Source organism: Amborella trichopoda, chromosome 4, assembly GCF_054954075.1.
Source record: "Amborella trichopoda isolate Santa Cruz 75 chromosome 4, AtrichopodaSantaCruz75HAP2 v2.0, whole genome shotgun sequence".
NCBI classification, from domain to species: Eukaryota; Viridiplantae; Streptophyta; class Magnoliopsida; order Amborellales; family Amborellaceae; genus Amborella; species Amborella trichopoda.
This window is the reverse complement of record NC_142339.1, coordinates 34,876,216-35,019,110: the sequence shown is the minus strand read 5'-3', so window position 1 is coordinate 35,019,110 and position 142,895 is coordinate 34,876,216. Positions and strand designations below refer to the sequence as shown.

Below are 142,895 nucleotides of genomic sequence, written 5' to 3'. Positions count from 1 at the left end.
TTATTAAATGCTTTTGTTTTTATTAGTAATTTTTAGTTTATCTTTGACTAATTATTTAAAATACTCTTAAACAAAAGTTATTATACTATAAGATAAGGGTACTAAATGTCTAAAAATGTGTGAGCACTCTACTTGTCTATACCATAAGTGGTGTCGTTTAACAAAACTCTAATATATATATATATATATATATATATATATATATATAGGAAAAGCCTTTTCAACACCTATAGGCAAAAATGAATAGTGATTTTGTTTATTCTCATCACCGTTCAAATTTATCACGCGGTCACGATTGTCTGGTAATGTTTTATTTTTTTTTATAAATCAGAATGATCTGAAATTCAGAGAGTATGTACATCTTAGTGAGGTGCATTTAATAAAAATATAAAAATAATTATCCGTGTAAAATAAATTGATCAAAATACCTCCAAAACTTTTTAAGGGTATTTTGGTCAATTTTTTCATGTAAACTATTTTTTTTATATTTTTTAAAGATTACCCTATTTTTTATGAATACACGCTCTAAATTTCAGGTCATTTCGATTTGTAGAAAAAAAATGAAAAATGAAACACTACCGGACAATTGTGATCGCGCGATGAACTTTAGACGGTGATAGGGGTAGGCGAAATCACTGTTCATTTTCGCCTATAAGCATTACGTAGTGTTTTTCATATATATATATATATATATAGTAATGATACTATGAGACTCTCTCATACCCACGTGAGTAGGATTCCAAATGATCACCATTAAATTTTGATACAGATCTCTAAAAAACTCATTCACCAAAGTTTCAAATGGATCCCGATCCAACCCAAAGTCCATTCTCTATAGATTTCGGCTGTACCCACTGCAGATTGAAGAAGTCCATAGGAAAGGACAAGATAACTATTGCTGGAGTTTGAATCGGAAATGGATTCACGTTCTTGTTTGCAAGATACCTTAGAAACGATTATACCACTTTTGCACAAGTGGTTGATTGCAAGGCCCTTGCCAAGCACCAAGCCATGAGAAATCCTGCATCTAATGGAGACCCGCAAACATCCAAATTCTATAGGCTACCATACTTTTTGGGGCTCTAACCTACAAGAATATGGTAATAGGAGGTAATCGAGAACTTTTTATAGGGGTCGTAACTTTGTGATAGTGGCCTCCAAGTTTGTATCGGTCTGATAGAGATTAGGGAACATAAAGCAAAGTCATTTTGAAAAGGGCAAAAAGTAGGTTCAAAAGGACATGGTTGAAAGTAGTTCGAAAAGATATGATGATTTATAGCATCATTGATGATATGATTTTTAATAGAGTAGAATGGAGAACTAGGATTCATGTACCCGATTTCAATTAATTGGAAAAAGGCTAAAATGATGTTGATGATGATGAAAACAAAGCCAAATAGAAGGCATTTATCTTTCTAGAATTTCATCGTATTGAAAGAGAAAAAAATGTTTTTAAAATATTTGAAATAAAATGGCCAATTTGATTTTTTTTTTTTTTTTTTTTCTTTTTTTTCCCGACCTCAAAAATATTTTAAAAATAAATAAATAAAATGGAAGGGAGAAGAAAGGGGGCATTTACACGTGAGATGAGAACCATGTGGGTATTGTGACGCAATATTTAAGTGTCATCGTTTTCTATCTTTTAGTTTATATATATATAGAGCAATGATCCAATGCAACCGTTGTATCATAGTATAATGCAACGAAACTTCTAAAAAACCATATTTGTGGTATTTGTATGACCTTAAATTTTGCACACACACTCTCTTCATCTCAATAATCAATCCCCAAAAAAAAAAAATCAATTTGAAGCCTAGATATGGCCAACATGAGTCCCCTCCAAAAACGAATCTAGACCATTCATTTTGTGAATTTCAAGATCTTAGCCTTTATAAACTCAAAATCATTTTTTCCTTTTTTTAACATTGTTCATCTAATGATAATAAAGGCAACCAAAAAATTTGGAAATGAAAAAAAATCCTTCTAGATCCTAGATCTAAGTATCTTACCAAAATGAACGGCCTATGTTAATTGGACTAAAAAGATACTTTATAGTCAGTGTTTTCAATTTTTTATTTTTTTGTGATTGTTCATTAGAATGAAAAGAGTGTGTATTTAAAAATTTGAGTAAAACAAATGGCTATAAGATGGTTTTTTAAGCTTGTTGCATCATATTGCTATATATATAGGTGCAGTTTGCATATGGATGCATTCGTAGCTATAGAGGTAAGGTACACCTTCAAATTTTATCATGGTATATAATTTTGATATAAAATGTTCTTAGGATTATCTCAAAATCTATTTTTATATCTAATTATAAAATTTTAAAATGGTTAAAATCAAGTAGATCTATAAACATATGAAAATCTTGAAAATGGACGGTGCATATAGTATGTTGTAAAATACACTATTTCTGATACTAAATTTTTTTTTATTTTTCATGGTCATACATGTCGATGTTGAGATGATCAAAAGGTTTTCAAAATTAAAAGTACCTTTTCCGATGGATTTTTGAGGTGCATCTGTAGCTCTACATTATAAGGTTGCAACCTTATATAAACGTTTTCCTATATATATATATATATATATATATAGTAATGACACTATGAGACCCTCTTATCCCACACCCATGTGAGTAGTGATACTATAATTAATGGTAGTGCTTTGCGATCATGGCGCTTGCGATCATGACACGTGTAGGACATTCAATGATAATTAGTTGTTGAAGAGATGAACAACATCGTCAATATTAAGGGTGGTGATCTTGATGGTGCATGTAACCACTTAAACAGTAAATACGTGGCATCTTAGAGCTCTATATAATTGGGCATTTTTCCATTAGAGATGCATAGAATACATCATTTTTTTTTGTGTGAATTTTTAAAGAATAGAACGGAACACTCATCCCTCTCTCTCAACTCGGTACCCTAATATCCTAAGATTTTAGAGGGTTTTCAGGTTAGGTGATCTTGCACATTTTTTGTGAGGGTTAGTTTTAGGTAGTTTGTTTGACTAGGTTTAGGGTTTGGGTGTAGAGAACTAACCAAAGCTACACTTAGTGTTAGGGTTTCTCATCTAGGCTCCTCTCCCTCTCCCGAACTCAGGTTGCAAAACTGCACCGATGTTCTCCTCATTTAAAAATGGGATGCTTCACCTTTTATATGGTGGTGTAGATTATTAACTTTTTGTAAGAAAGATGGGTGGATAATCAGTTCTGTGTTCTGCCCAAACTCAAAAAATGACAATCCACAATCCACAATGTACAAAATTTCACCCTACTTCCTCACAAGGGATTCCCCATCCCATGCCTATGGTACAAGGGTCTTATTCATTTGCTTTTTGTACCAAATGGCCGATCTGTGGATCCGGCTTCTACAGTCGTTTTGCAAAACATTAATCTAAAAAATCTGAGAATCGATGAAGTTCTTGACCTTTATGTCTTCTTGAATCCAAAATACACTTGATCTTTATTTTCTGGTGGTTTTTACCGGTTTCTTGACTCCTCATGACCAGAAAGCGATAGGCCTTGATCTTAGCTCATTTTGGCATAAGAATCGCTTTAAAACTCCCCTTATCGGGTGAATTTCGAGCCTTTTATTGGATCAAAGTTACCTAGTCCGTTCTATCGCACCCCTAGGCTGATCTAGCTTAGGGTGGTCAAGGACAAATTGTGCATGAACGATTGCCAAAACTTACTAATGAGGCTTGATAAAGTAGCCCTTTAGCCATTTTCTGTGTACCTGCCCTCTGGTTTGAAATGGGCTTTATGGTGCAGAAAAATATGTGCAACACATACATATTCATCCCTTCATTGAGAGTCTGAGAACACGGGCTACCAATGCCAGTTTCCCCTCACTCAAATTTGGGATGAATCTCCACCCGTCATTTACTTGGACAGTGCAAATGGCTATTGACCACCAGTTGGGGAGAGGCAAGAAAATCACACTCGTTACATGGGGCCATAGTTTCTATGCATCCCAATTACCATTTGTATTTTACGGTTGTTAGTGTAAAGAAATTGGCCATGGAAACAAAAACTGTTGACGTTTTGTTTGTTTGGTCATTTGGGAGCAGGCTTCTTGACTTCATTATAGTCTAATGTTTAAGTTTCGAGCGAAATAGCTCCAGTTCAGTAAACATATCTTACCTTATTGTGAAATTTTGATGGCAGAGTGAGCAAATATTATTGCTTGGTGATGTGAAATATTATTGCTTGGTGATATGGATTTTACATTGACAATAAACTTAAAAGCACACCCACTATCCTTTGTTTTTATGGTAGCTCAACAAGGAAGAGGTCTCCTACACACGGTAGGAATGAAACTCAAGATGTCTCATTATTAACTCAAGCATAAGGTCGGAATTCTATTGTTTCCAAAGCAGTGCCTTCTCAAACTCCACCTATTCCAGGGCAAAAGCACCTTTCTCAAGCTGGTGCAATGGAAACTTTATCAAGCTCCACAGTATATTCAAGTGTAACCGAAGGGGGTATTTGCACACCTGAGCCTAGGTCTGCACCTTGCTCCCCAAAGCCAAGGTTCGGAGGGATGACAACCCTTCTCTTTCCACCACTCCTCATTGTTCGCAGCACCGACTCAAGCCCTTCAGACACGCCCTTATTGTAGGGTCTCGAACCCATGATCAAAGCTATGGGCTTCTTGGATGCAAATGTGTCAACAAACACAGTTTTTGTGCCCTGAATTCTTCCAACCATGTCTATTACCACTAGATCCCCCGTCTTAGGCATGGCCCCTCCCCCTACCCTCATCTCCCAATACCTTATACCATTGTCCATTACTTTCTCCTCCTCCCTCTCTAACTCCCTGCAAAAACCAAGGATTAGTTTTCGTCATAAGCAAAAACACTGAACTCACATTTATTGAAATTTTTTACACGACAAAAATGGGACGATCTATGCCGTGTTTTTTATTAGTACAAGTATTTCTCGAATTTGGACCCGTGGGAGCATAGTGTACATCTACTCCCTCGGTTAGGACACCCACTTGGGAGAATCTCTTCAATTTGAAATTTTGGGAACTACCTAAGAATCACTAGGGATTGTTTTCAAAAGAAAAGATTTGAATAACATTTAGATCTCGCACTCTGAAAATTGGACTCTCTATTCAATGACATTATTTTTACCAAGCCCATAGAGAGTGCAGTTTCAAAAAAAATTCTATCCAGATTAGTTGACGAGTTGAATAGATTATATTCCCAAAATTTGATATTCTAAAGTTCACTCTGATTAGGTTTTACACGAGGGAGTAAATAGACATGAGAATAATATTTTTTTGGGGCAAAAAGGGTTCCACAATGGGGAGGCTATTTCGGTGAGATCGGATATACTTTTTGACATCTTTTGATCAATCTCCATACAAGGTTTCTACGTGTAAATTGTCTTAGCAAATGCTTGACACTTCAAAACGTTTAATATCTTTTCGAAATAAGGTAAAGGCAAACCCTTATTTTCCCTTTTAGGAATTACTTAAAAATTATTTTTAAAAAAGAGAAAATTTGAATTTTGAGTTTTATACACTTAAAAATTGGACAGTCTCGTTTCAATTTTGAGACATGTTTTTTTTTCAAATGCATAGAGCATACAATTTGGAATTTTCTGTTTTGAAGTTAGTCTATGGTTTGACAATGTTTCCTCACCAAAATATGGGATGGTTAAATTAGTATTGGGTTTTACTTGAGGGAGTAAATAGATAGTATTCTCTCGTAGGAACATGACATCTTTTGGCTATATGAAATGAATACATGTTTGGACATTTCCAGGTGTAAGGGGGCCTAATTTTTCACATAGCCCCAAGCAAAAATGGGATTCATACTAAGGTGAGGCAAGCCTTCTACAAGCACATACAAGAGGAATGGAGTCAGCAATGACGCAAGGCGCATAAAATTAATAGAAAATGAATAGATGTCACTTCAATTACCTCTGTACACTAGCTTGTATGCAGTTCTGAATGCTCCTCGTGGTTGTTTTCCTCTTTTATTTTCTTCTTTCTTTTTATTTTTTTATTTTTTATTTTTTATTTTTATTCGAGTCAATGGAGGGAGAGGTCTCTATCCATGATAGGGTATAGAAATTGAGCCTAGGATGTAATGTTTCTTTGCTACGGGTTTGTACAAACCTAAGTATGCACTTAGAAACTCACCCTCATTTATAAAGTCAAGTCCTGTTACTGCCAACCAATTTGCATAGCCGTTGCACCAGCCCTTGGCCCCATCAATGATTAACTACATAGGTCATTAAGGAGGGTAAAGCGTCTAATCAACTGACTCCATGGCTAAGTACTATCCATGTCCCAACATGCATGAATTTTACATGATTCGCAAAGTCCACGCAGGCCCACTAAATGCCCTCTTGCTTCCTCTCATAAGGCTTATACCCATTACACAAACCCTTATTTGGGAACGGTTACACAAGTTGAATTCAAATACTTCACTTGACAATTATGGTTAATACACATGCTCAACTAGGTGTACAATCTACCACCTCATGCACATGGACTATGTTCATGTCTTGTCAGGTCCTGTTTGTTGGGTTTATGTGGTCTTTAAAAGTTTTATGAGTGCTTGTAATAAAAACATTTTATATAGTGGAACATAAACTAAGTCGAAATGTGATTCTTCATGGACCTTACTATACAAACAATATTTACATATATCGATCTGTGCTTAATGATCTAGACCAGTCGGTTGGAAAAAACCCATATTACTTGGGCATAGAGAATAAATCGAGAAAGGTTCTAATGGGTCATCCCTTGAAGAGGTCGGAGCATATGCCCGAATGAGTGAGCCGAAGAACTGTGTGACCCTTGTGTGTAATGGTGACCTACAGAGATGGGGGTCAAAGCCTCATACATATACCGTCACACAGCATGCATATCGATAAATCATTTGGAAAAACAAGTAAGTCACCTTTTAGGGTAAAGCGTATGCATGTGCGAGAGATACCCTTATGCGCCACAGAGTTGTGATCGCATCGGGTCTAAGTGACCTTGACTCCTTTATAGGGGAGGACTTGTAATCCACATATTGAGATTGTGACCCCTTGGCTCATTGGTAAGACTTTGGTGATTCACTAATGAGCTCGTGCTTAGATTGTGGGTCATGAAAAATACTGGATCGGTCTAATAAAACAAGTGTGGTCTGTAGTCTACAGTTAAAGGTGGAGTGTCTCATGATTGTTGATTCAATTCCTAAACCGTACGCATCTTTTTCCCATCAAATTATTTTAATTATGTTTGTTTTATGATAGAAATTATTTTAGAATTATTATTTGAATTTTTATGAACCACTGGATATTTTATTTATAATTTTTAGATTTATAAAATTAAAGATATTGATTTTACAAGAGTATAAATATTTCAATAATATACTAAATATTATTTTATTGATTTTTAAATCATAAAAATATATCATGGGGGGCCTATTGTGCACATGGGCCTACCATGCTTCTAGAAGGTGGGGCCCTTATGAGCCTCCCATGGGTAGCACGCCCCATGCCTTTGGATTCCTTTTGTTAAGATTTGGTAACATTGAATTATGTCGTGCGGTCAAACATGACTTGGATATATATTGACCATATATTGAGTAAATATTGAAGCAAATATTAACTTGATATATTTTGAAAGATTCTTATGGAAAATATGAGTAGGATTGTGCTATTTTATGGAATGTACAATATTTAATTTAAATTGATTTGACCTATTTTCTATTGATGGGAAAATGATTTAAAAAAAGGGGATGAGGGTTCATGCACCTTCTATAATGTTGATGGCCCATCTATAAAATGGATGACTCAAATTTCTCATCCCACAAATCACCCTTGATTGATAATTTATGTTCAATATCACTTAAGAGGCAAACTATGTAAAGCCCTAGACCAAATTTTTCACTATAAATAGGGGTGTACCCCCTATTCTCTATACCTTCGCTCTTCTCTCTCTCACAACTCTCTCTCCTTCCTCTAAGAGGCACACCCCACTCTCTCTCCTCTCACTCTCTCTCTTTAGATCTTCTCTCTCTTAGTCATAGCAGGGGCATGCCCCAACCCTAAGGTCTATCCCACTCTCTCTCATCTTATATGGTAAGGGTTGGGAAGTATGTCAAAATATTTTGGGGTTAGGATCTAGGCTTGAAGAGTTACAAAAAGGGTTCTCTGAAATAGTTTAGCTGAAATTTACTTTCCCGGTTTGAGATTGAATCTAAACCGTTGATCCCGCCCCATCGGATGGTGGTGACTCGGTGTGCGGTGTAATAAGCCCGGTTGAGGTAATCTCCGGCATTTTTTCTTTTATTTCTTGCAATCTTATCTTTTATTCTCAAGCATAGTGTATAATTGTTTCAATAGCATCAAGTATTAATATCTTGGTTTTATTGTTATGTTGATTAATTTTGAAGTTCATGTTATTGTAATAACACCACCTGTAAGTGTTCTTTTGTCAAAATAAAAGGGGTGACATAAAAATATATATATATTATTCTCCGGTAAAAGATCACATAGGTCTTTCTTTCATTGGTTTCAGAGCTTAGTTACTTGATTGCCATTAGGAGTCTTTTCCAATTTTTTGTTTGAGAATTAAAAGGATATGGCTACTCGTACCTTCATCTCAGAGATCCTAAAAACCGAAAGGTTTGATGAGACCAATTATGCTTCTTGAAAAAGAAAGATTCGGTATGTTCAACTTGTATGAGATACTCTGTGAACATCATCCTCATCGTTCAACTGACGACTCATCTCAAGAAACTAAAGATGAGTATGTCAATTCGCAGATCATGAACTTGAGATGCAAGCACATTCTTTTATGTGTTATGACCAACTTGTATGCTTCCGAGTACGAGTCCATTTATAATACAAGTGGAATCTTTGAAAAACTTGAGAGGTGGTATATTGAACCCTCTCTCATGAAGCAAACCATGGCTATGATAATGTATAATGAGTTAAAAATGGCAAAAAGTACCAAGTTTGCAGATCATGTGCACATCTTTCGTGCACTAGTCAGAGAGTTAGAAGACACCGACATAAAACCTACTGACAAGTGATTCATCTCATGAATCACTTCCTAATTTATGGGAAACTTTTGTATCTTCCCTCTCGGTTAGAAGAAAGGCTCTAAAGCTGGAGGAGCTCATCACGACGATCAAAGTAGAAGAGGAAAGGAGGAACTCAAGGCAAGCACTGACAACACCTCCAAGGGAAGCCGTACACATTGTAAGATCTCCACCCTCTCTTAAACCTAAGAAAGGAAAAGGTAGAAAACATTTTGGAAAGAGAAAATATTTTAGAAAGAGATACTTCGGTAATAAATGAGGAAAAAGAGAAACTATGACTTGCTTTTTCTGTAAGAAGGTGGGCTACATAGCCAATAATTGTCGGTTCAATAAATTTGGAGGGACCAACAAAGAACTGACTTGTATGGTATTTGAGACTTTGCTAACTGACCCCAAGGGAGCTTCTTGGTATTCATGTCACAAACCCCATGGAAGGTTTCCGTTCTTTTACTGCCATGAGACCAGGACAACAATATATTTATATGGGAGGTAATCAGAAAACTCATGTACTTGGAGTTGGAGATTTCGAGCAGAAATTAAAGGGTGGGAGCACATTGATCCTAAAGCAAACACTTTTTGCTCATGCAATGAGGAAGTGTTTAGTTTCAGTTCTTAAGATATCTATGATTGGATTCATAACCACTTTCATTGGGGAGAAGGTGGTGGTCAAGAAGGGGAATGATTTTGTCATGATTGGACGTCTTGTAGATCGCTTATTTTTCATTGAAATAAAAGAGAATATTGCTTATGTCTCGTCCCTTAATGAATTATATGTACCCCTATGGCATATGAGGTTAGGACACATTATTTTCAAATGAATGGAAAGATTAGAAAATGATGGCATTCTTCAAAATTATAAGGGAAATTTATCGAAAGTGTGCACATCTTGTGTGCAATGAAAATTAATAAGGAAAAATACCACCAGAGTAAAAAGAGCTACTAGTATTTTAGAAATCATTCATAGTAATATATGTGAACCTATGAATGTGGCTACAAAAAGCAGTAAAATATATTTCATCACTTTTAAAGAAGACTACTCGCGATATGGCCATGTATATCTTATTCACACAAAATATAAAGCCCTAAAAAAATTCAAAGAATATAAAGCTGAGGTAGATAATCAAACCAACTTAAAAATCAAAGTCCTTAGAACCGATAGAGTGGGGGAATATTAATATGACATTTTCAAATAACTCTGTGTTGAAAATAGAATCATCCATCAGTACACCATGTCATATACTCCCGAACAAAATGGTGTAGCCGAGAGACAGAATATGACTTTGGTTGAAATGGTAAGGAGTATGATAAGGCATGTCAGTCTTTCCCTAGACTTTTGGGGCGAAGCTGTGGCAATAACATGTTATATCCTTAGTCGAACTCCCACAAAAGCTGCCCCATTTACTTCTCACAAAATATTCACATGTCGTACTCCCTCTTTTGATCACCTGAGAATTTAGGGTTGCTTAGCCCATGTCCTCATCTCACACCAAAATAGGACCAAACTTCAACCCAAAACTGTCGAGTCCATTTTCATTGGTTACCCAAAGCATGGTAAGAGGTATCGAGTTTACAATCTTGAAACAGGAGCGGTCATTGAGAGCATCGATGCTCACTTCTTCGAGAAAGAATTACTTAAAGCAAGACTGAGTAAAAAACAAGCAGAGTTCTTTGAAGAGGCCAGAAACAAAGATGTTATTCGAGAACCTAAACCTGAAACTTCCAATCAACCTCAGCTTGAACTCGAACCAAGACGAAGTAACCGAATCAGTAGAGCTCCCCTATACCTAAAACAATTCGACTACCTGGGGGAACACCTTGAAAGAGATGAGAAGGATCTAGATTCTGAACCTAAAAATTACCATGAAGCCTTGTCTTGTCCTGAAAGGGAATACTTGGTAGAAGTCATAAAAGATGAATATGTTTCTATTAACCAAAACTATGTGTGGGATTTAGTACCTCTACCTCGGAAACGTAAGGTCATTGGTTGTAAGTGGATTTTCAATAAAAAGTTGAACTCAAAAGGAAAAATAAAAAAAATATAAAGCTAAGTTGGTTGCAAAGGGTTTCACCCAAAAAGAATGAATAGATTATGAGGAGACCCTTTCCCCTGTTGTCAAATTTCCATACATCCGAATCCTAATAGCTGTAGCAGCGCATTTTGATTTTGAGGTCCATCAGATGGATGTCAAAAGAGCCTTTTTGAATGGTGATTTAGAGGAAGAAATTTACATGATCCAACCCATGGGATTTGAGAAAAAATGGAAGAAGAAAGTAATGTGTAAACTTAATAAATCCCTCTATAGTCTAAAACAAGAATGACGTTAGTGACACATAAAATTTCAAGAAACCTTTTCTTGCAAGGTTCTCTACAAATAATGAGGACTACTGTATATATCAAAGGGTCAGTGGGAGTGATGTGGTTTTTAGTTCGTTATATGTAGATGATAAGCTAATTATTATGCTCGATTGCCCTAATAGTAGAGAAGAAAAGTTTTCTTGCACAACACTTCGATATGAAGGATCTTGGAGAAGCTTCATATATGTTGGGCATCAAGATAATAAGAAACAAAATAGAGGAAACTATCAAACTTTTCCAAGCAACCTACTGCAAGAGAATACTGGAAAAATTTGACATGATTGAATGTAAGCCTATGTCAACCCCAATTGACAAAAAGACGAAGCTCAGTAATAAAATGTATCCTACCGAAGATATTGATAAAAGAGCCATAGAGAGAGTGCATTATATGAGCACAGTTGTGTCCCTTATATACGCCATGACAGGAACAAGACATAACTTGTCTTTCATCATGAGGTTGGTTAGGCGTTTCCAAAACAATCCTAGGGAGGAGCATTGGAAGGTTGTTAAGAGAATCCTTATATATTTAAAAGGGGACCATGAACTATGCGCTCACATACAAAGGGGAGACTGAAATAACAATAAAATGATATTCAGATGCAAGCTATCTCGTAGATCCAGATGATGCGAAGTCTACATCTGGATATATATTTATGCTTGAAGGGGGTGCGGTTTCTTGGAAGTCAAAGGAACATAATATAGTGTCTTTGTCCACCATGAAAGTTTAATATGTGGCATGTTGTCTAACGACAAAGGAGGCTGTATGGATTACGAAGTTTCTTAATCAACTCAATTTCCATCCAATGCATTGTAAGGCAGTAAGGATTTTATGCGACAACACAACGACAATTTGCGTATCTAAGGAGCCACAGTTTCATAAGAATTCCAAGCATATCAAACCATATTTCTATCATTTGAGGAATGAGGTGAGATTGAAAGAGATAGAGATTAGCTACATATCCACGGATCTAATGATTGCAGACCCTCTAACTAAGGGGGTTGCCCCTAATGCTTTTGTAAGACATGTGAGAGAGATGCGGATGGGAGAAAGTGAGGGAGAGAGAATGTAAAGCCTTCAAAAGCCAAGTGAGAGATGCTGGGTTTATGTGGCTTTTAAAAGCCTTATGAGTGTTTGTAATAAAAATATTTGATATAGTGGAACATAACTAAGTAGGGGTGTGGTCCCTCATGGACCATACTATGCAAAAAGTGTTTACAGATATTGATATGTGCTTAATGATCTAGGCCAGTCGGTTGGAAAAAACTCATGTTACTTGGGCATAGAGAATAAACAGAGAAGGGTTCTAGTGGGTCATCCCTTGATGAAGTCAGAGCATATGCTCGGATGAGTGAGCCAATGGACTATTTGATACTTGTGTGTGATGGCGGCCTGCAGAGATGGGGGCCAAAACGTCATCCATTTGTCATCATATAGCATGCATATCAATAAATCGATCGGAAAAACAAATAAGCCATCTTTTAGGGTGAAGTGTATACATGTATGAGAGATACCCCTGAGTCATAGAGCTGTGGTCGCATCAGGTCTAGGTGACCTTGACTCCTCTCTAAGGGAAGACTTATAATCCACAGAATGAGATTGCGACGTGGCTTATCGGCCAGACTTTGGTGATCCGCTAATAAGTCCCTGCTTAGACTGTGGGTCATGGAAAATATTGGGTCGGTATGATAAAGCAAGTATGGTCTGTAGTCCACAGTTGAAAGTGAAGTGCCCCATGATTGTTGATTCAATTCCTAAACCATATGAATCTTTTTCCCATCAAATTAATTTAATTATGTTTGTTTTATGACATAAATTATTTTATACTTATTATTTGAATTTTTATGAACCACTGGATATTTTATTTATAATTTTTTGATTTATAAAATTAAAAATAATGAATTTACTAGAGTATAAATATTTTAATAATATACTAAAAATAATTTAATTGATTTTTAATGCATAAAAATATATCATGGGGGGCCCATTGTGCACATAGGCCCATCAAACTTCTAGAAAGTGGGGCACTTATGTGCCTCCCATGGGTGGCATGCCCCACCCCTTTGGATTCCTTTTGTTAAGATTTGGTAACATTGAATTATGACATGTGGTCAAATATGACTTAGATATATATTGACCATATATTGAGTAAATAGCAAAGCAAATATTAACTTGATATATTTTGAGAGATTCTTATGGAAAATATGAGTAAGACTGTGCTATTTTATACAATGAACAATATTTAATTAAAATTACAAAAGGGTTATTTGAAATAGTTTGGCCCGAAATTTGCTTTTCCAGTTCGAGATTGAAACTAGACCATTGATCCCGCGCCATTGGATGATGGTGACTCGGTGTGAGGTGTAATAAGCCCGATTGAGATAATCTTCGCCACTTTTCTTTTTATTCTCAAGCATAGTGCATAGTTATTTCAATGGCATCAAGTTTTAAGATCTTGGTTTTATTGTTATGTTGATCTTATTTTGAAGTTCATGTTATTGTAATAAGTCCACCTGTAAGTATTCTTTTGCCAAAACAAAACGGGTGAAATAAAAAATATATATATTATTCCCCGGTAAAAGATCACATAGGTCTTTCTTTCAATGTTGCCCGTGTTTTGACAAACCCTCCCTCATCCAATTTGTAATCTTTTACTAAGGAATAATATTTTTTTTTTTTTTTTTGCTAATATCACCCCTTCTGTTTTAGCAAAAGATCACTTACAAGTGGTCTTATTACAGCAACATATACTTTAAAATAAAATCAACATAACAATAAAACCAAGATCTTAAAACTTGATGTCATTGAAATAACTATGCACTATGCTTAAGAATAAAAGATAAGCTTGCAAGAAATAAAAGAAAAGAGTGTCAGAGATTATCTCAACTGGGGATTATACCTCACACCGAGTCACTACCATCCGATGGTGCGGGATCGACGATCTTGCTTCAATGTCAAATTAGGAAAAAAAGTTTAGACCAAGCCATACTAATGAAACATAAACCCATTTGATCACAAACACAAGCCCTAGATGAATTCCCTTAGCAACCTAGTTTGAGAGAGGTGGATTCTCTTTTGCTAATCCTAAAACCCTTAGCCATAAATCTATAGTTGAGAGATGTGAGAGAAAAGAATTTCATAACCTAAACCTTTAGCCCCTTTTCACAATGTGGGAGAGAGAGAGAGAGAGAGAGAGAGAGAGAGAGAAATATCAAACATGAGAGAGAAAAACTTTCTTAAGAGAGAGAAATATTTTTAAGAGAGAGATAGAAAGATAACGTGTAGAGATTTTGAGTAAAGACAATCCCTTTTTTATATGCTTGAACAAGATTAAGGTTTCTTAAGGTTTTCCTTGGCTTACCTCTTCTTATGAAATTGAACATGGACCGTCGATCAAAGGTGACTTGTGAGGTGAGAGATCTAAATCATCCATTCTATAGATGAGTCACCAATATTATAGAAGGTGCATTCTCCCTTTTCTAAACCATTTTTCCATCAATAGAAAATAAGTTAAATTAATCTTAATTAAATATAGTGTATTTTATAAAATAGTACATCTCTACTCATATTTTCCATAAAATCTATCAAAGATATATTCAGTCAATATTTACTTCCATATTAAATCAATATATGGTCCAAGTCATATTTGACCACATGTGACAATTCAACATTACTAAAATTTAATAAAAGGAATCCACGGGGTGGGGCATGGGAGGTACTCATGGGCCCCACCTTTTAGAAATATGGGGGGCCCATGTGCACGATGGGGCCCCATGATATTTTTATGTATTAAAATTAATAAAACAATCTCTAGTATTTATTTGAATATTTATACTATTGTAAAATCAATATTTTTAATTTTATAAATCCAAAAATTATAAATAAAATATCCAGTAGTTTATAAAAATTCAAATAATAATTTTAAAATAATTATTGTCATAAAATAAGCACAATTAAATTAATTTGATGGGAATATGATCCATATGGTTTAGGAATCAACAGTCATGGGGCACTCCACCTTCAACTGTGGACTACGGACCACACTTGCTTTATCAGACTGACCAAGTGTTTTCCATAACCTACAGTCCAATCAAAGCATCATTAGCGGGTCACTAAAGTCTGGTCGATGAGTCAAGGGGTTACAATCACAATCTGTGGATTACAAGTCCTCCCCTATAGACGAGTCAAGGTCATCAAGACCTGATGCGACCACTGCTCTATGGCGCATAGGGGTATTCTCGCACATGCATACGCTTTACCCTAAAAGGTGGATTTTTGGCTTTTCCGAACGATCTATCGCTATGTATGCCATGTGATGGTACATGGATGAGGTTTTGGCCCTCGTCTCTGTAGGCCACCATCATATACAAGGGTCACATAATCCTCAGCTCACTCATTTGGGCATATACTCCGACCTCATCAAGAGATTACCCATTAGAACGCTTCTCAATTTGTTCTCTATGCCCATGTCACTTTCCCAACCGACTGACCTAGATCGTCAAGCACAGTCAGGTATCTGTTAACATCGTTTGCATAGTATGGCCCATGAAAGACCACATTCCCACTGAGTTCATGTTCCAATAAATTATTTTATTTTACAAGCACTCATAAAGCTTTTAAAAGCTACATAAACCCAACAGTTTTGACTAACCCTGCCTCAGCCAATTTGGTCTAGATGGTCCACCAAATCACACCACATTATATATCAATCCACACCACCTACCTGAGGGATCACATCAATGGCCTTTGCTGCTAGTGTGCCCATGCACCAACCTCGCCTCCTGCCCGAGGTCAGTCTAAGGCTGGAGGCACTCCCTCGTATAGGTTTTCTGGTTACAAACTTGCCTCCCAAGAGAGCAAAATTTTCCAAAGTAGCATAAGATCATATAGGACTTTTGGGTTCTTCAAAAATGTTTTACTAGTAAGTGAGGGTTTCATACACCTCTAGTAAGTGAGATTTCGCATAATTTGCCTAGCTTGCACAGATGATGCTAAGAAAAGGGGTCTGACAAGCCTTCCCGACTTAGGTTTGATGTCCTTGTTAGGCACTTGTCCTACACTAGGTTCCCCATAAACCATGGTTTGCCCCTGGTCCCATACATGCTTGGGGAAAGCCTCCAGCCAGAGTCCTTTATGTCCTTGTTAGTTTTGTCATTGCCACAAGGTCTCTCAATGCTTGCTTAAATGGTCATGTCCTATTCCTACAGGCACTACATGCAACAATCAAGAGGAGGACCCAAATCCAATATTACCACATGTCAATCAGTACATGTATACTAGTGCAATTTAGCAAGGCCATCATTGATACTTCATTTTTCATAAAGCCACCTTGGCCACTGTCACCTTCACCATAGCCATCACTTGACCACCTCTACAATCTTGGCTTAGATTCCTCGAAAGCTTGCATATCAGTCTTTATTAGTTTTATCAAGTTTAATAGTCTCCTTGAGGAGGCATGCATAAGAGTTTACTCATCCTTCTCAATTAGTCAGACCGCATTGAAAGATATCTGTTCTAGGCAGCCCCTCTTGCAATGGTTTGAATAGGTAGTGCATATTTCTCTATGATTGCCCCCTAAGTTCTTGATGCAAGGATGAGAGAGAAATTAAGCAAACCAAATAATTTAATTATAAAAATATTGAAAGATTATACATTTTCTGGTTTTGCAAGAGAATCCATCCCCAAAATAATATTTTTCTAGAACATGAAAAGATCCAAATATGCTAAAAGATAACTAGAAACCTCAATAACACCAATCTAAATTTCAATCTCCTAAAAAAGAAAATAAAATATAAAGAAAAACTTAATTGCACCATTCTCCTAGGATTGGGAGAAGTTCGGCGGCAACTTTAAATTCTAAAAAAAATTAATAAAGTACTATACCATTTGTCACCATGTAGGGAGTTCAATTTCATTATTCAGATAGCAAGTAACCTTGGGGAATCATTCTCTTTTTCATTAAATTTTGGGTTGTGGGAACGCTGCTTTTGGTTGAACAATTACTTTTCCGCGCTCTATTCTAATTTGGTCTCTACTCGGGAAGAAATTTAATGCCTTGCTTAAGGTCCATGGCCAATATAGAAAAAATCTCATCCTTGATGACTGGTTGGAGTCCATTAATATAACACCCACCTTTTGTCCTTCAATATCTCCGAGGCTGTTTCGAGCTGCAAGTCTATAAACTTTTGTACTATAGTCCTTTACTTTCTTTCCATTCTCTGGGAATTTTAAAGGTCTTAAAATAAACTTTGATGGTGATCTACGTGAATAAAATTTTCTTTCAGTTTCATTTTCAACTTTTGTCAATTATAAATGTTTGTTATTTTATTACAAAGTCGAGATTGTTGAACTTGTTCCGGCTAGGCAGTGGCATACACATGGAGCTTGTTTGCAACAAATTTAACTATATGTTCTTCTGATAATTCATCTTATTCAAATGATTTGTTTATTGCATTCAACTAATCAATAAAACCCTATATATGGAGCTTATAATGGAACTCGGGGAAATTGACCTTGATACCTAGACATCGTGGATGTTCTCACATCAAATTTTGCTTATTACCTTAGGGATCAGCACCAGGGTCAATCATAGAGCTCAATCACCCCTAGGGTACGATTTGGTATCGATTCTATAGGATTCTAGACAACATCTTCTTCTAGATTGATATTTTCTCAATGTTCCATCCGTTGATTTATTTCACCAATCTCTATTTACTCGAACGAGTCTGAGTTCGGCCGAGTCTGAGTACGCTGGTACAAGTTCAAAAGGAATCATTTCTAGTGAATTTTTCCTAAAGAATTATGCTTTCAATATCGTTAATATTTTGTAAGTATATACTCTATTTAAAAATGTCGTTATTTTGATTTGCATTGTCGATATTAGTAATCAGAAGTATATAAAAAGACTAGATTTTTAATATATGAAAGTCACGATCACTTTTGTCCGCAAATTTTAAAGAGGATGGTTATAACTATGTTATTGACTAAATTCAATGTTTCAAAAAAAAAAAAAAATACCCAAGCTATCCAATTTGATATCTAATGACTAGTAGCAATCATGGCCTCTTTGTCAAAAAAAAAAAAGAAAAATAGTCCCCTAAATACAATCCCTTCGTAATATATCCTAATATTTTGGTTTTACTTTAGTTTTGTGACTTTAAATATAATAATTAAATCTGAGGTATGTTGAAATCCCTGTTGCACCTAATATTTTGGTTTTATTTTTTGCTTGATCAATTGGTACTCCGCAGGATTTACTAGGAGAAAGATTGTTCTCATTCTCAACCGGAAACGTTCTCAGTTGATTTTGACCTATACTTTGAGAAAGTGGGGCAGTTTTTTGCCCCTTTTACAGAAATAGAGGAGGTAGAGAGGAGGGAGACAGAGGACGAGAGAGAGGGAGAGTATGTACCCGGTAGTCTAGAGAGAGAGAAAGTCCTTGCATGGGAGTGAGAGAGACGAAAGCGGGTGGTACACTCAATCTAGATCAGTGTTTGCAAAATCGTACCGGAACGGTTAACCGGACATGGCCTCAGAAGAGGTTTAACCGGCTTAATCGGTAAACCGGCCAATTCAATCGCTCTAACCAGGCAAGTTCCGGACAGTCAAAAAACTGTTAAAAAATTAAATAAAATATATAAAAAAAAAAGCTACTAAAATAATGATTAAAACAAAACACACTCAAATGAAATTGAAAATTAATGAAAAAAATGGATTTTAACGAATCGATTTGTGGCTAGAGAATATTTTTCAATTTTTTTAAAAAAAGTTGAGAAAATATAAAAGTGAGTATTAATGACCAAAACAATTTTTAATCTTTACTATAATGTAAAAAATATTAAAACATTGTTCAAAAAATCGGCTCGGCTCTTTTTTTAAAAAAGAAAATGAAAAAAAAGTAAGTTATATAATATATAGGCCATTCTTTTTGTCAACCAAGCAGTAATTCTAGTTTGATTCTCTTTTAAGTCCAACAAAATGAAGTAAAAAAAGCAGCAATTCTAGTTTGATTCTCTTTTAAGTCCAACGAAATGAAGTAAAAAAAGTGATATTAGCGGGGCAGGATTTGAACGGTGATTGAGGTAAAGCTTAGTTGTTAGAGTTAACCAATACACCATTCTAACATATTTGATATGAATTTGAAGTAGTATGCTATTTAAAGTTTAAAATACCCGTTGATCACCAAAACCGCCCAAAATCGAAACCGGTGACCGATACCGATCTAACCAGGCGGTTAGCAGTTAGATAGGCTGGTTTTGCAAACTCTGATCTAGACCCTAGACAAAGAGATGAAATAAGGGGGGAGATCCCCCCTTTGTATTGAGTAGAAGAGTAGTACAAATGAACTTGGTACAACTCGCCTTGGCATCAAAGGCCGAGTGATTCGTTACCAGTCTCGAAAAACTGGCAAAGTTATTCCTCATTTCAAATTAAGCATTAATTTTTTAAATTTAAATATATTTCTAATATTGGCCAAGTGATTCGTTGCCAGTCTCGAAACACTGGCAAAGTTATTCCTCATTTCAAATTAAGCATTAATTTTTTTAATTTAAATATATTTCTAATATTTAATTTCGTATGTTTTTGGTTGATTTCGTATATTTTCACCCCTTTACATAGAATCCATCTCCGGGCATACATGTAGTTTTGTGTGTGTCACTACTGAAGAGAGAAACCTTGCATGTACTCACAAAAAAGACGTCGTAGAAATAAGAAGAAAGTGAAATTATGCAGAGGATTGCATGTTGTTACTCACAGGGTACCCGCTTGCTCTTGGGAGACCTCCAATCGGGTCTTGATTTGCTCCGAGACGACACTGAAGGCTAGAAAACCAAACCATGCAAGGCCCGCCCCGAGGCCGAAGCGGCGGGTGAGGGACGTCGCCACCCAATCCGTCGTCTCCACCTTCCTCATCCTCACACCCTCCTTCCATTTCCGTCCCCCATCTTTGTTGTTGCTGCTGCTGTTGCTCTCCTCTTGTTGAGACTGGGACTCGAATTTAGTAATTAGAGTGGTGGAAATGAGGGTGGGTGGTTGTATTATTATGCTTGGAGTATGGCATCCATTAGCAGGTGTTCTTGTAAAGGGAATTACAGGTCTTGCTATACAACCCATGAGAGTGTGTGAGTGAAAGAGAGACACAGAGCTCAGCCTGCAAAGGTGAAAAGCTATCTTATCGTGATATTTTGAAGGGTGTGGCCCGTATAAGGCTGAGGCTCTAAACAATCAAAATGAGACACACCTTCAAATTGTGTCAAAAGATGTTTCTTTAGTAATGAAAGTGTTTGTGATAACTTGAAATTTTTCTCCATATCTAATTATAACATATTTAAATCTTTAAAAATAGTGTAGATCACGCAGATCTATAAACGTTTGGAAATCTTGAAAATTGACTGTCCAAAAAATGTATTACAAGATGCACTATTTCCATAACTTCAAATCTATTTTTTCTCATGTCAGTACATCTTGAGGTCAAGATGATTGATTTGAAGACCAAAACATATCCTGTTGTAGCAAAATTTATGAGGTTTGTCGTAATTTGATTGTTTAGAGCCTCACCCTTATATTTTGAATGACCAAAACGTAATTTCACCATGCATTGAGGAAGTAAAAGTGGACTGTACAGTGTAGACCATCACTGGTGTACGGAACTATATACGCTACATCAAATCTCACTGTCTGTTGCTTATGATAGACGGTTGAGAGATCAACCAGACTTGGCGAGTCTGTATTGTGAACAACAATTAATCTTCCCACCATATTGATTAAATTGGTATAAAAAGAAATATCATAGGTGATTGATTGCATTTGAAGAACCCAATATTTCGTATAAAACATAACCTTACTCTTAGGAAGTATCTTATATGGGATATTTGGTAACAGAAATTATGTTGATATTCGTTTTATTTAATGTTATTTCAAATTTACCTATAATTTGTTGTTTTTACATATGTACCGGGTTTATTTTGTAGTTTTGAAATTTCCTATATTTCGGATCTTGGAAATCAAGAAAAATACAAGAGACTCAGTGGGAGAGAGAGCATATTCAGGGCTCTTTTTTTTTCCCCTCACAAAAATTTATGGATTTTCAATATCCAAATTTAATTGAAATACAAGATCCACAGCGAAAAAAAAAATCCAATATCCCGACTCTAAGAGTCCAAAAATTTAGTCTTAAAGTAAATTTCAGATTTTTTTTAAATCCCAAAATGTTCAAAGATGCTAAAATGTAATTTTTGGATTTTTGAAAATTGGATATAATTTTCAAATAAATTTTTAATTCTAAAAATCCGAAATGATTGTCAATTTGGAATGCTAAAGTGCAATTTTCATATAAATTTCAAATTTTCAAAATCTAAAATATGAAAATTTCAAAATTTCAAAATCTAAAATTGTGTGGAGACACTAAAATGCAATTCTTTGGATGTTAAACTCCGAAAGAGATAATTTTGGTCATTTAGAAAATGGATTGTCTACAAAGAAACCTTTTATCTTTTGTCTAAGGAGGTCACAACTATTCCCACTCATTAGATTTTAATTTATTGTTTTTACATTTATACCGGTTTATCTTGTAGTTTTGAAATTTTCCATATTTTGGATCTTGGAAATCAAGAAAAATACAAGATCCTCAGTCGGAGAGAGAGCATAGTCAGGGATTTTTTTTTCTCTCACAAAATTTGTGGATTTTCAATATCCAAATTTAATTGAAATACAAGATCCACGGCGAAAAAAATGCAATATCCAGATTCTAAAAGTCCAAAAATTTAGTCTTAAAGTAAATTTCAGATTTTTGAAATCCCAAAATGTTCAGGGATGCTAAAATGTAATTTTTGGATTTTGATAATTGGATATAATTTCCAAATAATTTTTTAATTCTAAAAATTCAAAACTATTATGAATTTGGGATGCTAAAGTTCAATTTTTGTATTTTCAAAATCTAAAAAATATAATTTTCAAATAAATTTCAAATTTTCAAAATCTGAAATTGTATGAAGATACTAAAACGTAATTCTTTGGATGTTAAACATCCGAAAGAGGGAAATTTGGTCATTTAAAAAAAGGATTGTCTACAAAGAGACCATTTACCTTTTGTATAAGGAGGTCACCATTATTCCGACTCATTAGATTTCAAATTAAATGAATTGGTGTGATTCACGAAGTCTAAGAAATTTTTTTTAAGGAACTTTATATCTAATCAATGGCACTCTTACAACCATCAATTTTTAAATTTAAGGGATAAGAATGAATGTGACGTCCCTGTACAAAAGGTAAATGGTCTCTTTATAGACGATCCCTTTAAAAAAACCACCCGGTTTCTATGTAGCCAAGCCCGCATATGTAGAAATGTGGTCCCCTTTAATATATATATTTTTGAGATGTATTTTTTGACTTAATTTTTAAAGACATGTAATCTCCAACATGGAGATCATGAATATAAATAATTAAATAAATTTTAAAAACTAGAATAATAATTCTAGTAAAAAAGCATTTGGATCGTTAGTTTCCATTATTTTTAGATGAAACACTTACTTATATCCATTTTTAAGATTGATGCTTTACAATTTTTTTACTCCATATGTAATCATGCGGTCCAGCCCGCATGACTTTTCCTTAAAAAAATATGAGGTACTATTGTAATAACAGGTAGAAAATTGGTACAAATGTGATAACAAAAAAAATTACCGTTGAGATTTAAATAAAATTACCTAGATATATGCTCATAGGATCATTATTCATATACTTAATTTTCTCTAAATATTTTAATGTTACCTTATTAGAAATTAATATCTTGGTTAGTCCATTACGGGAGTTACTGTTAATATTGTCAACTAGAAGTTTACATGCTCCTCTAGGATTCCACACCATAAAGATCATTCCTAATTCGTTATAGCACTCCATAAGTACATAAAAAAAAAAGAAAAAAGAAAAAAGAAAGACTTATATCTTAAAATTGAACCAAGACCGTTTCTCGATGGCCAGATTGAAGTATTTAAAAACTTCAAATCTAAGTGGGAACACTCATATGTTCCTCTAATATGGATCCAATGATTTTAGATTGTGAAAATTTTCCATAAGTGTTTTGACCGAGGGAGTTAGTGCACAGTGTGCTCACACAAGAGTATGTTATATGCTCCCGCATTTAAATTTTGGTTATATGTGAGAGGTGGACCTAAATATTTCTTTGGAAAGTATGAGACTTGGGAGACATCATCAACCATTGTGGTCAAATCACGGGATGTTAGAACCAGTGACCCTAAGGGATAAAATCTGCACATACCCAAAAAAAATAATTCAAATCTTGTCATTCTTTTGGATTTTCCTAAAAAACAAAATGAGACCTAAAAAAAAAAGCATAGCATCTACCAGAAGGAACTTCAAGAAAGAAACAAAAGATACAAAAATAAATGAAGCAAATAACAAAGAAGATGATGGAATAGAGAAGAAAGAGTTGAAAGATCAATTCAGCAAAGTCACAAGTAAATAGGGCATCATTGGCATTATTGATGAGACCGCATAATCAGGATCTACTAACTCTTTGCCTGCAGGGGGTGGATATATCATCAAGCATAGAGCCTCGTCTAGATATGAATGAAAACTCTTAAGTTTTTGATGCTTGTGCGAGAAGAGAAACCAAAAGTTTTGATTTTGCAAGAAACTAAGCTTACTGCTCCAAACATTCAGAATGCTAGATCTATTTGGGGAAGAGGGTCTATCCAGTTTTTGGTAGGAACCCTGAGGGCCATTCAAGTGTTTTATTGGGTTCTTTAGGACCAACAATACCAAAGGGGTTGGACTTTGTGTGGAGAAAGATTTGTGTCTATAGTATTTGAATGCCATGTTAATGGTTTTAAATGGTTGTTTACCTAACAACCTTCCTTGAGTAGGAGTTCCTACGTTCCAATTTCTAATATAGTCAATGAATTGGGATCACCATAATGCATGCGTGTATATGAGTATGTGTTAGGGAGAGGACTTTAACGTCATAAGATGGCCTAAGGAGTCTAGTACTTCACATAGATTGAAATAATTGCATGAGATCTTTCATTGATTTTATTTTGAACCATGACCATATTCATATTTTGATTAGTGGAGCATATTTAACATGGACAAATAAGTTCATCACTACGTTATGTAAAAAATGGATAGGTTTCTTAATTTAAGTTCATGGAAAGCAATGTTTCATTTTATTAGTTCCATCTAAACTATCTTCAGATAACATACCAATTTTCAGTCAATTTGAGAATGTGCATAACGGGCCACAACCTTTCATATTAATTGGATAGATAGAGGAAAAGGAGGCAGTGGAGATGATCAAATAAACATGATTAAATACATATATCAATGATTGGCATGGCTATAAAATTTCCAAGAAATTGTAGACCCTAAGACATAAGCTGATTCAATGGACGAGGGAAGCTCCTACAAAGTAGCCAAGAGATAGATATATTGCAACAAGATTAATTAACGTTTAATGAAGAGCAAGCAATAAAAAGAGTGGAGGACAATAATGCATGAATGTACGATAATTAAGGAGGTATATTAGAGTAAAGATCTAGAACTAAGTAGCTGATCTAAGCACTAAAATTTTACACCCAATTACTAATGCTAGAAGAATAATAAACAATATAGATGGGTTACAAATTCAAGAATTAGAGGACGATTGATAGAACACAAAAGACTATAATTGATCAATCTAAGGAGGTATTTTCTATATAGAACATGCGCAAAAGTAATTTGGTGTTTGTGCCATTTAAGGTGCTCCAAGAAGTAGCTAGCGAGTTGGAATCTCCTTTTAGATTAGAGGAAATACATGAAACAAGTTTGGCCTATCAGATGATAGAGACTTGGGTCCAGATAGTTTCCCCTTTGTATTTTTCAAAGATTTTATGGAATCATCAAGCAAGATATGATATTTATGCCAAATTAGTTTGATGATGGACTTCTAAGCAAGGAAATAAATTCAAATATATTGCCTTAATTCACAAAAATTCAATGATGGTCTGCCGCAATCATATTCAGCTCATCATTCTCTTATGAGCATATACAAAATCATCTCTAAAAGCATAGCAAGAAGAATGAGGAGAGTTCTTCCATTATTAATTTCTGGCCCACAATTATCTAAGGGAGGTTGATAACTGATAGCATGTTAATTGCATAAGAATGTATCACTCTAGAAAATGTACAAATCTACAAAGTACAATTTATAAATTTGATTTTAAAGAGAATAAGATAAGGTGGATTGGGGAGTGCTTCAAGATAGAATGAGAGCAGATGGCCTTAGGCGAAGATGAATAAAAAGTGCCTATCAAATGCACATATTTCAGTATTAATAAATGGGAGGCAAAAAGGATTGTTTAAATCCAAAGGGACACTTTATCCAGATTTATTCTCGCTTTAATGGTAGAAGCTTTTAGTATTATGCTTAAAGACCGTAGAAAATATTGAATTATTTTAGATTATTTTCAGGTTCAAAGTATCTAAAGAAGCACCAAGATTTTCACATTATAGCATGCAAATGATACAATGATATTATTTGATACCAACCTTAATCAAATTGTGCATATAAGAATGCTCAAAATGTTCGCGACAGCCGTTGGTCTTAATGTGAACTTACAGAAGACTACTTTTGTGGGTCTTGCTTGTCTGAAAGAAGGGTTACAAGGCCTATGGTTAATATGGGAAATTCCTATGAAATATTTTGGTATGCTAATTATAAATACATGAATGACAAGATTTGTTTGGGATCCAATAATCTAGAGATTTTCAATGTTGGATTTGTGGAAGGTCAAATCTTTGTCTCTAGGTTGAAGGATAACCTTGATTAAATTTGACCGTTCCATTTACCCATTTATGTTATGTCAGTTCTTCATACGCCTAATGTGGTAGTAAGGATCTCATAGAGAATAATGTGAGTATTCCTATAGGGAGGGCATGAAGAGAGGAGAAGATACTTAGTGGGTTGGGATAAAGTTTGCACTATTAAAAGAGGTGATTTAGGTAAAAGGAAATTTAAGATTATGAATAATGCACTAATGATTAAATAATGAAAAAGTAATTCAAAGGATAGTAAATTATGGAAATAGATCTTGGTGGCTAAATATGGTATAAAACAGAAATACCTTATTGGAGATGGTGGAATGGAATGACACAATCACCTCTATGGAAAGTGATTCTACATTGTAAACCTTTTTTTAGAAAGGAATGCTACGACAAATTGGCAAGGGGGATAAGACATTGTTGAGGCATCATTGCTAGACCATTAAAGATCCAATTTTGTTAATTTTTTATGAAAGTAGAAAACCAGTATGCATGAATTAATGATGTAGTCTTGGTTAGTGGTTCATAAACTAACTGGGAGGTTACATGTAGATTGTATAAAGTGTCTAAATATGTTATCTACTAATTCACACAACTAATGTAAGGTTTTATGTTGAAAATATATTGTGTGATATATATAAATCTCATCTGTTGGGATAGTTTTCTTATTTTGTAGATTGATTTTCTTTTGTATAGATATGTGCAATCTGTCACATATAATAACCTTCATGTATTTATACCCCTTTATTTTCTTAATGAAATACGGTGAACCTTCTCTACCTCTTTACGAGTTGACATGGTATCAGAGTTAAGTTACGATTTGGCATTCCGTTATCTACCATTGCTTTCAGCCTCTGACATGTGACTTCGTCAATCTGATTGCCTCTCCTTGTTCGTCTGATGCTAAAATCCTAGGCAAAATCTAGGAGAGAGATTTCTCCATCAACTTTGAGTAAAGCATCAATGGCTGGATTTGTCTCCGAATCTGAGTAAGTTTTAGGCAATTAGGAAGGCCTTTCGTATTTGGGATCTGTTGATCTTCTCGGCCAAACAGGTTAGCTTCCTTCTTGATCCTCTCAGCCTTGGCTCTCTTATCCTACACTTTTTTAATTCTTGGTAACCGACTAGCATTGGAGAAGAGTGCATTGTTTCCAACAAGAAGTTGACCATGTTTATTTGATTCCTTGATGATTGAACCAGTTGGTATGCAATATTATGTTTTTGTTACCTCATGAGCCTTCTCTCGAAGCAACATCGGGTTTGTTTTATTTCTCTCTGTACTTTGTTCTCTTGGTTTTATGTTTTTTGAATCCTTCTCTCTAAGAACTATTCTCTCTTTCTCTCTCTACAGTCTTTTTTTTTTTCTCAGTCTCTTTCTTTCTCTATGATCTTCCTGTTTTCTTGGTCTCTCTCTTTGTTGTAAGCTGTTTTTTCTCTCTGTTACAAGATTTTCTTTGTACCCGTACTAAAGAGAACCTTTTGTACACTTTATTTGTGTAAAAGTTGGGTTTGTATTTTGTGTACTTAGGAACCCCCTCTCTCTCTCTAGACTTTTATCTTTCTCTCTCACTAGCTTTGGGTTTTGTGTACCCTCTCGCTCTCTTTAAGATCACCAGACTTTTAGCTTTCTCATAATAAACTTTGTAAAAGCCATTTTGGGTATCACCGAAAACTAGAGAGCAAAAATAATGGCATTTTCAGACACAGCTCAAACAATTATTGTTTAGTTAGATGAATTAAACTACAATCATTGGTCTTATCTAATGCGAAGTTTTCTTAAAGGAAAACGGCTCTAGAAATATGGAACTAGTGATAAACAATGCCCTAAGCCATCAGAAAATCTTCGAGAAGATGAATTTGAATCTAAACTGGATGAGTGCGATGTTAATTTCATAAGGTTGTCACTTGGATTGTCAATTTTTCCATTCTCTCCATCAATATGCAATTAGAAAATTTTGAAATAGCTAAGGGAATATGAGATTTTTTAGCCAAAAGATATGTTCAAACCAATTTTGCTAAAATATATAAACATGAAATGAACATACAGAGCTAACGACAAAAGAAGGGACAATCAATTAAAGATTTTCACTCAGAAATGACTATCATTTGGGATCATTTGGCACATATGGAACCTCAGTAGACAACTAATGTTAAGATCTATTATAAGTATCGTAATGAATCTCATCTTGTATAGTTTCTAATGGCACTACAAGATGATTTTGAATCAGTACGAGCCTGTATTCATTATCAGACTCCTCTTCCGACTATTGATAAAACATTGGCTGAACTCATGGCAGAAGAAGCACGGAAAGGAACCTTTGATAACTTTGCTAATGTGAGTGACTCTGTTTTGGCTACTCTTCACAGTAGTACCTTTAATTCAACAGGGAAGAACTCTATTACAAATAGAAAACCCTTCAATGATATATCACAAGTCCGATGCAACTATTACAAAGGATTTGGGCATATAAAGTACAACTGCCCTATTAAACTCAAGAAGAAGGCTCTTGCACAGGGTCTCACAACAGCATCAGCTTCTGCTACTCCTTCTGCTATGACCATCACATCTGCATACCTTACTACATAAGATGTTTAGAAAATGACCAAATAAGCTATCTTTTGTAACTTATCTATTGTTGCTTCTACAATATCTCATACTTCAGGTAATTCAAGCACACATTTTGTTCCTTTGTTCCTTGGTATATTGATTCTGGTGCATCAAATAAGATGATATTTGCTCAACATTTTTTACAATCTCTTGTTTATGTTAACAACTATTCTCCCATTCATACTTCTAATAACTCTATTTGGTCTGTAAGTCATGTTGACACTGTTGAAACCTCGAATCTCTCAATTTTTGATGTACTAATGGTTCCCAATCTTTCCATGAATCTGATTTTTGTTGCTCAATTATGTGAACAAGGTTATGACATCTTGTTTTCCTCCTCTGCTTGTACTGTTCAGGATCACTCGACGAGAAAGCAAGTTGGGAGAGGCCATAGAGTTATTTGTTTGTCTTCAAACACCTACATATTCCTCGACAACCTAGTGCTTCCCATTTCCTGACACTTCCTCAGCAGATCGTCCTAACTCCTTTTTTTATCTTTGGCATAACATGTCAGGCTATATTTCTTTTTCTCGTCTTTAGTTTTTTTCTATCCTCTTGAAAGTTAGAGACTGTACAAACTGATCGTTTTTATAATTGCATTTCCTTTTTCTACTCGTGAGACTTTTAATACCTTACCCTTTGAACTTATCAATTATGATTTGCTTCAATAGGTGGTGTGTTCCTTCAATAAGTAGTGTGCATTTTGCTTTAAGGATGATTTTTCTCAATATATTTGGATTTATTTGTTACACAATAGATCTGATTTTTATCAAATTTATTGTGACTTTTTCACTATGGTTAAAACTCAATTTTCTAAAAACATTAAAAATTTTCTTTTTGAATTTGGTGGGGAATATTTTTCTAAATCTTTTAAAAGTCTCTTGAAGTCTCATGGTATCATTTCTCAGTTATCTTATCTTGATAGACCTCAACATAATGGGGTTGCTGAATGAAAACATAGCCATATTGCAGAAACTGCCAAAACCCTTCTTCTATCCTCATTTGTGCCAAAAGAATTTTGGGGAGAGGCTGTTTACATCTCTACATATCTGATCAATATGATTCTTTTTTTTCTTATAGGGGGCATATTTTCCTATGAGCATTTGTACTCTGCTCCTCCTAACTATTCTCATCTTCGTGTATTTGGTTCAACATGTTTTGTACTTCTTCCAAACGTTGAATGAAATAAGTTGTTCAAACGGTTTGCTATTTGTGTTTCTCTGAATTATAGTCTTCAATAAAAAGGTTTTGGTGTTATGATCCTATTTCACAAAAACTTCATATCTCTTATTTTGTAACCTTTTGGGAACACATTCCATTTTATTCACTTCTTAAGTTTCATTCCACAACCCTTTCATTAACTAATTCACTTCAATTCATTGATCCCTTTGATAAACTTTTAGAGACTACTAATAGTCCAAACACTAGATCACTTGTTTCCAATCCACACTCAAAACAGTTCTTATCAGTATGTTGTTCCAACATCAATAGTTGAAAGTCCTGAATATGCTTCTCCTAAAGGTGATCCCGCCTCTTAGCATGAGCGATGTTATCCTGAACGCTCACATTTTGTGCCCAAATATCTTCAAGATTTTCACTGCTTCTTAGCCTCAGTTCTTGCATTTCGTGAACCTCAATCTTATCGTGAAGTTATCTCAAACCCAAAATGGAAGCAAGTTATGGAAGATGAGCTTCATGCTCTACAGAAAACTAATACTTGGGAACTTGTTGATCTTCCTCCTAGCAAATCTGCAGTTGGATGAAGATGTTACTAAAGTTAAAACTCGCTCTAATGAGACTATTGATTGATGTAAACCTCGTCTAGTGAGAAAACGATTTACTCAAGAATATGGGATTGACTATAAAGAAATCTTTGCACATGTATGACTTCAGTTCGAACTTTAATTGTTGTTGTTTCTATTCGTGGTTGATCCATGTATCAAATGGATGTTAAAAATGCCTTTCTCCATAGAGATTTACACGAAGAAGTCTATATGAAGCCTCCTTCTGGCGTCCATTATAAGTCTCATCAAGTTTGCAGGCTTCGACAAGCCCTAGATGGTCTAAAACAAGCTTTATATTACTCGTCGTGGTTTTGTTCAAAGCCATCATGATTTAGCTGTCTTTATTCATCGCACATCTAAAGGCCTTGTTTTATTATTATTATAAGTTGATGATATGAGTATCACAAGCAATGATTTTGATGACATTCGTGACATCCAATTACACCTTCGTATTTGTTTTGAAATGAATGACCTTGACCAACTCTGTTATTTTTTAGAAATAGCGGTGGACTCTTCTCCACGTGGCTATGTTTTATTTCAGGTCAAGTGTGCCTCTGAAATTCTTTGTAAGTCAAGTTTAACTGACACTAAAATAGTGGATACTCCACTAGAGCTCAATGTTAAACTACAACCCACTGATGGTCAACTTCTATTTGATCCTACACGGTATCAACAACTGGTTGGTAGTCTTAACTATTTAATAATTACTCGGCCATATATTAGTCATGTTGTTGACATTATCATTTAGTTCATGTCTACACCCCGCTCTTCTCATTATGCTGCAGTACTTCGAATATTAAGATATCTTCATGGAACTTTATTTCAAGGTATTCTTTCTCCTCTACTTATTGCCCAAAATTGCATAGTTTTTTTTATGCTAATTGGGCGGGTAATGTTACGAATCCTCGTTGCACCACCAGATTCCTTATTTTTCTAGGTGACTCCCTAATATCTTGGAAAAATAAGAAACAAGATGTAGTTGCTCGCTCAAGTATGGAAGCTGAATATCGTGCCCTTGCTCATACCACCTATGATATTATCTGATTACGATGGTTACTCCATGACATGGGTGGTTTCTCATTCCCTTCATCTATTTTTTGTGATAATAAAAGTGTTATTCCAATAACTCACAATGATGTTTTTCATGATCTAACAAAGCACATTGAGATTGATTGCCACTTCACTCAACATCATTTTTTGCAAGAAACTATTACACTTCCTTTTGTTCGTCCAGAAAATCAATTGGCCAATCTTCTCACAAAGACACATCCTATCATGCGCTTTCACTATTTATTATCCAAAGTCCAGTTGCTCTCTTTTAAAGCACCTTGAGTTTGAGGGGGGTATTGAAAATATATTGTGTGATATGTATAAATCTCATATGTTGGGATATTTTCCTTGTTTTGTGGATTTATTTCCTTTCGTATAGATATATGCAATCTGTCACATATAACAACCTTTGTGTATTTATACCCCTCTATTTTCTTAATGAAATACGGTGAACTTTTTGTGCCCCTTTACGAGTTAACATATTATAGCCTAGAGAGGGAGTATGAAGTAGTGTGGAAAGTGGATCAGTATTTGTTTCATGAAAGAAATAAGGAGATAAAACCAAATGTATCTAAGAATTGAAAATAGTCGTATACCACACAAAGTACAAGCATTCCTGTAAATTTTGACTCTTGGTAAGACTGCAATTGTTGAATTGCAACAGAAAAGGGGTATATCATAATTATTGTGTGCATAGTGTATAAGCAGAATGAAGAAACAAGGGGTCTACTCTCCTTATGATGTCCTTATGCTCAAAATGTATGGATGTGACCTTTTGGAAAGGTGAGCATCCGATTAGGCCTCCATATAGATACCATTGATATAACCAATAACTTAAATCTTCCTCTACTTCCTATGATTGATAAGTTAATTTGGAAAGCCTTTAGATCAGCCATACATTAGGAGAGATGGAAAGAGAAAAATAAGAGTCTTTGAAGGAGATGTATTAATGGTGAAAAGGCTCAAGTCCAAGATTTTGTAATCGATTATGAACTAGGTGATGATTATAAATGAGAACTATGGTATTTTAATATCTAATGTCCTACGCAGTCTTGAAGAAGTTACGAAGATGGATCAAGAAAAAAAGGATTAGAGGTCTGTAGCAGATCACCACAGGAGACTATCAAACTTATTTCTATGATCACTTTAGTGGCTACCCCGATTTTGTTGGTATTGGAAGAGAGAAAAGAGACTATAATAGTAGAATGTTGATTACTCATCCAAGATCTTGTGGATCAATTATTATAATGTGGTAGAAAATAGTGCCATATTGTAAGTCTTGGGGTTTACCGAGGCGAAACAACTCGGAAGTTGGAATTATAGTATCGCTAAAGGTGACTCTCTAGATGTTATTAAATAGTGCAAGAATGAACAAAGATTTCCTGAACTTGAGATCAATGCGGTTTGAAATGCATAAGATAGATGATTATCTTTTTTTCATTTAATACAAGGAAGCATATGCTTGGAGGGTTGGTAGTCAATAGATCTAATGGTTAAATAGTTTTTATAGTTATTTTATTTCCATTTTACTTACGAAAGTCTTGCAATTTTTTTCCATAAAAAGGAAATTTTTTCTATCCATAATGTAAGTTTTCAACTAATAGATCATGATTAAGACATTGCTATTTTAGCAAGTAAAATTCATTCCATAAAATAAAAAATAAAATAAAATAAAAATGATTAATATTGAAATTATATACAAAATTTTTTAATATGGCTTTAGAAGATCAAATGCCAGATAAAGTTTCTTATTCATTACATAAAATAACATTGATTAATATTGAAATCATATACAAAATTTTTTAGTGCGGCTTTAGAAGATGAAATGCAAGATAAAGTTTTGGTTTTTTTTTTTTTCTCCCTCGCCTATTTTCTGACCTTTTTACCCGAAAACTGAGTTTAAGAATATTACCTATGACCAATAAGGACTTACTCTTCTCTTCCCTCTTTATACGTCGCGTCGAACTCATTTCACCACTGTCCTAGGGATTTTTTCGCTCCTTCATCTCCCTCTCATCGTGGGCACTGCACCATCACCATTTTCTCTTGTGGATCTGCTCTCTCTCGCCTCAGGGTAGGGATGAAATGAATTTCGTGAGGTATAAAGAAGATAAACAAGCCCTAAGTTGTATAAGTAACACTATTAATGCCAATTTTAAGGGAAAAAAGTGAGAGAAGATAGACAAGAAGGGATCATCTAATGTTGCCTGAAGGATAACAAATTTAGAAGAGCCATCACGAAATGGAAATGGAAATGGGAGTGGAAATTAGGAGTCCCTGCAAAATTTTCTTAAAGAGAAAATGTTTCTCTAGGGCACTTAACTCAAGAAGCCCGGGGTTCAAGTTTAACCAGGGCACCAAAAGTTGTGCACATTTTTTCAATAAACACTTCTCATATCATATCTCAATTAACATGAGCATGGGAAAAATGGTATTAAAGGGATAAAGCTTACATTTTTCTTGCGCCGAAAAAGTGGGGGCATGTTTAATAGAAGTTCTGAGCCAACCTAAAGTCCAAGTAATTATCAATTCAATTCCACTCAAAATCCAAAACATGCAAGGAGACTGCTTTCCAATTCAACCATTTGCCTACCAAAAAAACTGAAGTATACAAGTTTGGGGCACAATAGATTTGACCTTTTTTTTATGTAAAAAGGAATATAGTTTGTCTTTGAAATCAACACTTTTTCAGTGTCAAGGTGATGTCATGACACAATAGAAAAATTGAGGAAATGAGGTGTATGTGTAACACTGGTTCCATTCCACATAAATTCCAAGTAATCCAAGATGTACAAAAATTATGGATTCCAATTCAACCACCACAAATCAAGACTACTAACAAAAATATTTTAAAAATAGACAATAATACTATTTACCTTTGTCATGATAACCTAGGGGGAAAATTTTATATAGTGCCTAGGCTCTAAATAATTAAATTAGAGCCTACCTAAAAAATTTCACTAGAAGAGGTTGTTTTGATGTCTAAATATCCTCAAATTGATCATCACGACATCAAGATGCATAAACTTGAAAAAAAAATGGATTTCAAGTTTTGAAAATAGTGCATCTTGTAACGCATTTTTGGACCGTCAATTTCTAAGTTATTCAAGTTTTCATAGATTTGTTCGATCTACACTATTTTTGGAACTTTAAATTTTATAATTAAGGATGCAAATATATTTTAAGGCCAGTCAAAACTTTCCAATATTAAAACCACATTTCTCGACACTATTTGAAGGTAGGCTCTAATTTGATTGTTTAGAGTATCGGTTATATACAAACCTCATCCTAACCTAGAAAAGGAAAAAGTTTACATAAGGGTTTGGCCCTAAACAATCAAATTAAAGCGCACCTCAAAAATTGACTAAAAGAGGTTGTTTCAAAGCCCAAAAATCTTCAAATAGATCATCCCAACCAACCTAAAGATGTATGGACATGAAAAAACATGGATTTAAAGTCTTGAAAATAGTGCATATTGTAATGTATTTTTTGAACCATCAATTTTCAAGATTTTCAAGTGTTCATAGATATGCTCCATTTACACTATTTCTTAAGCTTTAGATATTTTATAATTAAAGATGAAAATAAATTTTAAAGCCATCATAAAGATTTTCAATACTAAAAAAACATCTTTCAGTATTACTTGAAGATGCACCTTATTTTGATTGTTTAGAGCCTCAACCTTATACAAACCACACCCAAATAAAAGTTAGGTGGTTTGGGCATAGTAGAATTTTTTTCCCAAATACATCTTTAGCCACCTAATTTCACATCCAATGGTTTGGGATGATTGTGACGCTTGTATATCAAACATAAACGAATCAATCCCATGGATAAAATACCCTAATGTTCCAAGCTTTTCCGTCACTCACAAACTCAGCAACAATAGGTTAGGTAAACATAACCAATCCAAATTTTGGTTTTGTAATGAATCTTGCAATCAAAATGTGCTAATATGGTGTGCTGTCAGACTCCCAACTTGGTGCATGCGTCCTGGTCAAGGGGGAGAGCCGCAGAACCCCTTTGATCCAACCGGCCTAAGGATGAGGCTGCACCGTGTGCATGCTCTTGGTGCACGTGTGCCACTTTGGCCGGAAGAGGTACCATTCTTGGACATCTAGTTCTTTGCATCTATGCTCCGATATGAGAGGGGTATGCAAGCCTTTGACCAGAGGGCCACAAAGTACAAGGCACTGAGGTGGTGCATAACGCAAAGGTGGTGCACGACAGTGAACAGGGGCTTAGGCCCCACAGCCAGCTCAGTACACAGCAAGGCAGTGGACTGGACGATGGGCTACGTGGTGCGCTTTGGCTGGGAAAGAGGCCATGCTTGAATTCAAATTTCGGCATGCTAATGATGGTGCGGATATATGGCATGGCAAGAACAGAAGTGTGCACAACACGCCTAGGCCACGGCGTGTTCAGCACATTGCCACATCCAATGGCCGCCCACCACAGCCCGACCCCAAACAGGTCCAAGCCTGAATTCTAGGTGGGGTGTCGAGCGCTGGGCCGGGCTAGCTTTCCCAATAGTAGGGCCCAGCCCATACCCAGGCCCATTGGCCTGGTTTGGCCGAGCCTTTTGGGTAACAAGCCGGGTTAGGGGCAAGCAGCCCTGGACACTTGCCAAGTTAGGTATTTATAAGAGACCTCATTTCTCACCAAAGTCTATATTACGCTTATTTGAATACCAAGGGCACTAATAAATATGGTTTCCTCACGAACAAAAAAAAAAAACACAAACGAAAACGACGGTTATAACAGATAGAGATGTTATTAACTATTATTTTTCATTCAGTAGCTGTGAAAGGCAAACAAGGAAAAAAGAGGAAAAGAAAAAAAGAGGAATACACGTTAAAAAAGACAAAAAGAAATAAGACGAATACAAGACCAAATGCCAAAAATAATGTAACATTCATGGGTGTACAGTCTTTGAATTCAGAGGGTGCCGTCAAAAATAATGGTTTTGGGCCAGGAATCTGCATAAAAAAACCACCAAATGAATAATACATCGCATAATGTTAACCAAGTTCTCCAATATATCTATAGTGTTGTGTGTCGATGTCGAGTTAAGTCGATGCTCAGACAGAGTCACGTAGACTGTGGAGAAAGAGCCCATACATTTATCGTACATGTCCGTTGATTTTGTGTTTTTTTTTTTTTTTTTTTGAAATTGTCTATGAAGAGACCATTTATCTTTTGTACAAAAGGTCACAACCATTTTTACTCATTAAGATGTCAAATTGGATGGCTTGAAATGAGTCACATAGTCCGAGAATTTTATTTTTGTAACTATATCTAATCAATGACACTCTTACAACCACCTATTTTGAAATCTAAGGGACAAGAATGATTGTAACCTCCTTAAAGACAACCCCTTTTTTTAGTATATATAGGCACCATATATAAAAGTTTCTTGCATAGTCTTACGATAAATGCACCATGGTCCATGTGGTAGAGTGGGCATTGATATGTTAAATCTTTCGAGTTTGATTTCTGTCATGGGAAATACTTTTTATATGGCTAAATTCTTTAACGAAAAAGTTTATATAAAGTTACAACCTCATTTGTAACTTTATTTGTAAAAATAATATTTCATTAATTTAGATTGTACATTTTATTTGGACAGTGTAGATTGGACACTATCTTAAAAGATGTGTCATGTATTAACATTGTCTTAAAAGATGTGTCATGTATTAACATTGTCTTAAAAGATGTGTCCTGTATTAACATTGTCTTAAAAGATGTGTCATGTATTAACATTGTCTTAAAGATGTATCACATATACACCATCCAAATAAAATGGACGATCAAGAGTACTGCAGCCTTATTTCTCCAAATAAGGTTGCAAATTTATAAAAACCGCACCCTTTTTTAATTTAAATTCATACATGGCTTAATTCTTTAATATTTTGTAGTATGAAATTCAGGCTATAAAGAATAACTGCAAACCCCAAGTTTAGGTCTACACGATGTGTGAAAAGTTATTAATATACATAAGTGTTTTTTTGGGTAGTTATATACATAACAAGTGTTATTTAATATAAAATAGAAGACGTAAAATGCGATACTTGGCGTTCCATCTCCAGTCTCCTATACAAAGTGATGATGGTCTACTTTATTGATACGAAAACAATAACTTCATGTAAATAACTTTCTGAACTTTTAAAATATAAAGCTATTTCTTAATCATAAATATTTTTGTGGACATGCTTGCCGTGTTGGCCTTTTTGATGAAATATTGGACACTCCGAATATGTACGAGACACTGACACTCATGCTCGTGTCTATGTAACACTCCCATCGTCGCATTCCTTTGCAAAATTTCAGATATATAACACATGCAAACATTCATTTCTAATCAACAAACATAAGTTATATTGTAGATGCATTGGAGAAAAAAAATAAAAGAATAAATAAATAAATAATTGTATCTAGCTCAACATAAGAAAATGATGAGCGGTGTATTATGAGATGTGCTTGCAGACATGCACAAATGCATGCATACTCGCACACATCTTAAAAATAATGGAGAGATAGAGAGAGAAGGTTTGGTTTTCCCCACCATTCCCTAAAATAGGCTTATAAGTACAGAGAATGCAATCACAACTACCTTTTGGCACATTTCGAAAGAAAGAACCATCAGAGCAGTTCGAGGATTCTAATTGGGACTATGTCAAATGGAAGATACAAACAACCATTGCTACTTGAGCAATGATGAGAGAGGAATTCAAGGGCACAAATGAGGGTCAAGAAGTTTCACAAACGAAATACTCGACTACTGCCTCCGCAGGGTTAGATCAAGCTTAATTTTGATAGGTTGACTAGTGCATAGGGTCCGGTTCAAGATGAAAGGGGGAACACTCTATTAACCTTCTCGGGCCCATTAAGCAACCTCATCCAGTGAAGCAGAATTAAAAGTTCTTGGGCAAGGGGTTTTAAGTATTCCCCCTTCATGAAGAAGGGTAATCATTGAAGGTGAATAGACCAATATAAACAATTGGTGCAAGAATATACATAAGGTTCCTTGGGTTTGGATGCAGATTTTAGACAACATAAGAAGTGAAGTAGGAGGAAGAGAGATTTTTGTTTGATTATGTGCAATTTATAAAAGGTTTCAAGCTTAATTTTAGAAGTACGGTCGCGATATTTTACACTGTCCATTTTAGTTGGACGGTGACACGTCTTCTAAACCAGTGCCAAAAAGTAGCATATTTTGTTAGATAGTATCAAATCTACACCAGCCAAATAAAATGAATGATGTAGATTACTGCAACTTTATTTTTACAAATAAGGTTACAACCATACATAGACCTATTCAACACAAGTAATGTGATGAGTTGGCTAAGGCAAGGACCTAAAGGGATGCTCTGGAGATTACTTTAAATGAAAGGACAATATGAACATCATAGAAAGGGGGGTAACAATTTACAGAGAGAAGGAAAGAGTGAAGGAACAAAGAAGGTGGAGCAAAAAGGTTAGGATGCACAGGTACAAAGTCCAGCCAAACTCATTTTTGCAAACTTGAGTGCATCGTGGTTTTGGCTCTTTTTTTTCAGCAACTTTTGTTTAATTTGTGATCTGTACACCTGACTTGATACACAGGAAACTTTAAGTTAACGAAATCTACTGTCAGCTCTAAAAAAAGAAAAACGAAAAAACAGATATATATATATATATATATATATATATATATATATATAGAGAGAGAGAGAGAGAGAGAGAGAGAGAGAGAGAGAGAGAGAGAAGGTCAACTTCTACATACCCAGCAAGATCAACCCTGAGGAAGGTTCCGGCTATAGAAAGGAAACTCAAAGAGAAGAAACTTCTTCAACGAGGCCGGCAAATTCCCATATACAAAAGGTGGCAATGGAAAGAAGGGGCTGCAGTGCAAAACTTGCATTAGAAATGTACCAATGACAAAAATAAACTCTCAATAAACTATTAAACACCAACAAATAGAAGAATAAAATATTCCAATGAAACGACCTAGTCGTCCTTTTATAGTGAAGGTATTCTGCTGAGCTCCCAAAGCGCTTATCAGCTGAATCCTGCTTGCACGCATAGTTGACAAAGAGTTATGACCTTCAATGTGAGAACAGTGTAATATGTGAGAAATTATGGATTGGATGAAACCTCAAGTAGTGGGATGCCACTGATGAAAAGCAGCAGCAATGTTAGGAAGGTTGGTCCTAGAATAATAAGCCATTCAGCTCCTTCTAGCACAGGAGTAGATGCCACAAAAATGCCCCACCAAAGTAGAACCTACAAACAGCGGCATCACATATATCCTGCAATGTATGAGCAGATAAGAATGAACAAATAAATGAATCAGCAATCTAACTTACCTCACCAAAGTAGTTCGGATGGCGGGAATATCTCCAGAGACCTGCAGTGCACCACTTTCCTCGGTTATCTGGAGAGTTCTTGAACCGTAGCTTTTGCTGATCTGAGAATGCCTCAGCTGTTATGCCCACAGACCACATAACCCACCCAATAATATCTTGAGGATTAAGACTTGGATTTCGGTCACTGGCGTTCACAATTGTTACTGGAAGACTCACAGTCCATACCCAGACAGCCTATCACCAATTCATAATGCGATATGACTTTTCATTTACTGAATATTGGGGACCAAATAATAATATAGGTCAGGGAAAAGAAAGAAATCTGCACTTCTGCAAGGGATACTTCGTTTGGGTTTATAAATTCTCTTGAAAGCAGTTCCTGTGAAGTAACTCCATGTTATACCCCCCAATAGGTACAACATGGGGTTCTCTGACTGACCATCAGTTGTTGGTAGATGTCAGAACCTGTTCCCTTGCAGTAGTCAATGCCGGGAAATGGTTCATCACCACCGTTCATTGACAATATCAGACTGTGAATTGCCGGTATAAACATCCCAAAACTAAGCAGATATTGCTTATTTTCCTTCTCTAAAATACCTTCAGTAAAACAAATAAAAATAAAAGTAATATTCCAGATTGAATTAGAATTTGCAACCTGAAATGTCCAAAAAACAGCTAACTTCCCCAAGTCCTTGCGCATTTCATCAAAACGACGGTCTTCACCCCATTGCAGAATCCTGTTTGTAGAATGGCATAAGAGCATTTAAGGTGACTAGCTTTGTCTGAAACAATTTGTAGATGTTGTATTTTATATGAAATAGATTAGATTTCTCATGTTACTGAAGGCCATATATTTTGATATATATCTTACAAAGATAGAGAAACTCTTCTCAGGAAAAAACATCTGGGAACATTTAGTATTAACTCAGAAATTGAAAAATCATGTGTGTCTAACAGAATGGCACCTGCTATCAATGAGGGAGGTTACCAATTCAAAATTTGAACATTGCACAAACCAGCGTACACACCCAAAACATTTAACTAAAAGAAAGAAACTGCAAATAATTCTGCTACAAGCTACTTAATTAAAATGACCATTTCATAGATGTGAAGGTCTAACTACCAAAGTAGTTTGAACATCACAGTCAACTTGTCAAAACTGTGATGAATAATGCATATAGGAAAAGAGAATTGGCCAAGAGAATTGAAATGGTATTATAGAGGTATTCCCTGAAAGATCGTGAAGTTCGGATGGGCTTTGAGAAATGATGTCAACTTCATCTTGAGCTTGTTGTATGGAAAAATGCTCTCGCGGAGAACTTGCATTAGGATACAAAGTGTGATCCAAATGCAATTAGATTCTCAGAAGAAACTTTCTAGTAATGAATAGAGTAACTTGTGTGAGAATTGCATCATTTGGGTAACAATATATTCATGATTGACAAGTTGAATGCGGGCAATGGGTGAAGAACAGGGAGCCTCAACGTGAATTTGCATTTTGGATTGATTTGTGATCCAAATTAGGTAAGGTCTTTAGGGAGCCTTTATAAGGTGTTGGATGAATTTCATGTGATTTGGAGTGCATCGATGATGTTTGCAATTTGACCATGAGCCACGAACTAAGGGCTCGAGGGCTTGCATGGGTCTATTTTGATTCAAATGTGGTGCAGCCTTATGGAACTCTTTGTTTAGGCCTTATGAAGGGAGATGGCGAGTTTGAAGGGATTTCATTGAGATTTTGCTAATCTTTGCAAAGCTACCATGCAGTCCATAGTGCTTTAGCTTGCCTCTTCAGGTGAACATGCAGATCCGAGATCTTGATGTGGTCAGTTGAACATGAGATCAAAGTAATTCAAATATAGAAAAGGAAAGTTTCATGTTGAGAGTTTGACTAAAAACTCTTTTCAGAATAAGGGAAAATCTTGATTGGGATATTCTAAAATTAAGGAAATGATATTAGAAGAAGATTTCTTTGGAAAATACCACAGATACAGCTAGTACAACGGAGATCGAATCACTAATCAGAAAATTTTCGAGAAGCTTGAACACTTTTGGGGAAAGTTACTCGGTCTTTCAATATCCTAAGGTTGGTCTTTTGATGGTAAATTAACTACAAACCTGCCAAAACAAGTTGATTTGACTTGTTTTGGCAGGTTTCTGAGTTCATCCGCCTCTTGAGGCGAACTCGACAATGTTGTAATCCAAACACATAGACCATGGGATTTCTTGCACAATAACAAAAGATACCTCATGAATTGATATTTTTAACGTTTCCTAAAGGAAAATGCTCCAAAAGATCAAGATTTGGAGATTCAAACTTCCAAAACATTGAAGATTTGGCTTATCCATCAAGAATTCAACCTCAATACAAGAGTGAACTTTTAGAGGCAAAAGATCCTCTTGGGGGACGATCAGAAAAGAGAGTTCCAGCATGATTTGGAGCCTATAACCTCTGAAATTCTGTCTGCAACAGATAGAGAGATTCCATATACAAGATTTGGGATAATTCTTTGAGATCTTGAGAACAAAATAAAAAAATTGAAGAGTATTGTTAGGAGGAGTTCTAGAGAGAGAAAGTTGCAATTTTGGCTCTCTCTCATCTGTACACAACGTATTTAGCATTCATATTGATCCTAGAGTGTCACATCTATAATCTTACTTCTTTGTCAAGTTCTTTAACATTTTTGCAACCATAGATCAAAGGTGTTCCATTCTTTGTATGTAAACAAAACAAGTTGCTTACGAGCACTTGGAACTCTTCCCAAACCCATGTTTTAATAAAAAGCTCTCATTTCTTGTGTGATCTTGAGCGAGTTTGTCCAAAATTTTGTGTACAATCTCTGGTCCATTTGATAGTCATCAAATTCCGGAAAAAAAAAACAAAAACAAAAACAAAAACAAAAATCTCTGGTCTATGTGTTTGGAGTTATATCTCTTCAAATTCCGAAAAAATAAAAAAATAAAAAAAGAAACTCGAGTCTTTGTGTTTGGAGTCATATTTCTCTTCAAAAATTCTTTAGTAAACATTTTAGCAAAACAGGGTGGTATGCTCGTTGAACAGTTTTGAGAAATTGTATGATTAGGAATTTCAATGCCTATTTCACAAATCGAGACTTATTTTCCACACAATTCTATGGTGCAAGTTTACACTAATAAATAGAATCTCAAACACAAAAGATTCAATGATCTTAAATATATGGTAATCATAGTTTTAACTTTAAGGTTGATCTAGAAACAAGTCATCCATTCAAATAAACATTAACACCAATTTTAATGTTTAAGTTGACCTAGAATAAATGATGAAAACAAACATCACCATGAATGAAACTTAAGGCTATAATGAAAATGTTTCTTTTGTACCAGTCAGTAACAAATAAAACAGGTATGGGCAATGAGAAATTTCCATAGAAGATAGCAGTATACCTCAACAACAAGAAAGATGCCAAACGGAGGCCCCATATCACCACTAATATGGTCAAGATTACCTGAAATTTGAGATTCGACGTGTAACAAATAAATAAACAAATAGTTTAGAGATAGTACAATGAAAATCAATATTCTTTTACTCAATTTCTATCCATTTAAATTAATATGTTTTCCAAAATTTCAATAAAAAATATTTTCCCTTGTGTTTTTTGACAAATAGTGAATCCTAAATAAGTTGGGAGCACTAACAATTATGAAGAACCAAGTGATAAATCTATTAAGAAAGATTCTATAGGAAGATGAACATGTCCATCAAGAAACAGAAAATTAAGTGGCCAGCTTTGTGATTGGTTATGTTTTTAATCCCCTTTATAGTGCACTAGAAACAATTGTATGCTTCATGAATGTGCATTACATGGATGTATGATTAGAGAGGTGGTGGTGCAATTTTAATCGCCTTCCTAGTGCACTAAAAACGATTGTAAGCTTCACGTATATGCCTTACATGAATGCAAGATAAGAGAGGTATGCATAACAATCAAAGAGAGGGGCGTGTTGGTCATTCTACAGAGTGCATATACCAGGAGCTTTTCTTGTCATTTCTAGACAACAGGGATACCTTGCAATGGTATGAAAATCTAGTCTAAGTCATCAAAATAAGAATATAAGTTCATGATCTCCTTAAAACTAAGCAAAATCAATTGTCCTTTTCTTTTCAGGTAAATACAAAATCAATTGTCACTCTACATATTTTAGACTGTTCCATATTCCACAACATTGAATTCAGGGCTAGGTGTCAAACTACAAGCAAGAGTTTGAAACTGGAACATAGGTGAGATAAAACAAGATATTATAATTCATGTTATTTGGTTCTAAACCAAAAAAAAAAAAAGGCCATTACAAAAGGAATGACAAAAATTATAAAAGAAACCCTAGATAAGAGACTTTAGACTGCATTTGACTCAGATTCAATCATAGTGACACGACATGCCTATTTTTTCTATTTGACAGTTCTTTAATTTTCTTTCAAGATTGAAAGGTTCAATCTATGTCCAAGTTAAAACTATTAAAATGAAACTATAGTTCAAAACATTTATAATTCATTCATTCAAAGTTATACACATGTTCCCCAACAAGAATGAACCACAAATTGAACTCATTCAAAACCAGAGCTCAGTTAACTAACTGTCACACAAAACCTAGTGACTTTTATAACAATAATCATCGACAACATTAATTATTTAGCTAAATAATGCTTGTGGTTGAAGAAATCGCTGAAGTTTGGGTTCTTTGGGGGCTTTTAAGGCCTTACACTCCCCAAGTATGTATAGAACATGATCAATAAATGGTTACAATGGTGGACCTCATTCACGAGGATGTCATGGGGAACACCTAGCTTTGTCAAGCAATGAGAGTTGGACAAAAGCAAATATGTGCTGAACTTTGTCATCCCCTTAGAGAATATATTGATGGAAGAATTTTAATTATGTGTGGGAAAGAGATGAAATAGAAGTAGTGCATTGATGAATGCCATGATAGTTTGTCTAGCTAAGAGCCACCGCCAACTCAAGCACATGCACAAGGGGGTGGGCCATGGAGAAAGGTGGAGGTTGAGCATTTAGCATGAGTAGTGGAGAAAAGTGATTGGGGTAAGTTTTGATCTTACATGATAAAGATGGATGAGTCTTGAGAGATTAGGAAAACTATTGAAGAGTCTTAGGTGCTAAGGTTAAAGTGTTTGGATTGATTAGGATAAAGATAGGTACATTACGATTTGGATATTTTTGCCTATATATGGAATGATTAGGATAAAAATAGGTACATTACGATTTGGATATTTTTGCCTATATATATATATATATATATATATATAAGAAAGGTCTTAAAAACTCCTATAGGCGAAAAGGAATAGTGTTTCGCCCCGCCATGAACTTGCTATGTCCGTGACAGTTTATTGAATGGACCGCAACGGATGGCGCAATGTGCGTGACCCCTCTACGTGAATTTTTTACCGTCACAGACCTAGCATGTTCGTGACGGTACCGCCATGGACATGTTAGGTCCGTGGCGGTCGTTTTATCTACACCGTCCGATTTTTTCTGACGATGATGTGCCCATAGGCGAAATCACTATAGCATTTCGCCTATAGGCGTTGTGTAGTCTCTTCCATATATATATATATATATAGAGAGAGAGAGAGAAAGGATCACATACGCAGTCTCGCGTATATAGTCGCTATACACCAAATGGTGGAGATTCAAAATGATAAACGGACGAAGCACAATAAACAATTTTTTCATTCGCTTTTTTTTTCCATGCACTTTTCTCTATCCCTCATTCGCCCTGCTTCTTCTCCGTCACTCTTGCTCCCCTGCCGCACCATCATACCCCCTCTCTCTCTCTCTCGCACCTCAGCATCCCTTAAGCCATCTCTCTCCCTCTTCATCTATCTCTACACCATGCATACCTCTCTACGCAGCAGCCAGCCATCTCTCTCTATGCAGTAGCCACCCCATGGGTTTCTGCAACATGGCTGTTTTCGAGCTTGTGTCCAATGGCTTATCATGTGATAGGCGATTCATTGATGGTTACAGCGAGAAAGCAAACATGGTTCCTTTCACTACAAAATTACCTCTTTTTCCTAGATGGGTGTTTGAGTTCTCAAAAACAATGGAGAGAATCCAACTCCAGTTCTATGACTTATGGAAGATCTTTCAGATATGGTTAGAGAGAGAAAGACCAAAAGTGGTTGGGTAGTTTAGCTTGTAAAATCACATCCTTATTTCAGACCAAAAGTGGGTTATGGGGTGCTGAAGTGAGAGAGAGAGGAGATGATGGGTGAGCTAGGGGAGCGAGACAGAGGAAGAAGAAGAAAAGCGAATGGGGAGTAAAACAAAGTGTACGGAAATAAAAAGTAAATGACAAAATTGTTTATTGTGCTCTGTCCGTTTATCATTTTGAATCTCCCCTGTTGGGCGTATAGTGACTATGCACGCGAGACTGCGTATGTGACCATTTCCCATATTTATATATATTTCATGCAAATGATTGTATAGTAATATCACGAAATAATATTCAAAAACCATGTTAGGGCTATTTGTTTCACCCAAATTTTAAAATATACACTCTTTTCATTCCAATGAACAATCATAAAAAAAAACAAATAATTGAAAACACAACCTAGAAAGTGTTTTTAGTCCAATTAACATAGGTTGTCCGCTTTGGTGAGTTACTTAGATCTAGGCCTTAGAAAGATACTTTTTCTTTCCAAATATTTTTGATAAATTTATTCGATTAACATTAAAAAAAAAATGATTTTCAATTCATAAAGACCTTAGATCTTGAAATTCACCAAATGGACGATCTAGCTTCACTGTTGGAGGGGACTCATTTTGACCATATATAGAGTGTGAATTAAAAAAAAAAAAAATTGAGATTGATTGCTGAGACGAAGAGAGTGTGTTGCAAAATTTTGGGTGATACAAATACCACAAACATGGTTTTCTAGAAGTGTGGGTTCATTATATTATAATGGCATAGTGACAAGATATCATCTTTCTATATATATATATATATATATGGAAAACTCTTCCCAACGCCTATAGGCGAAAATGAACAGTGATTGCGCCTACCCTCATCACCATCCAAACTTCATCGCATAGTCACAACTGTCAAGTAGTGTTTCATTTTTTATTTTTCATTTTTTTTCTACATATCCAAATTACTTGAAATTTGGAGCGTGTGTACATCTTAGTGAGGCGCACCTAACAAAAATATGAAAAGACCAATTTGTAAAATATAAATTGAGCAAAATACCCCCATAAATTATGGTCTATAAATTGACCAAGCTAGACCGCATTTCTACATATGCGGTCCAGAAAGTGAAGTAGGTGTTCCATCTAAAAACAATGGAAACTAACGGTCCAAATGTTTTCTTACTTGAATTATTATTTCTAGTTTTTAAAATTTATTTATTTTTTTAATTCATGATCTCCATGTTAGAGATTACATGTCCTTAAAAATTAAATCTCAAAATCCATCTCAAAAATAGATTTATTAAGAGGCCCGCACTTCTACATATGCGGGCGTGGCCACATAGAAATCAGGTCTATAAAAATATGGAAGAGACAATGCAATGTTTATAGCCTAAAGTGATTTCACTTATAAGCTCATCATCGTCCAAAAAAATCAAACGACGTGGATAAAACAACCGCCACGAACGGTCAAAAATTCACGCGGAAGAGTTACAGACATTGCACCATCTGTTGCGGGTCTGTTCAATAAACCACCACAGACATAACAAGTCCGTGGCAGGGCAAAACACTATTCATTTTTGCTTATATGTGTTTTTAACACTTTTCATATATATATATATATATATATATACATGGGTTTGTCTAGAATTAACAACCCCTCAAAATACAAAGGTTAAAGTTAGAAGGGGTTGTGATGGATGTATTTATCAAAGAGACCATTACTTTTAATTTAAAAAATTATTTTAATAGGTAACTTAACCACTAAGCAAGGGCAAATTTGAAATTTTTACAAAAGTACAATGGAACTCTAGAAGTTAGTGTCCTGGAATTTTATTTGTAGAGTACCCTTGTCTTTTAGTAAAAATTTCAACTTTATCCTTCATGGAGATGACAAAAATACCCCTTGTCTTGTAGTAATATTTACAAAATTACCCTTACTTAATGATGAAGATATCACAAAAGTAACTTTTTGAAAAAATTAGTAAATCCACCCTTCACAACTCTCTCTATCTTTAAACTTTGTAATTTGAATTGTTGTGAAATTTAGATTATCCTTATATATATATATATATATATATATATGAAAAACACTACAAAACGCCTATAGGTGAAATTCTACATTACTTCACCAACGGGCTTTATCACCGTTCAAAGTTTATCACACGGTCAAATATGTCTGATAGTGTTTGAATTTTAAAAAAAAAATTACGAATCATAATGATCTGAAATTTTGTAGGTGTGTACGCTTTAGTGAGATGCACATGAATAAAATACAAAACAAATAATTTGAATAATAAAAATTACGTAAAATATCCCTATAAGTTTCATGGGTAATTTTGTCATTTTATTTTGACTTATTTTTTAATATTTTATTTTGGTGCGACTTGGTCATATATACATACGCCCCAAATTTTAGATAAATCTGATTAGTACAAAAATTATAAAAATTCAAATACTACCAAAAATTGTGACCGTGTGATGAACTTCAGATGGTGATGAGGTGTAAGTGAAGTGCTGAAGAACTTCACCTATAGGCGTTTCGTAAATGATTCCTATATAGATATATATATATATATAGATAGATATATACACACACGTTGAGATCTAGAGTGTCATATTCTTCTTAGATTTTGCAATTCTTCTATGCCAAACTCAGCATGTCTCTATGTGTACTATCCAATTATGAATTAAGAAGTTAACTCCAAACAATGTCGCCGATGAATTGTGTTGGAAACACCCAATAGAAAGCTTATGAAGTGCAACAAATAGCAGTAGGATCATGCGTCTTACTCTTGAGACTAAAGAAATAAGAGACACTCAAATAATAAAGAAAGAAAAACCATGCAAAGGCATGCATTACTTAGAAATAATTCATTAATTTGTATCCAGGTAAACTTCAAAATTTAACATAGTAGGCCCCATTAACCTCATGCATCAATCTCCAACTTATAAAAGTTTCAATCTTGACATAAATGAGATATGAAAACAAGTAGAGAAAATTCAGATGCTAAATAATAACTAAACAAATACATGGAATAAAGAAGTAAACCAACTCATTCAACTGATTGTCTAACTATTAAATATTCAAAAAAAGATAAATAAGAAAAGAAAAGAAAGAAATCAACTTGTAATTGCAAAGCACAAAAGAAGGTAACACTGAGTTATTTATATCCCCTATGCCCTTCTTCATATAGGTTTACATGCAGTGATAAGAAAAGAAAATAATAGAAACTATAGAAAAAATATTAAAAAATAATAACATAAAGGCATCGACATTTCCATAAGAAATAAATCTCCTACCTGTCTAAAATGCCATGATCCTTTTAATATCAAGGTCAATACACTGAGTATCACGAAATTTGTACTTCCTGTGAAATGTAAAAGAAATATGAGAAAATTGGGTGGGACTTGAATTTTGGAACCCATTGAACACCAAGAAACACGGTGGGTGGTTCTGGTTCAGGGTATCAAGGATGCAGAAATAATAAAACAAAGACCATCGGCTGATATCTTTAGAACAATTATTCTTATAATAGAGCATTATATGATGGAATGAAAAACACAGGTGACTTAAAGCAACATATAACATCTTTCTCTATTTCTTGGTCAAGCAAGTAACATGGTAAGAACTCATTTATATGTAAAGGATCAGATCACATACCACAACTCAACATGTTTATCACATAAACATCAAATGTATATGCTTGCATTGATTTCTATAAAACACGGCGAGCAGGAAAGGGCACTGTTTTATCAAGTTAACCTCAAGTGCATAGGAGATCAATCCAAACTTCCAAACACAGCAGTGTCGCCAAAAAAAAAAAAATCCTAAAGTATTGCCAAAGTTATGAAATTGAAATCTTAAATCAAACTTGATAGGAGTTTGATTCGACTAATACATATTGCTTAATTAAAACAAATGAATGAAATGCATAAGCCTTGACAATATAAAACTCATGGTTTATATGGATACACCATGGAGGAAAAAAATTTGAATTTTCTGAAAATTCAAATGTTGATGGGAAAATTAAAAAATATCCCTTTAAATCAGACATCGCTGGAACTATATACTAAGGACAAGTGCCCACACAAGCTGTTTTGGGGGGGGGGGGGTGGGGGTGGATCAGAAAGCCCATTTGCCACTTCTCTATTATTAACTCTCTTTACCCAATACAGAGATTTGAACTTAGGTCTCACTCTCACACTTCTCATTTGCAAATCAAACATGCAATCCATGTATCATACATTCAAATTCAACCAGATTTGAAAAGGTTCACTCTAAATTTGGTGCCTTTGGTTTTTCCATCTACTGTCCAACTAGACCTGAAATTTAACAAGAATCTTGCCAAATTTGGAAGTCATGAGCTAATTTCAATCCTATGATAAAGAGTTTATCCTAATTCCTAGATTTGACCCAAGTTGTTGGATTTATTTCTTGCAAACTCTATCCAGTACCTTCAGATCCCTGTAGGACTGAGGACAATAAAAGGCAAAATAATAAGTCATTAAGCATGATGCACTAATAAAACAACTAAAAAAGAAGGTAAAAAGCACCAAAAAATACACACTAGAAATCCATCGAGTGGAGAAGTTATGGAAATGTTCGCCTTTGAGGAATTGAAAACTAAACCAGAAACTGAAATCTCTTAATTAATAAAAGAGAAGAAGTGCAGATCTGACAATCAATGTGAACAAACACTACTAGTCCAATAAGTTTTCTTCAGTTGAGTATTAACAGTGTACCAAGAATTGATCAAAAGGAAAAATTAAAAGAATTATCACTATGGAACTCCAAAGACTAAGAGAATTGAGATAAGTCCCATTAAAATATATGCCACATCAAGGAATCAAGCTTGGTCTTGAGTGGTTGATGTCTTGACAATTGCAACACTACATCGCAAGTTCGAATCCTACAGCTGGAATATATTATCAATAGAACCCGCTCTAGTGCTATACAATAAGAAGTAGAGTTTGAGATGTTATAAGGAGACAGGAAGAAAATTAACATGAACAGTCATACCAATGTTGAAAATCTTGAACTAATAGGTGACTCTGCCAGAGCTAAGCCCGAGTTGACTGAATGACTCAGACGGTTAACTCAGACAAACTCACACGAGTATTTCAAAATTGTGAAATTTTTTAAAGAAGAAACATAAAGTTCTTGTAAAGATATTTTAACCCAGCTTGTAGTCAACTCAAACCACATGCTTAGCACAGCAGAAAATGCCATTTATGTGTCAAAAAAAATAAGATAAAGAAATAAATGACCAAAACTCGGGTATATTGGGATTTTCCATTTATAAAACTCGCCAATGGAGCAATTCGAGTTGATTTGGTTAGTGTACATCTGTTGCTAAACAAGATTTTATTTACTGATTCAAACAAAAGGACTTCAACAATAAAAACTAAATCTAACTGATTGGAAGCAGTACATGCTTGCGAGAAAAGAGTCCATAACAAGCAGTACAATGCACATTCAACTCCTTACAATGGACCCAATCATGAAAACCTACTCGCGTGCTTATATAGGAGTCTAGGAGACAAAGTTCTCTATCCATCCGAGTTGAACCTTACTCAACATTAATGTGACAATTGAAACACACATTGTATAAACTTCCAAAATGTAAGCTCGAATTCATCATATTAAATGTATTCAAGAATTTATTCCAAGAAAGGATACAGAAAAATGAGACATGAAACAATACAATGCTCTATAACATAACACAGCAACAGTTCCCGGCATATATCATATCCCACCAAACTCCTATAAAAGCCTAAAACTTATCCATTCTAGCAAATGAAAAGAAGTTGTGAACTGTGTTTACTGTAGGGATTTGTTAGCAATTAAGAAATTTCAAGCCTGTTTTAAGTACTCCTCTAAATCATAGGATTTTTACATAAAGGTTCCCATCCAAAGGCTAGCATAACCCAAAGAACTGTTAATTCAATAATACCCCATACACAGTTTCAGAAAGTTTATTCGCCTCTCATGTTCCCAGCCAACAAAAAGAATAGAACAAAGAAGCAAACACAAAGTTAAAGGATAGAATAAAGAAGCAAAGTTAAAGGCATTCCCCTCCCCTGAAGAATCCTTACCTGCAAAATCAGTGACCTTATCAAACTTGAAAATGGCCGTGATTACAAAGAAGAGGAACTGATATCCCACCTGTTATAGCCACAACTCTCCGGAATGGTCATTCAAATCACCATACAAAAAGAATTTCTGATAGAGACACGTTTGGAGAGAGAGAAACAAGAGCGCATATGAGAGAAAGAGAAAATTACAGTGACAATGGCAGTTAGGGCCAAGAAATGGGAATCCAATACAGTGCCCATCCTCTACAAGTGATTTGACCCTGAGAGTTACAGTGAATTCAGGAGCTCTTCAAACTTTTCGGCTTCCCTGTTCTTGTTATATAATTTTTTTCACTCCTTAGAAAATTCAGATGGGGCGGCTCTCGGCACAGTTTCCGCCACGTGGCCCTCCCGAATTAAACCACTTTCTTTCCCGGTTTCACATTTGCATTACAATGATCCCGCCGGGCCATATTGTGCATTCTCTTGCAAGGGTGGAAGACTTCGGATGATTTCAAATTTTGGTAATCCGCGTTAGAATCACAATGTCAAACAAAAAAGATTGAATTCCAACTTAAATACTTCCGTCTGACGAGCAAAAATTGCAGTCCTAAGGATTTTATTTTTCAAGGCACTTTGGACTTGTTGGATTAAGTATGAAATTTTTATTTTGGAAGTTTGTTGTCACGTGAAGAATTTACATCCCTAAATTTTAGTCCTAACAATACTACCAAAATTTTCTTTTCTTTTTTTTTTTTTTTTTTTTTGGAAGTTGGTCAAGAAGTAAATTTTGAGTTTATTGAAGTTAAACCCTTGGTCCTAAAATTGTTGTTTGACAAGTTTTTATGGGAGGTAATGTATTTGAAACGATAACGTAGAATTTTTTGACAAATTCACATGATCAGAAAGTCACAATTATTTTTGACCGTTAGAGGTGAAATCTGACGTATTGAAATGTGTTATTACATTTAAAAACTTTTATTTTGGACTTTGTGCTCTAACATCCTGTAAGATTTCAAACATAATGGTCAATAGGAACTGTGATCTTCTACTTATTTGCTAAAAATAAGTAATGTTATCGGCTTTCTTTTGTCAAGTTGAGGGCATTCACACTTGACTAAGGTTTATGGTGCCACTTGGAACCACATGACATTATTTATAATAATAAAAAAAAACCACCATACTTGAGGAATTAAGAAAACCTCATGCGGTTGAGGGGCAGTTACGCTTGAGGATTTAGGCTTGCGATTGAGTGATAAAGGATATAATTATATTAGTGAAAATTACAAAAACCTCCCAAAGATACTATTTATATAACTTACCCCTTGGATAATTTTTTCCACAACCACCTTTCCTCACAAATACCCCCAAATCTAAAAAAAAAAAAACAACTAAACTATCCCCTCTCTCCTCGTGGCTTTTACCCACGACTCTCTCCCCGTGCCTTTTACGCGCGCGCTTCAGCAAGGCAGAGACTCGCTTCGGTAATAAAGACACGCGCTCCAGCAATGCAGAGGGCCGCTCCGACAATGAAGACATGCACTCCAGCAATGCAGAGTGTCGCTCCGGCAATGAAGACGCACACTCCAGCAATGCAGATGGTTGCTCCGGCCATGAAGACACGTGCTCCAGCAATGCAGAGGTCACTCCGGCAATAAAGACATGCACTCCAGCAATGCAAAGGGTCGCTCCGGCAATAAAGACACGCGCTCCAGCAATGCAAGGACTGGCTCTGGTAGTACACCTTCTAGAGCCACAGTGCTTCGACAGTTGAATACATCGCTCCGGCAATGAAGACAGCGCTTTGACATTACACCTTCTGGAGCCACATCGGTCCGGCGATTGAATTGGTCGCTCAGGCAATACGTTGCTTGGGAACGCAAATTGACTTCTTTTTTTTGTACGTGAAGGGCATCGCTATTCAAAAAATAACAACTTTCTACCTTGGGGGATTTTTGAGAGGAAAGGTGGTTGTGGAGAAAAAAATGAGAAAAAAAATTGGCTGGGGGGTTAGTTGTATTAATAGTATACTTGGAGGGGGGTTTTGTAATTTTTCCTTTATATTATACAATTATATAATTATGTAATTATATAATTCTAAATCACTGTAAAGCTGTTCTTGCCTGGTAGATATTACATTTGATGTTTTCAAATAACTAAAGCAAAACGATTTTAAAGAGTATAATTATATAAATTTTAAAACTCATATAAATATCTGTTAAATCTACACCGTCCAACTAAAATAGACGTTATGAAACATTGCAACCTTACTTCTATAAATAAAGTTATATTCTTATATAAATTGTCCCTAGACAACAAGATAGATATACTTTTCTTTTTCAAATATAGTACTTTAGGGTTGAGGGGCATCTTTAGATGTTTGTATTGTTATGCATCCAACATTCCAAAATCCATCTTAACGATAGTTTTTGGATCCAAAACTTTACATGTCTATCATCTCGACCACTAAAATCATGCATATGAAAAAAAAAAAGAATTGAGAGATAAAAATAGTCCATCATGTACCGTTTTTTATTGTTTGTTTCATTTATGAAAAAATTTATAGTTTTGGAGCTCCGAATGAATATAAGGTTATGATCGGCATGTGTTAAAAAATGTGTTTCGTATGTCAATTTGCTAAATATGGTAATGCCACACGAAATTTCATTTTTGGTTTGGCGTCCAACGTTTCCCGTATATTGCGTCTCAACTTTGTGTCTCAGAGGCGGTGTATGAAAAATCGGCCAGAGTTATCGGGCTCGGGCAGTGGCTGAGCCCTAGTTGTACCTAGTTGGGGTCCGTTGGAGTGGCCCTAGTTGGGGGTCAAACTCGGGATATTAAAAAACTTATCAAAATCCTAAAAAATAAAAAATCTATTTATAATATGTTTTTTATCATTTTGGCTATGAATGCTTCTTTTTATATATTTTTCCATTTTAAAAAATCTAAAAAATGCCCTCAATCACAACTGATTTTTAAAAATCTATTTTTTAGTTTCTTGTTTGAACACATTAAGATGTTTTTTATTTAATTTTATTTTAAATAATTTTTTTTCCTTTTTTATCTGTGATTTTATATTTTTAATATTTTTTCTATAATTTTTTTAACAATGTTTTGCTCCTACAATGCTCAGCTTGCGTTGTGGTCTCAAATACTGCCCAGAAGTAGGATTGACCACCCCAGTTTGTTGGTTTGCTTTGCTATTACGCAGGAAAATGTGGATTTTTGTCAAGGATTGTAAAGAGTTTATCTTTCAATGTGTCAAATCGCACTATTTTTATTTGCTTTCCTTATAAAGATGTGGATTAAAATTCAACATTGGAAAAATTGGAATAAAAGTCAAATAAATGACGTGGGCAATGTCAATAATCCTTTGTTGAAAAAGTAGCCAAGTGGATGGCTCTGTCTTGAAATTTTAAAGGGGAAAACTTTCTAAGCATTTTCTTTCCAATATTTTTTATACCATTTCATGGACCCCGAATTTTTTTATTTTTTATTTACTACCTAAGTTAACAATATGTCTTTTTTAAACCAAAATACCCCAAATTGACCTATGTTTTTATCAACTTTTTATTTATTTATTTATTCATTTTGTGCCGGACCAAAAATGAGTCCAATCTCACAAAAATGTGTCGGACCGACACAAAAAAGGGATTGTGTACAATGAGACTATTTACCTTTGATGCAAGATGGTCACAATTCTTTGCAGCCATTTGATATGAAATTTGATATCTTGGATGTGCCACAAAATTAGAAAAAATTTCATTTGAAGTTTGAGCTTAGTTAATGGAATAATTGCATCCACCCAATTTCACATCCAATGGTCAAGATTAATGTGACCACTTTGTATCAAAGGTAAATGGTCTCGTTCTATACTTTCCCCACAAAAAATGTATCGGACCGGTTCGGCACTATAAAAACGTAAGTATAAGGCGGAGAGAGGGATATTTGATGATAAATTTATTAACTTTTTGACAGGGAAAAAGGCGAAAAAATAGTATTGAGGTTCTTTAAGTATTTTTGGGATGTTTAGAGAGTAGAGTCAAGGGGGTTTTCATTAATTTTCGCTTAAAATTTTTGTAGAAACTCAAAGCATGCATGGATGTCACGTCAAAATATGGTTTAAAAGGCCCAATCATAGTTTGTAAAAAATTAGGCGGTTTGACTATATGTGACATTTGCGGATTCATGTGTTGGATTGTCTTTGATTATAGGACTTTGAAACACAAGTGGTTTCATAAGTTTTATGAAAATTAATGGATACCCCAAGATTATGTTTTGTAGGTATTGTACCACCCGGGAAACAATTTTTGTCTCATGTTTACCTTTTTTTTTTTTATCTCTTATTTTTTCTTATCAAACCGGTCTGACAGAATATATGTTGGAAATACACAACTTGAATGTAAAAGTTAGTTTAGGGCATTTTCCGTCAGACCGGTATAATGTTAATATAAGTTGATCAAACACATTTTGCTCCGATCCGACACATTTTAAAGATTAGATGTCAGTCCAGCACATGTTAAGCATCATATTTTGGGAGAGAAATTTGGGTTAAAATAGGGTACTTTGGTTAAAAGAAATTAACTTTTTTGTTTGTGGGGTGGATGCAAGAGTAAATAGTGTTAGGGCTAATAGTGTGTGATAAATAAATATTTATTTATTTATTTTATTTTATTTGTGTGTGTGTGGAAAGGAGGGAGACGTGACATGATAGTGTATTAAGTCAAACCCAAGTGATACAACTTCAAAATTTTCTCAATACAATACACTATGCTCCAAAATTACATGGATCTTACGTAGAAATTCACAATAATATACATCTTCAAGCCACCAAACTTACCTTCTCATATACTTGAAATCAAATTAGAGCTCTATTCGGTCCCTGGCTAAGTCTAAACACAAGATACACCAAGGAGATTGAATTAATACAAGGCAATATGCAAGTACTTAAAAACATAACACCATACAAATTACATTGCTAAATTATACATCACTTTGGAATTTCGTCTAATATATCAAAGTCAATCTTCTTCTCCACCAAAAACCAAACACTACAACTGCACATTAGATTTGATCATAAGTAGCTAAATTGACAAACTCTTTCGTGTTATGGCCAAAGTCTTAGCTATATACCATAGCATGACTTCTAGGGTAACATTAAGGTATAGGCCAATTTCAAGTCATCTCAACTGGAAGCAATTAAGCATCACATAATCTATGCTTTATAGTATATTTCAACATTTGAAAGGAATTAAGAATTAGGATGTAAATGAGGGAAAAATTATGGGAGAAAATTGGGACTGAAATCAATCTCAATTTGGTAGGAAATCAAGAGGCATGGCCAGGGAAAATTGACATAGGTTTTTCTTGTTAAATTTTAAATATACCAAAATGATGATATTGACTGATCTTGGATCCAAAAGTTGCAAAGAAAATTTATCAATAAAACTCAAGAAATCTCAATCAAGAGATCAATTAACTATGAATAAAAATAAAAAAAAACTTCATCCTTAAGAAGCAATGTGGCCTTAAAATCACTTGAATTAAGGAGGAAATAGACAATCCAAAGCGTGCTATGCAATGTTGAAAAGTATTACCGAAAAAGAATTCAATCGGAAATATCGAGTAGACTAGCATAACCACGGAAGAGCGGATCCAATACCAAGACGACTTCTTTTTCTTTAATGATCATAAATGTCCCCACAAGAATAAAAATCTTTAGTTGGATCACTACCATGTGGGGAGGGTCGATATAATATAAAACACCCATGTTATTTGCTAATAATTGCGATTTTGAAATAGATGATTCGTCGAGGCGGCGCAAAGAGCTCCAATTTCTCTACTTTCCATTATGGCTTAGGTTTCTAGATGGGAAGGCCGAGGACTTCTCCAGAGTTCCCCATACTCACGTGGCGGGGGAGTTAAGTTAGTAGACAACTTTAGAGGTAGGAGGGCAAAGCCCGTTCTCCAAAGAGTTAGATACACGCAACAAACATTTCCAACCATATGACTAGAAAATGTTATAAATGACTCTGTATGGGACGCTGAAGAATCAAAAACAGCTTTTCTTTGACCCCGTTTCAGCTTTCCATCAACGGAAGCATCACTTTGAGTTCCATATAATTCAATTGATCGAGTTGAAGCACCACCTTACCAAAAGCAGTCGTTTCAAAAGGCACCAGTAGTTCACCTAGCAGCATAGATAAAAGGCGGGAGTTTAAGTTGCTATTTGTTCTCCGGATCCTCCCTCAGGCCTTCCGAGCCAACCAAGGAAATAAAGTCAATTAAGTATACTACATCCATGTGGAAGACGCCCAGGGGGGGCTATGTTCACTTCCCCTGATAAACCATGCTAGCTAACTTATATTAATAAGAAGTCTTTCTATCTATCAATTCATCTCGATGAATTGCCAAAGCATTTGACTCTTCATTCATTGCAAAGGGATTAGCTGATCAAATCCAAGTTTCTAAATGGTTTGAAAATCAATGAATTGCTAGTCATAGAATCTTATTCCTGTCAGACCTAACCCTACAATAAGAAAGGTTAAGACAATTTTGTTGTTTCCCTAGAGGAAATAGATCTAAGGGGGCCCATCACGGTAGATTTTCATTCCTTGTCCGCTCCACGGAATAGAAAATCTCACTAAACTAAAGAAAGTGTTGGATAATTGGGATTTGATACATTTCAGGAGGTCACGGTGGTTAATTAGGTGAAGGTACGGAAAGAGAGGCTCGAACTAGAATGGACTCCCCCTTCCCTATTGATCATACAACAAATGAACGTGGCATAAATGGCAGGCAATGGAAGAGCTTGACCTTCTCTGCCCCTTTTCTCTTCTTAATGAAATAGGGGAGAACAAGTGGTTACATAATGATTTAACTGTCCGTTCACAGTGGTGACTCGAACTACATTGCATCCGCTCATGGTCGATTAGTGAGCACGGTCAATCAATCGGTCCGCTGATCCTCTCTATTGTGCGTGATCACTCACAACAGCAATCCTTTCTTGTTGAAGGAAATCCTACATGATGCCGGCCCCGACCCCCTTCACCCCTTGATGAGTAAGCTTCGTAAGTCAGCTCTTCATTGGTTGGCCCACGCCTTGGTAAATGTCAGGTGCCCCCTCCCCCCCGAAAGAAAGAAGTGTGCCCTTCGTCCTAGGATGGAGGAACAAGTACGGTAGGCACCCTAACCAACCTCAGTGACCGGCTCCTATGAGTTCCCGAGGTTTGGATGCTGTGCCATGCAGGCCCAGCGGGCTGCTGCATTATGCATGCCTAGCAGGTTGCCTCAGCTGGACCCCGGGAACTCAGTAGGCTCTCTACTAATAGAGACTAGGAACAACTATGTTGCGCTGCCTTGAACCTGCTAGCAGCACCATATAGATGCGGCTGATGTACGTATGTGGCCCTCGGATCGATCTTACCTCCGCTGCCTGCCCATGTGCGGGGGTTGACTCACAAGTAATGCAGCTAGCTCGCCAACCAACTGTTCATGTTTGAGTGTGTTGCTTTATTTTTTATACACCAACCACCGGAATAGACTGACTTGGTAGCCTACGGTTGTATCCGGATGGATGGATAGAGACTGATCCCTTTCTAAATAGATAACCTTCACCCCCCAGAGACATACAGGCTTTCCCCCCCCCCCCCATAAAGACAGCCCTTCCTGGCCTTTCTTTCCTTATCATTCATAATTGAACTGATGATCCGAAGGGGTGTTCTGTTGGGTGGCTAAAGGAAGGCAATCACAATGAGGCCGGGCACCAGGGATAAAAAGAATACTACTCACATTGAACAAATGGAACTAATACCCTAACCTAAGGTCATCCTTTCCTGAATCTTAGCTCTTCTCTTTCTTTTTTTTACTACTACCAAAGGCCGGAAGATTGACATTACGTCTTCGAGTCGTACGCCTGAAACAAGAAAGCATGTTCGTCATACAATTTCAGCGATTCAAAAAAGAAAGGACTCTCCCTTGGTGTTTTTCACTTCTGTCGTCTAGGAACAAACACAACATTTCACCTAATTCTTTTGAGTACCAGCCCGGTTTTTCTCTAGTAACCAATTACGTTACAACCACTAAACAAACTTGGTTGACGAACATAGTTTGTGCGCCGCTAATGTAGCGGCTTGTTGAGCATTTGACAAACTCACACCATCTATTTCAAATGGGATTTGTCCCGTAGACACACGAGGAATCCAACCCGTAGGATTCCCTTTTCTTCTTCCCATTCTAACTTCTGTAGGTTTACTGGTAATAGGGAGATTTGCGAGAACTCTTACTCATATCTTACCATTTCTTCGAAATTGTCCGCTCATAGCATGACGCATTGCTGACCAACTCCACAACTTTTTGTGCCATATCTTCCATAACCACGTTTTGTATCGTTTGGTTCGCGACCCCTACTACATCTGCCTTTACGATATTTACTATATTTCATACGTTTCAGATATAGCACGTCCCTCCTTTTTTTGACTATATGAGATCCGCACTTTGACACCTGAGATTCCGTAACGACTAGATACTTCCATCGGAGTATAATCTATTTTCTGGTGAAATACATTACGAGATGTTTTTCCATACTTTCCGCATTCAATTTTAGTTATTTCTGCACCTTTTAATCGACCTGAACAACAAATACGGATCCCCTCCACCCCTTTGGCCATTACTAATCGAATATCCTTCACTATTTTGCTAAAAATGGAACAAAATGATCTTGTTTTGTTCCTCAGTTGAAAAGAGATGTCGTGAGCAATCGGAGAAGCATTTTGATAAACAAATTTCATATGTAAGACAAGACCAAGTCGCTAGGTCAGAGCAGAGCCGGTAGGAGTGTTCGACTCCACGAGAGAGATTCAATCTCAACGAGCACTTAAACGAGTACGTACTTATCAGTATGAAACGACTGTTTGCAGAGACGTCCAAAATCTTCTCCAAGCTTTGAGGCTTTTGGGTTGAGCTTTGTTGAAGATTTCTTATAATGTATCTCTTTTATCGTTCTCACGCTATGTTCTTGTTTTCATGAAGAAAGAGAAAATGGCTTGAGAAGGTGCGCCACTCATGAGAGAAATTTTATCTTTCTAAAAGTTTAAGAAGATGGAGAGAGAGAGAGAGAGAGAGCGAGAGAGGAGATATAAGGGGCATACTACTTAGTATGGGAGAGTTTCTCTCTCTAGAATATTTTAATTGGAAGAGAAAGCAATAGTGGGGCATCCCTCTTAGAGGGAGAAAGGACTTGAGTTGTATGTATAATTGAACAATTAGGGGAGTACTTATAGTGAATTGTAGAGATGCTTCTAGATATGTTGATCTTGACCATTGAAGTCAACAATATATGATATGAAAAGAGAATTGATCTTTACCACTTATCCACCATCATGAGTGGATTAGATTTAACCTCCTTTGTTAGTATTTTTTATTTTGTAAAAATACTTATGTGCATTTCAAAATAACACAATATTTTGTGTGGTTTTCCTAGGTTTTTAATTTGCAAATAGAGAAAAGTATGGGTTTTTAGTTCCATATTAAAGGGAAGAGTGTAGATTGAGTGGTATTTAAGAGTGAACATTCCCATACCTTAAGTTCTAAAAATAAAGATGAGAGTGATGGAGTATGTGCAAAGCACATGAAGCATGCGACAATACACACGTGCAAGGGATCAAAGGTACTTGTGAAGTGTAACAACTTGAAATTGTTCACTTGAACAGTAAGTTTGAAACCACTTAAAACTCTATAACATAAGCTGTTTTTCCCTTTCTCTACATACCTTTGTCAACAGAAAGCATGATCTCTCATCCCTTTCTCTCTACTCGTTTTTTTTCTCTTTCTCTCTAAAATTACAAGTATTGTATTCTATTGTGGGATTCTAGCTCAAGTGTATAGAGTTTTGAAGCATCAAAAGAGAAATTATGTTTTATTGTATCCTGATGACGAATTGCCTTTCTTATGCACACAATATTGAAGGTGGGCAAATATCATCTTGAGAAAGCACTCCTACATGCTTAAAATTGGGAAGGATTTTTGTCTAATTCATTTTTAGTACCCAAATCACTTTCCAACAATTCAAGACGATATTTTATGAGTGAAACATAAAGACATCCAAGACTTCCTTGAAAGTGATGAACCATGACCTCACAAGGTTATAGTGCTTCAACTAAATGAATTTCAAAAGATGGCAACAAAATGTTTTCTTTTTATTAACTACTCTCAAAGTGGCTTATTTAGTCATTAAAGCTATGCCAAACTGCTGCCACCACCCGAAAATTCCACTAAAGAACAAAATGCAGCTTACAAAGGATGAATGGAAGATGACTACCTCTACAACGACCGTATGTTCAATGTACTGACAGATCTCATATACATATTCATCAATTGCAATGACGAAGGAGTAATCGAAGCTCCCTGAAACCAAATATCTCACATAAGTCAGGTAACAAAAGGCTTCTTATTTCTAATTTTCTGGACTTTAAATTGATTGAAAACAAACCAATTCTTTCTCAAGCATATGAGTTGCAAGTTGTAGTCAATGAATGTAAAGATTGTGGTCTTTTCAAGTAGGCACTATTATTCATAAGCTACTCCCATATTGGAAAGAGTATCAAAAGAAAATGAAGTACAAGAAAGTGGATCTTGGTTTGGTTCAACTTCAGACATCTTTTCCGATTGCAGAAGAGAGTAGACTTCGGGAAAAGAAAGATGAGAATATGAAATTTCAAACTAAGATAAACATTGTTGAGAAAAAATCAAATGCTCAAAATAACAAAATTCTGAGGTTTCAAATGATAATTCTAAGAACTAGAAGTTTAATGGCAATAAAAATAAAAGAAAATGTTCTTGTTTTGTATGTAGAAAATCAGGACATTACCCAAGAGAATGCCGACACCAAAAGGGGCCAAAAAGCCAAGAAACCAAGTCAAAATGACTATTGATGGACAATTTGTAGCAAATGCTCACAAAAGTAAACATGATTGATAAAAATTATCGATAGTGGGTTGGTACTACTACCATTCATGTAGCTAATAATGGAGATATATTTAAGACATTTCATCCACTGGGTGAAGGAAATTAAGTTAACTTGGTACTCAAGCTATGGCCAAAATGCTTGGAAATGGTATAATAGAACAAAAGTTAGTTAAGGCAAAGTTCTTACCTTGGAAAATGTGTACTAAGTTAAGGCAAAGTTCTTGCCTTGGAAAATATATACTAAGTTAAGGCAAAGTTCTTATCTTGGAAAATATGTACTACATTCTATATATGAAAAGAAACCTTGTATCGGGATGTCTAATGAACAAGAAAGGTTTTACAATGGTCATTGGATCTAACAAACTCATTTTGACTAAAAATGGTGTGTTTGTTGGCAAAGGTTATCCTTGAGATGAGATGTTTAAGTTTGATTTAATTAATGGATTACATAAGTATTTTGCTTGTATTCTGATTTCTTGCAATGTGAGGCATAGTAGATTGGGATATGTTAATTTTACTTCTATTAATATTGGTAGAAATGGTACTGCCATGTTAATTTATTCTTTTTTGCCTTTAAATTTATGGGGAGAAGCTTTATTGTAAGCATGCTTTATTTTGAATAAAATTCCATGTAAAAAGAGTGATAAAACCCCTTTATAAAACTTGGTTTAATAGAAATCATCTTTAAAACATTTTAAGGTATGGGGTTGCCTTACAAATGTTAGACTTCTAGATCTAAGAATAAATAAATTAGGTCCTAGAACCACTAAGTATGTATTTGTAGGATTTCACAAAATAGAAAATTATACAGATTTGTTTGATCTAAGTTCTAACAAAATAGTGAAATTTAGAGATGATATTTTCTGAAAACCTCACTTGTAAAAGTGAATTACATACAGAGTGCAGTTTGTATAGAGCCTAGGCTCTAAACAATCAAATTAGAGCCTACTTTCAAATAGTATCGAGAAATGTGGTTTGAACACCGAAAATCTTTGTAATTGTCTTAAAATATATTTTTATTTGTATTTATAAAGTTAAAATCTTAAAAAACAATGCAGATCGAAAGATCTATGAAAACTTGAAAATCTTGAAAATTGATGGTCCAAAAGTGCATTATAAAATAAACTATTTCCCAAACTTGAAATCCATTTTTCTATGATTTCCGGCATCTTGATGTCGAGATGATCAATTTGAGGATATTTGGTCATCAAAACAATCTCTTCTAGTGAAATTTTTGAGATAGGCTCTAATTTGATTGTTTAGAGCCTCGGCTCTATACAAACTTTTCCCTTATATAAAACAAGTAGTCTACCAAGTGAAAATATTAATCATCATCAGCAGCAGCAAAGCCTTCTTCCCAACTAATTGGAATCGACATCATCATCAAGTACAAATATTGATGATCTAAAAGAAAAAAAAAAAATGATGAGAAAACAAACACAAGAAGTAAAAGAAAAGAATTAGAAATGATCGATCTTATAACTTTGGCCCAAATTTTTATATTTATCTAGCTAATTCCAATAAAAAATATGACATTAAATTTTATACCAATAGTCTCAAATGTGGACGAAGATCCTACATCATTAAGTGAAGCCTTGGCATCACTAGATACAATTTTTTGGAAAGAGGCAAAAAATAGCGAAATGGATTCCATAATTGCCAATAAAACTTGGAAAGTAGATCTTCCATCTAGTTCTAAAACCATAGGTTGTAAATATATATATATATATATATATATATATATATATATATATATATATATATATATATATATATATATATATATATATATATATATTAAATGTAATGTTAACGATTCTATTAAATAAATAAGGCAAGATTAGTGACCAAAAGATTTAAACAAAAAGTGGGCATTGATTATTTTGGCACATATGCACCTGTGGCAAGAATTGCTACTATATGATTATTTTTAGCAGTAGTGTCTATTAACTATCTAGTCATACATTAAATAGATGTAAAAACTGATTTATTAAACTGTGACTTAGATGAATAAATCTACATGAAAGAACCCAAAGGGTTTGTAATACCAGGTCAGAAGAATAAACTTTGTAAATTAATTAAATGAATGCTCATAAGTCATAGTACTTTTATATACAAGGGTACTCTTGATAGACACACCTATGTAAGTGTGGAAGTGATGATGTTTCCTATGAGATGAGACTCATATCTAGGGTACTCATGAAATCAAGATAAGTACAAGGCCCAAAATATGATGGGCAAACTTTCTATGCTTCTCCTATAGCGTAAAACTTATATACTTCCTCTTATCCAACCGTCCATTCTGAATGGAGGGCTAAGATTGCCCCAATCACAATGTCGTGTCTCTACACTATTTTATTTTTAATTTTATTTTATATAAATTATTTGGACACCAAATTTTGGACATCCAATACTCTATTAAAGTCGCACAAGCAAAAAATATTAAAAATATATTTTCAATAAAATATAATGACCTAAATACCCCTAAAAGTTTCAAGGGGTATTTTGATCACTATATTTTGTCAAAATTTTACTTTTAATATTTTTTTATAGGTGCGCCCCAATGAGAAGATGCCACTTACCAAATTTTATATTCATACAGTTTGTATAAAAATACTAAAAAAAAAAATACTTTGAGACGTTAGATCTAAGATCAAAAGGTGAGTGGCTCTCTTAATCAAAATTGGACGGCTGGATGGTAGGGGAAGCATAGATTTTATATATTGTAGGGGAAGTATACAAGCCTTTCCCAAATATGATGGCAGCAAAAAACGCTAGAATTGAATATTATTTGTGAGTTATACTACTAGTATGCTAAATAAGCAATCTGGTTCAAAGCTATACACTACTATGGTACTTGATAGGTTTTATAGTTAATACTCTGTAGGTTCCAAGCTGAAAGATACTTTCATGGTATATAAATAATATACTAACCTATGTTTTTCATGTTATTTTGAAATAGTGAAGGCAATGTTAATATTTTTTATTTTGTAAAAATACATATGTGTAATTCAAAATAACACTATGTTTCATGCGGCTTTACTAAGTTTTAATTTTGTAGAGAAAGAAACATGTGGATTTTTAGTCCCACATTGAAGATGAGAGTATGTATTGAGTGATAATTAAGTGTGGGCATTCTCATACTTTATATTATTAAAAGAAATGTGAGAGTAATGATCCATGAGCGGAGCACGAGGAGTGTGCAATATGTACACGCAAATGCATGTGGGCACATGCGTGTGTGTGCACGAGGGCAACATGCATGAAAAATCCAATAGACACTGGCTGTTGAAGACTTGAGGTACTTGATGAATGCAACTAATCACATCCAATGGCTAAGTACCGTTGATGGTGGTTGTTAGAGATACAACAGTCATATTATTAAGTGTAACAACATGAAACTGTTCACTTAATCAACAAATTCGAATGCACCTAGAGCTCTAGAAAGGAACTGTATTTCTCATTCTCAACACACCTTTTTCATTCTCTGCAAACCTTTTTCAACAAAAAGCTCAAGCTCTCATCCCTCCCTCTCTCTACTTGTTTTTTCTCACTTTTTAACTAATGCAAATAATATTAGGGTTATTTTAATTTTTTATTATTCTTTAGTAGATCTCTTCAGAAATAGAAGAGGAGGTGTGCAGGGATACTTGTGGGCATAGAGTTTGTGTGTGGGTTGATATTTATGGATTGGGTTAGTTAGGTTAGGAATATAAATAGGATAAGGCTAAATCTAGAGGGTTTATCGTTTCAACTTGGGAACGTTTTGGATAAAATGTAGATTAAGAGAGAATATATCTTTTTGGTATATGATGGTTAAGAGCGCACGTGGATTTAAGAGAAGAAAAGTTGATGAGTTAATAAAATTTAGTCTCGTGAAGAGATTTTTGGGGTGGATTCCCTTGCAGACCTTGAGAGAGGGTATATTCTCTCAACCTTGGGGTGAATTCCCTTGCAGACATTGAGAGATGATATATTCTTTAAACCTTTTATTTTTATTTTTTTTCTGGTTTTATTTTCTAAATTTACATCAATTGGTATCAGAGCTATATTAATTGGTATCAAAGCAAGTCAGATCTAGATCAAGTCAGACCATGAGAGATGGTATATTCTTTCGAACCGTTTGGTTTTTCTTTTTATTTTTATGGTGTTATTATTTCTCTACATCAATTTACATTAATTGGTATCAAAGCTAGAGATCATTTTACGATACCACCAAAAGTTAATCAAGCTAATCCTACTCCTGCTATGGATTATCGTTGGGTAGAAAATTTTAATAAAGCCCTAGAGGATGTTTCGAACTGAAGTACGTGAGATGAATCAAGAGATGAATCAGAGGTTGCAGCAGTTGAAGAATAATCTTCCTCGTGAAGAAGGTATTCACAACCATATTCATCTTGCATCAGTAATTCCACGATAAATCTAGGGTGTTGATTACAAGCATACTGAAAAAATTTACAAGCCAGATCTGTCGTGTTCTATAGAGAAGCCAAATCTGCCAAGTCCTATAGAACGACCACAAAATTTTGATATTAAAATCAATCTCCCAAAATTTCATGGTCAAACGTGTTCATCGATTGAACTTGGTGTTTTTTTGGAGCTGGACTCATTCCTGGTTAGGAATAATAAGCCCAATCTCATATTCAACAATTACTCTTGACACACAGTTACAGGCATCAGTCTCGAAGAAAAAGTATCGAAGCTCATGGTGGGACTTCATCACCAACTTTTGAGCTCGAGGTCGAGCTTATCCCAACCCGGGGAGAATGATGTAAATAATATTAGGGTTATTTTAATTTTTTATTATTCTTTAGTTTATCTCTTTAGAAATAGGAGATGAGGTGCACATGGATATTTGTGGGCATTAAGTTTGTGTGTGAGTTGATATTTATGGATTGGGATAGTTAGTTTAGAAATATAAATATAGGTTAAATTTAGTGGGTTTATCTTTTCAACTTGGGAACGTTTTGGATAAAATGTAGGTTAAGAGAGAAGATATCTTTTTGGTGCATGATGATTAAGAGAGCACATTAATTTAAGAGAGAAAAGTAGATGAGTTAATAAAATTTGGTCTCGTGAAGAGATTTTTTGGGTAGATTCCCTTGCAGATCTTGAAAGAGGGTATATTCTCTCAATCTTAGGGTGAATTCCTTTGTAGACCTTGAGAGAAGGTATATTCTCTCAACCTTTTATTTTTATTTTTTCTGGTTTTATTTTCTCAATTTACATCACTAACTCTAAATTTCCAAGACCCTGGTGTTCTATAGTGGACTTCTGGCTCAGATGTATAGAGGTTTGAAGTATCAAAAGAAACCTTCTGTTTTCCTATATCTCGAGGATGAATTGTTCTTCTTATGTACACTTTTTGCAGCATCAAAGGTTTTCTAGAGAAAACACTTATGCCTGCTCAAAAATAAGAAGGATTTTTGCCTAATTCATCTTTTATTTGTGTCCTTTTTCATTCAAATCTATTTCCAACACCCTTGTCCTCCCATAAATCCCTAATTAACTCCAAATTTCCCTTCTCACAAATTAAAATTAATATCAAATTTAACTTGCTTTTATAATTGTCCCTGCTTATTGTACATTGGGAGTTGCCCTTATTCTTATATGACATAAATTGTAGAAGCAATTTGAATATTGATTTTCCTTCCAAGTTTGGTATGCATATACCCTGAATCACATGATGTCACATAGGATATGTAGTTATATGTTCAATTACACATAAGCTGAGGGTTGCAATCATAATCTCAAACCTTATGCCTTTTCAAGAAGATTTTCTCCATGTGCACACAACCATTTAAGCCACACCTTAAACATGTGCTTAATCCAATTTTCAATTTCATAAAGATTCTTCATAATTCAAAATTCCACTTTAAAAAACCTTCAAAAATGATAAGTAGGTCGCCATAAGGGTCGTGACATTATTATCCGTACGTCATGACTACATAGCAATAACATGGAGCCATGTTAGACACATGTATCACCCATTGGCCACTTGGGTGTCATAAGGGATATTGGTTTTGTTTATCATTTTATAAAAGAAAATTTCTCATAGCTCAATTTTTCCTCTAGAAAAATTCATAAAAATTCTCAAAATAGCCACAAAAACCATAAAAAATAGTTTCCATCATATTTACACAAGTTGGAATTATATAAAAATATTAATGAAAGAAATTAGGATCCTATAGAGTTGAATTATGCATTGAAACACTCCACTCAACTAGACCCAGAATCTAAAGCCACCTTCTCAGAATGACTAGACAAACCTATGCTAATCAGAGGCTCATTCTTGGTTTATTAAAGTCAAATTAATGTGTGGCTCATGAATCTTAGGTTGGTGTCGATTACAGGTGCACCTCCAAGGACATACACTCATATAGATAGTGGATTATTTTGAAGAGCATCTCAGTTGCGACTGTTTATGCGAATGCTATGGAATGTTTAATGGTTTACAAGGGCAAGGATTAGGCTTATGTCATCTCAAAGCCTTAACTTTCTTATACAAGGCTAAATCACATAAAATATTCAAGCTTATAACATCATGAATCAATCACATACACAATGCCTTGGCCATCACACAACTAGGAGACATAAATCAAAGCTGACCATAGTTAGAGGTAACCATCAACCCTCTTATTGCCTCTCATTGTTTACGATGCAAATTGGAAAGATCTTTAGAGGAAGATCCCTCAGATCCGTACCACAAACTGATTTTAAAAAAATGATTAAGAGTGAGGACAATCAAATTCTGATTTGAGACTAGATCTACTCAGAAATGAGTAGATCTACTCTCATATCAGTGGCAAAGCCAGCATCGATCCAAAAAGTACGAAATACAATATAAAATGCATTAAATTTGATTTAATTCTAATAAAAATATAAAAAAAGTGCAAAAAGGGTACAATACCAGACCGGACCAGTGGGCCCAGTACTCCTGAGGCTTCGAGGCCTCCCTGTATCAAGATAGGTTGAGTTTATGACGTGCGTCCTCTTTGTCTCTCTTCAAGTTTTGACTATGCCATGACTTGGTTGGATGAATTTCTGGATCTAAAGGCTGCAAATGGCCTAAAGTTAGGATTTTCCTAAGTCTAGGGTTTGCTCACAGGTTTTCTCTTTGGGCTATCTCTCTCAAACTTCCTAGCTTCCCACGCTCCACCTCTTGTCTCCGATTTCCTGGTCTACTCATCCCACTCAAAGAGGTATGTTAGTTGTTTTTATTATAGACTCAATAAGGGTGTAGAATAGATAATTACTAAAACCATGAGATTTGCTAGGCGTATAATAGATAACTATTAAAACCATGGGTGTGCAATAGATAACCTACTAAAAATTATGGGATTTGCTAGTTGTAGAATAGATAACTACTAAAAACTATAAGATTTCTTAGGTGTAGAATGGATAACTACTAAAAGCTACAAGATTTGCTAGGTGTGAATCATAGGATGAGGACCATGGATTATGGTGGTCTATAGTTTAGGGGTCTACTGAAATAGTGTGGTCCTATAGATTTTCTAAGTTTACGAAAATCATGGAATTTGCCAATTTTAAAAATGGGGTGTCTACACTCATATATATATATATATCGGCCTCATGATTCTCAGGCTCTTGGTCCTAGTGAGCTAAGATCCTCAAGTTTCATTACTCTTGTTCATTCCCACTACGATGAAGAGCTATAATACCCCAAGGTTTCAAGGCCTTGAAAGGCCAAAATTGCAATAGGGCATATCTAGAAAGTATAATTTATGGGGTATATATAAATTTTCCTCTTTTTTAAGTCCACAAAATGTGTGTGAGTTAGTCATCTCTCCCCTCTTTTTGTCCTTGAGCTCTCTTTATTGCTATATCCATAGTAACCAAAACCCCACCGAAAAGAGGAGATTTGTATTGAAACTCAAAAATAGAAAAGAAGAGATTTGTATTGTGGAATGTGATAATATATGATATTTGATATTATATGATATTATGGAAGAAGAGGAGTTCTGATATATACTAGTAAGATGAACCTGTTTTACAAGTCTCATAAGAAATTTTATATTCATAATGTGTTAATTGATATATCAGAAGATAATATATTAAATTAGAAAAGGGATTGTATACTATGAGATTATTTATTTTGGATATAAAAAGTCATAATTATTTTTAGCCATTGGATGTGAAATCCAATAAATGAAAGTGTGTCACGATATTCGAGAAATTTTATTTTAGACTTTATGCTTAAATAATGACACATCCTCAACCACCTAATTTTAACTTTAATGGTCAACAATGATTGCGCTTAAATAATGACACATCCTCAACCACCTAATTTTAACTTTAATGGTCAACAATGATTGTGAACTCCTTGTATAAAAAAATAAACAGTCTCATTATATACATTTCCATTAGAAAATATGATAATACCTCTCTTTATACTATGTAATTAAATATTAGATATCAGCTTAGATAAGTAAATTATTTATGCGACATTTAAAATAACATATAAAAATTAATGTAACAAATTAAGTAACTTAGAGATTATTTTACTATATTTATTAATTCTAAGCTAAACTATAAATATAATTATTAATTCTAAGCTAAACTAATTAATATAAATTAATAAATTCTATAAAATTAGAATTTCTTTATTATTAATAAATAATTACAAAATTACACTTACATGACTTTAAGATATTCATAATATTCAATTAGGATTCTAATATTTAATAAAAAGTATTATCAATATAATTAATAGTATTTAATCTATCAATTTTAAATATTATAACAATTTCTAATATTATTAATTATTACAATAAATAGACAATCATAATAATTTGAATCATTATAGTTAAATTACATTGTAAGAAATATAATAGTTATATGCAAATATATAATGATGATTTAATACGAGAATATATTAATAATTAGAATAATGCTTCATAATGATCATATCTATTACTAACAAAACTATGATTAACATCTTTATAATAAATAAATGATTTACCACGGAACAAAACAAGTAAGCAATAGCTCAAATGAAAAGCATAACAATTGAAAAACATAAATGGCTAATATTTCTTAATGAAACTAATGTTTCACTAATATGAAATGTAATTCAATAAGAAGAAGTCACTCCTCCTGAAGAAGTCACTCCTCCTAGATATTCTGAAAAAAAATGATATAAAAAAAAAAAAAATACATACTGCAAATCATAACAAAATGAATATAAATAATAAGAAAGAAATTATTTTTCATTAATATGAATTAAATATAAAAGTGCGCGATACTTATATGAACAAAGTAGCTTTACAAAGAACCTATCTTACAACTTCAAACTTCGAATACAAACTGACAGATTGAAGCCAATGAAAAACTTAAATTATGGATAGAAAAATATCAGAAAAGCAGATGAGCGAGATATTAGCTAGAGAAATAAAAAGCCGAAGAATAGCTAGACGACTAAAATAGAGACTTCAGAGAGGAGATTGGTGCACTCGTTGCTACTTGGCTCCTCTATTTATACAAGAGGTGGTGAGGTCGAGAATCTCTTTTTAGAAATGGATATGGATAAAGATATCCAAGTAAAGGCTTCTGATTGATCTGAAGAGTACTTCTTTTCTCTACCAATTAGAGAAACCCCCCTTGCTTTCATCATCTAAGAGGTCTCTGTAACAATTGCAGCTCCTTTATCAATTTTGTAACTTTTTCCCCCTTCCCCTCTCTCTCTCTCTTTCTCACATAGCAGGCTTTATGAAGCGGTCAAATGCATCAATGGCGCTCTTTGCCATAAATAAATAAGAGGAAAGTAGTATGTGATTCATGACCAATGCCATGCAATAATTCATGATCTTATGCAGCCCATCATGTCATACAAAGCACCTCATTCGAGTTGAAGCGACAAAGCACCTCATTCGAATTGAAGCGATGGTGCCAAAGTCGACTTTTAAAAAACGCCCAAGTTTTCTTCATATTTTTCTAGTTTGCCTTTATGCCGAGAGCATAGAAATTCCAAGGGCATTAAAAGAAAATCGTTAGCATTAAAATAATATGATTTTAACCATTTTATTTATTATCAAGTAAGTACTAACAAATTTATTTATTATTAATTTTTTTATAAAATTATACTTTTATTTATTTTAAAATTAAAAAAATTGAAACCTTTCCCCAAGTCAGCCAAAGCACCGAATTGCTTTATTTTTCAGACTAAACCAAAACAAAATCCGAAGCGAATTTGACAATATTGATCACCATGATAGTATCAGAGTCATGTTCCTATTTTTTAATAAATATGCAATTGCTAAATAAGCCAATTGTGGTATCTTGAGGAAGAACCTATAAAAAAAAATATTTCTATCAGTGAGTGAAGCACGTTTAATCGATTTAGGGGCTCTTATTTGTCTTAGAGCACACATATAATTATTTGTTATATCAAAAAACCTTAGTATTATCACAAATAATTTTATCTAATTTCCATTTATGAGAAATGGGAAGATGGATTAGAGGAAAGCTCTGGATGTGAGGAAGGTAGGTGATTTTGGTGGTAAGAATGGTGGGTCAGTGGATTCAAGTTCTACTTTGGTTGTGGTTGATCGAGTATCTTGGAAGCATTTCGATATCAAAACTAAATTTTTGGTGTCTGGTTCTTTCTCGCTCCCTATTGCTTATTTCTTTGGCCTATCTGACTAGGCCCAGAGGGGGTAGAATTTGTCTCATCGTCCTGATGTTAAGTTTATTGGTACCAGTAAAGTTGTTTTCAAATTATCGAATGAGGAGGTAAGGAAGGCCCTTTCTCATAGATTTTGTAGAGTCAGAGGTAGCATATTGTTGTTAGATCATTGGAAGCCATTTGATCATGCTTCCTTTATTCAGATGAAGTCAGTTTGGTTGAAATTGTGGGGTCTTCCCTTGTCTGCTTGGAATTTGGCTATTATTAAAAAGGTGGTAGGGCGATTTGGGATTTTTCAGGATCTGGACTGGGATTCCTTTGAGTCGTATTTATCGATTTGCTCGTGTTAAGGTTGGGAAATGTTCTGGTTTGTCTCTTCCGGGGAACATCAACTTATGCATCAATGAGGACTTCTTTGAGGTTTTAGCTACTGATGATGGTGGCTCCAGACCTTCACAAATTTTTTAGAAGGTTTCTACAGTGGAGTTGAAGAAGAATGGGTAGAATCTCCGACCAAAAAAGATGAAGATGATGGCCGGAAGTGTTCTCTCTGGGAAGTCTAGCCGTAAGATTCCATAGAGTAATTCTAGGAGTAACTTTTGGAAATTCAAATTTCAAAATTCAGAAACTCCCCAAATCATTAAACGATGGATTCCAACTGGCAGGTTTTCAGAATCATCGGAGGGGTTATCAGAATTATTTAGAAATCAGCCGACTGTTTCTTTGGTGGGTATGAGTAACAACGAGGAGATAAAAAAGGCGCCATTCTTGATGAAACCGCGAAAGTGCCTGGTGTGCGACTCGCAGTCCATAGTCTCTTTGGAAATTGGTAGTCCGTCAAGTGCACCTTTCCTTGTACAGAAGTTGGGATCATAAATGGATGGTATGGTGGCGGGGCTGATTCCCAAGGAGGTTTATCATGTTACCAAGATATTTGACAGAGATTGTTTTGCTAACGTGGCACAGGATTTCCTTGGGGGCAATCTTCTTCAAATAAAAAATTAATTTTCTCTTTCTTCTCTTTGGAAAGAAGTGGAATTGAAAAGGCAATTTTTGTTTACTCTATCGATACTGGTTTCTTTACTGTGTCTCCATGCTCAGAAAAAGCCGTCGGTCTTGTGTCTCCATCAGAGGCTATCGGATTTATTGTTGGCTTTGGTTTGGAAGCTGAAGATGTATCCCCTCCCCTTTCGTTTGGCTGCTGCCAAGGGTCTGGCAAAGAAATCTACGACTTGGTTCGACCCTTTGCTGATCGACCCTTTAGCAATTATGGTCATAGAAGCAGATGAAGTCCATGTGAACCCTTTGCTCCTCGCAGACAAAGCTGATGCTGATCTGGAGGAAGATAGTCCTGTTACAGACTTGGTTGTTTCTAAGTCTCTTGTGGCTCTGCCCCTGGATGTCTTACCTCAGGAGGAGAACCCTCCATTACTTATTTTTGGACTGAGCCCTGGTAGGCCGTCGGTGACCGAGGAGACGCTTCCGGATGAGTCTCCTTTAGTGTAAAAAATGATGGAAGATATGGGGTATGAATGATTTTCCTCTGAGTGTAGTGATGGAGGATATTAAGGAGCAAAGAGGGAGGATTGTTGTTGACAGGGACAAGGTGGCACTAACAAAAAAATGCGAAAAGTTCTACTATAGTTATTGTCTCTGCCTCTAAGACCCTTGCAAAAATTTATGTGACTGGCAAGAAAAACAAGGCTGCTATGAAGGGTGTCCGTTCTTCAGTGAGACTTCAGGCCCATTGTATCCTCAAAGGTGGTTCGTATGTGGCTGCTATTGCCTTCTGTGAATCGACAGTGGTGGATGTGAACTCTTCTTCGACATCATCATCCAGAGATGACGAGCTAAATGAAGCATTGATGTTGGGGGAGCTGTATTTTGGCTCTGGTCCTAATGAACCAGGTTCCTCCTTCTATTTTTTAATGAACTATTTATTCTGGAATGTAAGGGGTTTAGGCCGCCCCAGTAGGAAAAGGGATGTTCAATTGCTGGTTTCAAAGCATAAGCCAGTTATTTTGGTTTTGCAAGAAATAAAGCTCCCTAGTCCCAATGTGTCTAAGGGTCGAGAGGTTTGGGGTCCTAATTCTGTTAGTTTTTTTGGGATTGATGCTAATGGTGCATCCGGTGGGTTATGGGTCCTTTGGGATCCTTTGGTTCTTCAAAACTTTGATATTATTATAAGGGATTGTATTTTGCTTTTGGGCTTCCATGGTCCGAAAGTGGGTTTTACTAGGGGTTTTTTGAATGTTTATGGGCCCACTGTGTTTGCTCTTAAAGAAGTTTTTCTTAATCATTTGAACTATGTTATTCAGTCTTTTACTTATCTTGTGGTGGTTGGAGGGGACTTTAACATTATTCGATGGCCAGATGAATGTTTAGTTGGAACTTCTATTAACATATCTATGATGATGTTTAATAGGTTTATTGAGAGTAATTCTTTTATGGATCTCTCTATTATTGATTATAAGTTTACTTGGTCTAATAATAGTATCACGAATATATCTATGTCCAAGTTAAATAGGTTTTTGATATCGATGGAGTGGTTGGAAGAATTTCCCTTAACCACTGTCAAGGCTTTTCCCAGATTATCTTCTGATCATTTCCCTATTTTGTAAAAGGTGGGCTGAAACCGTTCAGATTAGATGTGGGCTGGTTGGAGGAGAAAGATGTAGTTTAGATGATTAGAGGGGCCGAAGTAAATACTGTTGTGGATGGTACTTTGGACTTCCAATTGCATAACAAGTTATTGAGTATCAAACATAAATTGATTTCATGGAAGAGAGATAACAAATTTGATATTAAGGCCAAAATCGATGGGGTGTTATCTGAAATTGAATTATTAGATCATAATACCCAACTGGCTGGTGTGTTAACGGAACAATCAGTTCTGGATCACTGCTTGAAACTTAAATAATTGGAAGAGTTGGGTAGATCAGAAGAAATTTACTGGAAACAAAGATCTAGATCAAAGTGGTTAAAAGAATGGGACCTTAGTACTAAATACTTTCATGCGATTGCCAATGCTGGAAGAAGACAAAATGATTACTCTAGATTGTAAATTCATGGGATCAATTCAAAAAATGATTCTGCAATAGAAGATGCAGTTATTAATCATTTCAAGAGGGTGTTTAGTAAAAAAGTTAAATTTACTCCTTCTTTAAACAGAGTTCCTTTCAAAGTGTTGTCGGTGGAGATAAAGAATCTTTTAGAGAGAGAGGTTAATATTGATGAGTTGCATAAGGCAGTGTTTGCAATGCTGGGGGATAAGACGTCAGGACCTGATGGTTTTCCTTTAGCTTTTTTTCATAGATTTTGGAATTTGGTTAAAAGTTAATTGTTGGAGTTTGTTAGAAGTTTCATGGTTAGGGGGCATATTATTAAAGGAGTGAACTCTACCTTTCTGGCTTTGATTCCCAAGAAATCTTTGATTTCTGACCTTTCAGACATTAGACCAATTAGTTTACTCACCAGCCTTTATAAAATTATTGCAAAAGTTTTGGTGGAAAGATTTAAAGTTGTCATGCCTTTCTTATTCTCTAGTACACAGTCAGCTTTTATCCAGGATCGTCAAATTATGGATAGTGTGCTTATTGCACAAGAATGTATTCACTCTAGAGTCTTGAGTAAAAAGCCTGGTATTCTGCTTAAGCTAGATATGGAAAAAACCTATGACCGAGTAGAATGGGGAACTCTGTTAGAAAATTTAAAAGTTATAGGGTTTGGTGATAGATGGAGGAGTTGGATTTTTAGGCGTCTCTCATCTGTTCATTTTTTAGTGTTATTTAAGGGGAATCCCATTGGCTATTTCAATGCTTCTAGAGGTCTACGACAAGGGGACCCTCTTTCTCCTTTCTTATTCACTATCTATGCTGATTGTTTCAGTTTGATGTTAACTAGGGTAGAGAGATTGGGTCATTTTGTGGGTTTTAATATTTCTGACTCTGGTATTGTAATTTCCCATTTGTAATAATATTTTGCGATGCTGATTCCTTCAAGTTAAGGACATTGCCAGATTCTTGGAAATTTGTGAGGTCACATTGGCTTTAAACTTAATTTTAACAAATCTTCCATGATTGATATAAATAACTCAGAGGACTTGATAGTGAATTTAGCTAGCGTGATGAGGAGTAAAGTTGGTTCTTTCCCTCTCACCTATTTCGATTTACCTATCTCTGATTCAAGGCTTTCCATTGCAGTTTGGGATAAAGTGCTTGAAAGAGTCCAATTCAAATTTGATCTTTGGAAGTACAAATACCTGTCGTTGGGTGGAAGGGTCACTCTGTTGAGATCTTGTTTAGCTAATCTTCCGATTTATCTTGTTTGGCTAATCTTCCGGTTTATCAGATGTCCTTGATTAATATACCCGCTTCGATCGCAAAAAAAAATTGAAAAAATGATGCAGGACTTTCTTTGGGGTTCCAATAGTCAAAAGAGGAAATTTCATTAACTAAGATGAGATAAAGGATGCACCCCAAAGAGATAAGGTGGTTTGGAAATTTGGAATATTAGAATGGTTAACCAAGCTCTGATGTGTAAATGGTGGTGGCGCAGTTTTCATTTACAGGACCATCTCCGGTACCAAGTTTTATTGTCCAAGTATGGGGTGGATAGATTTACAATATGGCTTGGGGGTGGAAGACGTAAGGATACCTCTTAGGTGTGGAGGGCTATCTTTAATTGTAGGCCAATGATTTTAGGTTACTTTAGATGGAACTTAGGTTGTAGTAGTCAAATTTCTTTTTGGCATCACAAATGGATTGGGGAGTATCTTTTGAAATCTATTTTCTCAGAGATATTTGGGATTGTTACTAGGCTTAATTTGAAAGTCAATGTGGCTGTAGAAAGAAGGGGTCAAATTATCTTGTGAAGTATTTTCTTGGCTTATAGCCGGATGAACAATGTATTATTATCCCAATGGTGTGCACTAATAGAGTTGTTGGATAAGGTCTATATTTCGCAGAATGTGGAGGATGAGATGATTTGGGAGATCGAGAGTGATGGTATCTTCTTCATCAAATCGTGTTACAATCTTCTCTTTCACGGCCGTTGGAGATGGTCTGATCCTCATATTGCTCAAGTTTGGAAATTGTCGATTCCCCTCAAAGTTCAAGTCTTTATTTGGTTGGCTACTCTGAATAAGGTTTTAGTAAATGATAATCTGATCAAAATAGGAAAAGTCATGCCAAATGTGTGTTTGTTATGCAAATCTGATAGTAAAACTGATGCGCATATTTTTATCCATTGTTCATTTACTATGAGAATTTGGTTTTGTCAGTTTGGCGTTCTAGGTATAAACTTGGTGCTTCCCCAATCTGTGGAGGGGATAGTTTCACAATTTGCTCTATCTCATCTACCTAAGATGAGTAAGGTTATTTGGAAGATAGCTAAAGGTATCATCCTTTGGGAGGTTTAGAAGGAAAGAAATAGAAGGACCTTTGATGGGAATTCTATGTCTTTTGGAGGATTAATTCATATCATAAAACTTTCCATTTGGTCCTGGCTATCAGTCACAAAAGAGGGATGGGGTATCTCTAAGGTAGATGTCATGGTTAACCTCAATAATCTTTTCCTTCTTGGTTGTGTTAGCCGTAGACTGCGATGTATTTGGATTGCATCTTCTATTGGAAGTTTGAAGCTCAATTTTGATGGTAGCTCTTTTGGTAACTTTGGTTTCGCTGGGATTAGTGGAGTGTTGTGTGACTGTTGTGGTAACGTTCTTTTTTCCAATGCCTGTACGATAGGTAACTCAACTACTAACTGTGCTGAGTTTAGTGCTCTACTAAGTGGGTTGAAGATTTTCATTGATAGGAATCTTGGTAATAGCTGCTAGATTGAAGGGGATTCTTTGAATGTAATTAGATGGTGTAATAAGGAGCAGTGAGTTCTCTTGGAACTTCCGTCTTTATGGTTGCAGATTATGGATTTGGTAGCTTCTTTGTCAATCACTTTTTCTCATGTTTATCATGAAGCGAATACTGTGGCGATGCTTTTGCTAAGGGTGGTGTTTCTTTACCTTTTCTTGTTATCTCTAATGATGTAATTTCCCTTTTATAGTGATCAATAAAAGTAGAAACATTTGTCAAAAAAAGAAGACCTTAGTTTAAATTTAATTCATTATGAAAATGAGTTAAGAAAATAATGTCTTATTTGTTTAAATTAGAAATACTACTAAAAATTTACTAGGATTAAATGAAGTAGTTGAACGACAAAATTATGCCAATATTTTTTTTTTTTTTTAACTTTAGGATCCCAAACGGATAGGATAGAAATTATATTAAACAACTCAAATGACAAAAGTAGGCTTACAGAAAAAATAATAATATTTACAAAAAAAGAAATTGTTATTTCAACAACTAACTCCTGAACCTCAACCTATAAGATATATAGGACTTAAACCTTTAACAATTGTAACCTCAATACCTAATAATACAAAACTTGAAAAAGAACCCTTAAAGGTATCAAAAGAAATAGATTTATTAGCAAAGAAACTATTAAAATATCTTTAAATTACAAAAACCATAATAATATATTGGTAGAAGTAGAAACATCTTCAAAAACTAAAAGTCGTTAGATTTATAAAAAAAATTATATTTTGATGATGGTTCAGAAAACAAAAGAAGGTATATAAATAATTGAGAAAACGAATAAATCTATATAAATGCCTAATCTAATTACTCAAACCTTTAGAGCGGAAAATTGATATAAAAAGACCAACTCCTCGTTATATACAGCTTGAAAAAAAGGTTGATATTATTGCTATATCTTTTATTGGAGATTCTATGTTAGAATGGAATACAGATGGATTATCTAAATATTGTATTCCATATGTATATCGTAATATTACTATGTTATCAAATGGTTGTATGATAAAAGGTAATAGTGATAATAGCATCGTAAAAAGCAGCCGAGTTAGTACGTGTTTAGAAATGAACGCGCCGAGTCAGGCGATTACAAGCATCTCCCCGTGTGGCAAACTATCAGCTTTTTTCACATGCGATTGAACATGGTACCGAGGATTCTTTTATTAACGTCAAACTTCTATAGATTTCTCGACGTCGGATTTTAGTAAAATATTTAAGCTTGAAAATGTAATATAATATATCTTTTTATTATAAAAAGTAAGACAACTATTGGCATGTGCTGCAGTCGGTTATCATATCCTTTTCTCTCTTAAGAAGTTTTCAGTTCGTACTTGGACAACCACAATTTTTTTAGTTTTTTTGTTGAAAAAAAAAAAAAGTTACCTTGACAAAAAAATAAAAGTTATGACAAAAAAATAAAAAGTTACATAATAAAAAAATAAAAATTACCTTACCAAAAAAATAAATTTTTTTCAAAAGAATAAAATAAAAGTTAGCTTGAAAAAAATTAAAAGTTACCTTGACAAAAAAATAAAAGTTAAAAGTTATGAAAAAAAAATAAAAGCTATGACAAAAAAAAAAAAAATTACAGTGACAAAAAATAAAAATTACCTTGACAAAAAAAATTTTGTCAAAAAAATTCAATAAAAGTTATCTTGACAAAAATTAAAAGTTACCTTGAATAAAAGAAATAAAAGTTATAAAAAATAAATAAAAGTTACATTGACAAAAAAATAATTTTTTGTCCAAAAAATTAAATAAAAGTTACCTTGACAAAAATAATAATTTTTTGTCAAAAAAATAAAATAAAAGTTACTTTGACAAAAAAAATAAAATTTACCTTGACAAAAAAATAAAAATTACCTTGACAAAAAAATAATTTTTTGTCAAAAAAATACAATAAAAGTTACACTGACCAAAAAAAAAACTTACCTTGATAAAAAAAAGTTAACGAGACAAAAAAATAAAAGTTATGATAAAAAAAAAATAAAGGTTACCTTGACAAAAAATAACTTTTTGTCAATAAAATAAAATAAAAATTACCTTGACAAAGAAATAAAATTTACCTTGACAAAAAATAAATTTACCTTGACAAAAAAAATAAAAGTTACCTTGAAAATTATCTGGGTAGCATCATCTTTTTATTTTTCTTGTCAAAAAAAAAAGGAGGTAATACAACAAGTATTTATTGTCAAACAAATAAATAAAAAGTAATACAACAAGTATCATGCTTTTCAAGCACACATTTGAGTTGCGATTATTCTAAAAACCTAAAAAAAATTGATTTTTGAAAAATTAAAGTGTTATTTTGAAAATTAGTACATGTTCTAATAATTTCTGCATTGACAACCAAATTTTTTATTTATTAATTTATTTGCATTATAAATTATGTGATGTAGTATTTTTTCTTACAGTTGTCAGTAACATATTTTAAATTAGATGATACTATAACATATTTTGGATTTGTTATTATTTTATAATAAAATAATTATAAAATGTAAATCAACGATTTCAATTTTAATATTTAATATTGTAGTTAGTTCAGTTGTAATAATTTTGGATTATAGCTAGTTAGGTTGTAATAATTTAGGTTTTTTTTTAACGGATTAAGATTTTCCGCCAATTCGAGATTTTGGTGGCCATTTTTTCATCGATTTAATCCATTCTTTATTGTAGTCCACATCTGATTATATACTTCATCTATGATAATTCTATGATTTTTCTTTTGCGTGATGTAAATTTAAAGGTTAACATAAGTTCATACAGGGAAAGAACATATCAATATTCGCATATTGATGAAAAAAATGAAAGTTAATAATGTAGCACCATCATTTCTTATTGGATTCATAAAAAACAACATTTATAATAAATTTTAATAATTGTTTTGGATTTCTTTTTAAGGTTTATTCCAACCAATTCGGCCGATTTTCGATCCGGATGGCCGATTCACCGATCCGAATGGGTACTTTGGGTGCCTGATCCGAGACACCGATCCATTTTTTAACCACTGGTAAAAAGTATAATAGCTGGATTCTCAAGCCGATATAAAAGTTGGAGGGCCTATTATTTAACTAAAGCAAAAAAATTATTTATTTTAGGACATCTAAAAACATATACTAAGGGACAACCTATGAAAAATAAATAAAATAAAAATATTCAAGAAGCAACAACTAATTTATTTATTACTATAATTCATCACTTTTTAGGAAGTGAAGATATTGATGAAAGATTAGAATGTTACTACATTCCCTTTACTGCAAATTTCTTATCCAAATACAGGTGGTATAAAAATGTTTATGTAGCCAGAGTCTTAACAATTAGAAGATTGTAGATCAGGAGTATTGAAGAAAGATTTGTCTCAGGAATATGGAAGAAAGATTTTTCCGGTCTTGTTAAATCATTTGATATGTCGGTAAAACTTTATTTACAAGAAGGGATAACATATACAGATTTGAATGCTAATAGAGTAGATATAGTAAGATTAATGTTATGTAATCAAATAAAGTTAGATAAACAAATCAGAAGAGAGAAACTTATACACAAAAACAAATTAGATGATTTCTGTTATCAATTTAGAATGGATACTGACATCTTGTAAATAGAATGCATAAGAAATAAAAACACAAAACTCATTCACAAAAATCTTGTAAGAAAATGAAGCATAAGACAACCTAGAAAACCCCTAAAATAGAAAATCAAAATAAAACAATTACATGTTACTAGTGTAAGAAGAAAGGACATTATGCTGATAGATATTACAAAAATAAAAAATAAAATAATAATACTAAAAAGACTCAACAAAAGAAGATGATGATATCATTGAGGAATTTAGTACAACAAGTTCTAATACATCTGAATTGAAAATAAAAAAGTAAAAACTTTAAAGAAATATTTTGAAACTTTAAATCAATCAAAGGTTAAAAATTAATAGATTTATATTTTTCAAGAAATTATAAAAACAATAGATTTAAAAGAACAAACGAAAGACGGACTTTCATTAAGTGAATTAAAGTGGGAAATAAATGAAACCAAACAAGAATTAAAAGATCCGAAACAACGAGCGAAACTTTTAGAAGAAAAAGTGATACCTTCGACTTCTAAACTGAAGAAGAATAATTTATCTGTCAGATACAATTTAAAATACAGAGACGATAATATCTAATAGCTATTAAAATTAGTATTTTATTTTCCAATCTATTGTTGTAATTGACTCTAGAGAAAAATTGAGTTATATCAAAGACGAAATTCAAAGACTTGGAAAGTAATAAACATATATATATACCTCAAATTTTAACAAAATGAATATAAATATCACGAAAGAAACTATTGTTTCATTAGTATGAAGCAAGATTTAAAAAAAACGAATTAGCAACCTGGATTGTCCACTCCAAAAACTGTGATTGGCGTATCAGATCGGAGAATCGGCCTAATCGGTAAGTTTCATCCCAAATTTTTTTCAAAAAATCACTATAAATATCTAAATATAGTGTTCTTTTAGTTTTCAAAAAAAAATAGGAGTGATAGATTATATACTTTCATTAGTTTATAAATATAGATGAATACGGAGACGTTGTTTTACTATCTGGATATTTGTGTAATTATTAATAATAATATAATATTATAATATAGTATCAAAATAATTTTAAAACTATTAGAAAACACTTCCATATTATAAGTTTAAAATAATAATTTCCCTTATAAATTGCAGTTAGAAACACATAAAAGTATTAAACATTTATTATTTTTTTTTACTCATCTAAAATTATCACAACCTAACTATAATATTATATAATGAAATTGAAAATGTTGGTTTATATTTTATAATTTTTTTACTATACAAATAAGAAACCTAAAATATCTTATAATATCATCTAATTTAAGAAATCTTATTTTCATCTATAGAAAAATATAATATGTTATATAATTTATAATGCAAACAAATTAATAAATAAAATATAATATTTGGTTATCAATGTATAATTTTTAATTATAATACTATAGTATATATAATTAAAAAATTATAAGAAAATGCTTCCATATGACTAAAAATAAAAACAGAACCCCTTTAAATTTCAATGTTATGATATTAAAAAAATTCAAAAAAAAATTACCCTAAAAAATGAAAAATAAAGATATCAAAATTTAAAAAATAAAAAAATACCTTTTTTCAACACGCACGGTAGCTACAAAAAAAATATATGATAACAAAACCTACCGATAAAGCCAGTTTACAAAATAAATAGCAAAAAAATTTATATGGCAGTTTTTTAATCTGACAAGTTAATTAATTAATTTAATTAAAAACATGTTGATATGGCTCATTTAATGTGACATGCTAAGTTTTATAAATTAATTGACATACTCATTTAATATGGCATACTAAAGTTTATAAATTAAATGATACACTTATTCAATATGACATGCTAAAGTTTATCAATTAAATGATGCTCATTTAATATGGGCTAAAGTTTATCAATTAAACGATACTCATTTAATATGGTACATAATTTTAATATGGCTTAGGTAGTGTACTGTCTGAGGCTCAAAAAAATGGGACTAAAATTAGTCTCACATCGAAAATGTTAAGAACGTAAAGCTACTATAAAAGAAAGGTTACCAAGAAAAAGCTACTATAAAAGAAAGGTTACCAAGAAAAGTAGCATGAACGTAATGTGTGGAGGAGTATGTTGCCTTAAATAGAAGTCCACATTGAGCTTATCAATGTGAGCATTGATGAGCTCACGAGTGATAAAGTACCATGGGCTTAAAAAATTGATGTCCTCGTTATTGCGTTGCTTCCTTTATTTATAGAAGAGTTGTTGAGGTTAAGAATATCTATTTAGAGAAGGCCGTGGATAAAGATATCCAAAAGGGGGCTTTTAATTGGATGCCTTGAATTTTATTATCATTATCTTTAGGGAAATTTTCCTTTATCTTGATTTAACATTTGTTTTTTTAAACCTTAATCCATAACATTTGTTTTTCTAAACCTTAATCCATATATGTAGGGATTCTTCTAGTAACTTTGTTTTGGCATATATTACTGTATCAATCTCGCCTTCTCTCAATGACGCAAAGTCGTGATTGGATTAACCAATTAAATATTTAAAATTTTAATTATTCTATCCATCCACCATTCGAAATCTACATATCATCACCATTTTGGTCAGAAATATCCAACTCGCTATGAATAATTTTATCTTCTTCTCCATCAATTTTATCGTGCCATCTTACCTTTAAAGTCTATCTAATATCCAGGGGTTCGTTTCATTACTAATAAATAGGTCCATTTCAAAATTTATAGAATGTGCTTTTCAGCCATGAAATATATAAGTTTGCTCTTATCATTTATTAATTTCTCATAGATATAATCCTAAAGCATTTCTAGTAAAATGGTTGACATAGCTCCAAATTTATCCTACCATAGTAAAAACCCATTTGCAATTTCCTAAGTGAATGATTCTGAAAATAGAATCATCTATGTATCAGTAAACAACCTATTTTGAATAAATAAGCCCCTATAATCAAAATAATTATAAGTCCTATAAAACTTATAATTTCTAGGAATTTCTACAAGATATATAGGTTTTCCCAGACAAAAAAGAGGTTTTTCAGAAAGCCAGCTTTTGCGTATTCCATGTCTTTAACATGAATCCACGTATGGCCAATTTGGATGCTTTTGGGGATATGTAAAAGCATGATTTGGAGCTTATGATGTATCCAAACAACCTAAGCATCTCATGTCCTGGATATTCAAAAGCATTTTCTTGCAATTCCAAGCAAACAACCTATAAAGATACATTTCATCTCATAGATATGTCCTAAGATGCATCAATAGTTGTAGAATCAAAATCCCAAAGAGGTTCAAAGAGTAAGGTGTCATAAAATCAAGAGGGGCTAATATTAATACGAGAAATCACATGATTTTTCGTACTAATAGATGGGAAAAATTTCTATGCTACCCCTGCTGTATAGAAGTTCTATCTTCCCTTTACCATACAGCCATCCATTTTTTATCAAAAGAGCCACTCACCGTTTGATCTTAGATCCGACATCTCAAAGTTTTTAATTTTTATTTTTTTAATATAAATTTTTTGAAAATAAATTTGGTACATGCCATCTTCTCATTGAGGTGCACCTATAAAAAAATTTAACAATAATTTTTCGATAAAACATAATGACCAAAATACCCCTTGAATTTTTCAAGAATATTTTGGTCATTTTATATTATTAAAATTTTTTTTTTTATATTTTTCGTTGGTGCGAGTTTAATAAAAGAATAGACGTCTAAAATTTGGTAACAAAATAGTTTGTAGAAAAAAAATTAAAAATAAAATAGTATAAAAACGTGACATTGTGAATGGGGCAATCCTAGCCCTCCATTAAAAAATGGACGGTTGGATAAGGGGGAGGATAAAACTTCTATGCTGTAGGGGAAGCATAAAAAGCTTTCCCCTAATATATAATGGGTGAGGTTTATAGAAGGTGGCAACATTGCACTATTGAAGTAAAGCGCACTTCAAAACTATGCCGAAAGATGCAGTTTCAGTGCCAAAAATCTTGATAGCATTAAAATATATTGTTATCTTTGTTATGAAATCTAAAGCTCTAAAAATGATGCAGATTGAGCATATAGATAACAGTTAAAAACTTTAAACATTACGAGATGCACTATTTACACGAATTGAAAGCTTTTATATATATGTTGTCAGCCCACAAGGTAATTGCTACAGTGTCAGCCAAAGGCCCAGATTGAATCTGAATCGATCTGACGATCACGACCTTTATTTCATATTTGAATTTTTTTTTTTCTACAAATTCAAATCACTTGAAAATTTAGGAGTACAATCTACTCATCAAGGTGCAAGCAATACAAATATTAAAAATAATAATTCACAAACTATAAATTGACCAAAATACCCCCAAAATGTTTTGAGGGTATTTTGGTCAATTTATATTTTATGAATTAGTTTTTTAATATTTTTATTAGATTCTACTATGTTTTAAAAATAGATGTTCAAAATTTCAAGTGATTTGGATTTAAATTAAAATAAATAAAAATTCAAATAGGAAATAAGATTGTGACTATTGGATTAAGCCCATATTTAATCTGGGTCATTGGCCTACACTGTAGGTGTCAGCCCGTAAGCTGACAGGATCTATTCCTATATATATATATATATATATATATATATATATATATATATATGGAAAATGATCCAGTGAGCCAGTGGGCTCACAAATAAAAATGAGCCCAACGGTCCAGATTGAATCTAGGCCAATTTGACGATCACAGATGCCCGATAGTATTTAAATTTTATTTTACTTTATTTTTACAAATTCAAATCACTTGAAATTTTAGGTATGTATTCTTCAATAATAGACGAATCTATGAAAAATATCAAAAATATATTTTACATGAAATAAATTGATCAAAATACCCTCGAAAAGTTTCAGTAGTATTTTGGTTAATTTATATTTTTTGAATTATTTTTTTCATATTTTTATTAGATGCGCCTCACTAGGATGTACACACTCCAAATTTCAGATAATTCCGATTAGTAAAAATAAAATGAAAATTAAAACACTACCGAACAACTGTGATAGTACGATGAAGTTTGGATGGTAATGAAGTAGGCGAAATCACTGTTCATTTTCACTTATAGGTGTTTTATAGTATCTTATATATATATTGTTATGTTAGGGTACTCATATGGACCTTTGTAATTTAGACACACTTATACCCTTATTTTGTATATTGAGCTTTTTTTTAGTAAGAGCAATTTTGGTAATTAAGAGAGGTGTGATGTCTACAGATAAGGTGTGACATCACTTACATGGAACATTAAATGCCACTAGTATCTCCATGTGGGTGATGTCACACCTTATGTAGATGATATCACACCTCTCCTAATGATAAAAAATAGTCATATTAAAAAAGTACTCTATGTACAAAACATGGGTATAGAAGTGACTAAAATTGTTGAGTACAAATTTAAATTGGGGAAAATAACTTCGTACCCCCTATCTTTGGCTTCCATATATCAGGAGACCCAAGAATTTAAACCATTTCTTGCAGCATAAAGTCTCTAGTTTTTCTATCTTCCTAACCCATAAACCTCTAGTTTTTCTATCTTCCTAAGCCATAGACGCCTATGACCGTACGTTATTGACTTAAACAATTTATAAAATGACTCCATCTCTTTCTCTCTCAAAACTTTCGTATCTCTCTCAAAATTGTCTCTCACTCTCTTAGGCCTCGTCTCTCTCTCAAAACTCCATCGCTCTATCTCTAAACATAAAAAATTCTCCACTCTCTTAGGCCTCGTCTCTCTCTCAAAACTCCGTCGCTCTATCTCTAAACATAAAAAATTCTCCCCCATTTCAACATAGAGGAGACCACAAGTTATAGCAAAGGCTTCAATTTCCTACTCAGACATTCAAGATGTACAAACCCTAGAATCAGGTCTCTTCAATTTCAATTTGCCGTGTTCAAGGGAGCTTTTATTTTCCAAAAACTTGGCAATGGAAAAACTAATGTCTTTCTTTAAGGTAGAGAGTACAATCATGGTGCTTGCAGTAATGGCAGTTGTGGCCATGGCGGATGACAATAACAATGTGTTCCAGCAAGGTGAGCCTTACTTGTATAGTGTCAGGAGAACACCTTATAGAAAACTTGCCTTCTTTAATCCATTTTTCTTGTATTTTTTAGCTTGTTTTAACTTTAAAAATTTATTTAAATGTCGATTTACTTATATTACAAGTTTTTTATTTAAAATTTTTTTCAATTATTTTATATATTTTTTAGGGCCATGGTCCTTAAGCACATTATAGTATTATACTCGTGTCTTCATTTTATTCCCCCTAGACGTAATTGTTAATTAGCTTGCACATTGATAGGTTCCAATCGATAGACTTCCGCTTCATTCAACTTCACATGCATCAGTTATGGAAAACTATTTGAAGGAAAATGGTTTCATAAGGCTGCAGCCCTATCAAAGTAAGTAAACCGTCAGCTCATAACTCATCAAAATGATTACAATTTCAAGCTCTAAAAACAGTGTATATTATAACAAATTTTCTAGAATATCCATTGAGCACTAAAAATATGTGTTCATATATTTGTAAATCTGTGTATTTTTTTAGTTCCCAATTTTACTGTCAGGGTTGAAAATTGATTTTAAAGCAATCAAATTTCTGCTGCTACGAGTGATTTGTAGTGAGGATTTGAGGTGGAGCATTATTTTGTTTTCATAAAGCCTAACCTTTATAGAAGCTCCATCCCAAAACGGAGAGAGAGAAGAGCCTCACAAAAAATCATCCGTGTCCCCACCGATCAATGGGTCACTTTCATGATCATTGACATCGTCGTCATTTATATTATCGAGAAGTGGCGCCCAGTAGAAATCCTTAAGACGAGAGGTGCAATATAGTTGCATCTCATGGTCCATCTCCAAACCTCTGCATCCTACAAGATACAGTCTCTCAAGTCCAATACAACCCTTCATAATACGCTCCAACCAATCTTTCTCCAAATATCCAAACCTAAGAATGAGGCTTTTGAGGCAGGGACAGCTACTCGCAATGGCAGATGCATCCTCCTCCGACAAATCAAAACTTATAAGCATCAGTTCTCGCATATCCTCACAGCAAACCCCAATTTGACAGATAAGATATTTCAGTTTTACGTCTTTCTCCCCAAACCGAGTCAAATTGTGGGATAAATGTAGAGTCCCGAGTGCCCGCAGCTTGCTAACTGCTGCATGTATATCTTTTAACAGTAGGTTGAATTTCCCCAGTGACAGGAATGTGAGTTCTGGACACCTGAAACAAACAAGTCTTGATCAAACCTAGAGGCTCTCATGTAAAATTTATCAAAATACCTATAAGAGATGAACTATTTAAAATCTGAACCATTTGCAACTACTCCAAGTCACCACCATATTTCCGTTGATGGGTATTCTAAAATTAAATCCAAACATAGAGTATTTAGATAAATTTCCCTTTGTTCTTTTTTTTACTTTTTTGGGTAATTCGGTAGGGAAGATAAGCCCTATCCGTTTTTTCAAATAGTTTAAGAGTTAGTTTTTTTTATAGGTGTTAGTGGCTTTTTTTTCAAATAGTTTAAGAGTTAGTTTTTTTTCAAAACGTTAGTGGGGTGTGGAAGACGAACCTACTTGTTTTTTCAAGTAGTTTAGGAGTTAGTTTTTTTTAAGGTGCTAGAGGTGTAATTTAAATCGGAATGAAGACCACAACGTGGTGACAATGGTACGGAGGTGTTACCACCGCAACCCCAATAGAGAGCTAGATGGCTCACCTGTCGGAAACATACAGAAGTTCGAAATTGGTAGTTGCCAGTATGGGGAACGAAATCGAGGTGACCTGATTATTTGCAAGTTTTAAGAGAATCTTAAGAAGTTTCGCAAAATCAATCCCAACTTCAAATATAGAAGATGCATTCTCTGATACTCTCCAGTATTTCATATCCCAATCTTGAAAATCAAGATGCTTCCAGCACAGGGGATCACGGGAAGCGTCGTACCAACAGTGGCATACTAAAGGAGCGGTGAAGAGCCTCTCATTCCATTGCAGTTTCTGCAAGATTTCTACTAAAATTTCTCTAGGCAAACTCCCCCAATTTTGCTGAACTTCAGCGGATGAGGCCACACCAGTCATCTTCTTTCTTCAGAGGAGGACGAAAAAATGAGCTGCGAATCGCTGTCATATAAAGCCGCCTCGGCACGAAGAAAACAAATGGGTTGATTAGTTCTGAGCTTGTTTTAACAAGGAGACCTCCTCACTTCACAAATTAAAAGAAATAAATGTATAGAAGAAAGGAAACGACTCATGTCCTCTCTCTCTAGGCTCATGCCTCCCATGTGCTCTGTTTCTCTCTCACACAAGGCTCATGCCTGCCCTGTGCTCCTCTCCTCTCTCTCTCTCATGAAATATTTGTCCTGTAACCTTTTGTGGCCTTAGATCCATGGGTACTGGGTGTCCATTAAGCTTCTCCATTGGAATGTTGGACTGCCTTTTCTTCAACAACGACTACCATTACTCCCACATTCCAAATTGAGCGTACGTTTCCTTACCAATACATCTTCTCTCTCTCCTCTTTCGGTCTCCATGAAGCGTTTCCTCTCCCTCTTTCTCCTTGAAATGTGACCTCTCTCTCTCCATAAGGTGTGCAGTTTATGCTAGTCTTTTCGTCTGGGAAAAATTGTCCTTACTATTTTATTTTGCTGATATTAGGTGATGATTAAAAAATATGCGATATTTACAGAGTCACTTCCAATTATTTTATTTTATTTTCAAGTTTGCCTTTAAGGACCGGTTTTTTCTTTTGCTTTTTTAAAGTTTGGGAAAAAGAGACTACCTTGGGGCTCACCCCAATATTTCAAACTTCGGATTGCCGTAGAAATTGGGTTGGTCCAATGTTCGAAAAACCAAATTTTTTAAAATTTTTTAAAAATGACATTTAAAACGTAGAGTGATGTTTGAAATATTGGACCGACTTTAAGTCTTTTAAAAAAAGTTTGAGATAGAGTCTTGGGATGGCATGAATAGGTAGTATGGTGTTTGAAATATCGCACCGAAAAAAGTTTGAAATGGGGTCATGTGACGTCATGAATCACCTTGCCACGTGACTCTCTTCACTTTGCACACGTTATCTTTGTCGGGGTATTTATTTACTACAACTTATTTTTACCTCTTCGATATGGGATAATGTGAAAACGTATGAACTTCAAATAGTAATATATTATATATTTTGTTTGCGCTTTTAATATTATTAAATAGCATGTGATATACTGGTTATCAAATGCCTTCTATGTGTAGAGGGTGTTGGTTTGAATCCCCTCGAGAAGAAAGGTACTTATTAATTATTTTTCTTGTCAAATTTATTATCAATTATTTTTCTTGTTAAATTTATTTTTTTGACCCATCAATTTTTTTTCTTATAAAAAAAATGAAAGGTTTTCTTATTTACTACAACTTATTTTTACCTCTTCGATATGGGATAATGTGAAAACGTATGAACTTCAAATAGTAATATATTATATATTTTGTTTGCGCTTTTAATATTATTAAATAGCATGTGATATACTGGTTATCAAATGCCTTCTATGTGTAGAGGGTGTTGGTTTGAATCCCCTCGAGAAGAAAGGTACTTATTAATTATTTTTCTTGTCAAATTTATTATCAATTATTTTTCTTGTTAAATTTATTTTTTTGGCCCGTCAATTTTTTTTCTTATAAAAAAAATGAAAGGTTTTCTTATCAATTTCAAATTTTTTCCTTATAAAAAAAATGAAAGGTTTGTTTCATCAAATTTCGCTTTTTGTCAAATTTTTTTCTTATCAAAAAAATGAAAGGTTTTTTTTATCAATTTCGCTTTTTGTCAAATTTTTCTCTTATCAATAAAATAAAAAGTTTCTTACAAAAAAAAATGAAAGGCTCTTATCAATTATTTTTCTTGTCAAATTTCTTTTTTTTTGTCAAAAACATAAAATGTTTTTGTCAAAAAAATAAAAAGTTCTTATATAAAAAATAATAATACAACAAGTATTTTTTGTCATAAGAAAAAAATGAAAGGTTTTTTTTTTATCAATTTCGCATTTTGTCAAATTTTTTTCTTATCTAAAAAATGAAGTGGTTTTTTTTATTAATTTTGCTTTTTATCAAATTTTTTTCTTATAAAAAGTTTCTTATAAAAAAAAATGAAAGGTTCTTATCAATTATTTTTCTTGTCAAATTTCTTTTTTGTCAATAAAATAAAATGTTTTTGTCAAAAAAATAAAAAGTAATAAAAAGTTATTGTCAAAAATAAAATTCTTATAAAAAAAAAATAATACAACAAGTATTTTTTGTCAAAAAAAATTTCTTGCTAAAAAAAAAACAATGTAATACGACAAACATTTCTTATAAAAAAAATAACAGGTTTTTGTCAAAAAAAACTAAAATGTTCTTATAAAAAAACCATTCTCTATTGTAGTCTATGTATGATTATATACTTCATCCATTATAGTTCTATGATTTTTATTTTGTGCGATGTAAATTAATGGTTAAAATAAGTTCATACAGATAAAAAATATCTCAATATTCATATATTGATAAAAAAATGAAAATTAATAATGTAGTACCCCGGTTTCTTATTGGATTCATAAAAAACAACATTTATAATGAATTTTAATAAATTTTTTTAGATTTTTTTTAAAACTTAATCCAACCAATTCGGCCGATTCCCGATCCGGATCGTTGATCTACCGATCCGGATGGGTTTTTTGGGTGCCCGATCCGAGCCACAGATCCGTTTTTTAAACCACTGACTAGAAGTAAAAGAGATTACAACAAAAATTACAGTAACAAATAAGATAAAGATAAGGAGGTCATCGAAACTCCTTTCTTAGCTAAATCATCTGCAATAGAGTTTGTTTCTCTGTAAACATGATGAAAGGCAACAGTTATATCAGCAGATAACTCCATCACCTTATACAATAAGGTTAAAAGCCATCAAGGAGGTATTGACAAACATTTATACCAATTAATGACATTGTGAAAGTCTCTTTCAATGATAAAATTTTGCTCCATACCTCTCTCTTTATAGATCTGCAATCCTTGTAGCAAAGATTCAAATTCTACATGATTAGCTGCAACCACTTCACAAGGTCCAGCATAACAAAAAATTAACCTTCGTGATTACGATATATACCCCCAACTCTTGAAAGCCCTAGATTTCCAAAACAAAAGCTATCAAAATTTAATTTCATGCATCTGATTGTTGGTGGGTTCCAATTACAGTCGTCCCATCTTAAAAGTTCTTTGTATGACCAAAGATGCGGCGAGATGTTTTTGACACCACACTGCCTGTAAACCCATTTTGCCTCTAGTTTTGTCACATTTTGCATAGGGATAAATTAAGTAAATTAAGTATCAACTAATGACAAATTGTACATAAAGAGAGGTGTATGTATGGATCTATGAATGTATGTATGTACTATAAAAAGAGAGTATATACATATACAGTCCGGGCCAATCTATGAACTGCCAAGTATTCGAGCTCCTTGGTATGTCTATTATAAATCAAGTTCCATCTAAGGTATTTTTTTCGACTAAAGAAGTGTAGGGCCGCCCATTGATCTAAACATTAGCCTACCTTCAAAATGTTTATGACATCGAATCAATCTATGAATATCATAAGAATAAAAAATAAATTTAATATGGAGTCCGACGTTTAAAACATTGAACTGGGAGCAAATTTAGAAAAAATAAAAAATTGAAGGACGAAGACCTCATAAAAAAATTGCATATTTTTGGACCATCATCTAATAACAGTAAAATAAAATAGTGCTGATATAATTTTTCATTTTGTTTGTATGAAAAAATACTAGACGCTATTTAACAACCATATATTCCATTTAAAAGCATATGTGCAGGGGCATAAGTGCGCTTCAGGTAAACTTCGCAACTAGGGCAATTGAGTGCCCAACCTAGCCCAAAGCTAAAAAAGTGAGACCTAGGTTACAAAATGTGGCTCTAGGGCCTGGGGCAGGAGCAGGGCCATGACAAGGCCGGCCTAGTCCAACTATTTTTTCCCTTATTTTCATTTCTTTTTTTCTTTGGCTCTAGTAGGCTTGTCTGGCTTAGTGTATCTAGTATAAGGCTAGGGCCTCTTCAGCCAGGGTCTGAGAAGGGCTAGGCTCAGGCAAGCCTTCTAGGGACCAGCGCAGGCATTGGTCAAGGTTGGCCCGGTCGATTCCCAGCCCATTACCGGACCTATTTGCAGCTAGTTGGAGCGCACTACACTTCTCGAAATGAATGAGCGCAGGCTTGATGCCAGGTGACAGTCCAATAAGTCCCAGCGTAATAGGAGAAGAATGGTTGAATTAGGTTTATCAAGAAGCGGCTAATTCATTTTTGAATCCAAAGTTCGGAAATTAACCATTTTGTTTTTTTTTTTCTCCGAAAGGCGATATTCATTAAGACAATGAAGGTTATATGGAAAAGAAAAAAAAAAAAAAAAAAAGCAGAAAAATTATCAGAAACATATCTTAATTTTTGTCTAATTAGAAAACAGAACCCTCAATTTTTATAAACCTCGTCCATATCTTTTTTTTCTCAATTTTGATATTTTTATTTTATCAAAATAGCCTTCACGGTAGTCGTATTACTGTAAAGGCTCTATCATTAGTTACTTTAAGTAATGTAATGCAGTAGTTATTACGATGGATAAATTCGATTTGGGTTTAAAAATTTCATAAAAATATTAAAAAATGTTATAAATATTGTTTTTTGAGTTCTCAAGAAAATAGAGGTATTTCATTATGAATTTTTAATATTTGGAAAAAATATGTGAATGTTGAGATACTTTTTTTACTGCGTTTATTGATGTTAATATGGATACTAGTTTTGATAAAATACTTTTACACTAATTTTGATGCTCGTTTTGTGATTTTTAGTGCACAAACAAGAGATAAGGATTTGTCTGATTTTTTTTTAAAGAAATTTTATACGGGTGCGGTTTGTATAGAGTCGACGCGCTAAACAATCAAAGCAAAGCCCACCTTCAAATAGTGACGAGAACTATAGTTTCAATATTGGAAATCATTGTGATAGCTTTAAAAATATATTTTTATTTTTAATTATAAAATTTAAAAGCTTAAAAAATAGTGTAAATCGAGCGTATCTCTGAAAACTTGAAAATTGATAAAAAAATACGTTACAAGATACACTATTTTCAAAAATTGAAATCTATTTATTTTTCATATCCATGCATCTTGATGAACAGAATGGAGAACCTGGATTCATGTAGCTGACCCCAATTAATTGTTAAAAGGCTAAATTGATGATGATGATCCATGCATCTTGACGTCTAGATGATCAATTTGAGGATATTTGGGCATCAAAACAACCTCTTCTAGTGAAATTTTTGAGGTAGGCTCCAATTTGATTGTTTAGAGCATCGGCTCTATATACACTTTATCCATTTTATTATCAAAATCCTCTTCTTTTATCGAAATACATACATAACTTTAAAATGGATCTCAAGTTATCAAATAGAAAACCTCCCTAAGTATGTTATTTGCCAATTGAAGTGAATTGATCTTTTTGCTCCATCAACACATACCATCTACAAAATAAAAAATCGATTTATTGGTCCATGAAAAATTTAATATCATTTTAACTCATTGGGTTCCAATTGTTATAGCTCCCACAATCAATGACAAACAATCGATAAAAGAAAAAAATGCAGATTATAAAAGAGAGTACATATCAAAAGCGGGCATGTCCTTGTCCTATCATTGTTTTAGTTCTTTTGACTGAGCATGAAGAATACATTTTGAGAGCACTATGAACCACTAGGCCTAGGTATATTTGCGTGGTTTCTTGGTTAGGAGGTTCTTTCTCAAGAAGTTGGAGCTCTGAATTTGGTTGGGTGTTTGTCTTGTTTAAATGCATGGGATGGATGGAGATTTCAACCCTTCTAGGTCTACCTCATAATCTCCAAGTCTGACAAGCTTGGGAACTCGAGTTTTATGGGTAGTTTTTTTTGGTTTGGAGTGTTGTAAACAACACATTGGATATCTGAACTGTATAGTTAATAAAAAAACAGGTTCAAGCATCTAATATTTGTACTGGTTTTTCACTTGCGAAAAACACTTTAGTTAGGATATTAGATGTCTGAACCATCATTTTTTTTTATAAAAAAAGTAGATGGATATGCTTAGAAAAAGGCCCTCCAAAGTTCGATGTTCTTGATGTGATGTGAGAATTAGACAAACGCAAAAAAAAGGCTAAAATACAAAATATGAGAGACTAATTGCATTCCATAAATTAAACGGTTTTTTATAAATATTTTCAGAATTAAAAACTAATTCAACTAGTGAAAAGATTTTCTGCTACTGAGGAAGTATATTATCCATTTATTCTCTTAGGAAAAACTCGCTCTAGAAATTTATTTTTTATCTCATAATTTGGGATGTGCTCTCTAGAATCCGGCAAAGGACCTCAAAGTAAAACCAAATTATTTAATCTCACTCACTATGTGCCTAAAAAAAATTTATCGTCCCAACATTGCAATAAAACCATCCAATTTTGGGAGGGAACGATCTAGATATTTGTAAACTCAAAATCTAGTTTTTTTCTTTGAAAATAATCATTTATTTGAAATTAAATGATAACAAAAAAAAAAAGAAACTCCCATATTAGTGTTTTGCAAACGTATAGCGTACTCGTGAGGAAGCATAAAATACACGATTCAAATATGGGCCCATTCTCATAGTAAGGCACATCACTGAGCTAAAGGGACTCCCTCAAATGGAAAATTGTTTCATGCGGTGGTGGGGACCGTATTTCTACATTTGCATAGAATCCATTTTAAAAATAAACACAATAGATAGTCCATCTAAAAATAATTAAAAATTACGATCTAAATATTTTATTAATATAATTATTATTTTTAATTTTTAAAATTTATTTGGTTTTTCATATTCATGATCTCCTAAAACTTATATATATATATGTATATTTTTTCTTCAAACTTACCGTAAAATAACCTTACGTCTGTTACCGTGAACGCCTGGCATCACGAGACTACCACAGCTTATTTGAACGGTGAAGGCGTCGATCGTGCTAAAACCCAATGCTCACAGACACTAACTGAAGATTTTCAGTACCTGAATCAGGCCTTTTTAATTTGCAAGAAAGATATTTGTTTGCTGGTTTTTCGCATTTAGAGAGAAAGAGAACGAGAGAAGTGAGGGGCATATGAGAATAGCTTAGAGAGAGAGATTGGGGCATAAGAGAATCGTTTGGAGAGAGAGATTGGGGCATAAGAGAATCGTTTAGAGAGAGAGAGAGATTGAGGCATAAGAGAATCGTTTAGAGAGAGAGAGAGATTGAGGCTGAGAATGATAAGATAAAGGCATCGAGATTGGGGCTGAGAATGAGGAGAGAATGAAAGTTCGGGGGACATGAGCCAGATGGTTTTTTTTTTAGAGAGAGAGAGGAGTGCGATGGGTATCTTTCATCTGCAGTTTTGGAGAATGGAGAATGTTAAGCTGAGATTTGATCATTTGAAAGGGAATGGAAGAAGGGGGTAGAGAGAGGGTTATTGATGTGAAGAGAGAGAGACAGTCATGGGTGGGTTGAGGAAGAGAGCTTTGAAAGAGATGTACATGACAAATAAGGCAAATTTATTAGAGGAAAAAAAAATCACCGGCATTTGGAGGAGAGAAGGCCCTCTCTCCTTTTTGGTTCTCTCTCATGCGTTCGTCTCATCAGAATCCGATGAAAATGGGGCAATTTTGGAGTCATATTTGAGGTTTTCAGCAATTTTCCGGTGAGTTTTCCAGCCAAAACTTATTATAACAGGTCCACTGGTACGCCTGTGGCCTTTTGCCGTTCAAATTTTTGGGGAATTGAACATGAGTTTCTAGTTTTACGGGGATTGCCTGGTGGTTGATGGTAATGTTTCCAGCAAGTTTCGGTGCTTTTTCTGGCAGACTAAGCCGGATTTTCTTGTCCTCAGGCGAAGAGTGCCAGTGTTTCTTTAGGGCAAATTAAGCTTGGATTGGAAAATAAACGGGAATTCATGCAAGTTAATAAATGGAATGAAAAATAAGCAGGAATTTCTGGTAAAATTGCATTGAGATTTGAAGTGTAAAATTAGTAAGAATTTTCAGGCAATTTGATGTATTTTTTCGGCCATTTCCGTAAAACATGTTAACCTTCAAATAAGGTGTGCGAAGTATGATTACTGTGAGGAAAAAGATTGTATAAGGTTGCAACCCTAGAATTAAAAATACACCTAAAAAATCTATCGGAAAATTGTGTTTTAATGTTAAAAAACCCTCTAATTGATAATCTTGACGCTGAGATTTATGAATATGAAAAAAAACAAAAAATTTGAGTCCCATAAATAGTGCATCTTAAAACACATTATCTAAACCGTTTATTTTTGAGATTTTCATATCTTTATGGATTTACTTGATTCCAATCGTTTGTAGAGTTTAGAATTTTATAATTAGAGATAAAAATAGATTTTTAGATAATCCTCATAATTTTTTACATCAAAATTATATTCTATGATAAAATTTGGATGTGCTCTTTAATTGGATTGTTTCAGGTTACAAATTGCAATCTTATAGGAACCACACCCTTATTGTAAAAAGGCTATTTTGATTTAAAAAATTTCAGAAGAAAAAAAAGAAAAAAAAGAAAAAAGAAAAAAGAAAAAAAGTGTAGACAGGATTTATAAAAGTTGATTTTTTTTAATTAGATAAAAATTAAAATATATTTTTGAAATTGCATATCCTTAAAAATTAGGTACAAAAAAATCAATCTCAAGAGAAGATTTTTAAGAGGTGACTCATTTTTACATGGACTCAGAGAAACCGTGTCCCCCCTCCATTTGACACCTCGCTCCGCTCTGTCTCTCTCTAAATTCCGTTTGGCGCCTGAGAACATAAAAATCGTACTACCATGGCTGCCGTTTTGGACCCCCATTTCCTGGCTATCACCGCTATCGTCACCAAAATATCTCTCTCTCTCTAAACTCAGTTGTCCTTTTTTGAAAGGCCTCATTTGCTTGAAATGTGGTTATTGTTTATTACAGGTTGGGTACCAACTCCTCTTCTTCCTTGTTACTGCCATTTTTAGGGTCGACAAGCTCACCGATTTTGCAGGTACAATTTTTTGTTTAGCATGGACATTGTACCTCACGATATCCCTTTTGTTTTTCTTTTGCCAATGCCTCTATATGTCTGTCTTTCTTGTTTACTTATATCATTTTTTTTGTTGCTGCTATTACTGTTACTTATGTTTAGGGTTTGATTATTATGATAAAGGAATTTTTCGCTTGTAAAGAATATCATTTTTAATTATATTTGGTTTCTGTTTTTGTTCAAATTTAAAGCCATGTAGTGGAATAACCCTTATTCAGGAAAAATGGATAAGAAGTTGCAGGGTGTTCAGATCTGATACCGAAATATGCAAAATAGAGACAATTCCGGCATTCCCTTTGTTCTATGAAGTTATGAACACATTAGAGATTATAATTTACCCATCACTGGATGAGAGTGAGAACCAATTTATTATTCTTTCAAAGGTTTCAGACAGTGTGCCTTGACTCACTTGAGTCCAAGCGGGCTAGTAACTCTGCCTCGCCCTGTGGCTTTGTGTTGGCAGTGGTGAGTCTGGGCACACTGGTTTCAGATGTATTGGATTGTACACTAAATATCTTATTGGATTTAATTGCCAGAGCAGCATTTTGTCTCGTAGCAAAAATCTATGGTAATAGATGGCAGGCAGTGGAAATCATACTATTGATTTTGAGGCTCTTGTTTTTGAAGACACGGATCAAACAATTAATTATGGCGCTCTTCAATTTGAAGGCACTAAGGCACTTCGTGTGCATCATGATAGGAAAAGGATTAAAAAGAAGACAAACTTTCTAATGTATCAAAATTGTACGAGAGATTACAAGCCAAGCTCCATAGCCACAACTTTGCATAAACCCAAAAAACCTCAGGATAGAACTCAAAAGCTATTCTCACTCTTACATCATAAGCTACTTATAGTGTTAACCCAAACCAAAAGATAATCTAGGCCATTGATTACAAACTTTACATCACGATCGTAGATAGGAAAGCAAAAAGTGAGAAAGACAATCTAGTCCTAAATGCACAAAGATGAAACTGCCCCTTGTTTTGTGGTTCACATTTTGGAGGTCACTTTTGGAGATCTAGAGGTTTGGTTTTTGTAACTGGTAGAGTGGGTTGGGACATTGTATGTGTTTGAGGGAGCTTTCAATAGAGCATCACTATACCCAATTGTCAGCTACAAGGACAATATTAGACCATTTTGTAGGTTTGCTACTTACAATCACCTACATCACTGTTATCACTTCATCATGTGTTTCTCTCACATGTGTGGCTTCCGCATTCCCACTTGTGTGCAAAACCGATGTTGATTGGGATTTTCGAATTATATATTTGGTGAATTAATTGTATTTGAGAATTTAGTTGGGAAAATTGAGCCAGCCATAGGGCATGCCTAAGTTAACCCAACACCATCAAATGTCTTGGAATGTGTGTATATGTTAATGTATCCTGGCCTTGAGTACATGAATTTTCGGGTGCTTATGAATGCTTCTAATTTGTTTAGATAATGTTTTTCTATAAAAATTGAAGATGAATATGTTGTTTGACTCATAGCTGTTGTAAGCGATTCTGAATTCGAATTGTTTTAGGAATTGTAATCACATAATTGCAGTCAGCTGGATATTCCTATCTTCGGAATCGATGTCTGTACAAGATGAATCGTGAGAAACAAGATTCCAATTTTATAGGAATTGAGATTCAACCAAAATGCAATGAGATCCCGACATATATGGAATCGAGATTTCTAGCTCTATGGAATCGAGTTTCCGACCTATTTGGAATCAACCAATATGGAATCGAGATTCCTTCATTTATGGATTCTAGATTCCGACATCTTTGAAATCAAGAGGGAATTGAGAGGGAAACAATACATATCTCAATGCCATTCATTGACCGATATGCTATACATGCATGTTTATATTATTTGTACTACATTATTTCTAACATCTTGGCAGTGTTTCAAAAAATGCTAGGCGACGCCTAGGCAGGCGCCCAAGAGTAGAAAGAAAAATATCTCAATAGTCTAACAGTATAAATATAACTCTATAACGCATAAGAGTTAGAGATTTAGGACACATCAAATGTATAGTACACAAGTCTACATCGCACACACTCCTTCATAATCCATAAGTTCCTAGTCTGATAGTCCACTAAATCTAATACTAATGGGTGATGCTTATCGATTTCTTGTAACTTTGAGAAACCCTTCGATCCTATAGAAATCACCAAAAACTAGTTTTTTGGGATTTTCTCTCTCTAAAATAGGCTTTAATCGGGTTTAAGTTTCAAATGAACCTAAAATGCATGATTTTGCCCCTTTGGTGTTAGAAAAAGACCAAAAAATGCCCCCCTGGGTGGCCTCCCATGGCTGGGCATTGGGTGCCCGCCCAGGGACAGCGCGCATAGGCCTCGGTGAGGCACCCAAGCCTTCTGGACTGCCTAGGAGGCTGCTTAGGCACTGGGCGATCCGCTTTTTAAAACAGTGCATCTTGGAGTTGCAATCCCTCCATTGGATCAATACAAAGCATACTTAAAGAATTAAGTGGAGAACCTTGATTTCCATTGGTCATGTCATGCCAAAAAAGATGACTACACCTTATAGCTTGAGATTGAGTGTCTAGCTTGAGTAGTTTGATGCCTTGAAAACTTCTAAACATCACTTCTCAGAAAAAAAACAAAAAGAAAATAAAAAGAGGGGGAAGGGGCAAAATTCCAGTAAATGTGGAAATCAGTTTCAACTAGTGTAAAATTGAGGTTCACCGATTCGAGATTCTTTAAGTATTTGAATTGAGATTCCTAAAACAAGGAATCGAGATTCTAGACTTCACAGAAGCAGTTTCCATGAAGATTCCTAGTCGGAATCGACGAATTGGGGTTCCGAATCAGAATCACGACCTTCGGTAAGAGATTCCGATAACGAATAATGTGACTCAACATATATGCAAACTAGAATGGATAGTGACTCAATGCTTTAAACTCTTTTTGGTAGAGTAACCATAAATGATACTGACTTGTTACTTTATGGGTTGCTATCGAATATGCATTACGTGCTATGATGTCCAAATAAATTGAGATGGGTGTAAATCCATGTATGACACTCCGTTCCATATGTAGAATTATAAAAAATATACTATGTAGCTACCTTGCCATATCATGGAATCATAAGCTTGTGGACAATATAAATTTTCAGCAATCTACTTGAATCTTAGTTATTGTCTAAACTGCATGAATCTGAAGGGAGGAAGTACATTTTTCTTATAATCTTTTGGGAAAATGACTTGGTCCCCCTTGTCCCTAATTTATGTCTGGATAGAACCTTTGGTCATTGTAAACTCCATAGAGCCCCTCTTCCTTTTAAAAATAGGATCAATACCCATCTCCCGACCTTTTCTAGATGACACTTACCTAATTGTCCCTTTTCTTATTAAAAATTCCAAAATCGTCCACACTAAAAGAGCCTAAATTTTCTCTCCCATCTTTCCCTCCAGCATGGGGAAAATTTGCCAAAAAAGGCAGGGAGCCATTTGATTCCAGTCATGGAGGTTCTTGTAAATTGTTCGAATCTGTTGGTCAAGTCGCCAGAGTATGTAGGAGCCATATAAAACTATTTTTCCTGAAAAATAGGAGAGAAAAACACATTTAGGTCACCAGAATAGAGAGAGAAACTATTGCACTTTATTCCCCATTATTTCTCTCTATGCAGGGGACCCATAGGGAAATCACAAAGCACTTTGAGAGTTTTCTCTCTCTATGATATTGGTGTTTAGAATACCAATATCTCATTAGGATAGATGCATTCTCTCTCTCCTAAACAACGTGGGAGCCAACATGTAAGTAGTGCTCCTAAGTTTCTAAAGATGGCCATTCGGATATTGAATTTAGCATGTAGCTCATCTAATTGTGGGTACATTTGGAGTTCATTTGAAATGGTAAGACGGCAATTTACATTTTACAATGATTATAACATTTTATATTAGTATTAGTGTATAAGTTATGATTACGATTATAAATTTATAACGTGTAAGTTATAAATTGTGACTTCAAAGTTCATTTAGCTCATGATTTATTATAAGTTTACTGTATTGCATAACTCGACCAATATACTATTATAGATTTAGAGTATCACTGTAGTTATCTAAATTCTAACTCATGCATTTTTCCCATGGTGCATACAAATGAAAAGAATAGACTTGATCAGAAGGAAGAAAGAAAATGCTTTAGTCGTCATCTAATTCAATCGGAGGCAAAATCAGCATTTTAATGATCATGACAAAGGGGACACCATTGCAGTGAAAGACAAATGATGCCAATGAGTGGTGGGTTGATCTTCAAACGGAGGTCTTCCGTAGTGAGGGTTTGACTTGGGATATGGTTGGGGAGGCTTCGGGGCAAGCTTCTAATCCTGAGGGGGACCAGCAGATCGATTACTACTTCTTAATTCATAGAAGATGATGGAGATATAGGAGGAGATCAATTCATAATATGCATTTTATATTTCTCTGTATTGGTGGATTTGAATGCGTGTGAGCTTGTGACCTTGTGCTTAGTTTCTTATTTATTTTAGTAATTGAGTACTTTAAGTTCATGACTTTATGGTATTGGACATGGAGCCATGGTATAACATATTCTGCAATTTGGTATTGGCATTTGGATTTTCGATATGCTCCTTTATGGTTGTTAGTTTAATGTCACATTTATTAATCTACAATTGTGAAATATGTTCCTTGTAAATTATGATTTCAATGGGTTTCAGATACATAGCTATACGTATGTATCCCTTTGGAGCACACATATACATATCTCTGTGTGTGTGAGGCACCTTGAGACAGAGGCGCCCACCTAGGTGCCTGCGTTACGTCTAGGCTGTTGGGCTTGTGTGTCCTTTCAAGGCCTTGACATTGTGTAACTCATACCCTCGTACTATTTTGTTGGCACCAATGGAAGCTTGGTTCCTGAAAGGGGACGGTTGGTTGTCTCGCCTACCCATTGTGACCTATCGGGCCTAGGTAGTATAGGGCCTGGGAGGGGTGTCTCTGAGTCATGGAAACTGTTGAACATAGGGTTTGGGTAGCAGCCTGGATATTGTGAGGGATTAAAGGATATTCGTCAGTTGAGGGTTGGTATTGCCTGTGGTCGGAGTCGGGACAGAGTGTTCCGGCATGGAAGAGGTGGCTTGTGAGGGCAAGGGCCAAATCCTTGGCATAGCCTCATCCATGACATGTGCATATGACAGTTGTATCATATGGGAAGCCGCCTTCCCGGAAGAGTGCCTTGTGAAGGACATGCCACGTGCATAGAGAGGAGCCCCGCATCCTTGTGAGGTGCTGAGTGTACTTGTCCTTGGGGGTGCATCTATAATCTATTGAATCCCAGAATTCCACTGCCAATTGGTTGGTTTTGATGGGCTAATGATGAGCCCGAGCTAGAGACTATGGATCATGTGTCCCTTTGGTTCGATTTGAAAAAATGGTTTCGGGATAAGCTGAGTGGAGTGTCCTAGATCAGTGATTTCAATTTTGTCTCATATATATTCTCTCATTGATTACCCTAGTATCGCTGAATTGAGGGATTTTATTTGCCTATTTATTTGGGTGTCCTATGTGAAATCAGATACTTGTGACTCTTTTTGTGGTAATATGGGGCCTACGTCTTGCGCATTTCCTATTGTTGAGGTACCTAACCTGCTTATTTTTTAGGGGAATTGACCATGATTTCCTGTCTCTTTATAACCCTTGTTATCGATTGCTAATAGTAAGTGCAAACAATGTATATTCATATTATCCAGGAAGCTTTTATTTCGTTCATTATGTACTTTTGTTGATTTTGATAGTTGTTTGCATGGGGTGGACATAAGCTTGAATTGTGCCTATTACATCGTCTTTATATGTAACAAAGAAGTACGACTTTTTTTCTTTTTTTTTATGTTTGACAAAGTTATCAAACCAAGTATTTGCTGAAGAGGAAAGTCTGAATGAGATTGCACCAAAAAGAATTGTATTAATCTCTCATTTTTCTTTGACAATTTATCGAGCCATCATATCTGACATTTGTTACCAAATTGCCATTTAGAGTCTATATATCACACTCTGTTTTCTTTATCCAGATGAATGCTTCATGATACATCCTTCTGGATGATTAGATGGGTCTTTGAGTTTAATTATGTTCTTCCCATATAGTTGAGATCTCATGCTTGAGAAACTTCCACTTGATATAAAAAAATATTTAAACCAAAGAATGTAACAAGTCATAGTTGGCATGCTGATGTACCGACTTCTGAGTTCTGACCTTCTTTGAGAAATGTCTTATACTTTTTTATTCTCTAGTTTAAAATATCCCCACAAAAGTTGCAATATCTGATTATGGATATTTCGGGATCTTATAAAGAAACCCGATATTAGTTAGCCTTACCAGGTGGTGGTTGTGAAAAAGACCAGTCTCGTAGCGAGGACTTTGAAGAGTTAATGATAATCAAAATAGTTGTTATTATTCTAATATGGATTATCATTCTATAGGAGTACTTACTCTAGATTATGTCTGACAGAAAGAGAAGAGGCGCAAGAATAATTACCTAAAATTATGATGAGCTTAAAGAGCTATGACTAATGAGCTTAAAGATATGACAGAGAATTTATAAATAAGAAGAGCATAGTGATACTAGTATCGTAATGGAGTAGAAATGAATGATACTTGATTACTTGATGAATTTCATTGAGAATATGAATATTTTAATTCATCGGGAATGTGAATGTTTTACTTTAGGAACAATTTCTTGCATCTTCAGCACTCCCCTATGATTTTAGCAAACGGAGGTCGGCATTCCTATCTTGCATATGAATGGTTGAGGTTTTTTCAAAATCCATGACTTCCATCAGAAATATGCTAACATGATCAGACTTGTTGCACTAAGTTTTGATATTTGCTTCTCTACACATTCCCTAAATAAGCCACTATCTATTATTAGTTGCCTTCCGGGTTGATTAAAAATATACATACAGAGGAAATTTGAACCACACTTTGATTATCACATAACATGTTCATGGGTTATTTAATAACAAATCCTAAAATGTTTATGTTCCTTCTGAAGGTTGTGAGCTTGAGAAGCATGGTGCTCTCTGTAGAAAATTTTGGCTGGAAAGATTTTAAGTCGGAAGGTTCTCAGCAATGTGCCTACATCCTCTTGGTTCCTTGATAAGTTGGGGTTTAGGACAAAGACCACTAGTTTGGCCTCCCTATGGTGGCTGTGGTTTGAAATCTTGCTCTGATACAATGTCAAGAGAATGCTAAAACTGAAAACAGTGACATCCATAACCTATTGTCAATATATTGAATGTATAATTAATAATACAATGTAAAAACCTTTTACAATAATACGCCATGCACTTTATAAAGAATGACCGTAATGCTTCAACTATGCATTGTTCATTGTAACAGTCCTCAGCAAAGAACCTAATCTTTGCTAAACAGAAAATAAGCCCAATGAGGATGAGCTTAACCACAACTTCATGGGTGTAAGCAATGTGTTGCCTTCATAGGTATAAACAAAAATCTGCCTAATATTTTAGTAGTTAAGCATACAAGCAGTCTGTAATTAGTCTCCAAAATCTTTTTTAAAGGAGATGAGCAGAATCCGTAACTTTCTGGCTAAATTTTGCAACATGCTACATGTCTGATACTTTTTAATAATTGTGGATCTCGAATCTAATTGAAGAAAAACACAATAGGAAAGCAAATCTGGTTCCAAATTATGATCTGTGTAAACTGTTGTTTCAAATCCCTCGATCACAAATCTGCGAGTACAGAATACTCAGGTTCTGATGCCATGGCAAAATCTTAGGATAGGCAATGAAGAAAATGGCATTTCCTTGTGAACTCTAATTCGGGGGAAAGGAAAATGATGATGCACAATGCTTGTATTATAATTCAATATGACTGAATACTATGCTAGACAATATACTTACAGAATACTCGACTGAACTTCGGAAGTATAGAAGGGCATAGAACTTGTAATATTTACATGACCTTACTATGAGTATCATGCATAAATACTATGCAATAAGGAAGGCATAAATACTATTCAATAAGGAAGGAGAAAAGAAAGTAAGCTGCTGATATACAAGTATATACATCTCCTCGGCATATTTTTTGCAAATTTTTCATGTGTTACTCTGGGATATTTCTTAGCATTTATAAAATTGGTAATGTTTTAAAAATGTCCTAAGGAAAATCAGCATTTCAAAAGTCACTAAGAAATGATCTCCTAGAGAATTACTTGAAGAGATCATCACTATTCAACACACTCGTGAAAGTACGAGATGCCACCTTGGTGTAATGGCAGTTAAAGATCAGCGACTTTAAATGATGGTTATTTTTACAAAATACTATCTTTTCTTCTCATTACTAATGGCAATTTATTTATGCTCATTTAATAAAAAAAGTTTTTTTGTAACTCCATCTCTGAGAATCCTTAAGCTTGTTTATAGGAAGCATAAACCAGGTTGTTAGAACCAAACTGGACTGCCCAGTTCGAATCGGGAAGTGGTCCACAATTCGGTCCAAGGATTTTGAACCGATTGGAACTGCAAACCAGTCATGGACTGGTGGATCAGCTAGGCCAATGTATGGCCGGTTCACTCCGGTCCAACATTCCATGACTGAACCGGCCAATCCACTAAAAGGTTACTTTTGACGTTTTTCTCTTTTTTTTTTTGGTGACAAGGTTACGTAGGAGTGGAACTTGAGACGTAGTGTTATGAAAACCCAGCTGCTACTGCCTTGACCTAAGCCCGATTCCTCCTTTTTTTTTTTTTAAATGCCTTTTTAAACCCATCATAGGGGGGAGGGTTTCATCCTTAGAAAATTACAAGGGGGTAATTTTGGAATTCTTAAATTCTAGGGTTTTAAGTCATATAAAAAGAAACTTTAGATAGTAGGGGCTTTCACACTTTTCTCTCTCTAACTATAATTTTGGGGCATTGCAATAAGATTTCCAATGAAATATCCAGCCATATGCTGAATAAAATCTAGCCAAAAGTCGAGTACTTACCCTCAAAGTTCTTCTTTTTTTGGATTTAGAAAAATGCAAAAAAAAAAAAAGAAGAAAGATTAAGGGCTTTCTCTGATATTTTTCTGTTAGGTTCTTTGTGCATTTTTTTCTTTTAATTTTAAGGTTATTAATTTTGGTTCTTTTGACTTTGAAAAGCCATAACCGAAAACTGCAATTAGGTATTAATTTCAGTTCTTTTGTTAAATAGGTGTTTCCATTTTTTTTTTTTTTTTCTTTTTGCATTTTTGTGTGTTTGTTGTTTAAAATAAGGGAAAACCCCTTTGAAAAAAACGAAACAGAAAGCACAAAGAAAAAAAAAATTGTTTGCATATTTCTTTTCTATTTTATGGATTCTTAATTCAACTTTTAAGGGCTATGACAAAATACGAACTGTAAATTTGTAAAAGAACTTAAAAATATGATCCAAAAATGCAAAAAAGAAATGGAAAGTTGGGTTTTTTTTTTTTGTGTTTTCAAATATATATATATATATATATATATATATATATATATGAGAAAAGCTAGCATAAGCCCACTAGCTAATGGAACAGTGTGAGCCTAAAAGCCCAGATCCAATCTGGGCTGATCCAATGATCACGGCTGCTTTTTATTTTTTAATTTTAATTTTTTTAAACAAATTCAAATCACTTAAAATTTGGAGCGTCTATTCTTAAAAAATAAGGGAATCTAATAAAAATATTTAAAAAATTATTCATAAAATTTAAATTGATCAAAATACCCCTAAATAATGCACTTGGAATTTTTGAGGGGTATTTTGGCTCATTTAAATTTCGGAAATATTTTTTTTTTTACATTTTTATTAGGTGCACATTGATGAGAAAAATGGACGTTCCAAATTTCATCTAATTTGGATTTATAGAAAAAATTTAAATTAAAATACGAAATATAGTCGTGTTTGTCAGATCGGCCCAAATTGAATTTGGGCCGTTGGGCTTACACTGTTGTGTCAGCTAGTAGGCTTACGCCAGCCTTTCACACACACACGCGCACGCATGGATACACACACTATTTTAATTTTAAGTTCTTTTATATAAATTTGATTAATATGAAATTTTGGGTGTATATACCTAACACTATTGTGCATCATATAAAATTATAAAAAAAGTATTTCAATAATTTAAAATGATCAGAATACCCCTGTCATTTTTCAGGGGTATTTCGGTCATTTTATATTCTGAGAAATATTTTTTATATATTTTTTATTTGTGCGCCCTATTTTTTAGTACACATGTCCAAAATTTCATTATGATCCAATTTATAGAAAAATAATTAAAATTAAAACAGTGATATACATTATGAACCATATGATGAAGATCTGACGGTTCCCATTCCACCTATAGTACTATTCATTATAGCTGGCCAGCTATTGTTAGATTTTTTCATATATATATATATATATATATATATATATATATATATATATATATATATATATATATATATATATATAGGAAAAGGTTTATATAAGGATGCTACCTCATAATGTAGAACTACGGATGCCCTTCAAATATCCATCGAAAAAGGTAGTTTTAATGTTGAAAAACTTTTTGATTGATCATCTCGACATCAAGATGTATGATTATGAAAAATAAAAAAAATTTAAGTCTCAGAAATAGTGCATTTTACAACATATTATCTATACCGTCCATTTTCAAGATTTTCATATGTTTATAGATCTACTTGCTTTTAACCTTCAAGTCTATAACTCTCCAAGTTGTCAACAAATTGACTTTCAAAAGTACAAAACCACACAATAAAATAGTCCAAAAAGGCAAAAAAAAGTCGGTTTAACATCCAAAATCCAAATGTCTAAAGCCCAAACCATGATGATGCAATAAAGTTACAAAAAAGAAAAGAGACGACATCAATAAGAATTAGAATCATCATCGTTATTGCTTGCATCTGCATCGGAATCGAGGCTGTCATCATTAGAATCATCACCCTCTTCAACATATTCCTCGTCTTCCATAGATTTTTGTGAATCTGCCTCCGCTTCCTCTATCTCCCTCTGTGAGTGTGAGGTATCAACACAAGTCGTTGCTTGAGTGGCCCTCTTAGGATTAGAAGCTTGTCTCGAAGCCTCCTTTATCATTTCCCAGGTCAAACCCTCTCCAGGGAAGACCTCCTCTGTACTAGGGTCCAAGGTTACAAAAAATGCTAAGCGGCTGGCGTGGTGCCCAATGCCCAAGGGGAGCTTAGGCGGCTGCCCAGAACCTTGGGCGCCCTGTAGTACAAATTCTATAGATATATAATATGGGAAAAGTTTATATAGGGCTGAGGTTATAAATAATCAAATAAGAGCCTACCTAAAAAATTTCACTAGAAGAGGTTGTTTTGATGCTCAAATATCCTCAAATTGATCATCTCGACATTGAGATGCATGGACATGAGAAAAAAATGGATTTCAAGTTTTGGAAATAGTATATTTTGTAATGCATTTTTTGACCGTCAATTTTTAAGATTTTCAAGTTTTTATAGATCTGTCTATTTATACTATTTTTTAAATTTTAAACTTTGTAAATAAAAATGAAAATACATTTTAAGGCTATTACAAAAATTTCAAGGATTGAAACCACATTTCTCAATACTATTTGAAGGTAGGCTCTAATTTGATTGTTTAGAGCCAAGGCTCTATGCAAACCGCCCCATATAATATTTATACATGTATTTGTGTCAATTTTGTAATTTATTGCATTTGAAAATATTGTAACATACTTTATAATATACAAACATATAACATATCGCATGTTGAGAATAAACTTGTTCAACATTTCAAAACTCAAACCATACAAAATTTAAAAAGTATAATAGGATATGTATTAGTAATTGTCTCCAACTCTCCATATTTCATCATAAGTGGAAAGTTTAGGAAGCTTCTTCATACCACAAAAAATACTTTTGATTCTAAAAAATAGGCACATTCCATAATAAGAAGTTTAGGAAGGTTCTTCAAACTACACAAAATATTTTGATTATAGGTATAGCTAAGAGATTGAGGGTTTATGTAATTATTCTTTTAACTTGGAGGTTGAAAATAACCCCCATAACCTATTTAAATCATTTTAGGGGTCGAAATTACCCCCTTTGCTATTTTGGATATCTTTAAAAAAAAAGAAAAAACTCACATCCCTGGACGTCCGCCTTGCCTGCCTAGGCTCCTGCCCAGGTACATCCGCCTAGAACGGGCTGCCTAGGCCTAAGCGTGCGGTGCATAGGGTGGCGCCTAGGCTCCGGGCGGACCATTTTTTCAAACATTGCCAGGGTCCCCAACTAGCCAATCTGAAGCATTGTCCATGTCTTCTGAAGCGACGAGATCCTTCTTTGGCTGGTTTTTCTTCTCCTTGAGCCTTTGATTCTTGCTAGCATAAACCAAGTCATTGAGCTTCCTTTGCTCAAGCCTATTTCTTCTCTTTGTATGTACCTATAAGGAAAAATGCATAAGTACTAGACTACTATGATCTTCTTATCTTCTATGAATGTATATTAGAAAGATGAACTTGTAAATGAGAAAAGCATATAAATTGAAAAATACCATCTCAAACAAACTCCAATTGCGCTCACAATCAGAAGAGGTAGTTGTCAAACTCAAGATCCGAATAGCCATCTTCTGGAGGTGTGGAGCTCTACTCCCATGTTGTCTCCACTATTGGGCTGCAATATGTGGACAACCTTTATAATTAATTTAAGTATTTAACATTATCATACATATTTTTAAGAACCTAAAATTGAAAGAAAATTAGAAAACTATGAAACAAAAGTACACAAGATCTTATTTGGTTCGTCTTTGTTTCTCTATCTTAGAGCCATGTCTTTCTCGAATGACATCAAAGCACACTTGTAAGAAATGCGCTCTTCTGTTGATATCTTATCTTGGATATGTGGATCGGGAACTAATCTCTCAAGGCACTCATTAAAACCATCCATAATTGTACCTTTTGCCTCAATATCTATATCTGCCTAAAACAATTTGGGGTTCAAGTAGTACCTTGCTGCATGCAATGGTCTATAGAGCTGCCTTTCCCACTTGACATTTATAATCTCCCAAATTGGGCCATACTTGTCCTCATCATTGCCCAAATTCTTTGCAATATCATTCTTAGCCCTTCCAAGTGCATCAGATATAAAGCCCATGGAGGGCTTATCTTATCAACATCATCTTCCAAGTGGAAGGCCTTCACCAAGGGAAAAAATACTATTATCGCATGCTTTACCCCACGTCAAAAATATTTAGAAAGAACAATATCTTGTGCCTTGTTTCCCTTGACATCTCTTGACCACTTACACCTACTCCACTCTTCTGAAGCAAACGTAGACCTCAATAGGATCCTACTGCTATACATGTCTTTAGATTAAGGTAGGCAGTGGCAAATCTAGTGACCCCGGGCCTCACTTGATCTCTCTTCTTTGTAAACTTGCGCATCATGCTAAATGCAATTGCGTGAATGTATATGAAGACTGTAACCTCCTTAGCCTTAGAAAGAACTCCTTTAATAGTAGCCAACTCACTAATAGCCTCAAGAATAAGATCTACGCAATGTGCAGTGCAAGCAGTCCAAAATATGCGAGGCCTCTGCTGTTGAAGCAAATGACTTGTAGCTAGATTGGGATCAGCATTATCTGTGGTCACTTGAATTACAAGTTCCTCCCCAATCTCCTCAATGCCCTTATCAATGAAAGAAAATATATAATAAGCATCATAAATGTCATCAAAAGCATCAATGCATCGCAAAAAAACTGTACGCAAGGGACAATTTACCAACAAATTCATCTTACTATCATTCTTCATATCAGTCATTAAAAAAACCCCACATTTAGCTCTTCCCTCATTATGGGTCTTGAGATATTCCTTAGTAACTTGAACTTCTTTCTTCCGTAGTGGCTCATCAATCTCATATAGAGTTGGGCTTTTCAAACCTGGCCTAAATTGCCCAGTTGCTTCCAACATTATATGGAAGCTACTCAAGCGAGTGGTGTTAAAAGAAATGCCCGCATGGTAAAACCATCGAGCAATATACTGAATCACCCGGCCTCTGTCTTCCTTCTTAAATCTATTACTGAATCACCCGGCCTTTGTCTTCCTTCTTAAATCTATTTTCAAGAGTCACCTGTTTTTTTCCCTTTTCCCTTCCCATTCTCAATTATTGTCTCGGGGCTAGGTGTAAAAAAAACTATCGATAGACCCTCTCATACAAGCCTTCTTAGACCCCAAAGCCCTCTTACCCTTAGAGCTCTAAGTACCAACCATGGCTACCTCTTCTTCGCCCTCTTCATCATTTTTACTGTCAATATCATCATAAAAAACATGGACCCCTACCTTTAATTCTGCCATATCCTTTTCTTTTAATTTTTTTTATTCCTTTCACCTTAAATGTACTCCGAAATTTCTTTCTTTACAGGCTATGAGACTTTCATATACAGAGCAACATCACCTCTAATATCGACAAGATGTTTATTAAATCTATTTATGACGGCATTAGAAACATGACCACATAAATTGCATATAGTCTTATTCTTATCATTCTTATCCAGGCTAACACAATACTTCCATCCCGGATCCTCACCCCTAGTAGACCCCGTAGAAATAAAACTCAAATAAAGATTACAAACTGACCTTTTTTGCTCAATCTCTGGTCTTCGATGTTTGTTAGCTCAAATAAAGATTACAAACTGACCTTTTCTACCAAATCTCTAGTCTTCGATGTTTGTTAGCTCGATTGAGCTACTAATCAACTCAAAAGTTATCTAATACCTCCATTAGCACCCTAAAAATAATTTCAATCCACAAAAAATACTTTCGATTCTCAGAAATACGTTTAGCATAGAGGCTGAGGGTGTCTTTTTCACTTTGGGGGTTAAAATAACTCCCATCATATATTTATACTATCTTGGGGGTCAAAATGACCCCCTTTGCCCTTGTGGGCGATTTAAAAAAATGAAAAAGGGACTACGACCCTGGGCACCCATACATCCGCCTGGGTTTGGGCTTGTGGTGGTTATGGTCTAGGGTGCCTAGGTGCAGTCGGACCGTTTTTTAAAACACTGGAATAGTGTAAGCCCAACGGCCCAGATTGAATCTAGGGCGATTTGACGAGCATATGACCTCATTTCGTAATATAATTTTAATATTTTTTACAAATCCAAATCATATGAAATTTGGAGTGTCCATTCTTCTCAGCAAGGTACACCTAATAAAAATATCAAAATAATAATTCTCAAAAAATAAATTGATCAAAATACCCTTGAAAGGTATATACTTAGAGCTATTACTTTGCAAGTATCTTGGTTTTAACTGATCAAAACCCCAGTCTTTATAAGACATGATGTTTAATATTGTCATTTTTTAATATGCCAACTCATTATTGTTTCTATAATGGTGCTTTATATATACTGACTTTGTTTCAGTCAGTATTTTTTCAAAATACTCCCTATCTTTCCCTCCCATATAAAGGTGCATGTGATCTTTTAGGCATATCTCAACCACTGTTCTTGGCATTTGAGGCACATGATCTTCTTCTATTATTATCAGAGGAATAACATACGTCTCTATGTAAAGGGTTCTTTGTGATGGTGGAATGGGTGGACTTTGAGTCTCTGCCATTATTCTGGATATATTATCTTGTTTTGGTGGAGTCCTAGTTAAGGACAATGAAGAAGTGGCTCCTTTAGCCAGTGTTTTATTCGGACTCTGGATTAGTGCTTTATCTAGATTTTGGATAGTGAAAAATTAGAAAACTCTAGAATTCAAAAAGAGATAAAGGATTTCCAGCACAAGATTGAAAAATAAGTTTGTGCATAAATACCCCCGAAAGTTTACAGGGGTATTATGATCAATTTATATTTTTCAAATTATTTTTTTCATATTTTTATTAGGTGCGCATCATTAAGATGTACACACGCTTCAAATTTCAAGTAATTTGGATTTGTAGAAAAAAAAATAAAAATTGAATCACTACCAGACAACTGTGACCGTGCGATGAAGTTTTGATGATGATGAGGGTAGGCGAAATCACTGTTCATTTTCGCCTATAGGTGTTGGGAAGAGTTTTCCTATATATATATATATATATATATATATATATATATATATATATATATATATATATATATATATATATATATATATAATGCATTTGTACTTTTTTTAAGGGCTTAATATGTAAATGTCCTTAACAAAAAATGCAAAAAATAATAGGTAGAAAGAAAGAAAGATTCTTTCCTTAAAGCATTAGTTTCCTAATTTCAGTTTTGAATTTCAAGGTTTTTTACGATTTGCAAAAACTCTTAAATAGTATAATCAGAAAATGCAAAAATAAAAAGGTCAGAAACTTCAAAACAAGAAAATTAATTTGTCTTCTTACATTCTTACGCATTTTCGGTTACTTTATCTATTTTTTCTTTGTTTTGTTGTATTTTTTATTTTTTTTATTTCTTTTTTTATTGTAGGACAGGTCCTTCCGATGAATCGGTCCAGTCTGAATGGACCGGTGCGCATACTGGTTTGACCACCATCCAGTTCTGATAACACTGGCACAAACTTCTAACTTTTGACCTCTCTAACTCAAACCAGGAGCCATTCTGACATACCAGATCTCTATGTTGCCTGGTGCTAAAATTTTTCAAGAGGACTGTACACTGCGATAGAGTCATACCCTGTAACAGTTATATCATAATTATCTATCTTTGCAAATTACAAAGGCTTAAATCATTCTCTTTCTCATGGAATAGAAAATCTTATTATTTCAGACATTACTCCTCTTATGGTGTTATACAATCAGGATCATGCAATGGGGAGAAGACCGTCGCTTTGATGAAATACGTAGTAATTTGGGGAGACTGACTGTTTTCTGGATACTCCAGGTCACAGATACTTTTGCCTTTATCTGTAGCTCCAGTTTCGTTATTTAATTGAACTTGTGACAGAAAAACCTCATTGATGATGTCAGCTTCATTTATGTCCTTGTGTTACAAAGAATTCAGAAACATAAGGTGTTGTTGACTTGCTATGCATTGGTAATAGGCTTTTTGGGTTTGGACTGTAAGCCTACCTGTAACAATCGTGAATGCCAGCAATCGAAGACCATGTCCCACTGCTGCAGATGCTATTGGGTGTTTATTGTGGTTTGCGGGCATTACAGCTGAGGCGATAGCAGACCGACAAAAACTGTACTTTAAGAACTCTCCTGATAACAGAGGAAAATGGTGTGATATCGGTCTCTGGAAATTTTCACGCCATCCCAACTACTTTGGTGAGGTTAGTTGAGCTGTTGTATGTTTTGTTTCTTTTACAGGATTGACTTAATGATTACCTGCTTATAGATGAGCTTTAATTGCATTAAGTTGTAGTTACTTGCTCATACATTTTCTGTTTCCTTCTCAACATTGATATGCTGGTCGCATGGTTCCGGATACTTGAGTGATTTATTTTTCTTTCTTTTTACTCATTTTGGTTCTTCATTTACTAACTGGGGCTCGGGCTTCTGCAACCTATTCTTCAAAGCAAGAATTAAGCCCTTCCTTTCCTGGTATCTTTATATTTTTCTTTGTTTATATCTTTTCATTTCCCTGTTGATATATTGATATATTTTTCCCTCATGCTCTGCCTTTTTTTACCCCTTCAAAATTGTCAGTGAAGGCGTTCTTACTGGATTCTAGACCAGGTTATCTGTTAAATGATTTTCCAAATAAAAATTTATGGTAGGAACTTTCATTACCTTTATTGGACATACTGTGAAACCATTAATATTTACCCCATGATGATATTGTGTAATAATGTATTTCTTATGTGGTGAGTGCTTTAGATTCTACTTTGGTGGGGTATCTATGTGATATCTGTTCCTGTGATAGATGGAGCTGAAAATCTTGTAGTTGTAGGACCAATCTTCCTAACTTTTCTGCTCCTCTTCTTCAGTGGCATCCCATTGCTTGAGGTTCGTTCTGTTGCTGACTGCCCTTTGTGCTGTCATTCACATATAAATGATTCTATAATAAAAAATTTGTAACTCTTTGTGAACATTGTGCATGGAAGCAGGATTCAGCTGATAAGCGTTTTGGCAGCATAGAAGAATATCGTCAATATAAAAGGATTACAAGGTTATTTTATGATAATATCTCAAGCGAATTCGCATTTCCTGTTTGTCTATTCTCATATGTAATTCAGGTTAATGCTGTTAGTCTACCTAATCTCACTTGTGTGTTGCAGGCCCCTCATTCCTTGACCACCATTCATATATGGGAATTTGCCAGCATGGTTTAATAGATATTTCCTCTTGGAGTTTCATCTCTACAGTAGGAATCTTCCTATGGATGATATATCTGATAGGTAAGAAGTTGAACCCTGTTTATCTGCATTGTAAAGGCATCACATGAATCCATTAATTTTGATTTATCATATTCTCTTCTTCATCCTTCACATGATCCATGTGCGTTGTTGCTGTGTACATGCTTTTTTGCTCATGCAATAGCATACTGAGAGCGTTTTAATGGGATGTAGTGTGTGTTTAGGTGGCTCTTTCTTGGTCATTTTATATTGGTTTAGAAATAAAAGTTTCAAGACTGCTCTCGACCTAGATTCTAGGTCCATCAAACAATGGTCCAAAAAATGCCCGATGGCGCCTAAGCAATTAGGGGGTCTTGGCTGCACAGTGCCTAGGCGGCCGCCTAGGTGGGCACCCAGATATCTGGGCGGCATAGGTTGAAGGTGAGGGGCAGCCACGGGGAATATGAGTTTATGACATTACGAATTTACGACTATTAGACTATACTATTTAACACAAATATGAGCATATGGCGATAACACATCATAAAATAGTAGAAATCCCGTACCCAAAGTTCCAAACCATTGTAATAGACTACTAGCACAACTAAAAAAAAAATATAACAATAATAAAGTCACAATCCATAGTCCATACTCTATGCTCTATAATCCATACCATCCCATAACCATACTTTCATAAAATGATGCAGACATACACATAAGAGCAGAAAATAAGAAAAATAAAATATAAACTCGAAGACTCAAGAGTCAAGAGTCTTCACTCATCTTTAGACAAAGTTGGGTAAGCCTTATCATATGCATCAAAGTTGAGTCCATTGTCATCAGAGTCATCTTTCTCTTCAACATAACGCTCGTACTCCTTTGTTTCTTCTGAATCTACTTGTTCCTCCTCTTCTTCTACCCCAACCCCCCTTCCCTTGCTTTATGCAGATGATCTAGAGGCCCTAGGAGTGTTGGCTGCTCTACTTGATGCCTCATCACCCTTTTCTTACTTTTTGTGTTTTACAAAACTCGAATACTGTTTAATCTCCTTCCTGATATCTTCGGGAATCTTCTTAAAAGAGACAATACCCCTCCTTATTCCAGCAAGGCGTTTTTTGGATAGGTAAATGCCCCTGTTAGTATCCTTTTCACAATAATTATATCTTATATAATTTTTGTCATTCGGATTCGGGTTATAACCATACATCCAACCTAGATCATCACTTCTAAAATATCATGGAGAATATATTTCCATATAAAGAGGCGCCTTTTCTTTCTTTTTTCATTTTACCAAATCCAAATATTGTCTAATCTCATCCCTAATAGCTTTAGGAACCTTTTTACAACAAAGAACATTTCCTTTAAAACTGGCAAGGAGTTTCTTGAACCGGTTGGTATCTTTTTCACAAAGATTGTTCCTTATACAATTTTTATGATTTGGATTTGGGTTATAACCATACGTCCAATCTAGATCACTACTTTTAAAAGAACCAAAAAGAGACTTATCCAAATGACAAGGCCTCTTTTGTTCTTTTTTGTATTTTATCGAACTCAGTTGTTACTTAATCTTCTATGTGACAACTTCAGAAAATGTTTTACAAGGGACAACAGCCCCCCTAATACCAGCAATGTGTTTTTTGAGCCAGTTTATACCCCCATTAGTACCTTTTTTGCAATAATTACATCGTATACAACTTTTGTCATTTGGATTTGGATGAATTTATTCACTACTTTTTTAGTCTCATTTGGATGTATTTTGTTTAGTTATACTTTAAACATACTTTTCATATTTTTTGGGATTGTTTGAGATTTTTTTTAACCCCTTTTAGCCCGGGCGAGACGTGCTCGGTTAGGGTCAGTTACCCGGACAGGTTCTGGGTTACCCGGACCTGGGCAGATCCTGATGATATTGAATGTTGTTTTATAAATCCAGTTATTATAATCAATATCCATCTAAAGTTCGATCTGAAGGAGCATATAATCCAGGACGCATCATTGAATTGATAAATGCTTTGGTTATTCTGCCAACTTCTTCCCTTGATATGGCCCTAAATAGAGTAGCTTCCTTTTATGATGTGTTTAGATTATGGTCATTGAGTTGATAAGATGTAGGGAAGAGTAACAATAATGGTTGAAATCATCCAGCTTACGCCAGCTCTTTTTTACTCATTTTAGTGATAGAAAAGCTCGCTAAACCATTGGAGGATTGAGTGTTTGCTTGTGATGGTTACGTGCTCGCTGTGTCTTCATGTTGGCTTCAACCAAGAAACATGGGAGCAAAGGCAGTTATTGCTATGCTCATGGAGGTTGCTTTTGTATGTATAGTTGAATGAAAAATTCTATTACATCTGGATTTGCTAGTCGTTTTAATTATTATGTGTAATATTTACAGGTTGTGACTTATCTAAAATTCAAAATCATTTCTTTCATATAAAATTTGCATACTAGATGAAAAATAAGCCTACCATTTGCTTCTCATTCTCTCTAGTAATTCATATAAGAAGTTTCTTCTGCATTGCAGATTTTTTTAGGGTTGATCCTCTTTCGGAGACATATTATGGAGGGTTAACTAACAAAGTGATTCTTCTAAATTCTTTTCTTTCATGATATGAACAGGATTTTGTATCTCATGGCCATTGATTTTCTTGTACTAATATTTTCTTGGCTTCCTTGTCCATTTTTGGTTGTGTGAGGGTACACATACACATGCACACACATGTAATGGCACGTGATCTGTTCATCTTGGTCATTAGGGATATATGCAAATTATGAGTGCACTCATTTCTATTTAATCCTTGAGGGCTTCATTAGTTATTCTTGGGAATTAATGTTGTTCATCTTGTTCATACTTTTCCATTTGACATTCAAATCCTCCTCAGAACTTGAGTTTTTATTGAGTCAAATATGGCCAAAACACATTTTGTAGACTCAATCTGACTCCAACTCAACTACAACTTCAGTCTCTTCCTCCCCTCCCTGATGCGAAGCCATGGCATCATCGTCAAGAGTCATTGCATTCTGTCTCGTGTACCTCTTTTTCGTCATTCTCTTCTGATTTGGCCTCATCCATCTGTAGAGCTGCCATAGCTCTAAGACTCTGATTTTCTAGTTAATGTAGGTCACAGATCTGTACTCCATCCCACCACCTCCTCGACTTACAACCAAGTCGTCTTGTTTGAATACCCTGCTTCTTAGCTATCCATTCACAAGATTTGTCAGCTTCTTTGGGACCACATTCAGCTATTCACAGTCAATTATACACCCACTGATATTATGATGGCATTCAGAACATGAATGAGCAATCTGGAGAATTAAATTGCCTGCACCGCCGTGTTGAGTGGATTTTTAGAAAATGAGTGACCGTATGTGATCCCTTATTTTTGTTGTTCCTTTTTAATGCATCAATTTCGTTCATGATGATTTGGCCAATAGTCTCCCACAATTTTCATACTGCATGCTAAAGCAGTGGTTATATTGAATGCATGGCAGATCACAGGAACTTGTTCATATTTTTACCATGGAGTTGTAGGTTCAACAAGGCAAAAGGAAATGTAATCTGTGTTAAAGAGTAACAAGTAAGAACTTGGGCAACTTAATATGCACAAGTTTTAAAAGTAAGAATTTGAGTAACCTAGCTAATTAACCAATGAAATTCTTGTTATTTAGTACAAGTATAGATCTAGAATACCGAATACCAACTGATGTTTAGGAATTTATTACTAGTTGCTAAATATTTGTTTTAATTACTACTTTGACGCTAATGGCTCTTTCCTTGGATCTACTTTTATGTAAAGTTCGCCACTGTGTTCGGCAAGAGTTCAATGACAATGGAGAAACTTTGAGACGAATTGGGAACTTTTGGAATTTGGCTTTCTAGGGTAAAAGATAAATAAGCTTGTTTTCTTGAGAAGTCATGCTGCATCCAAAGATATTTCGAGCCTAGGTGGCGATCCCGCTTTGAAATCTCATTCCACATCTTGGAAAGTGGTCTTTAAAGGATCTCGAATTTTAAATTTTGAGATCTCAATCCCCACTATTAAGGATCTCTATATCCACCTTAAAGATCCAGATAATGACCAACATGAGGATTTTTAAGCAACTTGCAAGGGAACTTTACTTTTGATATAATTGCATTCCTTGCTGGCTATAAACAAATAGTTCCTTAGTTTCAAGAGTGGATATAGTTCTAGACTATTAGGAACAAGATCCCCAAATGGTTAGGCTTAAAAGTTTGTGATCGAGATCCATAACGCTTTTGGATATCAATTCCTACAATATGGATACTGCTCTGATCCAGATTAACTCAACATCAAGATTATATATATATAGGAAAACACTATGCAATGCCTATAGGTGAAAATAAATAGTGATTTTGTCTATGTTTATCACCGTCCAAAGGTCATCGCACGGTCACAATTGTCAGGTAGTGTTTCAATTTTTATTTTTTTTCTACAGATTAGAATGATTTGAAATTTGGAGCATGTGTTCATAAAAAATATGATAATCTAATAAAAATGCAAAAAAAATTATTCACAAAATATAAATTAACCAAAATATCCATGAAATTTTATGGGGGTAGTTTGGTCAATTTCTATTTTGTGAAAGATTTGTTTCATATTTTTATTAAGTGCATCTCACTAAGATGTACACATGATCCAAATTTCAGATCATTTCGATTTGTAGAAAAAAAAATGAAAAATGAATTACTACTGGACAATCAAGACTGTTCGATGAACTTTCGACGGTGATGAGTATAGGTAAAGTCACTATTCATTTTCTCCTATAGGCGTTGGGAAGACTTTTTCATATATATATATATATATATATATATATATATATATATATATATATATATATAAGAAAAAAATATAAAGCGCAGCCTAGTGTAGATAAGCTAAATGCGCCAACGGCCCATATTGAATCTTGGCCGATCTGACGATCATGGGTGCCGGGTCCGATAGTGTCCAGTAGTGTTTGAATTTTAATTTTTTTTCTACATATCCAAATGGCTTGAAATTTTAAGCGTGTGTTCTTCAAAAGTAGGTAAATCTACGAAAGTATTAAACAAATATTTTATATGAAAAATAACAAAAATACTCCCGTAAAGTTTTTGTGGTATTTTGGTCAATTTATTTCCTGTAAAATATTTTTCATAGATTTGCATATTTTTGAAGAACACACGCATAAAATTTCAAGTGATTTGGATTTGTCGAAAAAAAATTAAAAATTCAAACACTACTGGGCACCCATGATCGTCAGATCGGCCCAAATTCAATCTGGGCCGTTGGTGCATTTAGCTTATCTACATTAGGTTGTGCACTCTATCTTTTTCCATATATATATATATATATATATATAGGAAGATACTACAAAAAGCCTATAGGCGAAAATGAAGGTTACTTATACTTGGTGTGTTACTACAACTAGCAGAATTGTCATCTTCATTGACATGCTCATGGCGTTATTCTGTAGACCTCTCTTGCACACAAACTCTCATCAAACTGATGAATTACATTTTGTATTATGGACATTACAAACTCATGGCCCTCTACACTTTGTGAAGCACACTCGGCAAGTGATTGACTTGCCTCCATAGCTTCATTATATCTAATGGAGCATGGTAGCTCAGATATTACTTGAATTTGTTCCCCAATGTCATCTAAAAAAACTCCATTCTCTATATCCTCAGTCCAACTTCTCATTATATATTGTGGAGGGATTTCAAACACATCTTTCACCATAAAAATCTTTAGTACGTGCTTGCAAAGAAGGCACATCCTCTCTAAGAAGTGACAATTGCAAGAAATGAAATTATCATGACAGTTGAATTTCACTAAGTAGGGTCTAGATCCGGTTCCCGAGACTGCCACCTTAAAGGTAGCAATCTGTCCATAGTGTTCAACTGTCTCTCTCTTAAAATTAAAACAATTAGCCACCTCTTCCCCAAATATCTTTAAAATATTTTGAGTATAGATTTTTGATACATGTGACTCAATGAAAGTGGTTGTTTGCAAGACTGGAGTAGTTTGAACATCTTTCAAGTCATTTTTCGTCTCTTTTCACACCTTCTTATCGTGGACTTTTTGCAACAACTTCTAATAATATACGCATGCTTGTTGTGGGTGTTAACTACAGCTTGAAGTGTGTATTGATCCCTTCATGCTTTTCAGTAGAGGTCATACCCACAGTGAACATGCCAGCCAAGTATGCATCAACCCATTGCATGCAATAACCATAAAACCTACTGAGCCATTCGCTGTCTTCCAGCTTATAATTCTCAATCATGAATTTCCATACCAATTCAAATTCTTCAATTGTTGGGCTAGACATACACCTCCTAAAGGTATCTGAATAAGAATGATGCATACGCAAGGCATGACACATTTTTTCTTTGATCTTTGCAAATATATGTCACTTACAATAATGATGCTTACGTTGGTAAAGAACTTGTCTCACTGCATATGAAATTGCAGGATCTTGATCAGTGAGAATAACACTTGGTTGCCATCCACCCATGGCTTCCAACTAGTTTTCAAATACCCATATAAATGATTATATCCATTTGTTAAATATGAGGGCAAATCCAAAGAAAGTTGTACTGAAATGGTGATTTACACCAAGTATAGGTGCAAAGGGCATACCAAACGTATTTGTCTTATATGTGGAATCAAAAGTAACCACATCAGAAAAGCACTGGTAGGAAACTCTAGATGTAGAATCTACCCATAAGATGCTCCGAATGTGATCATCATTATTTAATCTCAATCTATAGAAAAATGATGGGTTCGATTGGCTCTTTTTATAGAGCGATTGCAAAATTAAATTTCCATCTTCTCCTCTAAGTTTTCTTCTAGTGCTTGTTATTTCAATTTCGATGTCCTTTTGTGTACAAGGGACATTCTCAATCCCTGCAGCCTGTTATATGACTATGTCTAGGCTTAACCATTGTCGAGCTCATTGAATGTATTAATGACTTTGTAGCACTCAACAATGATCGGTGTGTGTAAATTAGACGAGCTTTTCTTGGACTAACTAGATCGTGATTATGATCTTTAACGATACTAGTCACTTTTCACTCGCCGTCCTCTTGAGTACTTATGCACATCCTAACCTTGCACCCACCCCTTAACTTAAGATAAACGTTTCCACTTTTATTAGGTTTTTCTTGTTTAAACCCTTCCTTCGAGCAAACATGAACCCTATCTATCTATTTATCTTTCTTGTTATGAGTACTCCCCCTGCAAATTCCAAAACCTTTGGTCAATGCATAAGACTTAAAGAACTCATATGCATTATCCTCTGATCCAAACATCATTTCTACACATGGTTCTTCTATTTCTTGGCCTTTGTTTGGTGAGCCACAACCACCATCAGGGATTTTATCAATGCTGCGTACATTTGGGCATGTGTTAGATGTCACACCGACTGAATTTGTGGGATCCATCTAAGTTTTTTTACTTACCCAATGTGAAACTGCAAACTACAAAAATACATGTATTCGGACATTTATCTTAAGAATACCAATCATATTTTTCTCCACCCACCTTGCCACATAAAAAAATTGCAACAAATGGATACTGCATACTTGTGATATAAATTCAATGCAGCAAGGGCGAAAAAACCCAATGGAAAAAAAAAAAAAAACAGCAAAAAAGCAAAAAGGGAAAGAAAATGGGGGAGAAAGACACAATTGAAGAAATAAATAAATTTTTGCAACAGATGTATTCTAATTTCCAAGAGTAAGTGACACATTATATGGTGCATTAGATGCCACATGAAGATTTTACATTTGGACACAACATATGATATATCAAGATGTATAAAAATAAACAAAACAAAGGTCAGGAAATTTTGAAGACTTGTTCTCAACGAACTCATTTGGTTTTTTTAAAAGGATGATTCAATTAAAATGATCAGATGAGATCAAATGCCCTATTCTCACTCTATCACATCCATGGATCGCATCAGCCATTAAAGTGAAAAGATTTATTTTGAAATTCAGAAGTTTGGATCAATAGGCCCATGTAAGTGCCAATCATATTTTTTCTCAACCCACCTAGCCACATGCAAAAATTGCAATAGATGAATACAACAAATTTGTGATATAAACTCAATGTAGCAGGGGCAAAAAATCCCAATGGGAAAAAAAAATACCGAAGAAACCCCAATGGATACTACAGATTTGTGATATAAACTCATTTTAACTGAATCAAATACACAGAGAGAGAGAGGACATATAAACTCATTTTAACTGAAATCAGAAACACAATTTATTTCAATTTTAATAATATCAAACATATTTTTTCTCAACCACCTTGCCACAAGCAAAAATTGCAACAGATGGATACTAGAAATTTGTGATATAAACTCAATGCAGCAAGGGCGAAAAACCCCAATGGGAAAAAAAAATGCAGAAAAAACCCCAATTGATACTACAGATTTGTGATATAAATTCATTTTAATTGAGTCAAATACAGATAGAGAGAGTACCTTTAGAGATAGGGTGAGTTGCAGTTGGGAGGCCATCTAGGGATCGAGCGAGTGAGAGGCAAAGAGAGAGTAAGTGGCCTTTGGGGTATTCTTTAGCAACAGGGGAAAGAGAGAAACATGGTGGGGAGGCCACACCAGGGATTGAGTGAGCGACCTTTGGGTTTTTCTGATCGAGCGAGATGCAGAGAGAGATAGGGAAGACGAGCAGCCTTTGGGTTTTTATGAGCGAGTAGGGGAAAGAGAGAGACAGGGAGCGCATACAGAGAGAGAGAGAGCGATCGGCCTTTGGGATTTTCTGAGCGAGCAGGGGAAAGAGAGAGATAGGGAAGACGAAGAAAACTACGGAGGAGAGAGAGTAAAGTTTTGATTTAGAAGAGAGAAAGAATATGAGTGAGAATAGGAGAAAGAATAGGTCATTTACTATTGTCAGTACTTTCATGTACTGATGTCAACGCATCATTAAAAAAGTGTTTTTTGAATGAAATAAGGATGGATCACATCAAGCCATTCTGACCGTCAATTCCGGGGTATTATATCACAGCCGTTGGACACAACTCAATGGAGTTCGCGAGCTGGCCAATCCTATATTTTTTTCATATATATATATATATATATAGAAGATACTACAAAACTCCTATAGGCGAAAATAAACAGTGATTTCGCTTACCCTCATTATTGTCCAAAGTTCATCACACGGTCACAATTGTTTGGTAATATTTTATTTTTATTTTTATTTTATAAAAATATGAATTATTTGAAATTTGGACCATGGGTTCATAAAAAATAGGCAAATCTATGAAAAATATCAAAAACATATTTTACATGAAATAAATTGACCAAAATACCCCTAAAATTTTTCAGGGGTAGTTTGATCAATTGTTTTTTTGAGAATTAAAACTTTTTTTGTTATATTTTTATTAGGTGGGCCACACTAATATGTACACATTCTCCAAATTTCATATCATTCCGATTTGTAGAAAGAAAATGACAAATAAAACACTATCAGACAATCGTCACCGTGCGATGAACTTTAGACGGCGACGAGAGTAGGAAAAATCACTGTTTATTTTTGCCTATAGGCGTTGGGAATACTTTTCCTATATATATATATATATATATATATATATATATATATATATATATATATATATATATATATATATATATATATATATATATATATATATATATATATATATATATATATATATATATATATATATATAGTCTAGCCTTATCCTAACTATTTGGGGTTGCTGCACGGATCGTATTCCGAAATTATGCTCTATCAAAGGTCATACTCTTAGTCAACTATAAGTTACAATATCTCTTCTTAGTACTTCTATTCATATCCTTTTTTGCCTTCCACTTGAACCAAATTGCCTATCCTAACCGGTGTTGAGGTCGATGTTTCGCATGGCCAATTTAGCTAAGTAAACTTTTCCTCATCTTATCATTATTAGAGCCACCCCTAAGTTCTCTAATGAATTCATTACTAATTCTATCTATTTTTTTAACACTCATCTATTGCAACATCTTCATCTCAGCTAGACTTATTTTGTAGATTTGTTTCTTGAACCCTAAACATTCCCTTCTATAAAGAATGGCTGATCTTACAACTGTCCTACAAAAATTCCTCTTTAGTCACATAAGACCCTCGAAGCACATATCCATTCTGCGTACCTAGCTGTAATTCTATACATGATATCTTTCTCAACTCTCCATTCTCATGGATTATTGACCCAAGATGTCAAAAATGATATATTCTAAGTACTTCACAACAATCAATTTTAACTAATTCATTGTTTATACTTCTATTATTACTAAACTTTTATTCTGTATATTCTCTCTCTGTCTGATTAGTTTTGAAAACATTTTTATTTTAGGGCATCCCTCAAAAGTTCTAACTTTGTGCTAATGTCGTCTTTAGACTATCAACTAAAATTATATCATCCGTAAGCATCATTCATCACGTTACTTCATCATGTAGATGCTTAGTTAACTTGGCCATAACCAAAACAAAGGGATATGGGCTCAACACTGACCCATTATATAGGCCTACTATCACTAAAAGCTCACTTCTCTCTACTAGTTGTCTTCACATTAGTTAGTGGTCCCTAGTATATATCTCTCACCATGTCAATATATCCCCTGAATAGGCCTTTCTTTAGCTCTCTATATACCTTATTGTATGCTTTTTATAAATCAATAATGGCCATGTGGAAGTCTTTATTTTCTCCCAAAACTTCTTTATCAATTGCCTAAGTATGAAAATAGCCTCAATTGTTGATTTTCTTGACATAAAACCGAATTGGTTTTATAATACACTCATTTTATGTCGTAGTCATTGTTGAATCATTCTTTCACACTACTTTGTAGTGTGACTCGTTAATTCGATCCCTCAATAGTCTGTGCAATCATATATGTCTCGTTTGTTCTTATAAATAGGTACCACTATTTTTTCTCCTAACATTCGATATTTTATTTGTTTTTAAAATCTTGTTGAACAACTTGGTCAATCAGGATATGCGAAGCTCTCCCAAAAAGTTTCCCTCTATCGAGATACCATCTGGTCCGAAAGCTTTTCTATCTTCATCTTTCTCAAAGGTTATAGCATTTCAAATATCCTAGTCCTACGAATGTATGTATGACCTCCCATAGTGGTCGTCATTTAGTAATTTTTTGAAACATGTTCTCTACCTTTTATTGACCTCGTCATCCTTTACTAAGACCCTTTGATCCTCACTCTTAATGTATTTAATATGACCTAGATCCTATACTTTCACTCTCTTATTTTTGTTAGTTTGAAGAAATTTTTTTCACCTTTTCTCATCCCTGATTTCTTGTCTCAATAATTATGTAGATTAAGCTTAGCTTACTAACTATTTTCTTAGTGCTCTTCTTGGCATTTTTATATTTTTCTATATTTTGATCACTTCTATTTTATTGCAACGCTTTGTAATACGTTCGTTTTCTCTAATAGACTTTTGAACCTCATTACTCCACCACTCAGTTTTCTTATCTGAATGTCTTTTCCCTCTAGATTATCCTAAAACGTTTTTTGTCACTTTCGCAATGCATTCAGTCATATCATTCTGCATAATATTAATTTCATTCCCTATAATTCTTTTTTATTTAATCAATTTATTTTAAAATAAGTCTATTGTGTTCATTTTAAATTCTACCACCTAGTTCTTGAGCACCTATTAATTTCAAGAGAAAATTTCATGTAGAACCCTAAATTCTCATATTATGGTAGAACCTCTTTTTATTTTTCTTTCAAGCGGCATAAGGAAATCCCTAAGGATTTTACCTTATCCCTTCATCTCTTATCTCCATATTTTATTGATTTTTGACCATAAAAATTAGCTCCAACAAATCTTTTTATAACATTTTATTCCAAAAACGTTTGTAACCCTCTTTTTCCCTTTCCATCCATTAAAAATGTTTTTGGGTTGAAATGATATAAAAAGATTTGCTTAGGCTAATTTTTATGATCAAAAGTCAATAAAAGAAGGAGATAAGAGATGAGGGGGTATAGTGAAATCTTGAGGGGTTTTCTTATGTCGTTTGAAAGAAAAATGGAAGGAGGGTCTACCATGAAATAATATGATGAGTTAGGGTTCTATATGAAATTTTCCCTAATTTCAATCCCCTTCCTCCATCACTTTATGCAAATATTTATAACTATGAGCCTATGTTGTGTTGCCGAACCGTCTCCTGGGATAACTTTATAGTCTTTACAATATGGTTAATCAGCCTTCGTAACTAGAAAGAAGTCTATCTAGCTTTTATACATCGCACTTTTGTAAGTTATTAAATAGTCATCTCATTTTTTAAATAAATATTTTCTATTGTTAGATCTTAAGCCATAGCAAAATCAATAATAGCATTACCCTTCATTTATTTCCCCAAATCTATATCCTCTATGTACCATTTCATATCTTCTAGTGTCTTACATGACCATTTAAATCCTATCCTAAAAAAGTTCGGTCTCCATTGGATTAGTCTATCTATGTCCTCATAGAATTGTTTTTTAATTCTATTTTGTATTCCTACCTATGGCGTATAAGCACTATTTTCATTAATTATCTCTTCTCGTAATATAAGCCTAATTAGTAGAAGCCTATCACGTACTCTCTTTACATCCACTACTTTACCTTTTAAAACTTCATCTACTATTATGCCTAGTCATTTCTATTATTATCCTTTCCTATATACTAAAGTTTGTATCCATCAATTTCTTTAACATTTGCCACTTCCACTTAGTTTCTTGTACGCAAGTTATGTTAGAGCTCATTCATCTCATTGTACCACCTAACTTAACACTCTTACTTGTTAGAGTTTCGACTTCCATATAGCTAGATTAACTTCTTTACTTTCGCTCGTCCAAAATAGCCTGGGAATATATATGTGTGTGTATGCAAGAAAAAATGGAAAATATTACAAATATAAAACTTGAAAATATAAATTTAGTTTGTACAACAAAAGATAAAAACCAAGTTTCTATTTCCTAGTTTCAAAGCGATGCATTCAAATCGTACTAGTAATACTAATAATATTTTGCTTATTATTGTTGGTATTTTCTTGTAATTGTGTTAGTAGCACTATTATTATTTTTAGAAAAATCGAATTTCAAATCCCACTGAGTATAATTAAAATATCAGAATGTGCAAATATTTCTAAATTTTAAATTAATGCACATTATTGCTAAAATTATTGTATCCCTTTTTTTCAATTACATAGGACTTCTATAAATAAATAAAAACTATTTTGATGTATATAACTAAATTATGTGCAAAAGCTGTACAAAGTTGACCGCTTCACATTGTGGTAGGAATCATGATGCTCTCATTTCATATGCTGTCATTGCACAAGTTCAAATTCAATCTCTATGATGGCCCTTAAATGAATTTCCAATACTGACAATGAATTTGAAACTTAAAAAATGATATAGATCTTGTGGATCCGTGAACATTTATTTTTAAAGCAAAATGAATGGTCTAGATAATTTGTTACAATATACTCTATTTTTAGAGTTTCAAATCCTAATTTTTTTCATAATCATAATGTAAGTCAGAATGATCGATATAAAACTTTTTCAATACTTTACTTGCAATTTTCAATGAGTTAGGAAGTGAGGATTTACTTACCTCAAGAGGTCACATGAACCCTCTTGCAGGTTATTTTTTGCGATTTAAAAAAAACAAGGGAATAAAAATTTGCTCGTTCGGTGGAAAGAGTAGGGCTTTGTGGTTAAAAAAACGGATGTTTTTCTTAGCATGGGAGTTGTTCAAACCCATGACCCCTCCATAGTGTTTGGCTACTCTACTACTCAGCCACCTTGACATAAATAAGCTAAAGACACTTCTTAAGAAACTGTCGACTTGTAGTTAGTAGTAGTGACCTCATCCTATAGGTATAGTCACATGCTTATTGATGTTGCTAGCCGTGTCGATGTGTCTTGAGTGTTGACATTACGATACTAGCCTCTTTTTAGGGGCGTCGAGGTGACACTGGTAATAACTAACCTGCAACAGATCTCACTAAGTTAGCATCATTAGTATAGAGCTAGATTGAGGGCTCGGTCTAGTCAAACCAAGTCCGACTATCCTTCAAATAGTTGGACTGAATTTAAAAAGAAAAATACTAATAACAATTTAAAATTAGAATATATTAAAAATTGTCAAACTTAGTTTAACTTGCCATATTGGTTACTCTCACTAGCTAAAATCAAACATTTGCCCATATCAGCTAAATCTGGTGTTTGCTTTAAACTAGACTAACCAAAACGCACGTCGATGGCCCAACTAGTTGGAGGGGCGGGTCATGTCTGGTTTTGATAACTATGCACTAAGTTTTGAGTCGAAAATGGCCTCATTGTTTTTGCATTGACGTGAAACTGGGTGGCTATCACCTTCGTTAAGGGCCAACATATAATCTTCGGTCACACAACTATATGAACCATGTCTAAAACCAAGGTTTTAAAAAATGGATCATGACCTTGATCGTCCATCTAGAAAATTGGGTCACAATGGCAGCATGGATTGAAGAATCGGTTGGATGGACAAGATTCAATCTTAAAACAATTTAAAAAAATCAATAGACTTTCTTAAAAATCTTGGTTTTTAGGTTTTTTTAGAAAAAATAATGGTATTGAATTATAGATTTTAATTATTTTTATAGAAAATATGTAAATACTGATGACCTGTATCCTATCTAAGGATTTGTTGTTCACTAATTTTACTTCAAAATCAACAATTCATCTTCCCTATTTGAGTTATCTAAATGGATAAGTAAATACGTGACAATAAAAGACTAGTTCGACATTGAAATTATGTCTCATGCCATCTGAATCACTTCAAAATATATAAAGAATTCATTCTCGTGACATTTTAAATTTAAGCATCTATACTATGCTCCCTTGGAAGTATAGTTTATTTGTACTCCCTCAGTCCGACTTCTCATTTGGGGGGATTTTTTTATTTGAAATTCTGCGAATCAGCTAAAGATCAATGGATGATTATTCTAAAAACAAAAAAATTGGAAATTTGAATTTTCTAACACTTAGATCTCAAATTCTAAATTTGGACAATTTCCATTCAACCTTTAGACATTATTTTTTTTCAAGCGCGTGGATGGTGCAATTAGAATTTTTTTTTATTGATTTTAATCTATGAGTTGAAAATGTTATATCCCAAAAAATTGAGGTTCTACAACTAAAACTAGATATTGCTTAAGGGAGTAAATGGACACTCCCGAAGGTGTATAATATATTTTTGGCTTTAAACTTAAAAGTTAAATGAAAATAGAATCACTCTTTTCATTATCCGTATCTCCCCCTCTTTCTCTTTTCCGCTTTGTGTTAAATTAATAGAAATTAATGCTCCATTCTCTCACTCACTCCCTCTTTGCATCACTTACCTCTCTCGGATTATCCAATTCTATCCTCGCTCTCTCTTATTCCTTGGTCCCACATTGGAGTTGGATCATGGGGTAAGACAAAGGGCGTGTTTATTTTTCTAAAAGATTTCTTTCATAAATAAATCTTTTTGATTTTTTAAAAGTTTTGCGTTTGACACAGTTTCATCTAAAAATTCATAAAGTAATGTTCCATCAAAAGTTCTCATTCCTTTGTTAAAACATGAAAGATTAAGTTCCTTGAGGGGTAGGAACTTAATCTTTTAAAACGTTTTTGTTGATCACTATTCACTACGTATAATATAAATACATAATATTAGTACTAATAAGATATAGTATAATATTTTATTACTATAACATAATATTATATAATAATATATTATATAATATTATATATTTATATTTATTTTATTAATTTAATTTATATTATATAGTATATATTGATTATATATTACATATTTAATAAACATATTTATATTTATTTTAATAATGTAATATAATATTACTATAACATAATATTATATAATATATTATTACATAAGATGAATAGTATCACCACCATCACAGACTTGCTATGTCTGTGGCGGTTTATTGAACAGAGCCGCAACGGACGGCACATGGTCCATGATGGTTTATGTGGAATTTTCGACCGCCATGGACATGCTATGTCCGTGGCAGTCGAAAAATCCATGCCGCCCAAAAAAATGGACAGCGATGACGCTATGGGCCAGAACACTATAGCATCTTGCCCATAGACATTATGTGTATATATATATATATATATATATATATATATATGAGTAATGATCCTATGAGACCTTCCCACATCCATTTGTGTAGGACCCCAAAGGATCACCATTAAATATGGCACAGATCTCTAGAAAAGTCAAGTTCCACACCCATGTGATAATTTTTATAGAGATCTGTACCATATTTAATGGTGATCCTTTGGCTACACACATGGGTGTGGGAGGGTCTCATAGGATCATTACTCTATATATATATATATATATATATATATATATATATATATATATATATATATATATATAGGAAATGCAAATATAGGCCAGTGGGCCTACAGCTACATATGAGCCCAACGACTCATATTCAATTTGGACCGATCAAATGATCACGATTGTATTTCGTATTTTAATTTTAATTTTTTTTTCTATAAATCCAAATCACTTAGAAATTTTGAATACGTGTTCTTTAAAAATAGAAAAATTCAATAAAAATATCAAAAAAATATTTCGTGAAAAATAAATTGATCAAAATACTCTAAAAAAATGGATTTTTTTTTCTCTCTCTCACACATTCACACAAAAGAAGCCCATTGCATACTTGAAAGTAGCAGCAATAGTGGTATAAGACAATTTCTTAACAGTTAGGGTATACAATTAATCCATTGTATTTTATTTTTTTATTTTTATCATTTGGTATTATAATTTCTAAAGTTTTTTATTCTCAAAATTTTCCTTTGTGTGTGTCTTTTGATGTTGTGGACATGTTACGATGAATGAAATATGGGTTCTGAAATATGAGATTTTCCCCCCAAGCATTTTCTCTCTCTCTACAACCCATAAAGTTTTTCTCAAAAAAATAATTATATATATATATGGAAGATACTCGAGCCCACTAGCTCACAGAATAGTATAAGCCCAATGGTCCAGATTAAATCTGGGTTGATCTGACGGCTAAGAGTGTTTGAATTTTAATTTTTTAATTTTTTTACAAATTCAAATCACTTGAAATTTTAGGTGAATGTTATTCTCATCAAGCCGCACCTAATAAAAAATAAATAAATATTCCACAAAATTTAAAATGACCAACATAGCTCCCAAAATCTATGGGGTATTTTGGTCATTTTGTTTCATGCAAAATATTTTTTTAATATTGTTTGAATATTCACCTTTTTTTTTTTTATCAACACGCGTCTAAAATTTTAAGTGATTTGGATTTGTAGAAAAACAATTAAAATTCAAACACTACCGGGCATCCATGATCGTTAGATCGGCCCATATTCAATTTGGACCATTGGGCTCATTTTTTCTTGTGAGCCCATTGGCTCACAGAAGCTTTTTCCTATATATATATATATATATATATATATATATATATATATATATATATAATCCCTACCAAGAAGAAATTCCTTTTTTATCTAAAAGAAGAAGTCAAATATAAAACCATTGAGGAAAAATTATTGTTTTCTCAAATACAAAATTAAATTAGCAATTTCAAAATAATTCTTGAAAAATAAATATGCGCTGATATCCCAAACGCTTTTTGGAATAAAAAACAACATATTATTTAGCTTCCTTATGAACCAGGATTTGATGAACAAAAAATTCCTACAAAAGCTAGGCCTATTCAAATGAATAGTGGATGTAGTTCTCAGTCGGGGAAAAAGCTTGACTCCACATAGTAGTCCTGGAAAAAGCCTGGGTTCATATCATCTAAGCTTAGGAAAAAGCCTGGCTTCACCATCAACTCCAAGTGCTTTAATACAAAAGCACGACCAAGATATTGATACATCTCCCCAACAATCCCCCCTAAGCACTAATAACTCAAGTGCTAATAGAACTCCGATTCTTGAAACATGATATACACCTCTCATAATTAGCTCTTCTGGCAATGACGGTGATCTTTGGGTCACAACGACTTTAGATTTTTTAACAAAATTTAAATGGGCAAGAATGTTTAGTTCACCACTGAATATAACCAGGCTTTGATACCATAATAGTGGAAGCGGAAGAATATAGAAAAATAAAGAAGCTATAAGAACACACATATATTGATACAGAAGTAGAAGATGAACGAAAGCAATTAAAGGACACTTACATGATAGTTATTGATACAGAAGTAGAAGATGAACAAAAGCAATTAAAGGACACTTACATGATAGACTTGCCTCAACCAGATGATGTCCAACAGGGTAAGCAATCTAACCTTACAAACACTCAAACACTCGAACTTAAAAAGACAAAACTCACAATCAGAACTCACAAACCCAAACACTCCAAAGATTTTCGATGCTTTCTCCTTCGGTCCTTCCCTCCTTATATAGAGAAAGAAGGCTGACTTCAAAGCCGGACTTCAAAGTAATCCGCACCGACACTTTTTCTAAAAGCAATACTCTTTTGATAAAGTAAAGAAAAAGTAATATTCTTTACAGTGAGAATTTTGTCGGTGGTAATAATACTTTTTCTTTTCTATAGCTTATGAAACTTTTTCTAAAAGCAGATTCTTTTGATAAAGTAAAAAAAAAGTAATATTCTTTACAGTGAGAATTTTGTCGGTGGTAATAATTCTTTTTCTTTTCTGTAGCTTTAGAGACACGTGTCCTGAGTGGATTTGGAGTCGTACGGTCCTTATCTTTTCAATTAAGTGGGGAAAAGTTAATTCCTGCGTAGTCATCACCATTTAGTGGACTGTAATCTTATGTCTCTTCCTCTTCGTTTGTAGACATTTTGTCTACATCTTCTTCCAAGGCTAGTAGCAACTTTTTTTAAGCTTGCCTTTTGATAGTTTGAGATTCTTTTGTCGCATTATTGCAACGTATTCAGTGATATCCATGCTAGTACTTGGTGAGAAAGATAATATTCTCTTTGTGTAAATTTTCTCTGAATCCAGAGAGTTATTTTTGTAACTATCCCACCATTTTATGGATATTTGTCGGCGTAATTCTGAGATATAATCCATCTGTCCATATCATCTTCAGAGAGCTGATATGTCCATTTTAGTATTCAATAAACTTGATATAAGGCCATAAAATATAAGTGATAGTCTTTTTTGAAACTTTTTTTTATTATAGTCAGAGAATTTTTTCTGTGATATCTTTAATTTTTTAGGAAGTATCTGGCTGCATGATCCCCATAACATGAACCAACTTTTAAACCTATTAGGAAATTCTACTAAATCAGTTATTTTAAACTGTACATACCAGCTATGTGTAGTCTTGGTATTTTGATAGGCAAAGACTTTATCTCATGCCTTGATATATTTGAAATAATGGTAGGATTGAATTTTAAATCCTTTAGTATTTATCATCATTGGCTTTAAAGGATCTAATCCCCAGTCTCTATAAGAGATGACTTTATGAATCTGGAACTTTGAGTATGCAATTTCAGAGTCATTATTTCTATAGTGGTGTACTATAGATACAGATCATGTTTCCATAAGTATGACTTCATACCATTTTCTACATTTTTCCCCTATATTAGGATGAAGATGATTGCGTAAATACAGTACTGCTATTTCAAAAGGGTCTTTTTACCTGTGATCATTCTCAATAATTATGAGAGGTATATATGTTGTTTCAAGAAACAGAGTTCTATTAGCACTTGGGTTATTAGTGCTTAGGGGGGATTGTTGGGGAGATGTATCAATATCTTGGTCTTACTTTCGTATTAAAGCACTTGGAGTTGATGGTGAAGCCAGGCTTTTTCCTGAGCTTAGATGATATGAACCCAAGCTTTTTCCCGGACTACTATGTAGAGTCAGGCTTTTGCCCTGACTGAGAACTATATCCATCGAATGATTTTGGCTTTTCCTTCCCTCCCTGTAAAAATTCTTGAGTCAAAAAGTCAAGAAGATGGTTATGTTGACCATTAATACGTTCAATTGTAAATTCAAATGATGAAAGGATTCCTTGCCATAGGGCAAATATTGGATTTGAGACGAGATTTTTTACATATTTTTCAAGAATATCCTTGGTTGCCTTACAATCAGTACGAATAATAAAATTTTGATTAAGCAAATCACTTTGGAATTTAGTTACGTAATGAATAATAGCTAAAATTTCCTTTTTAACAGTGGAGTAGTTTTGTTGAGCAGGGTTCTAGATTTTGGAAGTAAAGCGAACCAATTGTTCATGTTCTTGAAATCTTTGTTTGAGTATGCCGCCTAGCCCTTAGTCTGAAGCGTCAATTTCAACAATTTTAAATACTGTGGGGTTAGATAATGCTAAGTAGGGTAAGTCTTTGCCTTTTAATTTTAATTTTTTAACAGCCATGGTATGTTCATTAGTCGATTCCGGAGGGTTCTTTTTAAGCCTTTGAAACAAAGGTTTAGCGTCTAATGTCAGGTCTTCATAAAAATCAGAAATATAATTTAAACAATCGAGATATCTCTGAAGTTCAGTTTTGTCTTTGATAATATCTAGGAAATTTGATGAAAATTCAATTGCCCTATCAATAGAAATTATTCTTCCCTGGTAAATGTTATGTCCAAAAAACCTTATTTTTGTTTTAAAAATGTTTATCTTTTTTTGCCGATACAACTAACCCAGCATTTTTAATAGCTTTAAAAAATGTGTTTAGATGTTTCCAATGTTGATCAATAGTATCTGAATAAACAAGAACGTCATCAATGTAAACAATCATAAACTTGGTATAAGGATTAAATATGTCAATCATGATGTTTTGTAATTTAGAAGGAGTATTTTTTAGGCCGAAAGGCATAACATTCCATTCATAATGTCTGAAAGGAATATTGAAGGCAGTTTTATATCTATCTTTTTCTTTTATTTGGATCTGCCAATATTCAGATTTTAAATCAAAATTTGAAAATATGCAGGCATTAACCAATCTATCCAAGAGGTCTCTTTTGTCTGAAATGGGATGACGAATTCATCTTAGAGCTTTATACAAAGGTTTATAATTTATAACCAGCCGAGGGGCCCCTTTTTCTTTTTTAGAAGCTTTCACAAAATAAAAAGCTAAACAACTCCAAGGTGAGGAACTTTTTCTAATAAGTTTTTTATCAAGCAAATCTTGTATTTCAGTTTTACAAATTTCAAGGAGTCTACTATTCATTTGAAGATGCCTAGCTTTTGTAGGAATTTTTCGTTCATCAAATCCTGGTTCATAAGGAAGCTCAACAATATGTTGTTTTCTATTCCAAAAAGCGTTAGGATATCAGCGCATGTTTCTTTTTCGAGAATTATTTTGAAATTGCTAATTTTATTTTGTATTTGAGAAGACAACAATTTTTCCTCAATGGTTTTATATTTGACTTCTTCTTTTAGATAAAAAAAGAATTTCTCCTTGGTAGATATTTTATTCTTAATATTATTTATTTTATGAACTCTAGGTTTATCTATGAAGTCGAATTTTACCTCATGTCCCTCAATATTGACCTCAATACCAGTATTATCAAATTTAATAGGATAAAAGATATTTAAGAAAGGAGTTCCAAGAATAACCGGCTAACTTAATCCTTTAACCATGATAAAAGGAAATTTATATTTACAGTTTTGTATTTTTTCTAACATATTACATTTGGTCGAAGTTTCTAGGTCATTATCTTTTAAAACCTTAGGCAAAGTATTTTCAGCTTCAGGTGGTAAAAGATTATAATCATTTATCAAGTTACTAAATTCTTCTTCAGTATTTTCATTATGATTTTCATTATTATTAAAAGTAGTAGTTGCCATTTCTATAATTTGAACCCTAGTTTTCAGGGTTATTAGTTCACGAACTTCATTTATTTCACCTTTTAACTCAGGAATCGAAGGTTCCCTCTGAGTTTTCGTTTTATTTTGAACTCTTTTTAGAATGTCGTGGAAACTATAATCTTCTCTAGTAGGTACGAGAGAAGGTTTAGGAGTAGTGAACTCTATAATCAGATTTTCTTCTTTTTTTAGAGTATTAATATTTAAACCATTCATATCAATGATAGCCTTTAAAAAATTATATTGGCAGTTATCATTAGGAGTATTATAGTAATTTGAATCAGAGTCCGAGCTGGTGAAGATTAATCCTCATCATTTATCTCTCAAATTAACATTTCATCATCAGAATTAGAATACTCGTCAGAGTCATCTCTTTTTATTAACAGAATATCAAATAATTGTTTTTTAATTTCTAAATCTATTTCTAGAGCATTAATTTTCTTTTTAACTCTACTTTTATTTTTGTAATGTCTCACATTTCCACAGTTGTAGCAAACTGGTATTTTTCTTTTCCCCTTTTGTTTAAAAAAGTGATCTTGTAAACTTTTTTTTAGGAAAAGTATTTTTCTTTTCTCGTGATTGTCTAGACCTTGCTTTATACAAGTCTTTTTATTTTTGCTTGTGAGTGGGTTTAGAAGTGGGTAAAGTATTATACCCAAATTGTTCACAAAAATCTCCTAGTTCTTTTTTCCCCATCATTTTATGTTTTTAGTCGTCTTCGAAGTTTTAGGTCCGTGCATAAGGCAAGACCTTCAGCGCAAATCTCTGATGATAGTTCACCAAGGGTACATTGGGAGTAAGGAACAATCCCACAATATTTATTCTTCAGCCACGTTTTAACTTTTTTGGCAAAAAGATAGGGAAGTCCAGTTATAAATTTTTCTTTCCAATGATCGGCCTTACTATCCTCTCTGGATAATAATCTAGAGTAAAAAACATCTTTATACCATTTAAAGTGTGAGAGGGTTGGACATCGTAAATTTGACAGCAAATCTTCAGATCTAGCAGATAAGAGGGTCGTGCTTCCTACAAAGTGAAGTGTGATGATATAGATTAGTGTATTAATTGCATCTCCCTCATCAACTATATTTTCTTAGACCTGTCCGGATCCTATTTCAGTTCTGATGAGCCATTGTTTAATGGCATTTAAGATTTGATCTTTTGCAGTTTCATTCATATGAAAATCCTACTAACCTCTAAGCCATCCTGTAAAACCGCATATGATAGCTTTGGCAATTTCATGGTCTTTATTTCCACTTGCTTTACAAGCGGTGCCATAAATAGTCATATGTTTCATAAGGTTAAGAATCTGATTTTCTGATATGCCATCTATATTCCAATTCACAATTGACCTTCCTAAATATGATACAGAACTGACAATAAGGTCTTTTTGTGTTTGAAGATCTACAAGAGTGGGTCTGGGATAATACATCCTAGTTAGGGCTACAGGCCTAGTTTTTTTCCCATAATCTGTTCGATTGATATCTAAGCTTTCAATTTTAAAAGCCTTTTCTATTTCAGATATTCCATGATTTGTAAAACTTTGATCTTCTTGGAGAACTTACAATTCACCAATCATTTTTCCTTTATCATTTATGTTTAATTTTGCAAGTCTTTCGATTAGCTCATCCACTAATTCTCTATTGTCATCTTTCCTCTTGATTCCTTGCAGGCTAAATTTTCCTGCTTCTATACTCGGTGGTGGCTTGAATAAAATTGTTTCTTTTTTTTTCTTTCTTCCCTTTTTTGTAGTTGTAGAGGTTTCAAGTTATTTACCACATTTTCAATTCTAGTTGTAGAGGTTTCAAGTTATTTACCACATTTTCAATTCTAGTTGTAGAGGTTTCAAGTTATTTACCAAATTTTCAATTCTAGTTGTAGAGGCTTCAAGTTATTTACCACATTTTCAATTCTAGTTGTTTGCTTTCCTATTGTTTGTAAGAAGAGATTTATATAATTATTTTGTTCCATAATATGTGGTATTCCTTCAAGTTTGATCATTTGATTGTCAGATTCTTTGGGTCCTAGTTTAAAATGCGAAGCTTTTATTTTATGCTTTTCCCCTTTAGTTGTAAGCTTGATTCAGGGGGGTGAATATACTCTATTGTCTTACCTTTGATTGTATGCAAAGTTTGGAAGGAATTCTGAGCCACGTTTAATTCTGGAAGTTTGATTCCTTCTTTTTTAAGAATGTATTTAAGCCATTTGAAGAATTTATCATTTCTTTCGTGATGTATCATAAACTTATTAAATTTTATATGAAAGGTATTTCTTAATTCTTTTTTAAATTCT

The 142,895-nt window shown here is 34.1% G+C and overlaps 3 protein-coding genes, 4 long non-coding RNA genes and 1 other non-coding gene across 8 annotated transcripts; 3 read left to right on the top strand and 5 right to left on the bottom strand.

Annotated features, from left to right (window-relative positions):
- Nucleotides 1-4,186: 4,186 nt before the first annotated feature.
- Nucleotides 4,187-20,567, bottom strand: LOC18428652 (FKBP-like peptidyl-prolyl cis-trans isomerase family protein). The gene is made up of 2 exons (XM_006837970.4): nt 20,170-20,567; nt 4,187-4,823 (listed from the first exon to the last, which is right to left on the bottom strand). Exons 1-2 carry the CDS (start codon nt 20,526-20,528, stop codon nt 4,427-4,429), a joined length of 756 nt encoding a protein of 251 aa, XP_006838033.1. The 5' UTR covers nt 20,529-20,567; the 3' UTR covers nt 4,187-4,426.
- On the bottom strand, nt 8,294-13,193 carry LOC148782422 (uncharacterized). The gene is made up of 2 exons (XR_016054368.1): nt 12,914-13,193; nt 8,294-12,806 (listed from the first exon to the last, which is right to left on the bottom strand). It is a non-coding gene; the product is annotated as an uncharacterized LOC148782422 (long non-coding RNA).
- Nucleotides 20,568-27,045: 6,478 nt separating the features above from the next.
- LOC148782421 (uncharacterized) lies at nt 27,046-31,104 on the top strand. The gene is made up of 2 exons (XR_016054367.1): nt 27,046-27,285; nt 29,196-31,104. It is a non-coding gene; the product is annotated as an uncharacterized LOC148782421 (long non-coding RNA).
- A 5,324-nt stretch (nt 31,105-36,428) lies between these two features.
- LOC18428655 (uncharacterized) lies at nt 36,429-52,605 on the bottom strand. Its single transcript, XM_006837973.4, is given in 12 exon segments — nt 36,429-36,652; nt 39,439-39,556; nt 39,663-39,724; nt 39,810-39,922; nt 39,925-39,938; nt 40,022-40,096; nt 40,098-40,255; nt 40,677-40,758; nt 43,445-43,506; nt 49,504-49,571; nt 52,300-52,369; nt 52,489-52,605. Coding segments are annotated over 11 exon segments (864 nt in total). The 5' UTR covers nt 52,540-52,605; the 3' UTR covers nt 36,429-36,652; nt 39,439-39,447.
- A 37,153-nt stretch (nt 52,606-89,758) lies between these two features.
- Nucleotides 89,759-91,918, bottom strand: LOC148782420 (putative F-box/LRR-repeat protein 22). Its single transcript, XM_088863604.1, has 2 exons — nt 91,073-91,918; nt 89,759-90,579 (listed from the first exon to the last, which is right to left on the bottom strand). The coding sequence occupies exons 1-2, from the start codon at nt 91,429-91,431 to the stop codon at nt 90,063-90,065; spliced, it is 876 nt and encodes a 291-aa protein (XP_088719730.1). The 5' UTR covers nt 91,432-91,918; the 3' UTR covers nt 89,759-90,062.
- A 6,377-nt stretch (nt 91,919-98,295) lies between these two features.
- LOC110006779 (uncharacterized) lies at nt 98,296-105,061 on the top strand. The gene is made up of 3 exons (XR_002280049.2): nt 98,296-99,094; nt 100,370-100,439; nt 104,604-105,061. It is a non-coding gene; the product is annotated as an uncharacterized LOC110006779 (long non-coding RNA).
- An 11,801-nt stretch (nt 105,062-116,862) lies between these two features.
- On the top strand, nt 116,863-142,411 carry LOC18428659 (uncharacterized). Its single transcript, XR_016053519.1, has 6 exons — nt 116,863-117,336; nt 117,497-117,730; nt 118,278-118,406; nt 118,508-118,569; nt 118,679-118,798; nt 142,276-142,411. It is a non-coding gene; the product is annotated as an uncharacterized LOC18428659 (transcript).
- On the bottom strand, nt 121,592-127,695 carry LOC148782419 (uncharacterized). Its single transcript, XR_016053520.1, has 2 exons — nt 127,226-127,695; nt 121,592-121,930 (listed from the first exon to the last, which is right to left on the bottom strand). It is a non-coding gene; the product is annotated as an uncharacterized LOC148782419 (long non-coding RNA).
- Nucleotides 142,412-142,895: the final 484 nt, after the last annotated feature.

What these genes read in the sequence shown, in the direction of transcription:
- LOC148782420 (XM_088863604.1), bottom strand. Translation starts at nt 91,431, where the DNA reads ATGACTGGTGTGGCCTCATCCGCTGAAGTTCAGCAAAATTGGGGGAGT. An exon ending in CTTCTGTATGTTTCCGACAG is followed by an intron (nt 90,580 to 91,072) that starts GTGAGCCATCTA and finishes TGTTTGTTTCAG; the next exon opens with GTGTCCAGAACTCACATTCC.
- LOC18428652 (XM_006837970.4), bottom strand. Translation starts at nt 20,528, where the DNA reads ATGGGTTGTATAGCAAGACCTGTAATTCCCTTTACAAGAACACCTGCT. An exon ending in CAAGAGCAAGCGGGTACCCT is followed by an intron (nt 4,824 to 20,169) that starts GTGAGTAACAAC and finishes TGGTTTTTGCAG; the next exon opens with GGAGTTAGAGAGGGAGGAGG.